This window comes from Sarcophilus harrisii, chromosome 6 (assembly GCF_902635505.1).
Source record: "Sarcophilus harrisii chromosome 6, mSarHar1.11, whole genome shotgun sequence".
NCBI classification, from domain to species: domain Eukaryota; kingdom Metazoa; phylum Chordata; class Mammalia; order Dasyuromorphia; family Dasyuridae; genus Sarcophilus; species Sarcophilus harrisii.
Genome location: NC_045431.1, coordinates 172,464,551 through 172,608,729, shown reverse-complemented (window position 1 = coordinate 172,608,729; position 144,179 = coordinate 172,464,551). Strand labels below are relative to the sequence as shown.

Genomic DNA, 144,179 nt, shown 5'->3' with positions numbered 1-144,179 from the left:
CCTACTGATCTTGCCATCACTAATTAAAGATTGAGTTTAAGGTAATATAAACATTGCTCTTTAGCTGTACTTAAAAGCAATTGTGTGATTTTTTCAAAAAGAGGAACATTAATTAACTCCATAGATTCCTGAAGATATACAAGCTTCTTGGTGTTCTTTGTTTTAGGCTCTAGAGAGGGGAGTCTGTATTTTTCTCATTGTAATAATCAAGTATTAACCGGGAGTATATAGGGGAAAGAGCCAATTCTCAAATATCCAGGGATGGAAACTCTATTGAAAGGCAGTATTGTTTAGTAGAAAACTTGGGCTTGAATCCCATCTTAGACTTTGACTAGCTATGTGACCCTGAGCAATTCATTTGAAGTCTTTAATCTTCAGTTTCCCCATGTGCAAAATAGGGATAATAACAACAGTGCTGTGCCCCTTAGGGCTTTATGAAACTCAAATGAGATGATGTTTGTAAAGTGCTCTGTAAATGCTAAAACATTATATAAATCCCAACAATCAGTACTACTTTATTAATGATTCAATTCAGCATGAAAAATGCTCTCCTATATGTTGTTGAGGCATTTCTTCTTATGCACTAGAGTACCTTCATTTATTTAATAAGGATATTTTTAAAATTATAAATGCACATTGGTGCCTACCATTGTAAAGGCAGTATTTAATAGACAGTAAACACTGTGATATGTTAGAAAAGTCCTGGAATAAGTCATTGTCAGCACTCTGGACAGGGGTGATGGACTTGCTGTGATCTATAGACTGAATCAACTTTGAAAAGGATCCAGGTAATAGATATATAAAACTCTCCATACCTTGAGGTATTTAAAGAGGAAGAAGAGGAGCTGTATTAGGATGACCATTATTAAGGAAGTATGTAGCTATAGGAGTTTTCTTCCAAATCAATTTCATTTAATATATTTGAGCCTCAGTTTCCTTCTCTGTAAAACAAAGGGGTCAAACTACTATTTTCTGCTCTGGCTGCTGGGGAAAAGATTGTGGGAAGAGGGGGAGAAAAAAAGAGGAAGACTTGAGAAATAAATCATTTAGGTGACTTAGAGGGCTTTAAACTAATGAAGTAAGTCAAACACAATGTGGGGACCAGAAATTTGGTAAAAACTTGGGAGAAAATAAGGAACATTTGGAGATGAACAAACTCCAGGCCCAGGCACTAGTTAAGATTCTACTTTCAAGTTGAAAGAGGAGCATGATCAAAGAAAATCACAGAAAAATTAGAAAAATTAAAAAGGACAAGGAGGATTGGGAAGGAGAACTTGAAAAGCAACATGGAACCTCAAGAAGGAAAAGGAGAAGGCAAGAAGAAAAAAAAGGCAAGTAGGACAATTGGAAAAAGTTAATAGTGTCAATTGGTAGGTGTCAGACTTCATCAAACAAAGAAGAATATAGTGTAGGGCTGAGGAGTGTGTTTGTATATGTGTGTGTGTGTAGATTAAGGAAAACAAGTTGAATGGGGTTATCAAGTACATAAAGGATGATATTAGGCTTTATGAGTAAAAACAGATTTTTAATCTGTGATACAGGAACTTAAATTTCTTCCTTTTGATAATTATTTTTCAATATCATTAATCTTTTTATGTACTTGATTTTTATTTCTTTAAAAAACATTATTTTGAGATATTGTATGTTTCATTAGACTACCAAAGATATTTAGGAGACAAAAAAATTAATAACCCTTGGTTTTAAATACAAACACCATTTTAATCACAACAGGATAATAGGGGAAATTATTTGGTGATTTGAATGGAGTGTATGATATTGTATTTCTACTACAGCTGAATGATTATTACCTGTGTTCCAAGAGAAACTTATGTTCTTCTTGGAAGGAGGGAAAAGACTCTCCACACTTCAGATTGTTAGAGATAATAATAGCTCATAGAGGACTCAGAAATGAAGCTTTAGTGGAAGAAATATGGGATTTGATGGGGAGGGAAGATGACCCTTGTCAGGATGTTGGAGAATGGAAGAATACATTGATTTTAAAGTAAGATTTGAGACTTTAACTGAAGAGAAGCTGGATGCTATGACAAGGTTGTAGTAAATGATCATTGAAGTCTCTTTCACATCTCAAATTTTATGATTCTGTGATTTTGTGGCTTGATGATTTCTAAAATTTCTTAAGTCTATGGTCTTAGATTGTACCTTTCCAGTGGAAAGAACATTGTATTTCTTACAGGGATGAATTGTCAATCAGAATTTTCAATCTTTAGCTATCTTACTTCTAATATGAATTTAGCCAGGTCATTTAACCTCTCTGTATCTCAATTGCTTGATCTGTATAAGATTGGAGTGGGACTAAATGAATTCTGATGTCCTTTCCAGTGCTAGATCTTCGGTTTCCATTTCTTTCCCCCTACACACACACACACACACACACACACACACACACACACACAGATTTAAAAAAGCTTCAAAATTAAATGTCAGTGAAAGTCATAAACAAAGGAGGATTGTTGTAATAACATACTATAATGGGGTAATAACATAGCTTTTAAGTCATACTCAGTGTAAAAGTTATTGAAAACACAGAGACTGGAATTTGAAGGAAGAATACATTGAATATGGAATAGAATTATATCATTTGGAGAACTAAAGGGAAAGTAGAGTATGGTGAGGAAGAATGGAAATTATCTACCTATCTCTATGTCAGGGAATCAGGAATGAAGATTATTCAATCAAAGAGGTTTAGCATGGGGTAGAAAGATTGAATTCTAAGTCAGATTTTTATCTGATCTATGATGGGTTGTTTATATAAAAGACATTAGTAAAAGAAGCCCACATTTGTCTTTGGGGTGGGAAGGAGAGGACATGGTGTATGTATACGGGATATGTTTGGTTTGCTATAAAACTAAGACAAGATTTTCTAGGTTTGGAGTAGGCAGAATAATAGGGGCTATGATCCTATGATCTTATAAAATAAGGTTATACTATTACCACCAAAACAGATGTTTTGTATTGTTATGGGGGAGGGGGAATATAACAAAAAGATACTGAGAGAAAATATATAGTTTAAGAAATATAAACTTGAATGTTGATGAAAAATTCACTAATACAAAAGAAATAAATCAGAGTGGGATATAATTTTTGATATATTTTTAAAAAAATAATATTATATAAAACATACTTAAAATGTGGGGACTTCACACTCATTCAAAATGAGAGAAAATATATAGTTTAAGAAATATAAACTTGAATGTTGATGAAAAATTCACTAATACAAAAGAAATAAATCAGAGTGGGATATAATTTTTGATATATTTAAAAAAAATAATATTATATAAAACATACTTAAAATGTGGGGACTTCACACTCATTCAAAATGTATCAACAAATATTGGGTGGTCTCCAATATCCTCCAAATGTTATTAGATAAGTAGGTTACTATTGAGGCAACGTTAGAGTGGGATATAAACACCCATGTATTTTCTTTGTTTTGTCTTGCTAATGACAGTCTATTCTTACTTTAAATGGTTTTTGTGCTTAGAGATTGGCCATCACCATTTGGTTATATTTAAACTCTCTAAAGGTTATAGGAGTAAACTGCTATTAATTTTCACTATTAATTTTCACTCTTAAATGGGAGAAATTTCCTCTTCTGAAACATAATTTTTAAAAGCTCTTTCAATTACCTATCACTCTTTAAAGAGTGTTTAGAAAATGTTTGCTTTTAATATGAATAGTAATTTTTTTTAAATCCAGAAAATTGCCAAGTTTATCAGACTGGCCATCTTGGTTCAGCCAATTATTCAATCACTGGATAAAATGCTGTCCAATTAGAATGGAATACATGTCAATTCAATTCAGATTCATTACATAAACTTATTCACCAGGCTACAACATGGTAAAGTCTCCCTTTTCCTTCTTAAACCAGAGGGGTTTGCTGTTCAGAGAGAACGGCAGAGATCAGCATGTCCTTAAGAAAGGCTTCACCTTTCTTCAACTCTATTTGGCAATGCAGTTGACAATGGTATTAGTTTTCTCTGACCAATCAGGAATTCTTAGCTGAAGCCTTCTCTTTGCTGATTGCTTCTTACTGTTAAACTAGGAGACATCAGATTTTCAAACCTCCCGGTGTGCCTTCAGTCTTCTTCTCTTATCTTTGGAATGCTTTAAATGAGAAAATCTTGACTTTGAGTAGCTTAGTTTTTACTTAAAAAGTCACAACTCTCCAATGTTCAATATTTATGCTTTTATTTATTGGAATTTAGCACAGAACGAAGATTCAAACTCTACTGCCCAGGCTCCAAATCCTGTGCTTTTTGCTCTATCTCACTCCACAGTAGAAAAGATCTGAATAAATATTTATTTAATTGAATTGGAAGCCAATCAATTATTTGCATTAAGGATTCTAAAACAATTTCCCCAATTGGTTATTGGAGACAAAAGTCACTGTTTGGGTATCCTAATAATGTGAATATTAATTGAGTGTGGTGACTCCCTGATGCTCATTTGTCATCTCCGCTTCTAAGGGAGGCTGAGACTGGGGTGGGGTTGCTTGAGAATGGGAAATCTGAACTGTTCCAAGAGTGGGTATACAAAAAGAGGCAAGACAGTCCCTGCCTTCAAGGAGTTGTCAATCTAATAGGGGAAACACTTTGTAAACAAATATGTATGAAGTAAGGAATATACAGTAGAAATAGGAAATAATAGAGGAAAGACACTAGGATTAAGAAGAGTTGGAACAAACAATAGTATAGATTATCAATCACAAAATCAAATTCACAATAGTTTGAAAGATAAGAGGATAAAGCAAAGGAACCTTCTTGGGAAAGGGAATAATAGGAAAAAAAAAACATAGTCATTTAAAATAATAGTTTGAGGGGTAGGTAAGGAAGGAATAAAAATTTGGTATGATTGAATTAATCCCGTGAAGAAAGGAAAGCTTCAAAATAAGGAGAGAAATAGATAAATGAATAAAAGAAAAAAAGATAAATTCATAATAGGCTTATTAAAATTGAAATAAGGGGAGTAAAATGGGGTAACAGGGAGGAGAGTCTTGTAATAGGCTAACTTTGAGGAAGTTTTCTTCATTCTTTGTTTCTTTGGTGCTCCTCCCAGATTGCTAAAAAAAACCAAACAAGCAAATAAATAAAGGGTGATAGTGAAGTTTTCATTGACTTAAATACCAATAGGATATCAAAGATACTTGTACATGGTTTTTACTAATGGCTTTGCTAATAACAGACATATAATAAAAGCAGAAATATGGGCTCTGTGACTTGACAACACTGATCTTGTTTCTTTCACTTGTCTTTGTTCTGACTAGAATTTAATTGTATTCTAGGCAAGAGAAGATCAGGAATTTCTAATCCTAAATTAGATAGCTCTCTGGAAAAACAGACTGTGGAGTTGGCTCAAATAGAGGAGTTAAAAAGAAAAAAACAAAACAAAACAAAACACATCTTAATCTTAACTAAGTGAACCCTGACTGGCTTTAGTTAATTGTTAACTGACAGTCTGTGATTAAATAGCTCTGAGCCTTCCCTTACCAAGGATGGGCTTTCTAGTCATTATACCTTAGGAGATCAGAGCTCAGATGACTGGTGTATGTATGTGTCTTGAAGAAATGAAGCACCAAACCTGGATTTAGGCAACACTATCCAGCAAAAACCATGAGACTAGCAGCCACATTTTCTTCAAAGAGCGAAGAGGCCCAAGAGAGCAAAGAAAGCCTGGAGGTAGCAAGAAGCAGGGGACATCAGAAAGACAACATACAGCGAGAAAGAAACAGAGGGAGAAACCATGTAATTGATGCTCAGGCACACAGACATCAGAAAGCAGCGTTTAACAGGGAACACATACAGTAAGAGGAACATGATGACATCAGTAGCAAAAAAAAAAAAAAAAAAAAAAAAAAAAAAAAAAAAAAAAAAAAAAAAAAAAAAAAAAAAGGCAGTCCTGAAGTATTGGAAGTTTGAGTAGCCTCACCAGGTAAGTACTTCAGTCACATATGTGCTCCTGATGCTTGCCTCTCTGCATGTACTTTGGAAACACATTGTTTCAATGTTTATTCTTCAAATTTGGGGGGAGGAGAGTTGGGTGAAAATGAATATCCTGCTGCACTTTTTCTTATTATGTTATTTCATTCCAATGTTTTGGTTTGAATCACTTGTGACCTTTGACTGAAATGAAAATTTTACCCTTTGGTGGGGTTCAAATATTATGATTTTGAGCATATGATGTAGGAGAGACTACTTTAAATCTGGGATAATTTTTTTGAGGCTCCACAATTAAGGTGGGGAGTGAGTAAGGTACTGCATATAATAATACTATATAGTATACAATAGTATAAAGGTCTCAAAGTAAGGGTGAAGAAATAGAGCTAAATAGAATCATGAATCCATCTCATCCAGCTCTTCATTTATAGAAAGGAAATGGAAACCCATTTATATAGCCATTATGTGATGGCTTATTACCACATATTGGTAATAAATACACACACACACACACACATACTACTTTATATGAGTTATAATAATTTCATGTCATTTGGATATAAAGTGAGTTAACTGCTTTCCCATTTCTCCTAGATGTCACACATAGAATTCACTTTTCCTGAATTTGTATTTGGAGCTGGCTGACTCTCATAGTTCCCAGGTTCCTCACCTTACCAGGTAGTTCTACATTGGGAATATTAGGGAAGAAAAGTTGTGCCTCTCTCTCAAGGTGCCTGTCTCCTTCTTAGGCCTCCAGGATTCAACCCCAGATATCTTAATTCCTAACCCAATTTTCTTTCCATACCACTGTGCTGCCTGATTTTTCCTTTACTTTTTCCTGCACTCTGAAGATTTTGTCTTTCTTAAAATTTTAATACAAAAATTATATTTTCTAGAGATAATCTAGAGATACATGAACATATAGATCCATTTTCAATTGTATGATTCAGTTGTAGGCATAGGAAGCTAATCATTACCATCACACATTTTGTAAGGATTGTTGAAATTTTATAACATAGAGAACATTAAAAAAATGTCACAATTATTCAAAATTAGATTTTATACTAACACTTGAAGAGACCATTAAATAACATTTATTTTAATAGAACACCTATGAACCTACCTGTGAAACTAATACTTATCCATCATGAATTTATTAGCATCAGCTCAACTTCAATGAATTCCAGATGGGCCCATTCAAATGCTACCAGGTTTATTTCAGATCCTTTTCACACATGGAATTGTTATCAAGGTCCAAAGTCTGAATGGACTTTTTTGTTTGTTTGTTGTTTTCTATGAATCATAAGAAAATTAAAAGGTACTCATTTCAGTACTGCTCTACAACTCTGAAAAGTTAAAAACATTGGACCTCAGGACAGAATATGTATTCCCCTTGGAGGTGATTTGCTCTTGAATACTAACCTTAAAAACTACAACCATTTTAATGAACGATAACCTGCTTGATTAATATGAAGTTAATTGAAGAACTTTTGATGGGTTCATTGTTTTCAAATGCAGGCTAGATGGAATTAGATTCCAAGACCACCACATTAAATTGGATATAAAAGTGTTACATTTTCTCCAAAAAAAATGCAAGACCATGGGATGAGGGCTGTGAGCAATTCCAGAAGTCATCTCAGCCTACTTCTATAGTCATCATTTTACAGATGAAGAAACTGAAAGAGGAAAAGTTCTTAGCCCAAATTACCCAGAGTCATACAAGTATTACAATTCATTTTGACCTAGGATTTCTTATAACAAATTTTGTCCTTCCATTCATGTTTCCCTATCATACAATCATATGCACAGATTTTTAGAAATTTCATGATGCCCTTAAGCATCTTATAGGATTATTATGTTCACTTTCTACTTATCTCTATCTCATAGAATCCTTGGGTACCTTTAAAGCCTAGCCACCTTTCTTGGAGCCAGCTTTCCTAGACCTTTTGTGATCATGCCTTTCCCTTCCTATTTTCACTTTCTTGAAATTATTTTGTGTAATTTTGTAGATAGTTTTTATTACTCAGTGTAAATATGTAATAGACTCTCCACTTACAGGGCAAGGGTTATCATTTTTTGTGCTTAAAAAAAACTTTTAAATTTCATTTTTAATGTATGGAACAAAAAAAGCATTTCCATAACAGTATAACTTAAAAAAAGATGATTGTACATGAAACTGCAACCTATTATCTACAACTTGCTATTCCTTTTAAATATATAAAGTTATCATGTAAGTTTCTTTTTTCTTTTTTATCTCCTCCCCTACCCTGGAGATGATGACTACCACTAGATATAAGTATATATGGATGTATAAATATATTTTTTACACACACACATATATACATAAATATACATATATACAATATTTGCAAATCATTCTGTACATAGTTCTATATTTCAGTTCTTTCTTTGAATGACAATGTCTTACTTTGTATGTTATTTGTAGATAATTTGGGTATTTATAATTGTGAAAATGACTTATTTGTTCAAACTTATTCTTAAAACAACATTGCTATTACTGCATAATAAATTGCTAATTCTATTCATTTCTCTCCATTATTTCATGCAATTATATCCATGTTCTTCTAAAATCATTCGAACTCATTATTTCTCATGGTGACGAGGGGAGCCCCAAAACTCTTTCTCTTTCTCTCTCTCTGACTTTGGGAATGAGCCATGAAGTAAAGCACTTGAAGCTCCTTGAAGAGAGAGATTCTCTTTGGACCCTGCATCTGTGGGACCCCACCGGTGGGAAACAAGATAAACAGCTTCATTGTGTCATCTAGGTAGGGCTGGTTGAGTCCTGAGCTAAAGAATTCCAACTCTATTCAATTGAAGATCTTCTATATTCAATTCAGCTCAAGCTCTACCCAGCCCCATCAAGAGTAGGCCCCCACCTTGTAGTCAAGGCTTATAAAAAGAGCCAATTTTAAACTCTCTCTTTGCAGAGGAGCTAAAATGCCAAGGAAATTCTTCCTGGCATAGCAAGCCTCTGTCTGCTGGGATGATATTGTCTTCCAGTACTACTCTCTCTTTATCCTCACCTATTTCCCTAATGAGACTTTATGCCCCTCTGTTGGGCTTTCTTTACTAGAAACTTTACTTCCCTCCTGGGACTTTGCCACGTAAAGGCTGATGTCCCAATGCCTATAATAAACTTTTTATCAGTCTAGCTTTTTTGGGTTTGTAAATCCCTTATGAAGAATCTCTGTGCCTCAAGAAGGGGGGTTCCCAAACTCCGTACTCATGTGCCGAATCCCAAGAGGGTGTAGGGGAGCCAAACCTCTCCATTTGGTTCCCTGAACCCCGAATCTGCCACAAGACCTCATCATTTAACTCTCTGACCACCAGGAACCCTAATCCCATCATTTGATTCCCTGACAACCTTAAATCTAAACCTTATCATATTTTGGTTCCCTCACTACCCTACACCTAAACCTCATCAATGATGCAATAGTATTCCATCACAGTCATATACCACAACTTTTTTTAGCCAATCCCTGATTGATGGGTAGCCCTGCAAATTATAGTTCTTTGCCAAAAAGAGAGCTGCTATAAACATTTTTGAACATTTAGAACATATAGAACATTTTTTCTTAATCATGTTTGTAAATAGATCAAGTCAGTTACTCTTTGAAGCCTCAATGTCTAGCTCATAAAATCGAGCCTTAATTGAATGACTTTTTCATCTTGAGAATTTGGGGATTGGTTTGTTCAGAAAAGGTGGAATTACTTCATTGCCTCAACACCTCTCAGACCTCTAACACTATAGATCTTAAAAAGCTTCTACAGTTTGAAAACAAATTTGAAAACATAAATTCTTTGTTTGTGATTTAACACAGAGATCTCAGAGTTTCAAGGAGGATGATCCCACTAGACAGCCAAAGGGAATCATGTATTCTGTTACATTCTGTTAGATTCTATGCAAATTTTGTATGTTGACAATTGCGGACTGCAGGCCATATGAATGGGGTGAGAAGCTTTGGGTCTCTTTCTTTAGACTCTCTCCCTCCTTTTACAAGCTGTTCTGATTCTGAGACAAAGAGGGGCAGGATCAGTTCTTTGAATAGCTATTTGAAGGAAGTGAAACCTCTAGGGTAGACTTTCACTTTAGGAATTTTGGTTTTTGGAGATGTTAAAGAGGTAATATGAGTCCTAGTCAGAAGAGTACCCCTTGGAGTCAGAATAAAAAGATGGAGAACTATTTTACAAATAGACTTTTTAATAGTACACTTAAAAGTCTTACACTGAGCCAAAAGCACATTACTATTTCTTCAAATTAAAGAAAGACAACCACCTTTGAGGAGATGGAAGTTTACTCAGAGGGAGGATTTAGCACTCCCCAAATCCATACTCAAGATGATAGCACTAATGGATTTTTCCCCTTAAAAACATAACAGACATCACTGATGTGACTGAACACTCAATATTTTTCAGTGTTATGCCATTACTGTATTTAGAAGTTATTATTATTTTAAAAGTCTTCTTTCATCTTTGTTTTAGAAATGGAAACTTAGAGAGCTTGAGGTGGATGAATTGTAAACCACTTCAGCACAGCATCATGTATATTTCATTTATCTGGTATTGTCAGGGAATAAACTATTCCTTACAGCTGGATTTTTCTCATAAGCTGATGCTTGTCCTTTTATGAACCAAAACTTTCTTTATGATTTTACTGTTTTTGATGGATCTGTTTAAAAAAACTGGATATTTTCCTACATCTTCTTGTCACTTGGCTAAGTACCCTTTACACTTTAGTTGAGATGTGAACTTTTACACCCAAGTCTTAGTAAACTCAAGTTCTAGTATTGAGGGAAGTTAATCCACTCATTTTTGAAGCTTTTTCTCTATGGTCCAATCCAGTTGATTTGTTGACTTAATGTGTGTGTGTGTGTGTGTGTGTGTGTGTGTGTGTGTGTGTGAAGAGAGAAAAAAGAGAGAGAGAGAGACAGAGAGGGGGAGAGAGAGAGAGAGAGAGAGAGAGAGAGAGAGAGAGAGAGAGAGAGTCACACTCTACCTGTGTTCCCATTCTTTCAGTGTTTTGATTTCATCCTATTTTCCCCTCTTGGGTTTCAAATAGAGTTATGTCTTATTCAGGTAAAATTCTCTTGGTTCCCTGCTGAGTAATGGCATTTTAATGCCATAAATATAACAGACTTCAACAGCATACCTATGGATAAGAGATGGGATAGAATTCCAGATATAATAGAGTCTCATAAGAAAGAGGGGGGTGTCCTATCTGTAGCATGACCATGCTTTGCAAAATATGGCATGCCCCACTAAGTGGCATGAGAGGCAGCTTTAGGTTCTTATAGCATAATCATCTGTGAGATATTAATATTACTATCCCTATTTTACAAATAAAGAAACTAGGGTGGGAGAGATTAAGCCACTTGCCCAGGTTCACATATTCATGTAGCATCTGAGAAAGATTTGAACTCAGATCTTTTTGATCCCAACTCTAATACTCTTATCTCTACCTTCTAACTTCCCTGGCATCTCAATTAAAATATCACTTTGTACAAGAAGCTTTTCTTGGTCCCTTTTTAATGTTATTTAATAAATAAAGTTTTATTTTCAAAAAATGAATAAGAAATCTATTTTTTATTCCTCCCATGCCCAGTCCTAGTAAGGAGAAAAAAACAAATGAAAAAGTATAAAAAAGAAAAAAAAACCAAATATACCATATATTCCTAGTTAAGAATGCAAATTCCTTCATTGATCAAGTTCAAAAGAATAGATATCTTCTTCTGTCCCTGAAATCCATCTGTCAGAAGGTTAATAACATGCTTTATCATTATTTCCTGGGAATCTTTGATAGTCACTATATTTTTCATAATGCTTATAATTCAAATTTGTTTTTTTTTTTTTACAGTTGTTGCTATTATATAAATTGTTCTCCTGATTCTGCTTATTTAATTATTCATTAGGTTATGAAAATCTTCAACATTCATTTTTTGATGTTGACATGATATAAATTGTTATTATTTTAATTTTTTTGCATCAGTTTATATAGGTTTTTCATGTCTCTATGAAATAATCTATTTCCTCTTTTCATATAGCACAATGTATTTCATCCCACTTATATTACACAACTTATTCAACCATTCCTCAATTGATTTCACTTTAATAATGCTAGTGCCTTCCCTCTAAGATTATTCCCAATTCATCCTGTATACATTTTATTTGAACATAGTTGTTTGCTCATTGTCTCTTCCATTACAATATGAACTTTGGGAGAGCTGGAACCATTTTTATCCCCCCCATTCTTACTTAGTGTCTGGTATGTCACAGGCACTTATTAAATTAAATTGAATTTTCATTACTTGACCAATCCATGGTGGCTTTTCATTACATATGCCTTCACTATCATGTTTTATACCCTTCTCACATGAGTTCTTGTTAGTAACATTTGGTTACTTTCTAGTAACATAGCTATGAGCATCTTTCCATTGTCCTTTGGGTGATTCTTAATTTTGATACTTCCAAGATCATAGATGTCATGTTAAAATGAGATATTTGTGAAACACACTTAATGCAGTGTTGATCACATACTTGTTGCTATATAAATGCTTATTCCTTTCCCTTCACCCATAATTTTGGCTCTTATAGCACTTTTGGAAGAATAATGTTTTCAAAGAAATGGGCTTTGAAAGCAATGAACACGTATAGATTGATGAAAACAGCAGTATTTCCCCAATGTAATATAACCTCGTCTTCCTCTTCAATTGGGGGGTGGGGCAATGCTGTAGAATTTATAGTATGGATGAGAGTTATGGCACTCTGTGGTCTCTGAAGAATTGATATAGAAAATCCCTCCAAAGATAGATTACATGGAGGTCTTGGAAATATATGATCCAAAATGGGAATGGGATGGTCATATGAAAGGATAATTGATAAACCATATGTTCCAGTGATATCATCATAGGGCCATAATCAAATTAATCGAAGACTCTCAACATGTGGGGTGACCCCTTCCCCCACTCCTATCCTATGACAAATTAACACGCAGCCATGGGGAAATCCCATAGTGTAGGTAGGTATAGATAAATTGTAGAAAAATTAACCAGACTGATGAGATCATACAATTATGTGAGTATTAAACTATCATAGAAGGAAGAGATTCAATATATTTTTGAGATGATATTTGACTTCCTTATTTACCATAACAGAAAGTAAGATTTGGAAAGAAGATGGATGTCCAAAGTCTCATGTATAGCTAATATTCAATCTAAGATCCTCTGGTGGGCTCCGACTTAGAGACTTTTTCTTCTATAGTAAATTGATTATCTGTATACTTATTTTTTTTTACCCTTATTTCCTAATAAGGTAGATGGTACAGTTGAACTCTTCCAGAGTTTCTGAGTTTAAATCTCAACTTAGACACTTAACCACTGGGTAACTCTAGGAAAGTCACTTAAACTTGTTTGTCTCAGTTTCCTTGTAAAATAAGCTGGAGAAGAAAGTGGAAAATTACTCCAGTATCTTTGCCAAAAAAATTCCAAAAGGAGTCATGAAGAGTGGGACATGACTGAAAAATGACTAAACAAAACATTTTCTAAATTGGGGCTTTGTGCAAGAGCTAGGTTCCCATTTTTAGAGGGAATGTAGGGTCTATACTTGGTCCTGATGTGTCTTCTCTGGAATTTTGTTGCTGCTTCATTTGGGTAAGTGCTCTGTTCTTTCCATATCTCAGGGGTGGTTCAGGAGAAGACCTGAAGATTTTCAGTATTCTTCAACTATTCTCATCTATGGTAAAGTCTGACTCTGGTGTAAGTAAACTACTGATCCTGGTTTGGGTTTGGGTGACAAAGCTGAATACTTGTCCCTGGCTGAACATTAAGTCCAATTGGTGCTCTATAGTATCAGTTAACTGGCTCTTTACATTCAGAGGGAGAGAATTGTAAGATGCCCCTTGCCCTGAGCTTCTTATCTTGGTTACTTAGCTGCAAGGGGATTTATCTTATTGATTGATAAAAAAGTTGACTATGTCACTAGATAGAATGGTTAGTAGTAGATAAATTGACCTACTTTGGTGCATAATGAAAGGAAAAGCGCTGGAATTTAGCATGAACTGGAGAAAACTTTTGGCTAGGCCTTGTATCCAGGTGAGGAGCAGTCACAGATACAGCTCATCCTAATGTTGTGTATTATACAAGAACAAAGAACAAAAGCAAGCATCAGCCAAATAGTAATGATAATTGCTATCCTGAAATCAGCCCATAGATCCAAAATTATTTCTCATTTATCCTGTGTATAGCTTATTTGTACATAACTTTTCACATTCTGTCTTTTCCCTTAGACAATGAACTGCTGGAAGCAGGGACTGTTTTTTTTTGGGTTTTTTTTGCCTTATTTTGTGTCCCCATTATTTGATATAATGCCTGAAACATAATAGGTGCTTAAGTAATGCTTGTTAGTATTTACTAAATAAATAAATGAATGATTTTTATTCTTAAACTTTGGATCATCAATTTCTTAATTTTACCTCAATCTAAATTTATGGTTGCTTTTTTAATTCACTCAAAGAGGAATTTCATAGAAACCAGGGCCCTTGTAGGTTTTTGAAGTTAGAAAGAAAAAAAAAAGTGGGGAGAAGTTACTCCTTGCCCTTTTAGAGAAATCCTTTTGCCTGAATAATTACATTATCCATTTAAAGACAACTTACTTTTTCTCCTACAAATTTTAACTTTGGCTTTTTTCCAAGAGTAAAGTTATGTACTGGACTTCATTCATAAGAAATATTTCCTGATGAAGGTGAGAAAGTTGGTATTCAGCATTTATAGGTCCTATCCTATTTTAAAAGTTTTCCTTTTTCTCCTGAAAGTTATATTCCTGGATTTCTAAGCTATTATTCAGTTGGATTACCCATCCAACTTTGACACTTCATGGATCTCTGATTTTATTGATGTGTGTGCTCCCTCAACTGATGCGGCAGAAGGTAGCGTCCTAGGCTGCCATGGTCCAAATAGTACTTGCCCTTGGGGACAATCTGGTGTTGATCCTGGAGATATCAGCTAGTCTGATACTTGGACAACAAATGTGCAGTCTTCTCTCCCAAGTCTTAATAGGATCTTGGCCTAATTTAGAAAATGAGTTTTTTCAAACCCTCTTTCCTTTGAGGTTTTACCTGATCAGCATATGAAACCTGTGTAGTGAGCAGTGTACACCAACTTTAATGAGATTTCTAATATTATAATGAGAAAAGAAACCTGTCTGACCTTTGAAATGCACAGTCCTACCAGAGAAGAAGACCTACAATTTTGGAAAACTGATTTAATTGTATTAAACAAATCTGCCCTTCAATTGTTGAATTTATAGTCCAATAAAACTGATTGTGCACAGGTTCTTCTTGCTGCTTAAGCCTTGTACTATTTATTTCTCTGGCACCTTTTAGAAATAAAGGCCCAGCATTGAAATATTTCAAAGTGTAAGCTTTTTATGACCTACAGAAATTGAACCATTCTCTCAAATTTTGTGGATCTGTAAAAAACAACTCCCCAGAATCCTCTTATCCACATTTTATGAAGCTAGGATAAACAGCTTTCAGAATTATGGCCAACAGCTGCTCCCCTTCTTTATCTTTTGCTCATTTTTTAGGATGCCTATTGTGCTTAGCACAGCCTGTTAGATGGTATGTAAAGAGCTGACTTGATTTGACCATAGTATTCATGGAAAATGTATCGATCAATTGAATCAGGGCAATCATAGTCACTTGTTTGATGAAGTTGTAACCAAAATGTATTAGACAAATGAAATGGTTTAGTGATCTGTACTGGATAATATCCATGTCCCTTTAGAGGGACTAGAAATGAAGAATGTAAGTCCACTCTCTCTAATATATCATCCATCTCACCTCACAGATAGAAAGTCATCTCATGTAGGAGAGAGTTCAAAAAGTATATGCGGAGACACTAAAATACCTGACCTTTCAGGGTCAACTGTAAGTGGAACAGATCTGTTCCCTGGCTGGACCGGCAAGTCCTTTATAAACACCTACCTGAGTCCATAGGTGTGGGAAGTGGGAAGATAAAAAAAAAAGTTGAATTTGTTTGGTATGTAGGATTAATGCTGATCTGATTAAACTGTTGAACATAAGGAGCCTAGATGTAGCATTACTTAATGTTATCCTAGTTCTCTTAGAGCAGTGGTGTTAAACTCAGAATAGGACCATCAAACCATACTTAAATAATACTTGAATCCTGTGGACTGCATATTGATCTAGAAAGCCACATATGGACATTATGTTTTATTGTATTTTTGTTGATTTTTATTAAATATTTACAAATTACATTTTAATCTGGTTCAGGTCCTTCTTGGTGTGTTGGGAGCCTGTGGGCTATGTATTGATGCCTCTGTTATGGATGAAAGTATGATGGGGGGAATAATATCATTTGTCATATTACTAATTTTGGTAAACCAAAAATCTTTGATTTTTACTGATTTGAGTGCCCTATTTTCCCTAAGACACTGACAGAGAGGTAAGGGAGGGGGAAGGGGAGAAGGAGGGGGAAAGGGAGAGAAGGGGGTAGGAGAAAAGAGAAAGAGAGAGAGAGAGAGAGAGAGAGAGAGAGAGAGAGAGAGAGAGAGAGAGAGAGAGAGAGAGAGAGAAGAGAAATAATGTGCCTTTTGCCTGTTTGGCTTTTGCCTTACTAAACAGATGTTTGGTAATCTGGAAGGAAATTTGCTATGTAAAATAATTGTTCTACCTAAAATTGGAGTAGAATGAAAGATTTCTTTATAAAATATGAAATTTGCACTTGTAAATATTTATGCAGCCACTTTTTTCCCATCTCATTTCCAACTTCAGGAAATAAATGTAAGGTGTCCCTATATATAATGGATGGCTCTTGTGTAATACAGTCCAGAAATGATGTGGGATCCAGTAGTAACAGTTTGCCTTGAAGTGTAGGTATGTGTGTTGGGGATGAGGAGTGGTTTGTATTTGGTGTTGGGAAACCCCCTTACACTACATAAATTATCAGTAAAGCCAGTCCTCTGTGCAAATTGGCAGAAAGTCCATAGCTTCATTCTTTCAATCTCTCTCTTTCTGCCTCTGTCTCTTTCTCTGTTTATCTCCCTCTGTCTCTTCTTTCTTTCCATTTGGTCTTGCATTTTAATATATATATATATATATATATATATATATATATATTTTTTTTTTTCTTTCTCTGTCTCTCAATCTTTGTTCCTGCCTTTCTCTATTCATCTCTGTTTACTCTGTGTAAGAGCCTTGTATCTTCCATTTCTTGTCCCTAAGAGAAGGCTGTAAGGGACAAGACCTGGTTTCTTCCTTCTACTTCACAGTACTGCACAGGGAGTCTACCACTTTCTGTTGCTGCCTTATATAGCCTCCTTAGGTGAGAAAGCCTCAGACTCCACAAGAATCTTGTACCTTCCATATCATAACGGATACTGCATTTCCCTTGAAGGAAGGCTGCAAAGGGCTGGGCCAGGTGTTTACCATCTGTCCTACTGGCAATGACTTCCATCTGTGCCAGAAAAAGAAAACCTCTACCTCCTGCTTCCAGCTCAACCTTCCAGTGGGGATGTGGAGGAGCTCCAGTATAAATAGGAGCATCAAAATGTTGATTCCATGCCTTCTGCTTATGTAACCACCTTTTTTTTTTTTTTCTGCTCAAGCACATTTGTCTGAATGTGTTTGGCAAGTAGCCACCTTTGTTTTTAACTCAATAAATACACCTCACCTGGGTCAAGGGGAGGGAGCTGAAGTCTCTGGGGCTGTAGTGGCTGCTAGAGCTATTCTCTCCTCCCTAGGTACTTGTTTTTGTGATGAAATGTCTCTTGTCTTCCCCCACCTCCACTCCACGCCTCAGTTTTTCCTTCACCTTTCAGAATAAAAGGACTTAGACCAGAACCCTGGGTCTCAGAGTGGGGAATGAGACACTTTTCTCCTCTTGTAGAGGTTCGACTTCTCTCTCCAACTATGTCCTTTTCCTGCCTTTCCCTCTCAGCCTTTGAAGGGAGGAGGAAAACTTTTTGAAGAAGGCCCTCCCATCTGACCATGTTGTCTTCTCATCTTATATTGTTCTTGCCTCTATCCCAATCTCCAAGCTCATTAGAGAAGAGTAGTGACATCTTCCATTCAATGATAACATTGTCATACTTGGTCATACCCTTCATATTTCAGTGACTTTGAAGTCCTATAGATCATGCAAATCACATTCCCTGCCTCCACCATCTGATTCCTCATTTCTAGCCCCCTCAATTCTCTTACCTCACAGTTTCAGCTAATTACCACATACCATTATGCCCACTGGAATGCCTCTTCCATGGACAACAAATGTCTCTATTTTAAATCTTTTTCTTTCCTATTTTTCCATATCTAGTTACTACCAAAATCTGACTATTCTCTGATGACATAACCTCCCTGACTATCCTTTCCAGTATTGACTGTACTTAACTCCTTCTACACAGCTCACTGGCCAAGATGGGAGAGTGGGAATACTCCTTGCTCTTTATTGCCACTTCTGAGTGCTTTCCCTATCACATCACTCAAAAACTTCTCTTTGAGGTTCATGTTATTTGTCTACCATTTAAGAATAATACTGTGAGTGTTATCTATATACTGTTGGATCATATAACCTTTCCTTCCTCAATGATTTTAGGGTTCTGCACTGATAGTAGGGGAATGAAAACATTCACTTTAACTCTGCCTTCTGCACTTCTGCACTGATAGTAGGGGAATGAAAACATTCACTTTAACTCTGCCTTAAACACCCTAAACACTCATTTTCTTAGCCTATTCACTTCCCATGAGGTCTCTCTTCACCCCACCTCAGCCACATACAAAAATGATCATGCCCTTGATTTTGCCATCATCAATGTATGTACTGCTTCTATGTTCAAGAATTCTGAAGGCATTCTCTCCAATTATAATTTATTGCCTTTTCACCTCTCTGTCTTTCCTCACCAAATCTTATTCTTCATCCACATCTTGACCTTCAATCCCCTTTGAATTATCTCCCAGGCCATGCATGTTCTCTGCACTAACGAATCCTCTCTCCTCTTTTCTCTGTCTTGACCTCTTGGTGAGCCAGTTCGACTCTATATTGTGCTCCTCTCTTGAGGAGACAATCACTTTATCATGTCACTGATTACAACCAGCCAAACCTCAGCCTTGGGTTGTTTTTACCTGCTACTTTCACTCTTAATGTGTGCTGCTAAAAGAAGATTGAGAAAATCACACAACCATCCTGATGAGTTGCATCATATCAACTGGTCCCTGACCACTGTCAGGGATTTTACTACACTTCTCTTATCAACCTTCTCTCACTCTTCTCAGCCACTATTCTCAACCTTCTTATCTCCCCTCAAATCTTCTTTGGTTCTTTCTATCCCTACCTTCTCAGCTGAGAATTTACCCTTTTACTTTTTACAGAAAAAGAGTCCATTTGTCATGAGCTCCCTCTTTTTCCTTCTTCCTAATTTCCCATCTCAAATACTTTTTGAAACTATCTAATTCTTTACCCTTGTTTCACATGACAAAGTAGGGTATAAGGTGTTCCAATGGCCATGAAGATGACTGAAGCTGGCACGGTGGCTCCACTGCCACTTAGAACTTGGCAAGACATCAAAGAAGTCAAGGTCATCTATTGTACCCCATCATCAGTTAATGTGAATTTTGTCTTTTCACTGGACTTCAATGACTTGGGAAGAGAGGGTGAAGCCATAACTCTGCTTTATTTAAATATGATTCACATGCAAGTCAAAAGATCATTCCATGATGTTATTGGTTCTCTTCAAAAATAAAGAATGAACAAAATAACAAGGCAAAGTAGCCACAGTTCGAAGTCTAGCCCTTCTCCATGAAGTCCTATGCCTTCCTTTCTTTTCCAACAGATTGAAAGGGAGTTGGGAGAGAGAGAGAGAGGAGAGGAGAGGAGAGGAGAAGAGAGGCAAGGAGGGGAAAGGAGAGGAGAGGAGAGAGAAGAGAGGAGAGGAGAAGAGAGAAGAGGAAAAAAGAGGCAAGGAGGGGAAAGGAGAGGAGAGGAGAGAGAGGAGAGGAGAAGAGAGGAGGAGAGAGAAGAGGAAAAGAGAGGCGAGGAGAGGAGAGGAGAGAGAGGCTGTTAACTTTCTGCCAATTTACACTGAAGACTGGCTTTACTTTTCAGCCTTACTCTATCATTTATCCTCAGTTTCTTCCTTCCTCTCTTCCTTCCTCCTTACCTACTATCGATAAACATGGCCAAGCTTCCCTCATCCTGAAAAATTTATACTTGATCCTTCCATCTCCACTGTCATCCTGTATCTCTTCTGCCTTTTATAGGTAAACTTCTCAAAAAAAAAAAAAAAAGGCATCTACAGTAGGTGCCTTTCTTTTCTTTCCTTTCATTCTTATTTTAATCCCTTATAATCTGACTCTCTCTCTTATATTCTCTCACATCCCTCTGCTGCCTAGATACATGGATTTCACCTTTGCAACATCTCTAAAAACGGTCCCTTTCTCTATCCTGGAGTAGGCCCTCATCACCACACCCCTGGACACCTTATCTAGCTGATGGGTCTGCCAGTTTCAAGTCTCTCTCCTATCCAAAATATCTTCTATTCAGTCACTAACATGATTTTCCTAAAGCACAGGTCTAATTATGTCATGCCAGTTATTCCTACACCTTCCTCCCATTAATATACTTCACTGGGTTCCTATTGCCTCAAGAATCAAGTACAAAATATTCTGTTTACCTTTCAAAGCTCTTCATAATTTAATTCCCTTTTACCTTTCCAGTCTTCTTACACCTTACTTCTTGATCTATAGTCTTAGATATACTGGCTTCCTGAACAAGACATTCTAACTCTCTATTGTAAACATTTATTCTGACCAGCCCCCAAGCCTGGACTATTCTCCCTCTTCTTCCTCACCTACTGAACTTCCTTCCATCCTTTAATTCCCAAATAAAATTACATCTTTTGCTCGAAGTCTTCCCTAATTCCTTTTTACTTCTAGGATCACCTTTTTAAAATTTCATTTTAATATTTTATTTTGTTTTATTTTAGCTTTTTAATTTTAAAATATACAGTACAGTTTTTCAACATTCATCCTTGTAAAATCTTGTGTTCCAAAATTTTCCTTCCTCCCTTCCCCCTATCCTTTCCCTTAGACAGCAAGTAATCCAATATATGTTAAACATGTCCAATTCTTCTATACATATGTCCATAATTATCATGCTGCACAAGGAAAATCAGATCAAAAAGGGGAATATGAGAAAGAAAACAAAAAGCAAGCAAACAACAATAAAAAAGGTGAAAATACTATGTTGTGATGTACATTCAGTCCCCATAGTCCTCTTTCTCAATGCAAATTGTGCTTTCCATCACGGCTATTGAAATTGTCTGTAGTACCTTCTTTTATACTTAGTTATTAGTTTCATGTTTTCTCCCTTTTAGATTGTAAAGTTCTTGAGGGCAAGATATATATAGCCCAGTGTTTAGCACAGTGAGTGTGGTAGGCTCCTAAGAAATGTTGATTATTTGAATGCTCTCTTCCCTGTCTACCCCAGCTTCCCCTGAAGGGAAAATACATCTCTTGTCTCTTCTGGAGAAAAACTCCCATTTTCAGTCTTTTTCAATTATGTCCCACCTCTATCATTAATCTCATTAGTCTGAGTGGTAGACACCAAATTTATGGAGAAAACTACAAATAGCACAGAAATTGAAACATGATCAATTAGGGAAACAAATTTAGAGTTGGGTGTTTTTGACTGGCAGTTGCCAATGGAAAATTGTCTCATCTCTTTTTCAATCCTTTTCCTACCCCCACTCCCATTGGGCAGAAGGAAACTAGGATTTGGAGTCAAGAAGCCCTGAGATCCAGTTCAGTCTCAGATGCTGTGAGACCCTGGAAAAATCATTTAATATCTTTCTTCCTCAAAAATGGAGAAAATAATAATACCTCCCTCACTGAATTATTGTAGGATCAAATGTAAAATGTTTGACAAGCCCTAAAGGTTTGTATAAATGTTGGCTATTATATAATTTCCTGACAACCAAGAGGAAGAGATGGCTTTGAACTAAGCTTTTGTTAATGAATGAAGAGGAGCCAGAGTTGCAACTGCCCCAGTGGTCCAGCCTCACTCAATTCATCTGCTTTGGCCCTATCACCTTTCAGCAATCTCTGTTTTGTCCTTTTGCTTCTGAGTTCCATAGATTTGCCTTGCTGCTTTCAAATGGTCTAAAGCATCATCCTTTATTTTGTCAGTCTCACTTCCCTGTGATTAGGCAAGATGGATTCCAGGCCCTCATTGCTCTCCCAGAATCCTCCTTTAATGTCACATTCAGCATAACCAGGATTTGAGGACTTAGTAGAAATGTCTGTTTGGCTGCCATAGTTCCTTTCTGAGTCCTGCTCACAAGATGATCAGAAAAAGCAATACAAGGATGTGAATGCCCAGAAGGCATTCACTAATATCCACTCTGCATTCACTATTGTCAGTCTCTCCTAATTCCCAGGCCCTCAGAGAAATTCTTCAATTCAGTCACTGTCTTGCAGTGCTTAAACCAATTTTACCAAGCTTGCCTCGGCCTGAGGTCTTCAGAGATCTCTGTCTATCACTTCATGGAGTGATGGTTTGAATGTATGATAGAGCACTTGAGAACAGCCATGTGCAAGCTTAAGATCTTTTATTCACATGTTCATATTCTGCCCCTACCTGACTTCCTACTGACTCCTAGTGAACTCCTGATGAACTCCTGGTCAAAGAGAGTTACCATTGCTTAAATAGGGTCTATGAGGTCATATGCACAGCCATTCAGAGAAGGAGATGCCTCCCGTTAAGGATGCAGGGTTCCCGCCTATGAGGCAGTCCCTGTTTATTCACATAAAACCACTTCTGGGGGTCTCAGGCTACATTGACTCTTTACTTCCTGTTTGTGGAGTGCCTGACTCCTCCTCCGACCCTTATACAAGGACACTCTAAGTCTCTCTTAAGGACTTTAGAATTGATTGTATGATGATGATTGTATGGGAGGCACTGGCATATGACCATCTAGTACCGTGTGCTCTCATTAGAGAATGTTGTGCTCTATGAGCAAAAAAGAATTGAGTTAGCTCAGAAGATATGCAAGATGCACAAAATTAAGAGAAGCCACCTCAAATGTTCATAGGGATTATTGTGGCAGATCATTCCAAGATTGAATTGGTCTGATGAGTCACAGTCAAATATGCTATAGCTTGACTCTAAGATAGTGATATCATTTTGGTTCTCTTCAAGAATGAAGGACAACAACCAACCAACCATTGCTGCTGGAAAGCAAAGAAAGTCATTGTCATTATGTCAGTTACTTAGGGCTTTGAACATTGATCTTTTTGAAGGACAATGGGAAAAGAGTTTCTTTTGAGTGAGAACTCAGATTCTTGATAACACTTGAAGTAGGAATAGGGATAGAGACAGGGACTGATCCTATGACTTAATATAGGGAATTCCCAGGTGGGAAACTCTCTTTTGCCAATTGTAGTGGTTAAGTGACTTGCCTAGGGGCACATAGCCAGTATATGTCCGAAGTGGGTTCTTTGTGGTTCTGAGACCAGCATTTTATCCATTCTACCATAATGTCTCTTGTAACAGGAAAATTTTGTAAAATCTTAAATTAGAACATTTTGTTTCAATCTCCCTTAGCAGCTTCAGAAATTATTTCCATAACATCTTTAATAAACTCTGCTTGAATAATAATAATAGAAACGCCCCTGATTTTGGATTAGGGAGAAGTGGGATTGAATACCAACTCTACTACCTGGTTACACTGGGATTATGTTTTCTTCTCTTGTCTCAGTGACCACCTGGTCTAACCCATATATGAAAGTATGTCTCCACCATACATGGCAAATAGCATGTTTCCTACTGCCTACAAACATGCCCATATCTCCCCTATCCTGAAAAAAAATCTTAATCCTTCCATCTTCATTATTATCATCTTATTTTTCTTCTTCCCTTTTGTAGCTAAACTTCTAAAAAAAGACCATGTACAAGTGTGTCTGTTTTCCTTCTTCTCACTCTCTTCTTAACCCCTTACAGTTTGGCTTCTGACATCATCATTCCACTGATGCTACTCTTTCAAAAGATACTAATAATCTCATTGCCAAATTCAATGGCCTTTTCTCAATCCTCATTGCTTTGATTTCACTACAGCCTTTGACATTAGATCACTCTTTTTTCCTTAGGATCCTTTTCTCTCTAGGATTTCAGACACTCTTTTCTAGTTTCTTCTTACCTGACTGCTTTTTTTCCCTGTCACCTTTGCTGGATTCTCTTCCAGATCATTCTTCGACCACAGTTGTCCTTCAGAGTTCTGTCCTGGGTCTCTTCTCTTTTTCCTCTATACTATTTCACTTGGTGATTCTCTCAGGTTTTATGAATGTAATTGGTATTTTTATGCTGTTGATTTTCAAGTCCAGCTATGCTACCCTCAAACTCTCTGGAGATCCTCAATCTTAACTGCCTTTAAGACATCTAGAACTGTAACACTGGAGAAACTGAGGCAAGATAGAGATTAACGAGTATTTAATAATTTATTTAAAAGGGAGAAATTTACATTTATAAGAGAGAAGGTCTTTCTCCTTATCTGGATCATCATGATTAGGAAACCCGAGACAGGACTGGGTCAGGATAATTAGGAAAACTGAGTCAGGACAATAAAAGAGAACTGTGGCATAAAAAAACTTGATATCCAGTAGACATTTTGGTATTGTTTGGTACATATTCTCCTTTATGTACCTTTTTATTTCTGGTTTTTATTGTTTGTTTTATTTTGTTATTTGATTTGCACAGGTTTCTATGCCATTCACAATGTGTATTCTTGTAACTGATATTTGGTTGGAAAGGGATCAAGCCTCAGATATAAAACTTGAGTCCTGCTTCTCTCAATAATTAACCAGAGATCAGAAGTTAACTTGAACATGAAAATCACATCCTCTAAATCAATAATGTTTAAGTGAACAGATAGAAATAATTCTAGCCCTTTCTCTCTCTGAGAGTGGAGTAGTCAAGATTCTGTTGACCCTAATTTCCTACTTCCTATCCTGGCAGAAATTAAAGTCTCTCTTGAAGAGAGAAGAGAGGAGGAAGGAGAAGGGGTTAGAAATATCTCTTCTGCTTCCCTTTGAGACACACAATTACATCCTTATGTTATGAATACTTAGTATAATGCTAAAGCTTCACAATGAATACCAATAGTCAGAGTCCTTGCTTCTATAACTGTTTCTTTTAGAAGTCTGAGCAGATCTGTGCCCCAAAACAAATGAACCATCAAAGAATACAACTCACCACTCAACTGGTCCATATGAAAGAGCAATACCTTAAAAGGGACAATGTCTTACATCTGAATAACAATCTGGCTGTCCACCTGTTGTATTTCACTTTCCCTGTGTGACTGAGCAATGTCCTTTTTTTGGTTTATATATGTTACTGACTTCTTTCATATTATTGCTTCCTTTTGTCATTTTGTCTTTTTAAAAAATCATTTTCTACAAGGTCAGTCCCTCTCAGCATACATATTGACACAGCTCATTTTTGCCATCCGAATTTCTTCAGATATTAAGAACTCATTTAAAAATAAATCAACATTCTATCAGGGTCATCATTTGGAGGTGAGACTAGTCTAAATAAAGACTTGAAGGTGATTACTGCCTAAAGGCAATGGAGAGGCAGAGTGGATATGAAATGACTGAAATATGTTACTATCAAGGAATCATGAAGAAAGAGTGGTATAAATGACATCGAGGAATCATGACTGACAAAGAAATTAGACTGGTAACAGGTTGAAAGCAAAGTATAATTTCTAGGCAGTGTGTATATTTAACTCATATCTTCATAATTTCAAGTTAAACTAAGAAAGGATTTCTATTTCATTGAATGAACCACACAAAATGAAATTGAGAAGAGATGAAGATGAGTCACATTGTCTGGTATGCCTGTAGTCCCTAATATTGAGGATGCAAATGTTAGTGGACTACTTGAGTTTGGAAGTTTTGAATTGTAGTGGGCTAAAGCCAATCAGGTATTTGAATTTAGTATGTTATCAATATAGTGAACCCCAAGCGTGGTGGACCACCAACCCAGACAAATAGGGGCCCAAATCAGAAGAAAGAAAACCATTCAAAACTTTCAAACTAACCATTGGTAGGATGGGGATTGCCAAATGGCAACTACACTTCCCCTTAATAAGATGGGGAGATCCACTCATACATATATACATATACATACATACATACATACATACACACACACACACACACATATATATATAATGTACGTGTGTGTGTGTGTGTGTGTCTTTATATATATATATATATATATATATATATATAGAGAGAGAGAGAGAGAGAGAGAGAGAGAGAGTGTCTTGTATTTTGTATCATTGGAGTCAAAACTTGTATCAATAAATTCACAAATTATAGTACCTTAGGAATTAGTGAAAGAATTGTTCCCATCTTACACAAGAGAAAAAGTGAGGTTAAGTGAGATATATGAACTCAGATGTCACCATTCCCATTCTAGGATGTACTATGCTGCTTCAGCTGAATTACTGACTCACTTCTCCCTTTCATTAATATGCTATTTGAAATTCCATTATTTAGTTTTTATTTCATGACTTAGGAAAAAAAAAAGATGACATATAACTTAGCTTGATTTATGGATTATAATGAGTATTTGGTTTTAAATCTTGCTCTACTTTACTTCATTAGGCAGAAAACAGTAACTGTGTTCTCTAATTCAGCAACACCCAGAAAAATAGTTCCTGTCATTTACTATGGTGTGTTACTGGGACTGCTTAGGTGAGAAATCTGTCAGGCTGTAATACTATTTCCTTTGGAGTGTTCGGAGAGCCCTCAGGTGCTATTGCAAAGGAAGATGAGATCTGTTCCTACTAAAACACATGCTTTATTGCTTTTACCCAAGTAACAAACACGTAGAGAAAAATAATAAAGAGAAAACAGTAAAAATCACACCTATTATGTGTAATATACCACCAAGAAGAATGGCTTACCAGACAGGAAACTGCCCTATCAGAGCATCCCCTTTGGCCTACCATCTTTTCTTCTTTTTCTTCTTTTGTTTGGGGGCCTTCCGGGGGGAATTAAATATCACAAACCTCATAATCTAAATCAATAGTTCTGAAGTTGATGTATTTTTTTCCTACTGTCCATAGAGTACTATATGAATCAACATGATGGATCATAAAACTAGGAAATTAAAGTTAGGGTGGCAGCAGACTAGATCCCAGATGGTAATATAACCTTGCATCATCTCTTATCACCAACTTTTGAGTGAAAAATCAATGGAGAAAGGCAAAGAGAGATTTTTTTTTTTTTTTTTTTTTTTTTTTTTTTTGTAAAAAGAATATGTTCTTTCAGAGGTCTAATACAACAAAATTAATTCCCTGGATCTAGAGTTTTTCTGACCTATCTTGTTTACTGGAATCTGTAAGGCTAGGATATTCTCTTAGCTAAAAAAAAAACCAAAAACGAATTTCTTAATTTTTAGAATGGTTGTATTATCTTTTCAGAGATTTTCTTCCTAAGTGGGGGAAAAGTCAATTTGACCTCAAAGCAAAAAGGGAAACTAAAGAAAGAATGGAGTTACAAGTGTAGGAAGCATAGTTGGGTGAGAGTACTAAAAATGGAGGATGAAGGAAAGAAAGGAAAGGAAAGAAAGAGAGGAGGAAAGAAGGAACCTCATAAAATGGAAAATGGAGTATGATGTTGATTAGTTCCTTCAACATTATGCAATATAATTATCACACATGTTGAGAGTATTGAATCACAATGAATGTAAGAGACGTAAGCAAATTTTATTTCATGATGTGTTTGAATGTGGGATTTTGAGAACTGTGATTCTGAAGGCTTCCAAGTGAAAGATGTGAAAAGTAAGAAGCTACGTGTGGGGATCAACTTCTTAAAAGTGTTAGATAGTCAGTGAAATTGTTCTTTGTCTCTGTGCTATATTCCCAGCATAGTATTTGATGCCTCAATGGTATTTAGTATACATTTGTTGATCTACCTACTATAAACAGTAATTTCTGACCAATTTCAGGTTCAGAGATAAGTGGGAGTGTATGAATTGTAAACATCTAACTTGTGCAGCAAAAAGGCTGTTGGCTTCTGTGTAATCCTTTGGATCTTGGTTCAAATTTGGCCTCAGATGCTTACTAGATGTGTAACCAGGAACAAGTTATTTAACTATGTTTGTCTCAGTTTATTCATCTGTAAGTTATGTAGATTATGAAGCTTGTGGTATTTAATTCCCCCCTGGAAGGCCCCCAAATGCATGATTGAAACCATTGAATAATGACCACTGGTTAATGGTAAGAGCAGAGCCATTTGCATGCAGTATACAGAGGGAAATTCTGACTTAAGGACAAATAATGGCCATACTTCAACATTACTTCATTGCTACTTGGTATTGAATAATTTCTCCCCCCCCACACAAAATCTTACAATATATAAGTTTCACCTACAAAATCTTATATTCTAAATTTTAAAAAAAATCAACAAGCATTTACTAACCATTTACTATATGGGAAACACTAGGAAAACAAAAAAATCAACAAAAATAATTCTTGCCTTCAAGGAGCTTATATTCTACTTGGAGAGACAACGTGCATAAATAGACACATACAAGATACACATAGAGGCAGGCAACCTTAAGAAGGCTTCAGTACCTTGGGGCGCTAGGCAAAGCTTCCTTGAAAAGGGAAAATTTGAGCAAGTGTGATCAAAATAGCTGGATTGTACAGGAGATGAAGGAATTAAATATATAAGATATATATATGTCTGTGTGTGTGTATATAATATTAGAAAAATCATTTTGTCAGTTGTGAAGAACATAGATAGAAGAAGGTGACAATTAGAAGGTCATTGCAATAGTCTTGGCAATAAGCAGTGAAGGCTATACACATTGATTTTCTCTTAAATGCTCTAGTCATGCTTAACCTACTCACCTCCCTATTCTTCCACCCCACTTCAGCCATCTACAAAGATAGTCATACCCTTGATCTTCCAACATCCACAAATGCATCACTTTCATGTTAAAGAATTCACCAAATCTCCTTATTTCATAATAATCAATTGACTTTCTTCTTCTTCCAGTGTCTTTCCTTATCAAACTCCAGTCTTGATCCATATTGTGAGCTCTAATCTCTTGATCCCTTAGTTCTCTCCCAGAGAACTGTATTAGCCACTATGTGTTCTTTTTTTTTTTTTTTTTTCATATTGAACCCTTGGTAAGCCATTTTACTTTCTTCTCAAGTATCTGGCCTCCTTATCATTTCATTGATTGTGGCCTGCCAAGTCTTAGCCTTGGATTATTCCCACTATCTACCTTTGCTTCTACAAATGTACACTTCTACAAATGTACACTGAATGAAAGTGGAGAAAATCACAAAACTATGTTGATTAAGTCCAAAACAAATTTATGTTGTATAATGTCAACTGAGTCCTCTTGACAATCGTATTACACTTCCTTATCAACTTACTATTCCAGTCTCCATAGTGAGTCTCAAACCATTCTATTCCTCCTCAACCTCCCATGGCTCTGTCTCTATCCAGCCTTTCAGATGAGAACTTTTCATCATATTTTACTGAAAAAAAAAAAGGCCATTTATTGTGAGTTCCATCTTCTCTCTTCTCCATCTTCTTTTACTTAGTTTGCTTCTGTCATCTTTTCCTTTACCCCTGTCTCACATGATGAAGTGGTCCTACTCTTAAGGCTAACCCATCTTCCTGCACAAGCTATCTTATTTTATCCTATCTCTTGTAACAGATTACCCCCTATTTTATTACTTATTTTCAAATTCTCCTTGACTGCTGGTTCATTCCCTATTGTCTATATATATGCTAATGTCTCACTCATTCTCAAAAAACCCTCACTTATTGTAATGGGCTGAAGCTGAACAAATGCACTGAGGTCGGAGCACTAGAGGCTAATTAGCAATTGGACAATACTCTATTAATATATGCATGGAGAAAGAATGGCCCCACCCACTTTCTGTTCAAGTTTGATATGTTGTATAGAAGATTGCGTAGAGGATTTGGTGGGTGGAGTGTGAGAGCCAGAGGGACTGCTGGCCAGATTTGTGTTGCAATTGCTCTCACTTCCGAATCACCATTCCCCTTCACCTCCACAAAGAACAAAGATCAAGGATTTTCTCTTATCTTGACTACGGCTGATTTTAATATACTCTGGATGCTAAATGCGGTCATCATAACTTACATCTCTGTTATCATCCTATATTTCTTCTGCCCTCTTTGGTTAAACTCCTTGAAAAAGCCATCTACAATAAGTATTTCTACTTTTGTTATGCCATAGTTCTCTTTAACTGTTCTGACTCGGTTTCCCTGAACTAGTTTCCATTGTCTCAGTTTCCTTTACTGTTCTGTCAAATCCCCTTAGTCGTAAAAACCCACTCTGGCCATTAAGATTGGGAACCATTTACTCTAAGGTTATAAATTGATAGCAAGATAAACAAGAGAGCAGAACTCCTGACCCTTCCCTGTCCTCAAGAATTTACAATATCCCTTTAAAATATTCCAAGATACCTCCCTGACATCTTTATCTCTGGGTATTCAGACATCTGGGCTTTTAGGATTTATGGTCTCCCCGCAACCTGACAGAAACTTTGGCACTCGTGGTCCTTTGTCTTTAGAGAATATTTAAGAGGTTGACTTTCTCCTATTCATTGCTGGAAGAGCCTGGCTGCTAGATGCAGCAGGCTGGATTCTTTACTCCCCAGCCCTAGGACCAACATGGATTCCTTGGTCCCAGTACATTTATATCTTTATCTGACTGGATAATTTGAGACGAGAGTCCTGTCCAGTCAATTATACTCTCCAATTAATAAACTATTGAAAACTCTCTAATCTCTCTCCTACCTCAGTTTCTCCAGCATTACACTTTCTCTTCTTTCACTCATTTCTTAACCCCTTACATTCTGGTTTCCAATCTGATCATTCTATCAAAGCTTGTCTCTCCAAAATTACCAAGGAAGCAATGATCTCTTAATTGCAGCATCCAGTCTTCATTCTTCTTGATCTCTCTATATAGCTGTTGACTCTACTGGTCACTTTCTTTTCCTTGATATCCTTCCTCTAGATTTTTGAGATACTCCCTTCATCGTGGTTCTCATGCTATTTATCTTATCACTCTTTAGTCTTCTTTGCTGTATTTTTATCTAGATCATACCCTTTAACCATTGGTATCCCACTTGGCTTGATCTCTCTTTTTTCCCCTCTATACTAATTTACTTAGTGATCTCATCAGGCCCATGAATTTGATTGCTCTCTCTATCCAGAGATTCTTAAGTCTACTTATTCAGCCCCAATCTCTGTATTGACTTCTAATATTCTGTTTCCAAATTTCTTCCAGACATCTTGTCCAGTCCAAGTAGATGTCCAGTAGAAATCTTAAACTCAACACATTTAAAACTGAATTCTTCTTTCCTTGAAATCCTCTCCCTCTCCTAATCTCATTATCACTATGGATAATAACATCATCTTTCTAGTCCCTCAGGCTCTTAGGTGTCATCCTTGACTCCTTACTCTCTCACCCCTTATATTCAATCTTTCACCAAAGCTTGTTGATTTCACCTTTGCAACAATTCTTATATATGTAAATGTTGAGGTAGTGGGGTATAGTTAGAAATTCCCTATACCAAGTTACTAAAATGATGAAGTTAGTCAACCAAATGATGGGGTATGGGATGTTGCAGGTTTTCTCAAAAGAATTTGTAAGTTTAGATATCCTCCAAATTAAAGGGCAAAGATTTTATTATGCTAAGAGCAAACTAAATCCATAAGGAGTTTTAGTAAGAAAAGGAGGTTTTAGCAGTTAACCAGGGGAAAGACAACTTCCCTAGAGGAGATACCATTAAGGTATGGCAATTTGAAGATTATGGGGTTAATCCTAAAAAAGGAGTTGGGGTCCTCATAGGCCTTAACTATTGAGGGGTTTAGCAGGCCTAATAATCCCAAAAGAAGTTGGGGGGAGGGTAATTATACCATTGACTGACAGGCTCACCTTAAAAGGGATTTAGCTCCCTAAAAAGAGTTAGCAAGGAAATTACTGTAGAGTGGGTCTTTTATAGGGGAAACATAAAGGAGGGGGATTGACATCATAACTCAGCTTTCTGGTTATTATAATAACTCTTGAATTCTGATAAATTTGTCCATGCAAGGTATTCCTAAGAATTCTACCACAGATCACCTGAGATGGGGCTATAATAAAGGAAAAGAACAAAAAGCCTAATCAAAATCAAAAGGTCCATTTATAATCCTGTCAGAACTCCTCCCCCATTGCCTCAGGTAATAGCAAGCCTTACAGATTGTTTACTGTACTTCAGGCTCTTTCAGCTAACACACACCTAGATACTCCGACCTCATATATCACCTTCTTTCTTTTCATATTGTCACTACCATGGTGCAATCCCTTGTAAAATTGAAAATTGATTCTAATTCTATTTTTTAAAGATAAACTGGCATAGATTTACTACTCTTCCAAGCCTTGTGAGTCTATATATCTATCCCTTGTAACTTTACAATTTATCTACATTCTGGAAAAACTTGCCTAAATGCTAAGCTTTTGTCTTATAATTATCTTTACTCTTAGGCAATATTTTTGGTCACATCCAACTTCAAGACCCTAATTAGGATTTTCTTGGCAGAGACACTGCAGTAGTCTGTTATTTCCTTCTCTACCTCATTTTACAGATGAGGAGATGAGGTAAACAAGATTAAGTGACTTCCCCAGAGTCATAAAAAGTCTTCTTGACCCCACGGGTCTAACCTCTGCCAAGTAGCTGCCCTATAGCTTCTGGTTCTTTGAGTATCCATTTTATTACTTTAATTTGTATTTTCATCTTATATATGTTGTAACCTTACTCTGTATCCTCTCAATCTAAACTCTAGTTGATTCAACCAAAGCTGTGGCAGACTACTCCCACTGTCTGTGGTCTAACCGTATTATTGAGGACTATTCCCATTTTCTAAATTGGAAGAAGCTGAGGTGACTTTCATTTTACCTTCACATTACAATATCTACTAATGAGGTTTATTTTACCTTTGCCAGGGGATGTCCAAAGGATTTACTGGCAGGCCAATAGAGGAAGACATGCTTAAGTTTAAATGATCCTGTCTGATCTCACTCAGGGTCTTTGGTCATTTAGAGAAGTCACTGATTCAATTTATTGATTACTGACATCCCATCTAATAAACTGATCATTCTCTGAACCTTGTCTTTCAATTTATCTTAATTTTCAAATAGAAATCCTCATTACTATATTCTTGGATCATTGCAATAGCTTGCTGATAAGGCTGCCAAAGGAAAACTTCTTCTCACTCCAATCCAATCCAATGCTTTATTAAGCCATCAAAGTAATTTTCCTGAAGCAGGGGACTGACCATGTCTCTTTTTACTCAATAAACTCCAATATCTCCCTGTAGCCTTGAAGAAAAAAAAATTCCTCTGATCACTGTTCAAAACCCTATAATCCACCCCCCCTTAACCTTCTTTCACCTTACTTTCTTGTATGTACTCTTTGATCTAATGACACTGAATTTGTTGCTACTCTATGAATAAAATACTCTAGTCTCAGTTCCAGAATTTTCTCAGGTTGTCCCTTGTATCCTCTACAAGAAGTATAATTATTATGAGCCAGAACTTAAAACAAGGTGATAACTCAATGGAATTGATAGAAACAATTAAGTTAACACCTTTGAGAGTTCACACATTAGCTCACACATTAGTTCACACATTTGGGAGATTTCAGGGTTCAGTATGAGATATCCAAATTCATACGTCCCATAATCCCACTCTCAGAGGAGGAGTTAACTTTTGAGTTTACACCTCTAAAAGAGCACAAAAACAGCTAAACTCAGTCAGGAGAGTTGAATTGAAAAGATGGAGAGGGGAGCCTCAGTTGGAGATTGAGAAGCCATGAGTTGGAGTTGAGTTAGAGGCAGAAGCTGGAAGAGCTAAAAGACAAGCTACAAGAGCTCTTGGAACCAAGGAGTAAGATAGGCCTCTAAGAAAACTAACCAGGCTATATTGAAGGAGACAATAAAAGATTTGAACTTTTAATACCTGGCTGCGTTTGGAGTGATTATTACTCTGAACTGAAACTAAAGTTGCCTCCAGAAAACCTCCCCAAGAAACCTGCTCTCAGAGAACCATCATATATTATAGAAAAGAAGAACACCACATATAATTCCTCTTAATTTTAATACTTTCCTTCTTTCAATTATTTCCCATTTATCTTGTATAGGTTATTTGTACATATTTGTTTTATTTTTCCAATTCAATTGTGAACTCCTTGAGGTCAAAGACTATCTTTTGCTTCTTTTTGTATCCCCAGCACTTAGCACAGTGACTGGCACAGATTAGGGACTATATATATATATATATATGCTGACTTGAACTAGATTGTTGGCTTTATAAATGGAAAAGAAATTTTTTTTTGATCTTCAAGGCTATAGGAGCTAAGATAAAAATGAATTTGTGATAATGCTTATCTTTCTTATCATTCTTAGAAATAGAAAAACAAAAATAAAATATTAAAAATGTAAAAATATTTAAAAAATAGAAAATAAACTTTAAAATTTAAAAATGACTACTGCATTTCAAGTATGAAATGGAAAATTCAGTGCCTCTCAAGTAGAACTTCAGTTCTAAATCAGGAATACTTAAAATACTGAAGACAACCATCAAATAAAACAAGCTACCAAGATTCCACTTTTTAAAAAAAAAAAATAAAGCCTGTTTTATTTTTGAAATATGGAGGGGAAAACAAACAATTAAAACAACAAGAGAGCCAAACTCTATCCTCCTTTTAGTTGTGGCCCATTTAGATCAGTGAGTTTTTGTTCTTTCTCCCAATCATTTTCCTGCACTGGTACTTTGTTAAATGAGAACTTGCCTAGAAACATTTCTGAGTTTAGATATCTTTTTCTTGACAAATTTAACAAGCTTTAGAGTTCACATTCTCTGCCCCCAACCCCACTTTTTTTCTTTTGAGATCAAGATTATAAATCTTTGAATCAATTAGAAAAATTGTAACAGCTTCGGTAAATGGTGGACATGCTCAGGTTTCTTTCAAATTGACTGAGGATTTTTGCTTGATGAATGTAATTTCTAAATTGATGTAGTTATTAGTAGTGTATATGAATTAGGTCTTATCAAAACATTATAGCAATCTTGAGAGATGAAAAGCACAGGTATTATTCCTAATTTACTGTTGAATCTATTAGATGTTAAGTGACTAGTCCAATGTCACACAGTTATTAAGAATCAGAACCAAGACTCAAATAAAAAGGTTTTAATTATATCCATTGCTCTTTCTATGGACAGTTCCTATAGAGAAACTAGCTCTGGTTTAGCTACAGGTATAAATTATATTTTGGATTAAGCACTATTTGTCAACTTTGCTTCTTATGACCCATGTGAAGCATCCATTGGCGAGTTTCAATTAAAAAATAATAACCTACCTGTTCTTTTCTTGGCCACATTATCATTTCAAATGAAGGAGTCTCTCCCTCCTAAAGAGCAAAAGGATGGCCCTCCTATCTATCATAAATGCCTTAAAGTTATGTTCTGGAAGCAAGTTAGTGGTAAAATGTATGTATAGGTTTGGAGTCAGCAACTCCAGCATTAAAATTCTGCCTGAGATACTTATTGATTGTGTGATGTTGGAGAAGTAACTTAACTTTGTTTCTTTTTCCTTTGAAAATAGAGATTATAGTATCAACTGCATTATAAGATTATTGTAAGGATTTAATGAGATATGTTCAAACAAACAAAAAAACCTCTCTCTGTGTCTGTGTGTATCTGTGTGTCTGTGTCTGTCTCCATCTCTCTGTCTCTCTCTTTCTCTCTGTGTTTCTGTCTGTCTGTCTTTATCCCTGTGTCTATGTCTGTGTCTTTCTCTCTCTGTATTTCTACCTGTCTGTGTCTGTTTCCATCTCTGTTTGTATCTGTTTCTGTCTGTATCTGTCTCTCCTATAATTATTTTTTATTATTGCTATTAGTATTTCATTTGCTGATCAAATAGATTCCTGGATTTAATTACCATATGTATCCTGATGAATTCTGAAATCTACCAATCCTGCCCCAATGTCTTTGCTGACCTCTAATTTTGCATCTTCAACTGCTTTTCAGACATCTCAGACTGGATGTTGAGTAGACATCTTAAACTCAACATGTCTAAAACAGAACTGATTATCTTTCCTCTAAAAACATTATCTTTCCTTCTCTATTATTGCAGAAGATAACACTATCCTCCCATCATTCAGGCTTGCATTTGTTCATTCAGTCATCTTGAATTTTTCACTATCTCTAACATATCTAATCTAAACATACCTCCACATATCTAATCTGTTGCCAAGACCTGTAGGTTTCATCTTTGCAACATCTCTTCAATATACTTCCTTTTCTCCTCTGACACTACTCCCATCTTAATTCATCTTTCATCACTTTATGCCTGGAGTACTTTTTAAAGATTTATTATTTATTTATTTTAGGTTATGTATATATTCACTTTTTTTTTTTAACATATTTCTATATGAAACAAGTTAGGAAAGAGAAATCAGAACAAAAGAGAAAAACCATGAAAAAGAAAAAAAAAAACTTCCCAAAAGAGATTAAAATAATGTGCATTGATTCACATTAGAACTTCATAAGCCTCTCTTATGCAGGTGGTATTTCCAAAGTTTATTGAGATTGTCTTGGATCACTGAATTGATAAGAAGGACCAAGCCTATCATAGCTGATCATTACACTATCTTGTTGTGGCTGTGTGCAATATTTTCCTGGTTCAACTTGTTTAACTTGGCATCAGTTCATGTAAATCTTTCTCAGCTTTCCTCAAACCAGTCTTTTCATCATTTTTTATTGAACAAAATATTCCATTACTTTCATATACTATAGCTTATTCAGCCATTCTCCAAATGACGGGCATCTACTCATTTTCCAATCCTTTGCCACCACAAAAAGAGTTGCTACAAACATTTTTTGCATAACTGGGCTGTTTTTCCCTTTTTGTGATCTCTTTGGGATACAGACCCAGTAGAAACACTGCAGGATCAAAGGTATGAACAGTTTTGTAGCCCTTTGGGCTTAGTTCCAAATCGCTCTTCATAATGGTTGGATCAGTTCACAACTCCACTAACAATATGATGCCTGGACTCTTGCAATATCCTGAAGTGAGTCTGCCTGTCTCTCTCTATTCCAATCCATTCTCCATTCAATTTCTGAAAGGATTTTTCTAAAACATAGGTCTGATCATGTAACACAGCTCCTCTCCTCTTCCTTCCCCCCACAAACTCCAGTGACTCCCTATTGCCACTAGGATGTTGTATGTGGCATTCAAAGTCTTTCATCATCTTACTGCCCAGCACATGCTCTTTGATCCATTGATAACAGCCTTCTGACTGTACTACTAACAAGAAACTCCATTTGTAGGCTCAGATATTCTCTTTGGCTGATCCCCATACCTGGAATACTCTATGTTCTGCATTCAAAATACTAATTTATTGAGCTTCCATTGGGTCCCCCAAATTCAATATTTATTTTTCTTTAGTCTAGAGATGTAGGTTTCATATAAAGTAAGAAAAAAGGACATTCCAGAGATAAAACCTGTCATTATCCTTTTAGTGACTTCCCAAAGATTGACTTCTATGGAAAGCCTTTCCTAACCCATCTTGATTCTCATACCTTCCCTCAATTAATTATTTTCTATTTTTCCTGTACACAATTTGCTTTGTATGCATTTGTTTTCATGGTGTCTCCATTGGATTGTAAGCTGCTTAACGGCAGGGACTGTGCCTCTACAATGCTTAGCAGTGTCTGGCATACAGCAGGCATTCAATGAACATTTATTGCATTAAAGGATGAATGAATGGAATGAAGAGAGATTTAGGATGAGATCCTGATTCTGACAAGTTATTTCACTCTTCAATGCTTCTTAAGTCTGCCTCATGCCTCCTTCAAACTCCAGCTCTTTACCCTGATGTGCTATTGTTTATTTCAAAATCTCTGTCTTTTTCTAGTTTACAGAACTTCCCCTCTCAGTGTTCAATTTTTCCAAGAGAATTCAGAATTCAAAAGAGAATTCACAGAAAGTCCTTGTGCTCCATAGGTATGTATGTAATGCCAAAAGATTCAGAGGAGGGGATCTTTACTTTTTGTAGGTGGACCAGATGGTGAAGCCTATGGATCCATTCTCAAAAGAATGCTTTTAAATGGATAAAACAAAACACAGAATTATAAAGAAAATAAATAATATTTAAATGCAATTATCAATTTAAAAAAACACACATTCATAGACCTCAAGTTAAGAATCTTTCACTTATTGGAAGGCCTTCATCCTTTACGGTAGGTCATGCAGAAGAGTTGTATAGAAAGATAGGAGAAAGATGGATTATGTCCTGTTTCCTTATAAGTATCAATATTGAAAAGATTATGAATCTGTTCAAGAATCCAAGCTTTGAATTGTGTTGGAAGAAGGCAAAGGGAGAAGATCCTATATACAAATGCATAGTGATCTGGATACTGTAATTGCCCTAATTTGAACTCAACCAATATTTAAAGACACCAAGTCAATCTTTGGGAAGTCACCAAAAGGATAATGACCGGTTTTATCTCTAGAAGATCCTTTTTCTTACATCTTACATTTCTTACATCTACATCTCTAGAATAAAGAAAAATAAATATTGAATTTGTTTTTCATGGAAAATTTTGTGAATAAAAAGTCAAAGTAGACTAACATTAGTAGGACATGAAGAATCCAATAGCATATTTCTATTTTGTGTGATGGAGTTACATGCCAGAATGAAAGAATGCATGTCCCTGGAGTGTCATCAAGAGGTGCTGTTTGTTACGCTTTCCAGAGATGTGATAGATGTGGGTCATGAAATGAGAAATGTACTTCATGGTAACCAAGATACAATAAAATAAAATAACTCTTCTCCTTTTTTAGATTTACAGCTATCATTTATATTTATCATTGTCTAGGTTTACTTTCTCTATTGACTTGACTGCAAGACTTCAAGTCTTGGCCCATTGCATTTATAGACAGAGGGATCACTTTTTAAAAGACAGTATCTCAGTTTGCCAGATGGAGTTTTGGAAGGTCTCCCAGTAATTCTCTCATTGTGATAATCCACTTCATAATTTTATCATGAATGAGGACATTAGGGAATGATATAATTTTCAATACTTCACATATTTCACACTTTTGAATAAGTAACTCTTGTTTTCTCTTTGCTTTGTAGGAGGTACATTCTTAAGCAGCACCATGGAAATTAAAACCTTGTGATGGAAGGAATTAAGTCTATGAAATTATTTGTTTGTAGGTGGGCCCAAATAGATGTAATTTACCCAGAAGGGCACTTGTAGTTGGTAGGGAAGTGCTGCATGGATGATCTTGCTCTCTTCTTCACTCTCCAAAAACTAAATAAGCAGCAGCTCCTTCCATTGGAAAAGTAGGAGGAGAAACCCTCTTTACTTCCTATCTTTACCCTCTCTTGCTCTGTTCCATGGAGAATAAAGTGGCAACAGGAGAAGCAATATTATTTCGCTTTCTTGCTCTTCCAAAAAAAAAAAAAAAAATCAGGCTTAGAATTGCAGTAATGGCATGGTGTAATGGTGGAGTTCCATAGTGTCAATTGAGTGTCCTACTGGTATGTGGTGTCATGTGAGCTGTGTCTATTATTCAATGCTAAACATTTAATTCTCAGTGGTATAGTCAAACTCCATAGAAGGCCATAACTGAGAAAGTCAAATGAGCAGAATAAAAATCCATTACCAAATTGCCTGTTTTACTATAAATTGGGGGAGACAGCATCAAAAAGAATGTGTACTGGATTGCCATCTAGAGGTGGGGATAGGGAGAAAGGAGAGAGAAAACTAACTGTACCCTATAACCTCAACATTTACATAAATAATGGACCAAGACAAGTGGGATACTAACACTTAAAGAATGTGATGTAGATAAGAATACAGCAAAGAAGATCAAGGAGTGTTAAGATAAAGAGGATGAGAACCAGGATGAAGCATGTATCTCAAAAATCTAGAGGAAAGACAATATCAAAGAAAAGAAAGTGACCAGTAGAGTCAACAGCTATATATAGAGGTCAAGAAGAATGAAGACTGGATGCTGCAATTAAGAGATCATTGGTAATTTTGGACAGAGAAGCTTTGATAGAATGATCAGATTGGAAACCAGACTATAAGGGGTTGAGAAAAGAGTGAAAGAAAAGATAGTAGAAATAATTATTGTAGATGGCTTTTTCAAGGAGCTTAACCAAAATTTTGCAAGGGTGTATGTTAAAAATGACCTATGCATATGTCTTGAAAATAAAAAGCTGTAATAAAAAATCTTTTAAAAAGAAGTATGTTTGTATTCTGGTGGAAGGTATAGTCGGGATCTATTTTTGGCTTGGTAGAATTTTATTTCCTTTTAAATCAATGATTTGGGTAAGGACATAAATGTTAATTTAATCTAGTTTGCAGATGAAACAAGGTTGGAAAGGTAACTGGACAACAGTGTTAAGATGCTAATCTCCACACATTAGCCCCCTAGATATTTCTGGTTTTTTGTTTTTTTTTTTCTTTTTGGTTTGTTATTATTCTTTGTTCTTCAGGGATTCCAGAGACTAAGTAAATGAAATATAATTAAGTAATCATTTATTACTTGCTTACTATATGTAAAACAGATAGATATTCAAGATGATCTCACTTTGTGTTTATGTAGTCTATATAGTACAAGTGAGTTCTACTTGGAATGAGGAACTGAGTTTTTTGGTTTGTTTGTTTATTTTTTTGCTGAGGCAATTGGGGTTAAGTGACTTGCCCAGGGTCACACAGCTAGGAAGTATTAAGTGTCTGAGGCCAGATTTGACAGAATTAGGTTTTTACTTACTTTATAAAATCATTTACATATATATATATGTGTGTGTGTATATATATATATATATATATATACACACACACATATATATATATATATATAGCTCATGAATTTGTTCTCCCACTAATTGGAGTCTTCTCATTATGAATCTCAGACCATTTCTTCAGTCTTTGAAGGAAATCCAATATATATATATATATAATTATGTCTTATTCAAGTGATGACAGAGCTCAAGTATGAGTGTTTCCAGAGCAATCTATCTTTGTTGATCTTACATGCCTTTTAGAGATTGTTTCTTTCTGAGTTCATTACTTCTTGTTTGTAGTGTCTAATTAGGTAAGCTCAAAGATTTTTGCTTCTGTTTGTACTCAACATTTATTAAACTTTGGTCTTCAGCATTCCAGCGACTAAAGAGTAGGAACATATATGCAAATCTTTCTTTTAATAAATTACATAATTTTGCAAGTACAAGGCCCTCAGAGATCATCTATTCCAACCCATACTCTCCAAAGAAATCTATTATAATGTTCCCAGTAAGTATTTATGCAGTTTAAGACCTTCAGTGAGGAGGAAACCACTTCCTTTAGAAGCAGTCTCTGTGTTTGGCAAGTTCTCATTTTCACTTCAAGTTTTTCTTTAAATCGAGCCTAACTTTGCTTCACTGCAATTTCCCTTCATACCTCCCAATTTCTTCCTCTGGGGCAAAAAAGAACAAATTTAATTCTTCATAGCAGTTTTTCTAATGTTTGAAGATAACCATCATATGCCCCATAAATCACCTCTTCTTTGGACTAAATATATGCAGTTTCTTCAACTGATTTTCATATGATCTATATGAATAAATTGAAGAAACCAAACATCTTCCTTTTTCTGAAGCAGAGAAATGGGTTCCATCTTTTACTTTGCAATGAAATAACCATTGGATAATTGATTATCCAGCTGCCCAAATAAAGTTAGAGAGATAGAGGGATAATGAGAGAGAACAGAAAACACTTGAACCCCAAGATTTAAGAAGAGATGATGACATGAGGAAGAGATACTTTGCCTTGATACAAAAAGAGACAGATATGTAACAATAACTCACCATAAACTTAGACAAAATTTAATGAAGAGATTCATTGACAGTTACGCAAAAGTTCATATTGACCTCAAATAAGCCTACTATATTTTGAACTGGAGAAAGTCTGTACAAAGAAAGATTAAAAACAATGAATTATTTTGGTTTTTTATTTGTTTTAGAGTTTGGAGATTCATCTCATAGGATTAAGCCAGATATCAAGCCATTCTCCAATTGAAAAATGGTCAAAGGATATGAACAGACAATTCTCAGATGAAGAAATTGAAACTATTTCTAGTCATATGAAAAGATGCTCCAAGTCATTATTAATCAGAGAAATGCAAATTAAGACAACTCTAAGATACCACTACACACCTGTCAGATTGGCTAAGATGACAGGAAAAAATAATGATGATTGTTGGAGGGGATGCGGGAAAACTGGGACAGTGATGCATTGTTGGTGGAGTTGTGAATGAATCCAACCATTTTGGAGAGTAGTTTGGAACTATGCTCAAAAAGTTATCAAACTGTGCATACCCTTTGATCCAGCAGTGTTACTACTGGGATTATATCCCAAAGAGATTATAAAGAAGGGAAAGGGACCTGTATGTGCACGAATGTTTGTGGCAGCCCTTTTTGTAGTGGCTAGAAACTGGAAACTGAATGGATGTCCATCAGTTGGAGAATGGCTGAATAAATTGTGGTATATGAATATTATGGAATATTACTGTTCTGTAAGAAATGACCAACAGGATGATTTCAGAAAGGCCTGGAGAGACTTACACGAACTGATGCTGAGTGAAATGAGCAGGACCAGGAGATCATTATATACTTCAACAACAATACTATATGATGACCAGTTCTGATGGACCAGGCCATCCTCAGCAACGAGATCAACCAAATCATTTCTAATGGAGCAGTAATGAACTGAACTAGCTATGCCCAGAAAAAGAACTCTGGGAGATGACTAAAAACCATTACATTGAATTCCCAATCCCTATATTTATGCACACCTGCATTTTTGATTTCCTTCACAAGCTAATTGTACAATATTTCAGAGTCTGATTCTTTTTGTACAGCAAAATAACGTTTTGGTCATGTATACTTATTGTGTATCTAATTTATATTTTAATATATTTAACATCTACTGGTCATCCTGCCATCTAGGGGAGGGGGTGGGGGGGTAAGAGGTGAAATTGGAACAAGAGGTTTGGCAATTGTTAATGCTGTAAAGTTACCCATGCATATATCCTGTAAATAAAAGGCTATTAAATTAAAAAAAAAAAAAGGATTAAGCCAGATAGGTCATTTATGGGGAAAAAAAATCCCTAATACAATACTCCCTCCAAATAAATATTCATTTAGCTTTTGCTTTAAGATCTTTTTGTGAAGAGAAAACTAATGAGAAATGAGATGAGTTTCACTTGCTAGAGGAGAGACCATTACAGAAGGCAGTCAAGGAGAAGGGAGTAATAGGAATCTGGGGCTTTATAGCCTTGGAATGATAGAGAGAACTCCCCCACTGGCTGAGAAAGGAAGATAATAGAAGAAGACACTTCACCATAGTATTTGGTGTTAATGGTTTTTTTGAGGAAAACAGGAAGAATGTCAAGGAAGTACATAGAGCAACTTCAAGCTTATGCTGTTACTCTTTATGACCCCATTTCTTGGCATAGATACTAAAGTAGTTTGCCATTTTCTTCTTCAGATCATTTTATAGATGAGGAAGCTAAGGCAAACAGTGAATAGGGTTAAGGTTAGGGTCACACAGCTAGTATGTATCTGAGGCTAGATTTGAGTTTAGGAAGATGTCTTCCTGACTCCAGTACTCTATCCCCTATGTCACCTTCATGTCTCCTTCAGTCTTAGCTGTTCAATCTTTCCAAGATCACCCATGGAAGCCTAGGAATGAGACTTGAATAGCAATGGCTTTAAACAAAAATAGAGAGAATCATGAATAATGAGAATACTTATCATCATAACAAACAATAGAATTGGTAATCAGAAAACAACAATAACAATTGTATATATGTAAATGTGTGGTCATTATTATTATTATTATTATTATTATTTTTGCTGAGGCAATTGGAGTTAAGTGACTTGTCCAGGGTCACACAGCTAGGAAGTGTTAAGTGTCTGAGACCATATTTGAACTCAGGTCCTCCTGACTTCAGGGCTGATGGTCTATCCACTGTGGCACCTGGCTACGCCTGGTCATTATTTTTAATGAAATAATTTGTGGTTTTTACAATTCTTTTATCCATCATTTTTAAGCATTAAGTCACTTAATCTCTAGTTGATTTGAACCCATCTTCAATGTCCTTTTATTGAATACTATTTTGTTATATAGAAGTCATTAAAGCATATGTTTAATATTACTACTATTCTATATTTTTTGTGAAGGTTTTATGATGCATTATATTGTCATTTTTTGTAAAGGGATAATACACAGGTGAAAATGTATGTACTTCTTTATATGTCCCTTCACTAATGAGCAGAGATTAACTATGTCTAACTTTTCTACAATTTTACTCAAGTTCTTAACTTCTTATTTACTATTTGCTTAGATTTGATTAGCTCTGAAAAAGATATATTGAGGTTCTCCACTATTATAGTTTTATTATTTCTCCTTTCAGTCTTTTAACTTTTCCTTTAACTATTAGGTACTGCTCCATTCAGTGTATATATGTTAAGTATAAGATTAAGTATGTAAGTTAAATGAAATTAATTAGTTTTCTGCAGTACTTTTGAACAAAATATAATTTCCTTCTTTATATTTCTTTTAATTATTTGTTTGTATTGCTTTTTTCTTAGGTGATCATTGCTACTTCTGTTTTTTAAAGTTCAACTAGGCACAATAGATTTTCCTTCAACCTCTTTATTTTCAACTCTCTGGTTTATATTTTAAATATATTTATTGTAAAAACTATATTGTTAGATCTTGCTTTTAGTCTATTCTGCTCTCCCTTTCTTGTTTTATATGAGTGAGTTCAACTCATTCACATTTACAGTTATAATTATTGTTTATTTCCTTCTTTTCCATTCATGAATTCTTTCCTTATTCCTGCTTCCCCCCATCCCTTTCCCTACCCTTTCTTGAACATGAGTTCTTATCTTTTCTTTCTTTATTAGAAAACACTTTATGATCCTCCCTTCAAGTTCAGGATTTGGCTTTCTTTCTTTCTTTCTTTCTTTCTTTCTTTCTTTCTTTCTTTCTTTCTTTCTTCTTTTTGGCTTATCATTAATCCCTCCTTGAATTTACTCTTCTTAATTCCTCATATCTCCTTTTCCCCCCTCTTTGTTCTTTTAGTTTTATATTTTTTATGTAAAACTCTGTTTCTCTTTCTTTCTTTTATCTTCCTTTGACAAATTCAGATAGAAATACTCAAGTGACATCTGCTTTTTCTACTCTTTCCATATTTGCATAAACTTCTACTTTTGCTTCTTGATTCTGTTATATGATAGATTAACTTATCTTTTCCACTTGGTATATCTTTTCTCTCCTATTTTTCCTTTCTTCTTTTGTACATTTAAGCTCATTTAAGTACAACAAAATCACTACCACATCCTCTGTCTTATTTGACTCTTTCTTTTACCTTGATGGCATTAGGGCTGAAAGTACCTTTGAAATATTCCCATTTTCATTTGAATGTAAAAAATTCACCCTTATTAAATCCTTTCCAATTGGCCACAAGACTTGCCTTTTTATGTTTATTTAGATTTGTGTTCTATTTCTAAATTACAATTTGTTTCTGATATTTTCATCAGGAATGCTTGAAAGACCTATTTTGTTGAAGATCCATGTCTTTCCCCCACTTCATAGGGTAACACTTTTTCTGAACAAAGTTATTCTTTATAATAAGTCTATATTTGCCTTTTGGAATATCATATTTTGTTCTTTTCAGTTCTTTATGATGGTAGTTACTAAATCTTGTGTGATCCTGATTGTGGTTCTTCAGTACTTAATTTTTTTTTTTTTTTTTTTTTTTTTTTTTTTTGTAAAAGCTTGTGGTATTTCTTATTTGACCCATAAACTCTTGATTTTCTCTAAGATATTCCTGGGAGTTTTATCTTGGAGTTTCTTTTACAAGGAGATAAATGCATTCTTTCTATGTTTTCTTTGCCCTTTTGTTCCAATATTTCTAGACAATTTTCTTGCATTATTTCCTGAAATATGATACCTATTCTTTTTTTTTTTTTTTTTTTGGATCATAGTATTTAGATAATCTTTCCTTAATCTCTTTCCTAATTCCATTTTCTTGATATGATGCCACACATTTTGCATTTTTTAGTATTTTGATTTTGTTTTAAATGTTTCTTATTTCATGGAGTTGTTAACTTTTCTTTGGCCCATTCTAATCTTCAGGTCTTTTACTTGGGTAGGGCTTTATAACTATTATGCTAAATTGCTAATTCTCTTCCCAAATTAGAATTGTAACACTTGTATTCTAGTAATTAACTAGACTCAGATTACCCCATGTTGAATTGAAATCAGAGCTCATTAAAGACTTTTTCAGCATTGATTCTCATATTTCTTCCTCCTTGCAGTGATTAGAATGACCATGTGGAAACTCATTTTTTTTTTTCACCCTAGGAACTGAGCCTTAGGTTTCTCTTCTTTTAAGGATCGATATTGGAGTAACAGAATAATAATTCCTGCACCCAGGGACTGAGTTACGAAGTAGCTAGGAGAGCTTAGCTGCACAGCTTCTTCCTAATGTTCCATTTTGGCTTGTCTCTTCTGCTAGGCTCTTACTTGAAGATTTTTTAGTTTGGTGGAAAGTTCTAAAAACTGAGCTCTTTTAGTATCAGGAGATAAAAATTCTAACTCAATATGCTACATTGCTGAATTAGCTGCCAAGAAATTCAGAGTCAATTGATTGCCCAACTGTAGCAATTAGCTACCTCCAGTACCTCAAAACATTTCTCTAATGTTCCTTAAGAGCTATTTTTTTTTTGTTCTATCCCAGCTATATTTCAATTGACATAATTTCTTAAGGCATACCTGTATGTAATTATTTGATTTTAATATTGGAAAGGAATAAAAATAAAAAGTCTGAGTCCTCCAATTATGAAACAGCTATATTTACTGTTAACAGAAAAATTCTGAGTACATCAGTTCCTCTTCCCAGCCAATCCTAGAGGATGTCACCTAAAATCCAAACAATACTGTACCACTTATGATGGAATCTTCTATAGGATCTTAATTTCTAATTGGCAGCTGTCTCTCTCTGAAGGGCAGCATAGCTTGAGTAAGTAGAGTGGTAGCAGGCAAATTGCAATAGACTGAATCTTGGGCTAGGTGAAATCTTGGGCTCCATGATTATATGGTATTGTCCAAGGTGAGGTATATGTTTAGATTATGTTTATATGTTCAGATATGTACTTAGATTCAGAAAGAAATGGTTTTAAATCTGGCCTCTGACACTTACTGGAACATTGGACAAATCACATAACCACTATGGATTTTGGAGTAGAATTTAGGACTTAACTATTAAGGCATAGACTTGTTGGTGCTGAGATTTCCCTATTTTAGCTAAGAAAATCACAGGCCTTTTGGGTGTGTGTATATGTCAAGGGGAGAAAAGAAAATTCAGAGGAATAAACTTAACTGCATAAAGAATAAGAGATGACACTGTGAGCACTTTAAGGTTTATAAAAGCTTTTAGTATAGGATGCTTCATGGGATCTTCATAACAAATATGTGAGGTATGTATTATTATTTTAATTTTTGAATGAGGAAAGTGAGGTCCAGAGAAGGGCTGCTGTCTAACATCACATAGCTAATAAGGGACCCCAGAATCTGAACTGAGGTGTGTATGTGTGTACATTACATATGTGTGTATGTGTGTATATTACATATGTAAGTATGTATATCTATGTATATAATCATGACAGAGAATAGGTTAAATAGAATATTGATGAAGTTCCTTTAGATCAGAACTCTCAAATATGTGGCCCACAGGTGGCCAAGAAACACTTAACACTTCCTAATATGGCCAAATTGGGAAATACTTAACAAAATAAAATTATAATAGGTCATAGATAATGTTAATATGTGTTTTTCTAAATCATTATGCGACCAGAAGGGATTCTTATATACAGTTTAGTGATCTCTCTTTCTATTTGAATTTGTTCCAGATTTTAGCATATAAAGTCTGGTTGAAAAACTGGGGATATTTACTCTGGGGAAAGGAAAAAAATGGGATATAATAATTATTATGTATTAAGCTCCCGGAGCCTGTTGGTTCAGATTCAACATTTATATGGGATGAGGAATTTATAAGTCATAGAACAATTTATAAAAAGAGGTTTACTAAGCCATAATATAGCAAGGATGTGCAAAAAGGATACATTTAGGAATAAAGCATTTAGTTTCTATATAAACAGCCCCTCTCATCGGCATATGAAAATGTTCATTCAGTAAGGTAGGTTGTGACGAATGTCAGGCCAACAAATTCTTGGCTTTTCAACATTTAAAGACTAAATTAAATTAAGCTAGAGGAAGAGTGGAGAATTCTGGTAAATACTGGTCTTTTAAAAATGTTCACATAAAAGCTATGGATTTTTTTCTTGATACTAAATATAAAGAAAAACTTTTAAGAATCCCAATTATCTAAAGAAAAGACATGCTGCCTGAAGAAGCACTTTCCCACACTTCCAATTATAGGTTTTCAAGCAAAGGATAGATCCACTTTTTGGATATGTTATAGAAGAAATTCTCATTTGAGTATGGATTGAGTCAGATGAAATCCAAGATGGCTCTTAGATTGCATAATTCTGTGAGGATAATGTCAATACATTTCTATTCAACAGAGTAAGGATATGGTGACTTGAATTCATAGCCCAGTATATTATAAATAAGTAGCATTATGATTTTTATTTCATTTTTTGCAATTGTACTGCTAAATCTCAAGGAATATAATTTATGACATCATTTGAAGTATATTGGTAAGCTGAGAGCTCATGATTAAATTTTAAGCCTAATTAAAAATTTATGCCACAAACCAATTCAGTTCTTTATTTTTATCTATGCTTTGGTCCCCATAGTTTAATGATAATATATAATGATAATATATTTGCCTCTATTTCCTTCCTTTCTTTTTTTATATGAATGTGTCCATCTGATTTGGCCAATGCTGGATTTTTTTTTTTTTTTTCATTTCATTAGGGACAGCACTGAAGGGCTGAATTCTTGTAATTTTCTGAGTTCTTTGAATTTTCTCTAAAGACACATTATTGGAATTCCTTCTATTCTCTTTTCCTAGACTTCATCCTGTGAAAGTTAGTGACTATTTGCTTTTGCCAGTTTTTCTTTGCATTATGGTACTGAATATTTCCAGTTCAACATACGTGACTGTAATCTCATTTACAAAGTTCTTCCTTTTTTCTGTCTTTGGAATACCATTATTTTACCTCCTAGAGCTTGCCATTTCAGAGCATTATTCTTCTTTTTTAAAATTGGCTTGATTTGTCTCTATTAAAGAATTCTTTCCCCAAAGGGTTTTTTGGTTATCAAATAACACATCTTTATATTGCCTTCTTTGGCACACAATTTCTTGGCTTAAGGTACCTAACTCTCCTCTACTTTCTTATATTGTTCCCACTAAAGTGTCTATGTTTTTCATCTACTTTGTGCAGAGAAAGGAATGTAAAAGAAAGCATGACTATGAATAGGTTTAACATTAACTTTCAGTTCTTATATTACAAATATCATAGAAGACAATAGTGTTCTTGCCAAAAATAAATACATATTATATATATGTATATACATATCACAAGAGAAACTACCATGTCAGAGAAAAACTGTGGACCATGTGGTCCTAAATGGAAATAATGGAAATAATTTCCCAAATAGTTTATATTTGTCTGTGTGGGACATTATAAAGGGCTCTGGAAATGGAATTAGAACTAAATACAAATTTTGGCTTAGATATTTATCAGAGAGTAGTTGGGCTATTGAAATTATTCCTTTTTTAGAAGGTGAATGATATATTTTTTTAAAGATTGCTTGCAGTATTTATGGCTTAATGTGTCAATTTTGAAGTTTAACCACTATATTTCTTGGTGAGTTAAACTTGGATTTTCCTCATCAGAGCTCTCTAGTATCTATCCATCAGTTGCTTTTTTTTTTTTTTTTTTTTACCTTTTGTTTTCAATTCTCCAAGGAAATTTTCTCCTCCTATATCTAAAATACAGTACTGAGATTTTAAAACTCATCTGTTTTTCTGTGAAGCCTATGATCCTTAGATTACCTTTGTATATTCTTTTGTTAAGGTCAGTCACCTTGGCTTGCCCAAAAGTAAAGAGCTAATATATTCTTTCACTATTGCTTGTTGTTTTCTTCTACTTCTTGTAACCTTGAATACTGAATCTTCTATTTGTTTTGAATCTATTATTTTGATGAAATTTTTTATAAAAAGTTCATCATTGTGTCCTAAATTGATTGGCTTTGTTCTTTCTTTCTTTCTTTTTTTTTTTTGGCAAGTAGTGATTTCCATTCTATCCATGTTCAATAGGATCATAGATTCAGCATTGACAACAACTTCAGAGAAAGAAAAGAAGTTGTCCAAGATCATAAGCACCAAAATCAAGATTTGAACCCAGGTCCTTGACTCTAGAACTAGAAAGCTTTCCAAAAAAAGTTCCCCAGGATAACATTGGAATCTTCCCTATCAAAAAAGTAAACTCTTTTGTTGCTATTTTTACTTTGCATTATGTCATTTCTTGCTATTGTTCTCTTATTGCTTCTAAGAGTCCCATATAATTTATTCTCTTTTTATCATGAATTTTTGAATCATCCTTTCTTCCATAATATGCATCACATCATTCCCCTAAGTAGATTATTTGCTCTTTAAAAGATAATAACTTAATCTCATTGATAATTATTCTAATTGGAATCTGGGTTTATAGCTAAATTTCTGGCAGTCTTCATACTGGCATCTATATCTTTTTTTTTTTTAATTTCAGAATGTTATTATAACAGATCCCATGCTATTAATTTTCCTCTTACTCAGTTCCTTTTATTTCTCTCAGACACCCCAGACTATATGTCTTTGTCTCTTCAGTAAAGGGTGAGTGACTATTTGGCTAGATCAATGATAAGAGGTAATTGTGTGGGAGTTGACTAGTTGCTACAGCTAGGGTAATTTCTTACCTTTCCCTCAGCCTTCTTAGGTAATCACTTTTTTGTTTGTTTGTACTAGTTAGAATGATAAAGTTTTGTAATCATGAGCCCGATCCCCCATACCATATTTCCTTCTTTTATATTTCAGGTGCTTGTAATGGCCTTTTAAAGAGTAGTGGATGAAAATGAGAATGAATTACTACCCAAAGAAAGAAAACAGGTTGAATTGAAGAAACTGAGATTATTTAGTCTTGAGAAGTGAAGACATAATAGTGGCAGGGGTGGGGATCTTTGTGGAATGATAGTTGTACTGGGAGCTTGGATGGAATCCTGCCACTGTTGAAGTTGTTGAGCTGTAGTGGCCACAGATATTCTTCAGAGCCCATTAATTCAGTCCCACTTGGCAGGCCTGGTATTTTGGGCTACAAAAGGATTGGCTTGGAGTCAGGGAAAGTTGTCAAATATATTTTCCTGGGCTTGAAGTGCCTACAAGTCACTTCTATAATGGTGTTTGCTATATTTTTATTCCTGTATTTTTAAAAATATTCAATCATTTAAATAGTTTTAATTTTATTTTATGATTCGTGAGTTTCTATTGAATTCCTTCCATAGCTCTCCATTAAAATGCTTGAACATGCTGAACTAAGCCAAATCTAGATTGAGTCTATAATAATGGCTTCTTTAAATATTTTAAGGGCTGTTTCCTGGAGTAGAACACTAATAAATACTTATTGCTACAAGAGGGATTAGATTTATTCATCTTGACTGCAAAGCCAGAAGTAGAAGTGATAGGTAGAAATTAGTGAAAAAGCATTAGGCTTTCCATAATAATAATAATAATGGTAATAACTATAATAATAAGCCTTCCCAATAATTAGATATCATACAGTGGAATGGTTTGCCTTGGGAAGTATTTTGTGTTTCCTTTTATTGTGTTGTTCAATTTTCATTCTAGAAGAAGACCGATAACATCATCAAGGTGATATCTTGTCTTGCACATGTACTTGTACTTGTTCATGTACATGAATTGGATTTAAGTGAGACAGAGCTTTGCAAAGTAATGGACCTTAATTTTTCCTCCAGAGTCATTGGAATCTAGCAGCAAGACAAGACTCAAGATGACTGGTGATAACCCAGTTCCTTTAATCTAAGTCTTAAAATATAGGCTGAATAAACCATTTCTTAGGTAATGTATATTGTAAAGGGATTTTTTTGTTTGTTGTAGTTTAAATGAAATGGTTTCTGAATTCCTTTCCAACTATAAGTTTCTGTGATTATGAAAGACAAGAAAATAGGCTTATGAGTTGGTAGTTACTGATTCTTTTTTCTTTATAATTTTTTGAAAGAAACATTAATAATAGCTAATGAGTTAACATTAAAGTTTTATATTTTATAGACATTTACTCCTTTCAACAATCCTGTGAAGTAGACAAAATTACCCTCGTTTTAAAAGTGAGAAAAATGAGCCTGAGACAAATTAAATGACTTTCTCAATATTTTGCAACTGCTAAGTGTTTGAGGTAGGATTTAAACTGAGTTATTGCTGATTCCAAGTCCAACACTCTGTTTACTGTAGTACCTAGTTGGTAATTAGATAAGGATTCTCAATGTTGATTATATTTCTTCTATTGTTATTTATCTTGGTCTTAAGTAGCATTCTTACATTTTCACCTAAGAGTGACTGAGTTTGAGCTATTCAAATATAAAGTGTGTGTGTGTGTGTGTGTGTGTGTGTGTGTGTGTGTGTTTTGTTCTCCTACTTGCTTCATTTAAAAATATTCTTAGGATGACATGGCTTAGTTGGCATGGTTTCTTTGCTGACTTTTTACTTTTTCTTGTTTCATGAGGTGATACTTCTCATCTTCTCCCAAACTCCTCTCTTACATCTTAAAAATAAGTCTGTACTCTTAGTCAACATTGTCTTTGCCTTCCACTCTATCAACTGGGCAAGGAGATCTAGTGTTTGTTAGCCTTAGCATGGCTTCTGTTTTCTTCTTTAAATAACTGCTTTATATAGATAGATAGAATTTTGCACAAAATAGGTATAGTCAAGGTTAATTAATCTTTTCATTTTTTCCCCTAGGACAGACAGTTCATTTGGATAGGTTATGTTGAAGTTATTGCAACTATAAGCAATGTGTTCTTTGCATTTTCATTTTCTTTTCCAATTTTTTTTTTCTTTTGACCTTCACTCTAATTGTCCAACATTCTGGATACAGTAAGTTGATTCTAGTATAAATCCCTCATTTCCATTATGGTGTGATATATAGACACAGACATTGGTATAAATATAGATATAAAAACAGTTTTTTTTCAGAATTTCTTTCATTATTTTTAATAGATAGTGGAATGAAAAGTGCTACCACCTTCATGTTGATTTTTAAATTATGGAGTCCCAGTGAAAATAAAATATTTAATTGAATATAAACAATTAGGTTATCATTTCAGTAATAAACTTGGATAAATTTTATGATTATTCCCCAAACTGGTATTTTCAGAATGTGCCATTAATATTTTATAAAACACAAATTTCAAATAAATTTCATCTGTTGCGAAGTTTTGTTATGCATTTTAGTCTGGAGATTCAGGAAAAAACTAGGTTCAAATTCTAGATTTGATAATAGCAGTATGACCATAGGCAAGCCAACTTCTCCAAACCTACTTTCTTCACTTTTAAATTGAGATCATAGTTCTCTCCTTACCTTCCAGGGTTTGTTGTGAGGAAAGTGCTTTCAAATGGTAAGATCCTGAGGCAGTGTGAACTTTCCTTGTGACACTTTGTGTTCTTTTAAAACTAGGATACAGCTTGAGAAGAGAAGATGTGTGAAATTTAGGGATAAAAGCTTAAGAAATCATCTATCAGTTTTCATTTTCTATAGACAACTTTGTATCAGTTCAAAACTATTACTTAAGGAAACCAAAATCTTGGCATCCAAAGAACATATCTAAAAATTTATATTTTTCCAAACTCAACTTTAAACAATTTCAAGTAAAGTTTGAACAATTTTTCCCTGCCCTTATTACTCCAAATGAGTCAGTAGAAAGAATGCTGGACTGAAGAAAAAGATCCTGAGTTCAAATTCTGGATTATGATTTATGGTTTATGACCTTGACAAATCACTCATCCTTATGGGCCTCAATTCCTCATCCTGTAAACAAAAAAAATTCTTAAACTGTGGGTCACAATCTCATTTGGAGTCATGTAACTTAATATAGGGGTCATGGAATTATCATTTATTATCATTAATTTTTACATTACCCTTCTGTTTCCTTATGTGCAAAATAAGCCAGAGAAGAAAATGGCAAACCACTTCAGTAACTTTGCCAAGAAACTCACAAATGAATAAACAAAAAATCAGATATAACTAAAATGAGTCAACAGCAACAAAGAATCAATTCCCAAGTTGAGTGAATATCACTGAAAGGTTCCCTCAATCACAACCATTCTTGCAATACCTATTTAGAAAAGAAGGTTATATTTGCCACAGAAACTGACTAAAACACTTTTTGGAATGGAGATTTCAGTCCAAAATATCAAATGTTTCTAATAAATACAAATTTGGGAGAGTATCTTACTAGCGACTTGCTCTAACTTTTGGCCTTCAATCCAATTTTTTTTTGTATCCTCTTAAATTTGAGTTTTTTTTCTTCTTTTTAACTTGAATCAAGAACTTTGTTTTGTTTGTGACTCTTTCCTTCTTGTGATTTTCCTCTCATTTAATTCCTCATCTCCTCTTATTTTTATGTTGTTTGATATATTTCAATAAAAAGAAATAGTGTATGCATGTGTTGGTGTGTGTATTGGAAAGACAGAAACACAGAAACACACACAGACAATACAACGAGAAAGAGAGAAACAGACAGAGACGAGAGAAGCAGAGAGAGAGACAGAGAGACCAACACACACACACACACACACACACACACACACACACACACAGAGAGAGAGAGAGAAGGAAGCAGAGAGTGAAAGAAACAGAGAAACGGAGTCAGAGACAGAGAAACAAAAAGAGAGGGAGAAAGGGAGAGGAGAGACAGACACACAGAGGGAGCATGTGTGTTTAATCCTCCTTTGTCCATTTAAAAAATTCATCTCCTTCCCTCCTCTCCCCCACCCCGCCCCCCCAGGTTTCCTTCTCACATACCCAGTTATGAGGAAGAAATTCTATTCTTTCTTCCTCGTTTCTACACTAATACATTATTCCTTTTATCCTCCCTTATTTTCTTCTCTTAATACCCTTAGGACAGAATCACTTCACTGACAAGGCCTCTGTTTATTTTTTGAAAATAATTCCCTCACTACATTTTGAAGGTATTAAGGTTTTGAATGGATACTTGTTTCTTCTTTCCTGATTGGAATGTTAGCAGTACTTCCATCCTGGTCAACTTTCTGATACATTAGTTAATATTAATCTATAATTTGAAAATGTCTTCACTTTTAGGTCAAAAGAAGAGTCTTGACTCAGATCCTTCTTCAATACCTCATCATAGCAATGATCCTTGGTCTTTTAAGCATTAATGTCAGGAAAAACATCATGTTAAATCTCTCCCCATTCCAATCTACCTTCCATTTGGTTCCCAAAGTGATTCTCCTAGAGCTGAAGTATGATCATGTTATCGATAAACTTTGTTTTCCTATTAACTTCAGAATGAAATATGAAATCCTCTGTTTTTAAGTCTTTTACAACCTTATCTTTTCCTCCTTAACCAAACTCTTGTTCTTTACTGCCACCCATGATGATGGTTCATAAACCAGCAAAATTGGATTATTGCTATTTAACCAAACAACATTATACCTCCTAACTCCATTCCTTGCATCCTGTTCTGAAATGTTCTCTTTTCTCCCCAATGGGGACAATTCTTCTTGGCTTTCCTAGCTTCCTTTAAGATACAGCTCAAATCCCACTTTCTTTGTCCCTTTCAGCTTGTTCCTTCTCTATGAGATTGCCTTCTATTTATAATGCATATTGTTGTGTGTGTGTGAGTGTGTGTGTGTGCATGTGTGTGTGTGTATGATTATTAGTATGCTGGTATCTCATTATAATATGAGCTCCCTGAAGACAGGGACTGTATTTTTTGGCCTTGTTTGTAACCCCTGTGCTTAGCACAATACCTGACACACAGTTAGTTATTAATAAATGTTTATTGATTGATTTAATGAGGAAAATCAAATATGGAATCAACAGCATATTGTACATTTGTTATGTGATTGTAAGTTCACAACCATAGTTTTATCACAGTATATTGTACATTTGGTGTATGCTTGTAAGATCACAATCATAGTTTTAGGTTTGACTTCTCATTCTCTCTTACCCTACATATCTAATTAGTTGAATTTTCTTCTTTCTCAAATGACTACTGCCCTAATTGACTTTCATCACCTCTCAAAAGGAATGTCAACACTGCCAACCAATTGGTCTTCTTATTTCATCACCTAAGGAAGATATAAAATTCTGTAGTGGATAAATTTCTATTCTTGGAATCAGGAAGACTTGAGGTGAAACCTTTCCTGTGATATTTTCTGCTTGTGTAACTGGGAAGTCTCTGTGACTTTATTTCTTCTTTGTAAGATGACGTTAGACTAGATGGCTTCCGCTGTCTGTTTTGGCCTTAAATCTATGCTCTTTTTCAATCTACACACTCATGAAAATGATTTTCCTAAAGTTCAGGTATGATAATTTTACTTTTCATACTCAATATACTTCAATGGTTCTCTATTGCCTCTAAGACCAAATATAAATCCTTCTGACTTTTAAAGCTCTTCACAATCTCTATTTACCTTTCTAAACTTATTGCATATTATTATTCTTTCCATTCTCTACAATCCTGTTGAATCTGCTTATTTTGCTGCCACTTATAATTAACATTCAATTTCTTGCTTTCACATTTCTGTATTGATTGATCCTCAAATCTGAAATGAATTAATGCAATTATGAAACATTTATTATGTGCTAAGCACTATGCTGAGAGTAAGGGATACAAATACAAAAAAAGTGAGACTCCCTACTTTCAAGAAGTTCACCCAGGGGGCAGCTAGATGATGCAATGGATAGATTACTGAGTTCACATCTGGTCTCAGGCACATAAGCTAGCTGTGTGAGCCTGAGCAAGTCACTTAACCCCAATTGCCTTGGGGGAGGGGGGGACAACACTCTGCTCAAGAAGTTCACTCGTTAATTAAAAAAAAGATAATTTGTAAAGTCCAGACTAGCTCCCTGGAGGCCTCAGGGTCAGCCAGAGTTAGGATAAGCAAAAGTCCTTGGTCTTTAGGGGGAGAAGTAAAGGAGATGGATGAAACTGCCACAAGCTCTTCACCAACCTTCCTTCTTCTGGTCCTCCTGCAAAGTGAGTCTGGCTTGACTTATTCCATCCCCTAATCCCTCCTAAGATTATCTGTATACACCAAAAGATGTAGACAGCATGGAGTAGTGAGAAGGGCCATTTTTCAAAACATATGCTAATGGAGTTATTGTCCAATAGGTAATTAGCCTTAAGTGCTCAGTTGTCTGATTCCAATCAGTTCCACTGATTTGCAGTTTCAGCCTTTTACAACAATTTATAATAGAAAGGTCATCTTTAGGGGATATGTTCAAAAAAAGTCTAGAGGTTCAGCACTGGGAAGGCAGAAAAACCTTGGTTTCCTGAGGTTATATCAATAGTTTAGAGGACAGTGTCAGAGATTTGGAGTGTGTAAAGACAGGGCAGATGGGTATGTCCTGGTGTTCTCCCACATCTTCAGAAATAATAGAGTCACTGACTCCTATCTCATTCAATCAGTGTGAACAGTCAAGCAACCTCAGCTGGGTTGTTGGCCAGAAGAAAGCATGAGGATAAATCTAACAGAGAAGGCTATTGTAGTTGTGCTAAGTAGTCTTACTATGGAAGTCTGGGATGGTTTGGGGGCATCTTGGAACTGAGGGAGTGGGAGCAGAGGAAATATATTCTTAGTTAGAATATCGTTTCTGTCAGAATCTCTAGTTTCTGCCAAAACTCTGCTCAAGCACTTTCTTCTGTATAAAACTTTTCCTGATGCCTCCAGTTATTAGTGCCTTCCCTCCCATAAATTTATCTCATTTTTATTGTATACATATATATACACACACACATACACACTATGTATATATATGTGTGTGTGTGTGTGTGTGTGTGTGTGTGTGTGCATGCATGTTATTATTGCAGTGTTCAGTTGTTTCTTACTATGTGTTACCCCATGGACTATATCCATGGGGTTTGCTCAGCAAAGACACTGGAGTGGCTTGCCATTTCCTTTTCCAGTGTGTCTTCATTTTACAAGTGAGGAACTGAGACAAATAGGGATTAAGTGAGTAGCTTAGTGCCACATAGCCAGTAAGTGTCTGAGGCTAGATTTGACCCCAAATATATATATTTGTTAAGAGCACTGTGTGTCACATTTAGCATGAATGTCATTGTGTGGCTTAAGAGAGGTGGAATAAACATCCCTAGTATCTTCTTCCACAGCCTTCTTCAGTTTGAAGCTGGAAGACAAATGTATTTGAAGTTATTATAGAGTCCAAAGAGATTCAAGTCCTTGAAGAAAAACTCAAAAAAGACTAAAAAAAGCCTTGAACAAGATTGGCAAGATGGAAACTTTCTTTCATTTTCACTAACTCCACCCACACCCCTCAGACAGGAATAGACATTGATCCCTACCAATCAGCACAGTCTTATACCACTGGGTTTGGGAACTGGCCTTATATTTGTGTGTATACACACACACACGTATGTATGTGCACACGTATCTGTATTCATATTGTCTAACCTGATAGAATGTAAACTCCTTGATTTTTTTTTTCACTTTTGTTTTTGTATCCCCAGCACCTAACACAGTGATTGGCTTAAAGTAGATACTTAATAAATTTATGTTGATTGATTAATGACTGAGAATCTCTTAAAACTAGAAGACTGTATAGCAGACTTCCTTCTTTCTTTCCTCCCTCCCTCCCTTTCTCCCTTCCTCCCTTTCTCCCTCCCTTCTTTCCTCCCTTCCTCTCTCCCTTTTTCCTCCCTCCTTCTCTTTCTCCCTCCCTTCCTCCCTCCCTTTCTCTCACTCTCTCCCTTCCTTCCTTCTCTATTTCTTTTACCTTCTCTTCTTTGGTCCCTCACCATCTCTATCTCCCTCTCCCCCCTCTTCCTCTCTCTTCCCCTCCTTTCTTCTTCCTCCCTCCTTCCTTCTCTTCTTCTCTTTCTTTCTCCCTCTCTCTCTCTTCCCCTTACTTTCCGCTCTCTGTCTCCCCCCTCCCTCAAAAAAAAAAAAAAAGAAGTCATTCCTGGAGTAACCCCCACCTTAATCACAGATCTTTAGAAGTATTGAAGGAAAAGAAGCAACATTTTTTTTCAATCTCTTAGGAAATAAAAATCTTGTCCCTGGCTCTTAGATAATCCAATGGTAGTGTATTCAAGGGCTCACTTAACTATTTGTTATCTTCTTTTCAATTAAATTACTTTTCTGTTTTTTATAAAGATCCTTCCTATGATGATTTATTCACATATTGAAATAATTCTTATTTCCATTGTGCTTTAAAGTTTTCAAAACATCTTGATGCCATCAGTGTCATTGTCATCATCATTCATCATCACCATCGTCATCATCATCATCATCATTATCTATTGACCTTTTCAGATCCTCACTAGCTCATTAGTTAACCTTTGAGCTTTGTGGTTGTATATCTGTGTAGCATTTTTAATTACTGGGTTATAAATTTTACTATTTATAAAACAGTCCTATCACTTTCTTCAGAAGATGTGTCTTTTTTTCATTTGTTTACTTATTAATATTCCTAAAATATTGTTTTTCTTACTCCAGCTAAACAATTTAGCAAAATATAATGTCCAATATCTCTTGAAATCCTCTTTATTTTTATTAAAAAAAATTTCAGAACAAAAATATCAGCTATTCCAAATGTTTATCATATTCTATTTTATAACTCCCTCAGAGCCTCCTTGTCAATTGTTTTCACAATTGGTCCTTTCCATTTTTCCTGATGGTAAATGTCTATTGTACCATCTGGCAAAGAGCTCCTCATACCTCACCATAGGTATTAAAGACTTTATTTTATTGCTGAGTCTGGAGTTTATTTTGGTTTGATTTGTTCTAAATTTGAGGTCAGTTTCTCAACCAATATTCAGGGTGTTCTCTTTCCTACATACTCTGAACTGTTCTTTTTGAAAGAACTCAGAGTCCTATTCAGACATACTTTTGAGGGGCCTCAGTGAGAAGGGAAATGATTTGATTGGTTCACTCTGCTAGTTTTCTACTTGAACAGTGAAACAGTGTATGCTGATGAGCTGCAGATGTGAATGACTCCTTCCTAGATCCTCTCTCAGGTTTTCTTCTGGATTTCAACTTTGCTCCAGGAAGACAATCACTGACCTGTAGCCAACAGCCTTCATGACCACCTTCAAGTCTGTCTTCAAGTTCTGCTAGGAATATAGAATAATGGCCAAACCTGTTTGAATTTATGAGATAATATTTCATTTGTGACTGATTTGGGATAAATGATAGTCTCAGTGGCAATGAGAAAGGAGGTGGTTCTACACTCCTTTCTGTAGGAATGTAGAAGCATATTTAAATCACAATGCTGAATATAAACTAGTTCCCTGTTTGGAAGACTGGAACTTTCATAATAGACATCACACTTAGCGGAAAATTGCTAGTTATGACTAGTTATGACAGAGTAGCTTAAATTATCTATAATTAAAAATCTTTTCCACCAATAAAATAAGTGCAGGTAAAATCAATAGAAAAGCTATGGATTGAGAAATATTTGCATGCATCATTAATGGTAGTTGACATTTTTTAGTTTTTAAAAGTTTATAAAGTAGATTATATGCCTATTCTCATTTGAGACACAGCCATCTTCATTTTGCTGAAGAGAAAATCTCAGAGAAGTTAAATGATTTTCCAATGATTACTTAACTTTCAAGTATCAGACATAAGATTTGAAGCCAGAATTTTTTTCCACCAAAAACCCAGCAGTCTACATATGTATTGGAAGTCTAACATCTAAAATCTATTAAGAAATGATGCAAATCTATAACATTAAGAATAATTTCCCAATAAATAAAAGACAAGTAATTTCCAAAAGAAAAAAGAGACTTGTGAGCAATTAAAAAAATGTTCAAAATATTAAATTGACTAAATTTGAAATTTAATTAAATTTTAGTTTTGAAAATGACAGAAAAAAAACTACACATTAAAGATTTTAGAGGAAGATAAGATTACTTATTTGTTACTGTTAGAGATGAAAGGTGATTCAACCATTCTGAAAACAATTTGGAATTATGCAAGAAAAAGTTTTAAATTTTTCATTCCCTTTGCCCCAGAGATAGGTTGTTAGATTTATATCCAGGAAGTTAATGATAGCAAGAAAAAACCAAAAATATTCCCAGTAAGATTATCGTGAAATTAAAAAAAAAACTTGAAAGAAGGTATGTTCCCAATAATTGGGGAGGTGGATGAGCAAACAATGATTTTATACACACACACACACACACAGAATGTGTGTGTATGTATATATGTATTTATATATGTGTATATATATTATATTTATATATACATGCATATGTATGTATTTGGTGATAATTTCACTATAAGAAAGAAATGTCAAAAATTTAGAGAAACATGGAAAGATGTATGAATAATTGTGAATTGAAGAAAGTAGAACCAGAAGAATAATGTATATGGTGAATAAAATGTAAAGGAAAATAACAACAAAATGGAAACAAAATTCCAGCAAAATGCAATGGATAATAATGATAAGAAATCATTAAAGACTAAAACAAGGGCATTAGGTGATAATGCCCTTATCTGGAAAAAGCACCAGCTTTGAAGTCAGAGGACATGAGTTCAAATCTAGCCTTAAAAATACTAGTTATATGATCCAGAACAAGCCATGACTCTGCTTGCTCCAAAATATTTTTTTAAAAGGATTAAAACACAAACCTTTCTTTTCTGTAAATAATAAATCAATTATAAAAATGGAAAGAGTTGACTAGTATTAGTTATACTCATTTTATTAGGTAATTTTTATTGTTCTGTGAGAACTGGTTTTTGTGGGAGCTTAGTGTGTGATTATTGGGCAAAGACTATGATATCAAAATGAAAGAGATGAATAAAAAAATGACTATATTTGGATTAAGAAAACCTAAATTTGCATCTAACAATGTAGCCATGGACAATTTTCTTTCAGATTCTTAGTTTTATGTCTTAGAAATGGGAAAAATAATATTTGTATTACTTTCTTCATAGGATTGTTGTTAGGAAGGAGACATAAATGAAACTAGTCATTAGCTCTTGTTCTTTTTTTTATTTATTTAATAGCCTTTTATTTACAGGTTATATGTATGGGTAACTTTACAGCATTGACAATTGCCAAACCTCTTGTTTCAATTTTTCCTCTTACCCCCCACCCCTTCCCCCAGATGGCAGGATGACCACTAGATGTTAAATATATTAAAATATAAATTAGATACACAATAAGTATACATGACCAAACCGTTATTTTGCTGTACAAATAGAATCAGACTCTGAAATATTGTACAATTAGCTTGTGAAGGAAATCAAAAATGCAGGTGGACAAAAATATAGGTATTGGGAATTCAATGTAATGGTTTTTAGACATCTCCCAGAGTTCTTTCGCTGGGCGTAATTAGCTCTTGTTCTGAAATAGGACAGTCAAATCCTGGCCACCTTGTTCCTTTTGAAACAAAGAGGCTTTTGATAATATCCCTTTGTTATGTTATTTAAGTCAGAGTAGACCACAGTCTACTCATAAAACATTAAGGATAGAGTATTTTAGGATTTGAAATTTACAATTTTTTTTTTTTTTAGATTTATTCTAAATTTTTGGAAGGGGGAAGTGAAGTAGATTATAGCTAACACAAATTTAAACTTGAATTCCAAGTTTTTTGAATTATATATGGATCACCTGAAAAAAATTAGAAAAGACATTTAGGCAAGTGATTCTTTGTAGGGAAATTCATAGATGGTCATATCTCTAAAGACTAACTGTACAGGAAAAGAGTTCTTTCTTCCATGAAAAACATGTACTGAAGTTTAAGCCACTTTCTCTCATTCTTTGTTCCATCCTTTTTTCTTGGTCAAGACTCAAAGAGATATCCAAAAAAATGCATCAAGGAAGAAGGGAAGAAAAGTGGAGGAAAAGGGCATAGGGAGGAAGTGGAAGAGAAGGAGGAGGAAGATGATGAAAATGAGGAATCGGCATCAGCATGCCAATATAGCTATTGCTATTGGTTTAAAATGGGTGCCAAGTAAAGGAGAAATGATGTTGATCTCAATCAGTGAAAAATCTGAGATTTGAATAGTAGTGTCTACTATTCAAAGTAGAAAGAAAAAAGCTTTCTCTTTGACCCTGAACTTAAAATTAATTCCATTCTAATCTCCAATAGTGGTGAATAAACCCCAAGGAGTGATTGGAGTATCATAGAGATTAATCAATTGATGAGCCACTTGAAGAAGCAGTCAAAGGGCAACAGGAACAGTCATACATCATAGGTTAGATGTATTTGTACAACAGGAGCTGAATGTATGACAGTGGAAGATGCAGTTAGAGGTCTCAGACAATAACAGAGCAATTAACAAGAACATTATATTATATAGGCATCTGTAAGTATCTATCCTGGATCTTCTCTTTCTTTATTAATCAGCTCCCATGATTCCCAGATCTACATATATAACCATAATCCCTCTTGAAGTTTGGTATCTCTTTACACCCATGATCTTTTGGATATCTTAAGTAACATGGGCTACAGGAACCTTGAGGTAATCACATCCAGATGAGAATGGATTCTTTCTCCCTAAACTCTTGTAAGTAGTTGTTTTATTTTATTTGATTGTATTTATTTGGATTCTAAAGTTATGAAAATCACCATATTTAGTCAAATTATGCTAGATTCCATTATACCATGCTTGTAGAATCGAATTCTACCAAACTGTAAGAGATAAGAGAGACGACACTCTGGGTACAAGATATATTTACACATCTCACCACATTCCAGACTGATAAAAGGAGTATGAAAACTCAAAAAGAGTCTGAGCTAGAGAGTTCTCTGAGAACCACAGATTGGCTTATCATTGGAGCTCTCCCTGTGTTGAGTGAAATATATACCTAGTGGGAGTGAATATGGGAATGAATGTCCATTCCTGGTCTGATTAAGTCAATTAATAATTTAATAAATGTCTATTATTTGGGAAGCACTGAACTAGGAACTGGGCATACAAATGATAAAAATGAAACAATTCCTATCCTTACATTCAGTGAATAGGGTCACTTCCAAGAATAGTACCTGGAATATAGTAAGCAGTCAGTCAACACAAATTTATTAAGTATTTATTATGTGTGTTAGGCACTATGTATTTAATGCTTGTTGATTGATTAATTGATAGACTCACAGAACTGAGCAGCAGCATACATCTAGACTGAGATGGGCATGTAACAGTGAAAATTTTCAATTAGTAAAAGAAAAACTCAATTCATGAAAAAGTATCAAATTGACCTAGGTCTAGAGACCTAGGGTAAATTAGGCTGTGAACAAGAAAGAATTTTAAAGTAAATATATAAGGTGACTAAGAGCACTGAAATTCTTTTTCAAGTTGCTAATATCCACTTCTTGAATAAAATAGTCACTTTTATCATCAGCAACTAATAAATTAACAAATCTTTATATTATCTCACACTATGCTAGACTCAATGGAAGATATACAATGATGAATAAGGGACCTGTCTTCAAGTAGGACAAATTTTTAAAACTAGTCTGGCTGCTTATTAGCAAGGGAATCATGGGAAAGATGGTTTCTCTTGACTTGATAGGGGAACAAAAGTGTTTCCCTATCCTATTTGATTTGAGCCTCTCAAAATCCTTCAATCCCTTTTCTCACCTGGGAAAAATCTGTTCTTCCCCTTAGTCTCCTTGTGGACATCTTGTGGAGTCCTAAGGGACTGTTGATGAGGACACTAACAGTCCTTGCCAGTGTGGAAAAGGCTAGTATACATATTCAGATTAGTAATCTATTATCAAGGATTTAAGGATTTTTTAACCTGAATGTTTATAGTCAGGAAAGGTAGCATGGAGTGGATGAAAGGTTGGTTCTTGGATGCAGAAAGACCCATGTTCAATGCAGACCTGCAGTGAGACTATGAGACTATGAGACCGGCATTTACTTTCTCAGGGTTCCAGGTAACTGTTCCAGCTTGGAAGTCAGACACTGTCACCAACTTTCATCAGAGAGAGAATATCGTATCTAGATGAAATCAGAGGTTGGCCAAACTTCACACTTACAGGGTGGATAACTAGAAGGAACCAATCATATTTCTGTGGTTTTTTAAGAACTGAAAAACTCATCTGGGTATTAATATCTCATTTTATAGGTGAGGTAATTGAGATTCTGAAAGGTAAGTGATTTTCCCACAATCCAGCTAGTAATTAATAGAAGCAGGGTTTGTAACCAGGTCTTCTAATCTTTAAGATCCATTGCAGACACTGTGAAATTATTTATCTTCAACTATAGTTACTGAAAGAATAGATTTAGAATAGATATATGTGACTTTTATTTGATTATAAGCTCCATAAAATCAGGGTATGCTTTCCTCATTTCTTTTGTATCCCTTATAAAGCCAAATTCATAATGGAGGTTGGTTCATTATTCTTAGATGTCACAGTAGATAGAGAAAGAATGAAGACTTCTCTTCCTGAGTTCCAATCTGGCCTTAGACATTTATTAGCTATATGACTCTGGGAAAATCACTTAACCTCAGTTTCCTCATCTGAAAATGAGCTAGAGAAATAAATAGCAAACTATTCCAGTATCTTTGCTACTACAACCCCAAATGGGGTCATGAAGAATTGGACCTAGTTTAAATGAGACAATAGCAACAAAAGCTTTAAGAAGCCTTTCTTTGGTTTTCTGGATGAAGACATTTCTGGAAGTCAAAATGACAGAATGACATCATCCCATTTGAATGTAAAGTCCTTAAAGGCAAGGACCATTTATTTTTCCTTTCTCTGTATGCCCCTCATTTAGCACTTTGCCTGGTTTACTATAATAATAATAGTAAATATCAATATAGCACTTTAAGGTTTGCAAAGGGTTTTGTAGTGATTATTATTATTTTTTTATCTTCACAACTGCCCTGGGAAGTAGATATCATTATGATCTCCATTTTACAGATGAAGAAACTGAGGAAGACAAAGTGACTGGCTCACAGTCACATAGCAGAGGAAATGTCTGAGATTGAATTAGAACTAAATTCTTCCTAATGCACCACCTAAGTACATCATAAGTGTTTAATAAGTTTTTATTTAATGATTTATTGTAATATTTGTGAGATTCAAAGGGAAAATTTAAAATTAGGATAGTTTGATTTTTACAGAAAATAGTCAAATAAGTTAAGAGCTTAACATATACCTTAAGAGCTATGATTAATTATCATTGCTATGTGTACATGTTGAAAGTCTCCAGTGAAATGTAAACTCACCTCCCATCAACACTTTCAGCTGAAAACTTGCCTCATATTTCACTGAAAAAAATTGAAATCACTCTCTGAGAGCTCCCTCTTTTCTTCTCCTAATCCCATATCATTTAGACAAGTTCTACTATTGTCTTTCTCACTCTGATCTCAAATGAAAAAGTGGCTCTTCTTCCAGGCAAGGCAAACTCCTTTACTTTTACTCTTGACCCCATCACCTAGATTCTCCTGCAAATCATCCCCACTATCAATCCCATTATGTTTGAAACTTAATTTTTGTCTCTTTACTGGTTCTTTTCCTCTGATTTACAAATATATCCGTGTTTCTCTGTCATTAAAACAAAACAAAACAAAACAAACCTTACTTGATCTTTTGTCCCTGCTAAGTATTATGAAGTATCTTCCCCTTTACAATTAAGTTCTTTTAAAAGGTCATCAACAACTGGTGATTTCACTTCTTCTCCTCTCTTCTTTAGTTCACTCATGGCTGACTCTTCATGACTCCTTTTGTAAATTTCTTGGCAAAGATACTGGAGTGGTTTACCATTTCCTAGTCTAGCTTATTTTATAGATGAGGAAACTGAAGCAAAGAGGGTTAAGTGATTTGACCAGGGTCACACAATAGTGTCTGAGACTAGATTTGAATTTGTCTTCCTGACTCCAGACTCAGTGCTTTATCTATGTGCTACTTTCTCCAGTTTTATGCAGGTAGGAGTTAAGTGACTTAATTTGGGTCATATAGCTAGTGTCTAAGATCAGCTCTGAACTCTTGTCTTCTTAATACCAGGTCTAGTGTTCTATCCAGTGCATTTTCCCTCACTCACTTCTGGGATTCAGATATACTATCCTGCTTATAATTCCTTGAACTCTACATTCTATCTCTCTTTGCAATGTTTATGCCCATCACCTTGAATGGTATGCCTGCTTGATTTGACCTCTCAGTTTTCATAGTTTCCTTCAAGATTCAGTTCAAAAGCCACTTTCTGTGGGCCTGCCTTGGTCTTCCTTCCTCCCATGCTTTCCTAAAAACTAATGCCTCCTCCTTTCGAGGTACTTCCCCCCTTTTTATTTATTTGTTTGTTTTGCGATGGGTTGGTTTATTTATTTATTTTAGATTTCTTTTTTATTTTCCAATATTTGCTTTTTTAATATTTTGTCAAAGTACTTTCATCAACTCTATATATCTTGTATTGTGTCTAGTTATTTATAAAATTTAATATATGCCTAAATCTGTAATTCTATCTTGCACTACCTAGTTTTTTTATCTGTATATGCAAGATACATCTTACAAGATACATATAGTTGTAACATAAAAGTTACAACCATATATGTCTTGTATGGATGCAATTATTAACAATGTCTCCTCTTCCGTGAGAGCAGGGACCATATTTTACCTTTTGTATCTCTGGCACTTAATAAAGTGCCTGACACATAGTAACTGTTTAATAAATGCTTGTCTACTTACTAGCTCTCTGTATTATTGGAGTTATAGATGAAGAAATTGAAACCCAAAGAAATTGTAAGGTATAAACCAGGATACCAGGTCCTAGGCTGTTTCCCTTAATTCAATGGTTATCTAGGCAGTTCATTAGTTATCTAACTAGTTTCTCCAGCCTCTTTCCTGCCCCCTCCCCCCTCCAGTAGCTTTCCACCAAAATTATACCATGGTCATAGATGATGAGGTGCATATAAAAGGGATTTCCAGCACTAGCAAATATAGGAAGGGCTAGTCAGAATTCTAGGGTCTGTTAACGTTTTCAGAGAGTGAGGATTTTTTTTTTTTTTTTTTTTTTTGTTAAAGCTGTGTACAAGGCCTTAATCAAATTAATCATAACTTTAAATGCTAATTAGGTTATAGCACACTAAAACTAAAGGAAAGCTTATTGACTCTGCATGTAATAATTTGGGTCTTTAAAATAATCGGAGGCTTCCCCTCTCACAAACTCCCCAGGATTCAGCCCAAAAAGTCTTCACTCCGATTGTAGGGCCCTCAAGTCATACCAAAGCCAGTTTTCAATCTCTTTCCTCTTATGTTTATCTGGTATGTGAATTTTGAACTACAGAACTACAGAATTTTAGTTACTTATGACCTTGGGGAAATTACTGGTATATGAGGGGGAAAGAGTTGTCTTCCTCCCCATTATGAATTTTAAGAGCCAAGCAATCCATTCAGTTAAATGAACAGACACAGCCTCACTGTGTCCCAATGTGTCTGTCTTGGAAATCTAAATAGCATCCTGGAACAGAGCCTTCCAGAGATGTGCACCAGGATGAACTTCTGAAATGTGACGAAAGGAGATGCCATTGCATAAACAATTTCTTCTACTGTATTTCATGATGGTAAACTACACTTTAGAAAGATATTTTCAAAAGCCCATAATGTATTCCAGCCTAGAAAATGAAGTTGCTGGCTTTAAAGAGAGGTTTCCACATCCCATGTAGTTACGTCTTCATGTAGTTTTTATTGGTGGCTCTGTATATAGGAGACTTACTTCTTTTCATTATAAGACAGAACGTGGCCAGGGAAATCCTTTCAAGGGGGATTATCTTTTGACATACTGGAGGGAATTTCAGAATAGTCCATCCCAGAATTTGATTCAATTAGACAGTCTTTGATTTGTTTTATTTGTTTAAGGAATTCTTGTGTGATTTGTTTGGATGGATTCCCAGATGAATCCTATACCTTTTGGAACTGACCCATTCACAAATTGTAAACTTCTGTAACGTCCACCACTTGTGGGATATGTTGTTCTTTTCATATACTTTATTTAAAAAAAAAAAAAAAAAGAGCATGCAGAACTATAGAATTTTGGTTACTTAGGACCTTGGGGGAAATTACCTAACTTTCCAGAGCCTCAGTTTCCTCATATGTAAAATGAGTAGGTTGAACTAGATGGATAGTGAGGCCCTTTCCTTCCCCATCTATGGTCCTTTGTGTAGTATCAGATAAAAAAACTAACCCCCCCAATATATTTTCCAAGCCTAATCATATGCTCCTTGTGTAAAATGAAACTTTTTTTTCTTCTGAGTTTATGTCCTTTGAGATCCTTTTTGTTTACTTTAATTTTTTTTATTTTACTTGTATGCCAAAACATCATAGATTTAATGAGACTCCAAAGTAATCATCAGATATGAACCAGATTTAGACACTTCAAGAGAAAGTTTATCTATATGATTATTTTAGAATCTTTATGAGTAGTCTGTTATTTTAAACATGCACACATATAATATACATACACATATATGATGTATATTTATATATACACTGGTACAGGGAATTCCTGGACAAGGAAACCCAATGAATGATGGCACGGTTTGTAAGTATAAAATAATATATCACAAATATTCAACTTATAGCTTTAGAGAGTTTCCTAGTACAATGACAGATTAAATAATTTGTCCAAGATCACACAGAGTATGTCAAAGATAGTACTTGGACCTAGTTCTTTCTGTTTCTTAGGACAAAATACATTGTGCCATTATAGCATATTACCTGAGTCATTCACACCTGAAAGGAATCTCCATTGATAATATCCCCAACAAATGGTCATCAAGTTCCTGCTTGAAGACCTCCAATAAGGGGGAATCTCATTACCTCTCAGTTCAGTCCACATCAGTGGCCAGATTGAATAGTTAGGACATTTCCCCCCCTGATTATTGATTCCAAATTTTCATCTTTACAGCTTCTTTGATTATTCTGTCCTCTAGAGCCAAGCAAAAGAAATCAAATCCATCATCCGTGTGATAACCCTTCAAACACTTAAGTCTCCATCTCATTCTTGATGGGTTTTCTCTGCTCTAGGCTATGTATCCTCAGTCCCTTCAACTGATTCTCATATGCAATGGATTTTAAGATTCTCCACCCTATTGATTGTCATCTTAGGACCTTCTTTGGCAGCTGGATGGTGCAATGGATAGAGTGCAGAGCCAGGACTCAGAAGACTCATCTTTCTAAATGCAAACCTGACCTCAGAAACTTACTAGCTGTGTTTCCTTGGGCAAGTTGCTCAATTCTGTTTTCCTCAGTTTCCTCAACAGTCAAATGAATTGAAGAGGGAAATGGCAAACTATTGCAGTATCTTTGCCAAGAAAACTCCAAATGGAGTCACAGAGCAGAACATGAATGAAAATGACTGAATAGAAAGTGTTATGATGAGAATTGTGTACGATGTTCCAAATGATAGGTGTTGATGGCAAAATACAATGGGATGATCACCTCTCTACTTACAAGTTATACCTCTCTTAATGGTGACCATGGGGGCAAAGATTTTTGTGGCTACTAGATTGTGCTGCTGATTCATATTGATCTTTTAATGCAATAAAGCCCTAAAATTATTTTCAGGACAACTGCTACCTCCATACTTCTTTTATTTTGTATTGGTAAAACTAAAATTATGAGACTGAATGTAATCCTCTCCATTTCTTCTCATTAAATTTCATCTTATTAAATTTAACTAGTGCTCCAAGTTGTCATTCTTTTTGGATCTTGACTATCATCCAGTGTGTCAGTTATCCCTCCCAGCTAAGTTTTGAATGTGATGAGGTGAGATCTTTCAAAACAGTTGTAAAATCGAGTAAGGCTTCATCTACTTCAGAGTTTGAGTGTGCCTGAAGGACTTTGAGCATTGATCCAAGGGCATACCTAAGTCCCCTACCTGCTATCCTCCCATGACATAATTTTCTCCCTATTTCAATCAAATATGGTCAACTATGTACTTATTGGTCAAGTTCAATTTCTTGGGTAGTTCCCGAGGTTGGAATGTGAGACTCTCAGCTAATGAGGATGAGGGTCAATGGTAGGAGGGGGTATTTGCGATAGGGATTAAAATTTAATCCTGTCCACAGGAGATGCACCCTTGTGGGGTGGGATGCCCTTCTTGAAAGAACTTATAATACACTTTGCTTTGCTTCTAGGGATCTCTCCAGCTTTTTTTTTTTTTTTTTTTTTTTTTTTTTTTTTTTTACTTTACCTGTGACTTTCCCTTTCCAACCCCTAAATGGTGACCCCTCACCATTTCTGAGCCACACATTTTCTTGTGCAAATCCCTTGAGAATGTCATCTCTGCCTTTTCTCAAATCATTGACAAAAATGGTAAACAACCCAGATCCTCAGGTACTTCCTGGAGCGATCCAATCATATTGACAAAACCTTTCACAATTATACTTTGAATCTATCTAACTTACCATGTCTCTTCATATTCTCCATAAGAGATATTTTAATAAAAACATCATCATTAAAATCTGGATAAACTGTATTTCTACCATCCTCATCCTCTAGTTTCACAATCCCATCAAAAAAGGAAATGAATTTAGTCTGGTATTACTCATGCTTCTTCTTTTTCTTCTTCTTCTTGTTCTTTTTTTTTTTTTTCTGAGGCAATTGGGGTTAAGTGACTTGCCCAGGGTCAGATAGCTAAGAAGTGTTAAGTATCTGAGGTCAAATTTGAATTCAGGTCCTCCTGACTTCAGAACTAGCGCTCTCAATCCACTGCACTACCTAGCTGCCCATCATTCATTCTTTATAAATTTATATTAGCTCTTTGAAATCAGCATTTTTCTTTCCAGATGTTTCACACAATAATTAATACTTAATAAATATTTGTTGGCTGACTGACACCATGTTTATTGATGGTCTCTCTAATGATTTGTTCTAGAATTTTCTAAATCAAGTTCACTGACTTATATAATTCACTAGCCATTCAGCCCCTGATAGTTCATTGCTCTGTACCTAGTAAAACTTATTTTATCTTGTGAATTATTGTTAGATTTTTGTTTAATCATGGTATCTCTTTGTGACTCCATTTGGAATCTTGCTAAAGATATTGGAATAGTTTGCCATTTTCTTCTCCAGATCATTTTCTAAATGAAAGGTTGAGTGATTTGCCCAGAATCACAAAGCTAGCAAATGTCTGAGGCCAAATTTGAACTAAAAGAAGGTGAGTCTTTCTGATTTCAAGCCCAGTGCTTTACCTTTTGTACCACATAGCTGCTCCCTCTCTTATATGATTTGTGTATAATTCTATGAAAAAAATTCTGAATATATATATGTATATGTTATAGGTATGTATATATACATGTAGATGATTTTGTATATATGTGTTCATGTACATATATACATATGTATATATGGATGTGTATGGCATACATACACACACAATTCTATGATTGTTCTGTTTTTTTCTTGGCTTTTGAAAATTGTAGAGGCTGAAAGACATCTGTCCTTGGCCTGTGCTGCTTACATTTACCTGTATTGAATTTCACCTCATTAAATTTGGCCCATGATTCTAGCCTAGTAATATAGCTATGGATCCCAAGCCTGTCATTTTATGTTAAAATTAATCCAGCAAACTTAGTTTTATCTCAGATTTGATGGTAATGCCATCCATGTCTTCCTCCAAGTACTTGATACAAAATCTAGAGTTCTATGATTGGACTAAAAAAAATAACAAAGCCTCCCATTCACAGATACAGGGAAGTGGGGAGGGGAAAGCATGTGTAATCTTGGGCCCCAGAGAGACTTCAGCAAAGCTGAAAGGTTGATTAGGCATAAAAAGACAAGGATATTGAATGCAAAGAGGAAGGGAAAATGAACTTTCTACACTTCAGAAAATTTGTGCGACTTGAAAAGCCCAGTTGCATATGAAATGGGCCAAGCAAAGACAATAAAATCATCTCCAACACTCTGACTTCATTTCCATTTTTGTGTCTAGTTACTCATCTGTAAAGACTCAAGCAGAGTTTGAGATGTATACATGGATGAATCAGGACTTATAACTGAGAGCCAAGAAAGATTCCCTGGCCAAGGGAAGTGGTCCTGAATCAGGAAGAATTATCAAATGGGTGAGGTTAGAATTCTCCCAACTCCTACCAGAGGTGCCAAGCCTCAGAAACAAGAGGCTTCTGCCATTACAAGACTAAGCCTCACTGTACTGGCTAAATGAGCACAGTAGTGTTCCAGATGAAAAGAGCAACAGCATTTTACAGATAGAGTATAGGATCAGCTGATCAAAGGCTGATGAAAGACTGTAGCTATCCATTGGAGGGAGAAGCTAGGAAACTTGGGATATTGAGCTGTCCACCAGAGATGCCATGCCTGGAGAAGTGCCCAGTGGTTTGCTTAACCTAGACTGGGTAGCTGAAGTCAGAGAGTGCCCTGCCCAAGACCTTGACTGGTAGTAACTATAAAGAGACTAGCCTGGATCAGCTCAGAAAGGAATTGATCCATCTGGCAGAGATATTTTGCCCTATGAAGAATAAGTGCCATTTATAAAGTTTATAAATGGAACTTTCATAAATCTCCCAAAGTGGGACAAATCTGTAATCAAGTCTTTCCTAGGCTGCATATACAATGGAAAGATAATTGAATATGGAGTCAGAGAATCTGGATTTAAATCCCATCTCTGAGACTTAGTGGGATAGCTAGGTGGTGCAATGGAAAAGATGTAGGTCTTGAAGTCAGGAATGCTCCTCTTCCTGACTTTAAATCTGGCCTCAGACACATACTAGCTGTGTGATCCTGGGCAAGTCACTCAACCTTACTTTCCTCAGTTCCTCATCTATAAAATGAGTTGGAGAAGGAAATGACAAACCAGTATCTCTGCAAAGAAAACACCAAATCAGGTTGGTAAGAATTGGACATGATTGAAATAAATGAACAACTAATACCTAAATATCTTTGTGGCCATTGGTATGCCAGTTAGCTTCCTCGGACCTCAGTTTCCACAACTACAGAACAACACATTCCTGCAGAATGAAGGGATTTGGACTAGTTGTCCTCTAAGATTTTAATAGTTTTAATCTATAGGTCTAGAATCTCTAGAAACTAAAAATGGCTGTTCATAGTCTGGACATAGAGGATTGAATTGAACAATTAATTATGCTCCATGTGACTATCTTCAGTTCCCTTTTGGCAATTAAAACCCCTCTATTGAGGTGGAGCTTAGAGAAGTGATTAGAAAGAACTTCCTGATATTAATGTTCTGTAAGAAATGACCAGCAGGATGATTTCAGAAAAGCCTGGAGAGACTTACACAAACTGATGCCCAGTGAAATGAGCAGGACCAGCAGATCATTATACATTTCAACAACAATACTATATGATGATCAAATCTGATGGACATGGCCCTCTTCAACAATAAGATGAACCAAATTAGTTCCATTTGTTCATTAATGAATAGAACCAGCTATACCCAGTAAAAGAACTCTGGGAAATGAGTGTAAACTACTACATAGCATTTCTAATCCCTCTATGTTTGTCTGCCTGCATTTTTGATTTCCTTCACAGGTTAATTGTATGTTGTTTCAAAGTCCGATTCTTCTTGTGCAGCAAAATAACTGTATGGATATGTATACATATATTGCATTTAACATGTATTGTCTACCTGCCATCTGGGAGAAGGGGTGGGGGGTGGGGAAGGAGGGGAAAAGTTGGAAAAAAGGTTTTGCAATTGTCAATGCTGAAAAATTACCCATGCACATATCTTGTAAATAAAAAGCTATAATAAAAAAAAAAGAAAAAAAAAAAGAATCACCTGTCCTATGGGAGGAAAAAGGAGATGGATGGACAGGACCAATCTAAAAGATATGCAAGTCTATCTTTAACCAAACTTGTGAACTCCCTCACATAATGATACAAAGTTAGAACTAAATAAATGTTTATTGATTGATTGAATATAATATCTAGCTTTTCTGAAAGAATTTAGAATAGCTGAGTGGGGACAAGAAGAAATGAATTTGGTTAAGAGTGAATGTGCCAGAGGCTCTCTGACTACAGGCATCCTCTAATACCAGGAAAGGTAAGCAGAAGCAGTAGCCTCAGCTATTTTGGTGTCCAGGTTCCTTTCAGACAAAACACTGTAATGTTACTCACATCCCAGGCCTTCCAAGTTCATTCAGTTCAAAACAGAAAAATATAGGGTATAATTTGGATTTTCATTCCCCTCTGGAAAATTACTTTTAAAAAGACGCTCTGGATCTCTTTCTCTCTGTTTTTCTCTCTACTTGTTTCATTGCCTCTACTTCCACCTTAGCTTGAATGGAAGAATACTTGTTTTTTTTTTTTTTTTCATTCTGGATTATTTTTCTTTCTCAATCTAACTGTGCATTCCTAGATAAACAAAGGAAATATCTATATATGTCTGTTTATCTATCTATCTATCATCTTTTTGCTGAGGCAATTGGGATTAAGTGACTTGCCCAGGGTACCACAGCTAGGAAGTGTTAAGTGTCTGAAGGTGGATTTGAACTCAAGTCCTCCTGATTTCAGCTCTGGTGCTCTATCCACTGCACCATCTAGCTGCCTAGTCCAATGATTTTTAATATAGAAAAATGAAATAGAAACTATGCTGATTTAAAAAAATTTGGAGCCTCAAGTTGAATTTTGAAACAACCTCTAAAAAAGGAGAGATATACAAGCTGATGAAGAAACTAGAGGAGAAATACATCTTGGACCTCTGGAGTGGCAATTACCTTTCGGAATGGGCTATACAGTCATGGAACATTTGTACCAAGAAATTACATTTTCACTTTGACTTGACTAACAAGTCACATCTGGGAGATTAGTGAACTGAAGGGAGTCAGGTTATAAAAGTTTTACAGATCAAGAAGAGTAATCGTGATTTAGGTAAAGGGATTACAGAACAGATATGGGGGTATACATTTAAGAGCTGTCCAAGTACAGTGTTGGTGATAGCATATATGTATATAAACTTCCTATAAATGTACATTTAAAAGAAGTTATAATCACTGCTAGACTCAGAGGAATTTGGGGCAATCTTCCTCTCTGTTAATGTGATCATTCTATTGTCTAGGACAAGTTCATTCTTGGGGAAGACAGCCTTTAATGAGAGGAATTAAACTTTCTTTTTTCATTCACTCATGCCCTGGCATCCTTTAGATGACTTGTTTAAAGTTTAGTTTTGGCATATCTAAGTTTTCTTCCAAGGTAAGAGAAAAATATATTTAATATGTAATATGAATCATGTATATGAATTGATGCTAAATGAAGCAAGTAGAAACAAGAGAATATTGTACATAGCAACAGCAAAACTGTGATGATCAACTTTGATGGACTTGGCTCTTTTCATCAATGAGGTGATTCAGGACAATTCCAATAGACCTGTGATGGAGAGAGCCATCTGCATCCAGAAAGAGAACTATGGGGACTGAGGGTAGATCACAATATAGTATTTTCACTTTTTTGTTATTGTTTGATTGCTTCATTTTTTCTTCTTCATGTTTTACCTTTTGAACTGATTTTTCTTGTGCAGCATAATAAATGTGGAAATATTTTTAGAAGAATTGCACCTTTAATCTATTTTGGATTACTTGCTGTATAGGGGAGGGGGAAGGAGGGCTGGAGAAAGGGAGAAAAATTTGAAACTCAAGATTTTTCAAGGGTGAGTATTGAAAACTATCTTGGCATGTATTTTGAAAATAAAAAGCTATTATTAAAAATATGAATCATATATAGGATAGTCATTTGTTTCCTATGCACAAAAGAAATGTTAAATATGAAATATTCACAAGAACATATTATAAGATTGTATATATACACATATATGGATGTGTGTATGTAAATATAAATTTATACACATGTATATACGTATGTATATATGCATGCAAATGTATGCATGCACACATACATGCATATCTCTTCTGGGAGATTGAAACAAATCTTACCTAAAATTAAGATATTTTTCAGTACTTTTGAATAAACATTATATATTTCACCTTGCCTTTGCACTGTTCTCCTCATAATAGATGTTTCCTAATAGGTATAACTGGGCTTGATCTCATTCTTTTGTTAAGGGTCAACTATTTAAGTGTATTGTGTTGTTTGCTGGTGGCTCCTTCCTCTTGCTGTCAATTATTTCAATCATGTCTGACTTTTCCTAACCTCATTTGGGGTTTTCTTGGAAAAGATGCTGAAATTGCTATTTCCTTTTCCAGCTCATTTTATAGCTGAGGGACTAAGACAAATACTATTAAGTGATTTGCCTAAGGTCACACAATTGGTAAGTTTCTGAGGCCAGATTTAAATTCAGAAAAAAAAGAGTTTTTCTGACTTTAGGCCTGGCCCTCTATTCCCTGTGCCACCTAGTTGCCACACTACAACAAATTATATATATATATATATATATATATATATACACACACTTATACACTTATACTCACATATACTTAGATAGTTTAAACACACACACATCCTTATGCATGTTCTAAACTTTATAAATACCAAAAAATTAACATTTTCATATACAAAATAGAAAAAAGATAAGAATATGTAAAATCATGTAAATTATATGAAATTTACTTTTAAAAAGTACATAATAAATTCAACATGTTATTTTCAAGAGTGTTTTCTTTGTTGTGCTTCCACTTGTGGAAGTGGAAAACTTCCAACTGTTTTCTTGTATTCATTAAAAATACTTAAATAATCATCCATCTTTCTTTGCTTCTTTTGTTAGGCAGAGTTATCATTAGCTCCTCTCTATCCTCACCCCTAGTTTCACCCTGTCAAATAAAAAAAAAATACATTCCTTTTAAGAAATAGATACAGTTAACTATACCCAACAAATTGTAGTATTTTCAACATCCAAAAAAGTTGCAAGTTTCATCCTGCACCTTAAGTTCATTATCTCTCAGTCAGGAGATAAATGGTCTGCTTTATCATTGATCCTTGGAAATCATGTTTAGTCATTACATTAATTAAAGTTGTTAAGTCTTTCAATATTTTTCTTTATAATGTTGTACTGCATAAATTCTTCTCTTTCTATGTCCTACTAATCTTTGGTTCTTTCACAGTTGTGGTCTATATTTTGCATCTGTATAGTAATACTAGTAAAATGTTAGCATTGAAAAAATGGGTTTTGCTTTCATAGGATGCTGGACTCTACTAAAAGAACATTGAAATTTCTTTAAAGGAATCATTCCCTATCCTCTTTCTTTTCATCTCTGAATCCAGGTCATTGGCCATCTGTATTATCTCTTCCATTTACTCATACATTTGGCCAACTTCTATAGGGTATCCATCCAAATATATTTTGAAATCTGAGCAAAAGTCATTTTTCATCCACTTGGTTTTTTCTATGTAGATGGAGAAGCCAAGCTCTCTCAAATGATTATAGTATTTTCAGGAGGCTTTGCAATGTTGCTGTGTTTTATATAATCAGCATGGTATAATTTGTATACAGGAACATCTGGAAAATCTTTGTATTCACAGGGAATCCTTTCTGGAACTGGAATATATGGAATATGGATCTCTTCCATCTCAGTAGTGAACATTTTTTTTCAGAATATATATCATCCTTTATTTTGCAAAAGTTATTCTTAAGTCAAATCAATGGTAGCTGTCACATCAATAATGAATCTTCCCTTATCCATTAAACTCTAGTTAATTTTATTCATTGTGGAGTTATTTGATTGTCACCATGTTTTTTTGTTTGTTTTTAAAGAAAATATTCATGATATTTAGAAATGAGACTTCTTTATAATTTACAAATCTTTGATCTTCATTTTTTCCCTTATGAACCATATATTCCTGTATTGTTCTCACTATCTTCACTCCTCCCCACCAACTTTACATTAAAGTCAACAATTTTCAGAAAGTACATTGATTTGATGTGTGGGATCTTATCAAGTTCAAAATAGATTTTCTCTATCATTTTATTTTATTGTTTTATCCATTTATCCTATTATTTTACCTAATGTTAGTGCTTAAGCTGCAAAATATATTCATGGATGTCATTTTGAAAATACTTGTCATTAGTTCTAAAATACACTAAGATTAAATGTTTAAAAATATATATTAGAGATTCCCAGAGAGTTCAAATAAGGATCTGAAACAGCTTTTATTGTTGTCAAAGCAAACCAAAACCAAAACCAAAACCGGGAATAGCAATCATGATCTCAGAGAAAGCAAATATGTGTGTGTGTGTGTGTGTGTGTGTGTGTGTGTGTAGACAAAATTAAAAGACAGAAAAAAAAGAAGTCATGTTACTACTTTACATACATACACACACATACACACTTTCATAGTGTTTAAGTGCTTGAAGGATAAGCTAGTCCAATTGCATGGAAAATTAGGTAACAAAACCATAAAATTTTGGGATTTCTTTAAGATCTAGAGAAATTTTTAAAATTGTAAAACAAAAAATACATTTAAGATCTCCAAAAAAAACTTGCAAAAATTCTATATGTTATTCTCTGGTGATTAACAAATAGAACTAGAAATAAATATCCACATGTTTCAGCTGTTCATTTCAACCACAAAAAAACTGAAAATGATATAGATCATAAAACCCTATTAACGGAAAAATAGATATAACAAATACATCTTTTACTGACCATAAAGTGATAAAAACATAACCAATAAAGGATGTTTGAAGAAGGAATTCAATCTTAAAAAAGATTATTGTAATTCTAAAGGACTATTGGTTCAAAGAATAAATCATAGAATCAATAAATCATTTCAATAAAGAAAAGGAGACATTCAGTTCATCAAGAATTTATCAAATGCTACGATCCACTGAGCTAGAAGTAAAGATACAAATATCACGAATAAAACAATCTATATTTCCATGAAGTTTACATTATAATGGTTAAAATTTATAATTTGAAAACCTTAAATCAATAAAAAAGAACAAACCAAAGAATAAGGAATGCAACTTGAAATTCTGAATTTAAAGAGATAAAATTGAAAATAAAAACAACCAAATGATCATAATTTCAAAATATTAAATCTAAATAAATCTGATACAGAGAGTAAAATCAAATTATGGATATAAAAAATAATGAGATTTCATAGCAATATAAAATTATTAAATACTATTTTCCTAATTAAATAAAATACCAAAATTAAACTTAACAATGTAAGGTAAAAAAACCCAAACTCTCAACATAAGATGAATGTATAAGTCAATTCTCTCTAAAATTCAAAGAACAATTCATTTCATTAGATAAAATGTTTTAACAGGAAATAAATGATCCTATGTAACTCCTTCAAAGGGACAAAAAGGGTTTTGCTATGCCTAGAATTAACAGGAGATAAAACAGAAAAAAAAAGTAAACTATAGGTTAATATTTCCATTCACTATTCATGCAATTATATGGAATTAATTATTAGGAAAGAAGCTACAGGAAAATATAAAACACTTTACATACTATCATCAGGTTAGATTATACTAGAAATGCAACATTATTAGTTGACCATTAATTAATTATTAATGAATATTGCCCAAACAGTAAACATAGCAAACTATATTAATAACAACCAAAAGATGAAAAATTACATAGATGTAGATGTTGTTATTAACTACAATAGTTGCAAAGAAAAGTTTTTGATAAATGATAGCCCCTTATGTTACAATCATTCAAAAGCATATCAACAAATGGATCTTTCCTTAATATGTAACTGTTACCCATTGAATATCCAGAGTTAATGTTATCTATCAAGGAATAATAATCAAGACCTTTCATATAGATAAGTAATAGAGTAAATTTTCTTCCACACTTTTTGAAATAATTCTACAAATTCTAGCCATAGCATTAAAGAAAAAAAAAAAGAATATTTGTGAATCAGTTAATCCAAAGAGTAAATAAAATCATAACTTTTCTTCAGATGATACGATGCTTTCCTGAGATAACCTGAGAGAATGACTTAAGAATTAATTGATGCAGTAATTTTAGTAAAGTTATAAGACATAAAATAAAGCCAAAAGTTATTGACACTTCTGTATGTTAATAACAAAATAACAAAAAAGACACTTAATTCAAAATAATTACAGAATATCTAAAATATCAGGGGACCAGCTATCAAGGCACATTGGAATTATATAAGTACACGTAATTGAAGAAATATAAATTTCTAACTGTAAGAAAAAAATACTAATTTAATGTATAAATCCAGTTTCATAAGAATCAAAATACTACAAAGACATTTTTTAGAACTTGAAAAAAATAATACTAGAATTCATCTTGAGATCAAGAACCTCGATGGAAATAACGGAAAAAAAAATGAGTGAAGGAAGAGAGTTTAACCAAGGGTGTGCAAGATCCATGTGAATTAGTTAGCCAGCTGCTAGTTAACTTTTTAACCAATCTCTCTGAGACACAATTTCCTCATGTGATAAGTGAGGGATTTGGATTAAATCAGAAATGTCAAATGTAAAGTCAAGTATGACACATTTAGAATAATATTTAATTGGGAAAACAATGAATAAAATACATAAAATGTAATAGAAGAATAGATAATGTTAATGTGTATTTTTATGTCAATTGTAGCCCATAGAGATACTTATATATGGTTCTGTGACCCCATTTCTGTTTTTTTTTTTTTTTTGCTAGTTTGTTAACTAGATGATTTCTAAGTTATTTTATTATTTCAAATAGAACCAAGTAAACTTCCCATACAAATTTCCCAGTAATGGGTGTCTCTTATAGTTATCTGCATAGATGCCTTACCTCTGAGCCTACTTTCCTTCCAGAAGACAGAGTCTATGTTTTATCTTAATGTTGTCTTCCCCTAGTGTAAAACACAGATGATTCTTAATATGTGATTATGGATTGAATGACTGATGCAAGTATATAGTTTTAAACAAATAAGTACTTTACAGGGTCAAATTAAAACATGATATTTTTAAAAATTCATGCTTCTGTGAATCTGTAAATAAAAGCTAACTAGTTTATATTTATTATTTTAATCATTCACTCAAAAGTATTTTATTCTTCACACAGGGAAAAGCAAGTAGATGAAGAAAACCTACTAATTAGTCATACTATGATATGTAATTGAGGAGTCAATCTAAAGTATTCTTCTACCACTATATGCCTACATGCAAATCTTTTTGGAACACACACATCCACATATATCCCTCCTCTCCTCTCCCCCAACACATATTAGACACTGAAAATGACCAATGCCCAGAATTAAATGGTAGGAAAAAATGATCTGGGTGGCTGAAAGGAAGTTATAATTTTTTGTGTGTGTGATACTAGGCATCTTCTTGAAACAAAGCCTGGTCTTTAAAAAACAACCAGAGTTTTCTTCCAGTGTTTTCATTTGGTAGAAATCATGGCATCCTCATAAATTGAAATAGAAACATCACCCAGAGGTTAGTTAATGGTGGATATGAGGAGACTACAACACATTGCAAGTAAGGAATCATGAAAGAAAAGGGAAATAAAAGATGCCATCAAAGAAAAGTATAAATGAAAAAGGAAATAAAACTGGTCACATAGTGAAAGTAAGGACTAATCAATAGCTACCTTGTGTATTCTTTCCTACCTCAGGAAAAAGTGAAGAAAGTTCTTTTGAGCAACATTTGAGAGGACAGGAACAAGAGGCTCCTGAGACTCTTGGCAGCCATGGATAGACTGTGAACTACCCCATTGGAGGGAATGCCCACATTGATGAGATTCCAGATCCATGGCAATAGAGTATTTTAATGATTCTCACAATCTCAACACATAATATCCTTAAATACTTATAGTAACTAAATGCTCCATCAGTGTTTTTTTCCCCAACACAGGAGTAAGAGATTTCCAAAAGGATTTCACAAATACTAGAGACATAATTATTCTAAGAAACAAGAGTCTTACTTGATTGAATTATGACAGTCTATGAGCTAGTCCTTTCAGAATTCATCAGTTTTAATCCTGTCCAGCAGATGGAACCAGTGCACCAAATAATGCACTAATATCTGGAATATAAAATACAAGAAGTGAAACAAGGCAACCAACCCATCCAAAACAATGCCATCAACTTATTTGGGGCACATATTATAAAAGAAAGATAACAGTTAAGTTAAGTGTTAGTGTTAAGTGTTAAGAACTGCTCAAATGAATGGGGGAGGAGAGAGGTGGACGTCAAACTTTTAGACAAAGATAGGGTTTAAATCTATAGTTTCATTGTTATGTGGACTTCAGCATCATTTTTTCTTTTTTTGCAACATAGTCTTGGGAAAATGGTCAGAAAATTAGAAATTAAATGTGTGTCCAGTTCACATACACAGTCAATATGTGTCAAAAATCAACATCTGAACCAGTCTTATTGATTTTGAAGCCAGATCTCTAACCATAATGTCATGCTGTCTTTTAAATAAGTTAGTGAATTTATTAAACTTTTAATTCCTTAGAGTTTCCTCAGAAGAGAGAATATCTAATAGCAGGAAACAAATGAAGAAAAATGTAGGGTTATTTAAACAGGAAAGCATCCAAGAACAAATGGCAAGCATTCCAAAAAGCAAAACTTTGTCTGGCTGGCAAATTCCCCCCAAACAAAACAAAAATCCCCCCAAACTCAAAACTACAGAATAAACCTAAGAAACAAAGATGTTCCATTGCTCCATTATTCCAAATAGTTCCTTGTCAAGATCAGTTTGCCTGTTTCCTGCTGGGATGCCCTTAAACACAGCCTCAGCCAAGAGAGAGACCATTGGCTAAAAAGAGAGAAGAAGGAGGAGGAGAAAATGAGAGTTATGAAATCTGAAGCAAGATAATGAATTCTGCTCAAAGTGTTCTTGGCATGGGTAGTCTTGATTCATAATCATCATAACATCCTTCTTCCTGGACCCTGTTGTCTTCTTTTTCCCAATGGAACGATCAACAGTTTTTGGACTTCAAGTGAGCAACTGTTTCCCCCGACCTCACTGCCCATTACTTGAAAGAGATCTGTTTTTCTTTGAATTTGTTACCCCCTCCCATAGTCTGCCACCTTTATTTGGTGTTATATGAAACTAGGTCTACCTCAATGTTGAACTATTTCTAACTTCTCTGAGAACCATGACATGATACCCATTTCTTTGGACCCCCTTTATCAAATCCAGAGAGAATAGACTGATGGGAATGAACTGTTTGAGGAAAAGGAAGCAACTATTCCCAGAACAATTGGGATTTGACTTGTAGTGAAAATAATTAACAATTTCAGCTTCAGCTTCTGCAGATCAAATGAAGTTTATAAGGAAATTGTTTGAAAAAAAATGTTTTCTAAACTACACTCCCTTTTCAAAAAGCACACTGAAAACTGAGTGAACATTAGCTTATTCATTTTTTAAAAAGTCACTAAAAAAGTCTATTGACAGTCTTTGGAATTTTCATAAGACCTCTATTTCCCAGTATATTTCTTCTCCTCTGACTTCTAAAGTGCCATCCCTTACAACAAATAATAATAAAAAGAGCAGAAAATAAGTTTTGAAATCATAGCTCAATGCTTCTACTTTGAGGTCAAAATTGGGAGAATGTTCACTCTCCCAAGATCATGCAGTTAGCTAATTAGGGAAAAAACCAAGATTCACTGCTTGTTACTCAGCTTCCTTTAAATTTGCTATATTGATTGCTGTATAGATTTTACTGATTTTGTTATAATTTAGAGAAAACAGCATCTTGGGTACTTTGGGAGAATGATTCACTTAATTTCCTTGTTTTAAGGATCCTCCTTCCCTCACTATACATCAATGAGGAAATTGCCTTTATCGATTGTTGTTTAGTAATTCAGTTGTGTCCAACTCATGGTGACCCCATGGACCATAGCATGTCAGAAATTTCTATATGCTACTATCTCTTGAAGTCTATCCAAATTCATATTTTTTTGTTTCCATGATACAATGATAGATCTGCAATTGCTTGGCAGCTCCTGACTCTAAAGCTGTTTCTCTATTAAATCTGTCTCTGAGAATGAAAGCAAGTCATATCTGAAGAAGTAAACATATTATGATGTTTGATTGGTCATATAGGAAAAACAAAATGAAACATCAACTTTTAAATGCCATAAACTAAGTACGTATGACTAATCAAAGAAGTCTAGTGTGTTTTCTAAATTTCTGCCTATGATCTAATATTAATAAATGCTACCAACTTTATTCCTCTGGCTCTGGATAGAATCCATCTATTTTTAAATATAAGATCATAGGATTTGGGATTCTAAAAGGTCCTCAGAGATAGTGTGTTCCAACCCATTCATTTTTCAAATGAAATCTTTTTGGAATCTTCCATGGAAACTCCTTAGATCAGTCTTTTTTTTTTATCATTATTTTTATATTCCACCCCTGTTCTTTTGCTATTAAAATTATTATCAATAAAGGCAGTTAAGGGAAATAGCTCGTAGAACTCTAGTCCTGTAGTCAGGAAGTCTTGGTTTCAAATGTGACCTCAGATACTTATTACCTGTGTGACCTTGAGCAAGTGATAACTCCTGTCTGTATCAGTTGCCTCAAATAATAAATGAGAATAAAGTATCTACCTCTCAGGGTTGCTATGAAGATAAAATGAGGTACTGTCGGTAAAGTGTTTAACACAGTAACTGGCATATGGTAGGTACTACACAAATGCTTGGTTCCTTTTTTTTTCCCTAATACTGACTTCTTATGGTAGCTGTGAAAATCAATACTGAACCTTAGGTATAGTGTGTTAGAATAGATGTAGAGGATCAGACATTTGGCACACAGAACATTCCATGCATTTTGACTTGTTTCCATCATGCATGCTTGTTTGTTTATTTGCTTGTATTTGTTTTCATGTGTAGAAGGTCTGTTTGTGAATAGTTCATGAGCATGCCTGTTTCTAGTCACTAAAAGACAAGCTTTCAGAACATAGAAAAAAAAGAAAGGAGGAAAAAAAAAAGACTTCAGAGAAAGTCCAATTTGGAAACCAAAAGGAGAAAAGATAGAAAAGATAGCCATGGGGAAGTCTTCCTATAGTGAATTAGTATGAGTACCCTATTTGGAATCCTCATTTTCCCTTAACCCATGACTTTGTACTCTAAATCTGAGCTAGACCCTTGTAGCAGTGGCAGAGGCAGTGACCAGAATGGACCAATGCTGCAACATAGGCGTCACAAGCAATTTAACAGCCTCTGGACTTTAGATTTATGATACCCAGTACTTATTATTCTGTTTGGATGAGAGTGAAAGGAACTACATAAAGCAGAGAAGTAGACTCCAAGCTTAGGTCTTACTCCCACATTTTGTGTGTGTGTGTGTGTGTGTGTGTGTGTGTGTGTTTGTGAAGGTACTGGCTTGTTCACTTGGAAACCCAGGTTGTTGGTTTTTAGTAAATTACTTGCATCCAACTCTTTGTGAGCCCATTTGGTGTTTTCTTGGCAAAGATATCAGAATGGTTTTCCATGAACTTCTTTCTCCAGGTCATTTTATAAATAAGGAAACTGAGGCAAACAGAATTAAGGGAGTTGCCTAGAGTCACACTGCTACTAAGTATCTTGAGACCATATTTAAACTCAGGTTCTCCAGAATCTAGGAATGGTGTTCTATGCACTTGCCACCTAGTTGCCCCAGACCCAGGTGACCTAATGTTATGCTGTAGATGCGAATCGAACAACCTAATGTGAGTATTTTGTCATATGCTGTTCTTGCTATGGTATGAAACAATTACTGTCTCTCTTTCAACTTTGTCCCTTAGAAACACATTTGAATGGATACTTGGGACTTTTTTGCTTAATTCTTTGTTTTCCATTTTATTGATGTTTACTCATTTCACTTGTGTCCAGTTTTTTGTGAGTGACTTCATTTGGGATTTTCTTGACAAAGATAACTGGAGTAATTTGCCATTTTCTTTTCTAGATCATTTTATAGATGATGAAACTGAGGCAAACAGAATTAAATGTCTTGCCCAGGATCACACAGATAATGTGTGAGGCCACATTTGAACTCAGATTCCCGATTCCAGAACCACACTGTTTTATCCAGATCACCTTCCAAGTGCCTTTTAACATACAGTAGTCTCTTAATGCTTATTTTCTTCCCTCCTTGGGGTGTGTGTGTGTGTGTGTGTGTGTGTGTGTATGTGTGTGTGTGTGTCTGTGGTGTGCATGTGTATGTTTGAAAAATATCAAGCTTCTCATGAGACTTTATAGTTAAGAGCAGTGATAGTTATAAAACCTATTTTTTTAATGAATTGAATGCTAGAAGAATTGAGGCTAGAAGAACAAATATTATTTATACATTTCTCTCTCCTACATAAGAGTAAGGTAGCTACCTATTACCTGTTTTTCAATGAAAAGAATCAAAATTTTAAAATAAGTAATAATATAAAGCATCAGCATCAGGAATATTCCCCATTTCCAAGATTGTTTGAACAATGAAAAGTTTGAACTGCTCAGAGCCACAGTGCATGAAAGAGGGCTGTTTCAGTGTCCCTTCTATGTATTTATTTCATTTCTGGGGAGCTCAGGGGTAGCAAACAAAATTTGTTCACAGGGTAAGACACATATTTCTGGTGCTGAATACACCCTGCTCAGTTTCACAAACCATTTGTGTGACAATGGTAGGGCCTGGAATGCTGAAGCCCAGGGGGACCTTGGGAGCACACATTTGCATATCAATGACTGGAATGCCCTTTGGGCTTGCTCCTGCTTCCTGACAATGCTGTTGTCTGAGGTCTGGAGAGAATAAAACCCATAAAAGTTGGGACTCACTTTTCAATGCCCTCAGCTCTTTTGTGTGGGTTTGCTTTGGAAAACTGTGGACAGGGTCACCAGCTCCCAGCCTCCATAGTTGTATTCTCTTTGAGAGGGAGTGTTTGAACCTGCTTAGAACCCCAGCTGACAGACACCCAAACACCACTTGCTGTGTGGGAAGGCAGCTGCTAGGGAACCCAAGAAAACTGGACTTAGAGGAAAGGACATAGCCTTTTCATTACAAAAAATAAATGAAACAATGGCCTTTAACAAAAATTTTTAAAAAGCATCAATCCTTTTGCCTGGGTAATATTCACAGAACCAAAGCTGATTTCAATTATTAAAATGGAATGAAATGAAAATACCCACATCACTGTCTCTTCTCATCCTGGCTAAATTTCTTTCCATCCTTTAATATCCAATTTAAATGCCACTTCTTCCAGGAAGCCTTCTTTCATGCTTCACACAGAATATTACTTGAACCTTTCCCAAGAACTATCATTATTTTGAGTTATAATTTACTCAGCATTTATTATATGCCTCCTATGTGCAACTAGATGTGCAGTAAATAGAGCACCAGGCTTGGAGCCAGGAAGATTTATCTTCCTGAGTTCAAATCTGTCCCAGACAGTGCTAGCTATGTGACCCTGGACAAGTCACTTAACCCTGTTTGCCTCAGTTCCTTCATTTGTAAAGTAATCTAGAGAAGGAAATGGCAAACTACTCCAGTATCTTTGCCAAGAAAACCCTTAATGGGGTCACAGAACTGAAAAAAAATTAACTCAAAATGTACACATGTGGGATACAAGTCCCCTTGAGAAGCTTACATTCTGTGTGTATATGTAGGTGAAGTATATTTGGGGAAAGGAATGAATGAAAATATTTGAAAAATGAAGCAAAATAATACTGGGGGTGATAGTGGTAAGGCTATTGCATAGGTGGTGGTGGTGAATTAAGAATAGCAGCTAATCTAATAGCACTAGGTTTACAAAGCATTTTGCATATATTAAGTTATTTGATCAGAATAAAGCCTAAGAAGGAGGGGCCAGCCTCCTCCAGAATCTTGCCTTCTTGGGGTTTATCCTTAGAAATTCTGGGCTAGGTCTTCAGCTTTTCTGAGAAGTGTCTTCTCTGACTGTATGGACTGTGAACTCTATAGAGAGGGGCAGATCTTCCATGCTTCCTGGCTACTCAGCACATTGTCCACCAAAATGTTCTGCACACATTGGGGATATCAATGCACCCAGCACAGTATCTATAGACAGTATGGATGTCAACGTTAATTCTGAAAATCATCAGATTGGTAGAGCTGGAAAGAATTTGAACAACCTCACCTAGAATGACTTTTTGCCTTAATCCTTGATGAATATAATGATCACTTATTATAAGTCTGATGATCCAAGCCTTTTAAATAAGGAATTTGGGTCTGGATCTTTGATTACATTTCTGTTGACTCATTCGGTTACTCAAACCCATCATCAGTTGCCTGGGACACTAGGTTAACTGATTAGTCAGGAATCTCCCAGCTAGTTTGTGTCAGATAGGCCATCCTAATTACAAGGTTGGTCTTGTATAAGGATCTTCAAAATATGAGGGAATAAAAGATAATGAAAAACAGATTCTCTCCTCAAGCAGTATGTAATATATTGGGGGGAATACAATAATTAAAAATATCAATAATAATAACTAGCATTTATATAGTGAAATGTGTGTGTGTGTGTGTGTCACACACACATATGTAGAATCTCAGTTTGTACACAGGATGTCCTAAAAGTTTTAGGGTACTTTAGACTAAGCCTTAAAGTATCTTAAGACTTTTAGGACATCCTGTATAAAGTGCTTTATTATTATCCCTATTTTACACACAAGAAAACTGGGGCCTGAAAGGCTCAATAATTTGTCTAGGTAGGTGTCTGAGACTAGAACAGAATTCAGGTTTTCCTAACTCCAGGCTCAATCTTCTATCCATTATGTCACCTAGCAGCAAGTATATGTAAACAGATGAGTCAAAACTTGACTATTTGGAAAGGGAGAGAACATTGAGATTTAAGGGGATAAGGAAATGCTTCTCTTGATGCTCCAGGAGCAGCTCAGCCTGAAAGGAAGCCAAATATTCTAAGAGCTGCATGAAAGGAAGATGTAGTCTTCCTACATTGCTGAAGAAGTACCAGAGTTTAGAGAAGTTTAGAGAAGTTTAATTGAAGTTCAATACAAGACAAAAATCATGATGAATGGTAATGGCCCAGGGTTCAGTGAATAACCTTGGCATCTGTGATATCTGACCAAACTCTGAGTACTCTACAATTTCTGATTCAACTATGTTCATGGCCATTAGAACAAATGGTTGTCATTTGCCTATTTATCTAGGAGAAGTCTTCACATAATTTGGCTGTACAATTCTGTCACCCAACTCATCAGTGGGTATGAGACCTGACAGTTACCTTCAACCTAGTTTAGCCCATCTACTAACATGGTTTTACTAAGGTGTAGCCACTGCATATGCTACAGCATCTTGGAGCAGCAGATGACAGTTTGATGACAGATAGACACAAAAGGTGGATGAAAAGCCCTGAAAAGTGCTCAATGAGCCCCCACATCAGATGTACTATTTCTGAGCATTCATACACTCTGTTGCCTCATATTACAAAGGAGAATGAAGATCAGAAAGCACATGGAATTGGCCTTACTCCCACAAGTTTACAATAGAATATTGGATTTGGAATCCAAGGACATAAGTTCAAATGATGACCTTGACTTATCTCTTTTCTGCCAGGACCTCAATTTCCTTGTTTTTCAATGAGAAAGTTGACTTGTATGACTTTTAAATTTCTTTCCAACTCTGCAGTTGGCCTGTAATCATCCCTGGGGCTTCTAGGTCTAAGGTACTTTCCAACATCAATTATGGAATTCATTGATTTAGGAAATAGCCAGGACTAAAGTCTATGCCTATACTCTCTCAGAATGACTGAGCTTTTTTTTCAATGTCAATTTTGCTATTGAGTCTATGAAAATTATTTATTCATAGAATATTGCTCTGAGTAAATTGAACATCATACTTGGTAATAGCTAATAATGAAAATGATGATGGTGATAAAGATAAGTATCTTTATATTTTAAGAGCTGCTTTATAAACATCTCATTTTATCTTCATGATAACCCAGGAAGGTAGGTGTTATTATGATCTCTATTTTACAGATGAGGAAACTGAGACACATAGGTTAAATGACTGGCTTCTGTCATGTAGCAGAATCAGTATTCTCCCCTTCTGCCACCTAATTGCTTACTTGATTTTAGCTAATAGTGTGGACTCAACATATTGAAAGCAGGACCAGCTAGAACATTGGTTATTTCACTGATATAGAACTATCCCTCTATGTTCACTCTAATTAGTGACCTCTTTCAATCAAATTAATACAGAAGTATTTTATCCTAATTACAAAAAATTCCATTATCTTTATTTTCCAAAAGCTCAGGGACTTAAGGGCATGTCAGAGGCAAATTTATCTCATTCCTCAAAACAGATGATCATGGCAAGTAAAGTAAGCTACTTATTCAGAGACTTATTCAGGAGCAGATGTAGCTCTCTTCCTAGAGGCCACTGAGCTTCTTCAGTCTGAAAGTTAGACAAAGAATGGCTGCTTTTGTATGGGACCTCTTCCAGTTCCCATTGATTCTGAGAGAATGACTAACTTCTCTTCTCCTCTTCATCTATCCTCTCTGCCTACCCCAAGAGTTGGGACTTTGATCTTGAAGTTAAACAAGTATAGTAGTAATGGAAAAACTGAGGCCCAATTTTATGAATGTTTCTAGTTGAGCTATGGGCTGAGAGGGTGCTTGTTTGCTTTTCCATCTATGGTTAGAAGAGTTGCAGATTCCAGGGAACAAATGATACAACGAAGGGATAGTCTAGAGCACTCAGCTCAGTAATGCAGTGACTAGAACACTGGGTGTGGAGTTATGAACTTCTGAGTTCAAATCTGACTTTAGACACTTATTATCTGTGTGACCTTGGGTACAGAGGAGAGAAAGAGAGAGAGAGAGAGACAGAGAGACAGAGAGACAGAGACAGACAGAAAGACAGAGAGAGACAGAGAAAGAGAGACAGAGACAGAGATAGAGATAGAAGAGCAAAGAGAGGGAAAGAGAGAAACATAATCAACATAATCTCTAGGAACCACTCCTCATAACAGAGAGCTATAAGGCACAGATGTAGAGAAGTCTATATATGAGATATTAAAGCTATTTTTTAATTCCCAAAGGAAGGCAGCTCAAATAAGAGTTTGAAATGAAAGATATGGCTTAGAAAAGAATGAGTTATTAGAGAAGCTCTGCTTATGGGGAATGGAGGAACAAATTATTTAGGTTTGCTGATTCAGTGTCACTGGCTTGAAGGTTATTGACAGCTAGACCGGTTCCACCTGGTGTTTATACAATTATTAAGTCTATAAAATAAGGAGTTGAATTCCTAAAAAAAAGAGACTATGTCCCCAAAAACAAATTCAAAAATAGTGATAGTTCTTTACTATCAGTGATTTTGATGTTAGTGACAAAAAACCCAAAACAAACAAAAAAACAACCCCCCAACAATTAATAGCCTTGTTACTCCATGCCACTAGAGTGTGGAAATAGATAGATTAGTGGACTTCGATCAGAGGACCATCATTAATGTCTCTATTCTTTGAAACATGATCAGTTTCCAATCTACATGACTATTGTGAAGTCCACAGCTCTTTATCTTATACAGAAGAACAGTATTTCAATATTATACCCCACACAATTAAGTACAATTGATAAGAGATTCATCAAAGAGTACTGAGATCCAAGGACCTGGATTCAAACTTGCTTCTGTCAATTACTAACTCTGTGACCAAGGGAAATTCACAAGTATGGGAATTAGATTTGATTACCTTTATGATTCCTTCCACCTTTAAATATATGATTCTATGATTGGTTGCTTGTGGATTGGATAGAGAAGAATACATATATTTATTTATTATTTAAATTGAAAGAACCCTTCATTTTTCATTTTTTCCTCCTTTCTTCCTTCCTTCCTTCCTTCCTTCCTTCCTTCCTTCCTTCCTTCCTTCCTTCCTATCTCTCTGTAAATAGATTTGTATTTACATATCTTTTTACTTATCTACATCTCACTCAAGTCACACACTTTTTTTATACACACTTCTCCAAAAATGTAAGCTCCTTAAAGACAGTGATTGTCAGTCATTCAGTAATACAGATAGTCAACATGTATTTGTTAAGCTCTTACAATGTGTCAGAAATTCTTTAATCTTTGGGACATAGACCTATTAATGGTATTGCCTGATCAGAGTTTTCACAGATTAGTAACTTTTTAGACATAGTTCCAAATTGCTTTCCAGAAGAACTCAACCAATTCACACTTCTCTCAATAATGCATTAGTATTCTTGTTTTTCTGAAGCCCCTTTAGCAATGATGATTTTTTTAAAGTTTTTTTTTAAAATAAATATCAATTTCATCTAAGTTAATGATTTTATTGGCTTAAAAATGGCCAAAATAATGTATGTTTCTTTTATTTCATTTTTAATTGCAAATTCTCTTTTATTTTGGTTCAATGTGGTTTTCTCTACCTTTTAAAAATTAAAAGGCTTTATTTGTTGTTTTCAATTTTGTTAATCTATTCTCTGATTTTTAGAATTTCTACTTTGGTGTATAGTTGGGGAGTTTTGAACTATTGATTTTTTAATATTTTTTAAAGTTGTCTTTATATTACATTGATCTCTTCTTTCTCTCTCTATCCCCAAAACATTTAGAGATAGAAATTTCCCAAACTTTTAAACTATTGTTCTGGTATATTGTTCAATTATTTTCATTTTCTTTGAAGAGATGTTTCTATTATTTCAATGTTTTTTTTTTCTTTGACCACTTCACCATTCTTTTAATTATTTATTTTCCAATTTTAATCCTTTCTTGAAAGATCCTTTAATGAATATAATTTTAATTACAGTGTGTTTAGTAAATGGTGTGTTTAATATTTCTGCTTCCCTCCATTATAATGAAGTTTTTGTGTCCTAATGTATGATCAATTTTCTATGAAGATGGCATATATACCCAAGAAATATGTAAACACTTTTCTGTTCACATTGAGAAATCACCAGAGATTTATCATCCCTAATTTTGCTGAAGTTCAAGTTAGGTCCTTCATTTGTTTCTTTTTGTCAGATTTTTCTAGATCCAAAAGGGTATGTTGAAGTCCCTCACCATTATAATTAAAACATATATTTCTTTCTGCAACTTATTTAATTTTTTAATTTTTTTATTAATTTTTTTAATATTTATGTTGTGCTAAAGTATATATATAATAAGTAACAATATTGTCATTATCCATTATACCTTTTAGCATAAAGTATTTAGTCATTTATTTTTATCATGTTTTCCCCCTTGTAATATTATTTAAAATCAGCTTTTTTTATTTCATCTGAAAGAATATACTTTGTTTCATTTACTAACTCTGTGTAAATCTTTTGGTTTTGGGGCATGTCCATCCCATTCATATAGAATAGTTGGGATTATTAGTTTTACATTTTCCTCTAATCTATCCTCTTGCAATTTTGTCCTTCCCCCTGACCACTCTTAACAAATAAAAAAGAGTGAAAATAATTTGCTTAATAGTAAAGATTTCTATGTAACACTAACTCTTGCTACAGAACCCTAGAGTACAATTGCTTTTAATGAATCATGCACTTAAAAAAAGTACTAACCCAATATTTAATCTGATGGGGGGTAGATTGAAAGGTCCAAGTTTCTATCAGTTCCCCCCTTTAGAATATAGTTAAGACACATAAGAATGAACGGCTGTTGATTAGTCTTCCACCTCTTAGTTAGAGTGAGAAAAACCCTCTTAATGAGTCTGAGCTGAATCTGAGATCCCACTCTTGCATTCAGATTACTATTTGGTTGTGTTGTTCCCTAGGCTGTTCCAATACCCTTTTGTGATAAACAAAGGAAAAATGAATCAATTAGGTCAACCACATGAATTTTTATGAGAAATAATATTAGATCAGTCACATTAAACCTTCATCCATAATTTAAACACCCTTTATCCTCCAAAACAGGTGCCACTCATGCCCAGACAAAGTAAGGTTAGAGGAATGGGTACTGTCAATACTCCCACATTTCTTAAAATATATCTGCTTCTACTCAACCTTGAGCTAGTGACCATGGTAAAAATTAAACAAGCAGACAAAGATGACTAAGATGATGATGACAAGGGCAATGATGACAAAAGAGTTTTACCCTTTGCTCTTTTTATCTTTCTTCTCTCAAGTCTCTTGGGAAGCCTGAAGGGAACTGCTGAGTTGCTTTTATCAAATTGCTCTATTCTTGCTATCACAATAGCTGCTACGGTATAGAAATCAGGAAAATGTCACTCCTGCCCTCCTGTCAGTATATTTTCTTTTTCCATTTCATGAGTTTCCTTTTCCTTTTAGTTAGTCCTTCCCCAGTACTATACAATGTGATATTTCCTTGCCTTAAGAGTTGAATAGAAAACTCCAAATCTCTGGTCTTTATGGATCCAGACCATTCTTCCCTCCGCCCCACCCTGACCCATCCTCCTCAGGAATTGTTACAGATAAATGGAGTAATATGTTTTATTTCATTCTGCTCCCTTTCCCCATTGCTTCATTCACCAACATTGGATTTTACTTTTTCTTTCTTTCCTTTAATCTATTTCCCACCCCCTACACACATTTCATGTTCCATCTTCTCACATTGAATTTGTTTTCCTGATAATAATCCCATCACCAATCCTATTCTCTTTTAAAATCCACTGTCTCTATTCTCTCTTTCTTGCTTATTGCACTTGATGTATTTGTATACCAAACCATATGTGTGGGTGAGTGTATAATTATGTATGTGGGTTCCTTCAAATTTCCTTTGTAAAGTTCAAATAAAAGTGAAGTCTTGAGGTGCCTGCTCCTTCCACTCTTTTCTTCATGTTTGTATACTCATGCCCCTTTAGTGTAATATAACTTAACCTTCTTCTTTTCCTCTTCATCATATTCTTCCTTTCCTTCTGCTTTCTCTTATCCTAAGACCATCAAAGTAAAGTAAAACCAGGATATTTGGTGATCTTATTTAATTTTGTCTATGATCCTGAAAAACAATAAGCTTCTGAGAAAACATTTCTTTTCCCTTATTAAAACATGTTTCAATATTTCATTTTTAGACAATTCCCACCAATTCATCAAATGTATTTGCATTTCTGTTTTTTCTTGATTCCTAGAGCCTTCTCTACAGAAATACTTGGAAGTCCTTGATTTTATTAAAGGTCCATTTTACTCTTTATATAATATATAGTATTATCTTGTAGGGTATATTGTCTTGATTTAAGCCTTTTTCTTTTTACTGGTGGAATATCATTATTTAAGATTTCACTTCTTTTATAGTAGTTACTGAATAATTTCTTATAAAACTGATTATGGTTACTATTTGAATTTTTCTTCCCTTGATAATTATATATTTTCTGTAAACTAGAAACAATTGAAATTGCCTATAATGTTTCTACATTTAAAATGTAGAAGTTTCACTCTGTCATGTAGTTCTAATAGATCTGTATAATTTTATGATTTCTTAAACTATATTATTGAGGTATTTTGGTTTGGTAATGTTTTTGAGGGAATCTAATGATTCCTAAATTATTCCTTCTTTGCCTAATTTTTATATTTTTAAAAAAGTAATACATGATGTGGTTTCAATAGGCACCAAATGATGTGATTTAGGAGAGCAATTGCCAGTTTCAAATGATGTTTGGAGTTTAGCACTAAATGTTGAAAGGCACCAAATGTTGGGGTTCTAGAATATGAAGAATTTACTATGGCCATTCTCTTTGGCAAAAGGTAGATCTATTTAATAGAAGAGGTTACAGACAAGATAAAGAGGTACAATAGACACCAGGAATGGTAAATATGAAATAGAGTTGGGAGAGCATATAGTTGGCAAAGAAAGGGGTTTTTAACAATTAATGATGTTTGGTAATAAGAGAAGAAAATGAGATTAAAGGAATTAGAGTAGAGTAGAGTAGAGTAGAGCAGATCATATGATAGTATTCTTAAAGTATCCTAGAGAATCAATTAAAAAACTACTAGAAACAATTCACAACTTTAGCAAAGTTGCAGGATACAAAATAAGTCCACATAAATCATCAGCATTTTTATATATTACCAAGAAAATCCAGAAACAAAGAGAAATTCCATTTAAAATAACTGTAGATGATATAAATTTTGGGAGAGTCTACCTGACAAGGCAAAGTCAGGAACCATATGAACACAATTGCAAAACACTTTCCATACAAATAAAGTCAGATCTAATTAATTGAAAAAGTATCAAGTGCTCATGAGTAGGCTGAGTTAATATAACAAAAATGATAATGCTACCTAAATTAATCTATTTATTCAGTACCATGCCATATTTTAAAGAGCTAGAAAAAATAATAACAAATAGTGGCAACATCTGGAAGAACAAAAGGTCAAGAATTTCAAGGATATTAATGAAAAAAATGCAGATGAAAGTGGCCTAGCTGTACCAGGTCTAAAACCATAAAGCTGTGGTCACCAAAACCATTTGGAATTGGCTAAGAAATAGAGTAACTGATCAAGGGAATAGATTAGGTTCACAGAACAAAATAGTCAATGATAATAGAATTCTTATGTTTGACAAACCCAAAGATCCCAGCTTTTGGGATAAGAATTCACTATTTGACAAAAACTGCTGGGAAAATTGGAAATTAATATGTCAGAAATTAGGCATTGATCCATACCTAACACCCTATACCAAGACAAGGTTGGAATTGGTTTGTGATTTAGACATGAGTGATATTATAAGTAAATTAGAAATGTAAAGGATAGTTTACCTTTCAGATTTGTGGCGAAGGAATAAATATGTAACTAAAGAAGAACTGGAGTACATTATTGAATACAAAATGGATAATTTTGATTATATTAAGTTTAAAATTTTCACATAAAACAAAACCAATATAGACAAGATTAGAAGGGAAGCAATAAACTGGGGGAGGGAGGAATTTACATTCAAGGGGTCTGTTATAGTATTCATTTCTAAAATATATTGAGAATTGAGTGGTTTATAAGAATTCAAGCCATTCTCCAATTAATAAATGGTCAAAGGATATGAATAGACAATTTTCAGATGAAGAAATCCAAACCATTTCTAGTCATATGAAAGGTGATCTAAGTCACTTTTGATCAGAGAATTGCAAATTAAAACAAATCTAAAGTACTACTACAAACCTCTCAGATTATTGATGACAAGAAAAAATAATGATCAATGTTGGAGGGAATGTGGGAAAACTGGGACACTAATAAATTGTTGGTGGAGTTGTGAACTGATCCAGCCATTCTGGAGAGCAATTTGGAGCTATGTCCAAAGGGCTATCAAACTATGCATACTCTTTGATCCAGCAGTCTTTCTATTGGGCTTATATCCCAAAGAAATTATAAAGGAATAAAAGGGACCCACATGTGCAAAAATGTTGGTAGCAGCCCTTTTTGTAGTGGCAAGAAACTGGAAACTGAGTGAATGCCCATAAGTTAGAGAATGGCTGAATACGTTATGGTATATGAATGTTATGGAATATTATTGTTTTATAAGAAAAGATCAGCAACATAGGCAGAGGCATTGAGAGACTTACATGAACTGATGCTACGTGAAGTGAGCAGAACCAGGAGAATATAGTAGACAGCAACAGCAACATTTTCTAATGATCAGTTCTGATAGATGTGACTCTTTTCAACAGTGAGATGATTCAGACTAGTTCCAATGGTCTTGTGATGAAGAGAGCCATCTGCACCCAGAGAGGGGACTGTGGGAACTGAGTATGGATCACAACATAGTATTTTCACTCTTTTTTGTTATTGATTGCTTGCATTTTGTTTTTTTCTCATTTTTTCCCCTTTTTGATCTGATTTTTCTTGTGCAACATGATAATTGTGGAAATATGTGTAGAAGAATTGCACAGGTTTATCTTATATTGGATTACTTGCTGTCTAGATGAAAGGGTGGAAGGAAGCAAGGGAAAAATTTAGAAAACAATGTTTTGTAAGGATGAATGTTGAAAATTATGCCATAAACCATGGCATGGGGGAGGGGGAAGCATTTAATGATGGAAAAGACAAATTCTCTAGTGGAACTCACAATTAACCATGACAAAGAGAACACCCCATGAAGTTAGAGTATGCCTTTAGTTGGCAGGCTCAAGCCTAAAAGGAATTTAGTATCGTAAAAGAAATTAGTTAGTTATAAGAAGGAGAAAGAACAGAGGCAAGGTGGGGGAATGAGAGGAAAATAAATAGTGTAGAAAAGAAATTGGAAAAATGACCCAAATAATACATACTCTGAAAATAGGATCATGCAAATAGAAATGAATGATTCACTCAAATTAGATATGTTAGCTCAAAACCAAAAGTTTGGACAAAAAGGAGAAACTGGATGGTATGTTTTGATAAGGTCCTAAATATTGATGGGATTACTCTCTGAGGCAAGCAGGAAGAATACTGATGGCAATCAGTTTAACCTTATAGTCCTATTCTCTGTGTATGTTGTAGCACTCTCCCCTTACTATGTCTGATCAGAAATCCGAATTATGTCAAACCTTGAGGTGAAATTTTTCCTGTAAATCTGTCCATGGATCACACCATTTTTGTTAAACCTCTTTTGGGTCAGTCTGTGGGGACACTGCTTTGTGTCTTTCCCTTTACCCCAGCCTTGGATCCCAGGTAGCCTACCTTAAATGAAAGCTGAAGAAGTTATTTCCCTTCTATACTTTGCAGAAGCCTATTTCTTTTCCTTCCTGGATTTTGCACGTGTCTTATATGTACTTTGTTTTTCATATTTAAAAGCTTCCTTTGATTTATTTTTGGTAAACCTTTTCTAGATTTCTTTCAACCCATAATGTATTTGGAATTTTTCCTATTTACTCATATCTCCCAGCCTCACTTCATTAATTGGGACTTTGGATTAGGCTTCCTTCTCATGTTCTTGGACAGGGCAGGAAGACTAAATAATCCTGTACACTTCCTTTAGACTGAGTATAAGCCTCTAGAAAATTAAGACTTTTTTGTGTTTCTTTGTATCCTCAGCACTTAATAAAGTGCCAGACACATAGTAGGCACTAATTAACGATTGTTGATTGACTAGTCTAATTTCCACTGTCACTGTTCTGCCACAATCTTTATCCTGCTGTTGGTGTTTCTGATCCTCTTTATTGCCCTCTACTGCAATTTTGGCTTATTAATGGGACCAGGCACTGTTCTTTGTTTTAAATCTTGGCTTTTATCTTCACTTCTTTAATCAATCAATTAACAAGCATTCATAAACATGTACTGTGTGCTAAGTACTTGATATACAAATAAAAAAAAATTCCCTGGATTCTAAAAGGAAAGATAATAAATACATATAAACAGAATTATAGGAAATATAGACAAAGAAGTTTTGATGGTGTGAATAAGACCCCAGCAAAAGACCATTGTCCATAGAAACAACCCAGTGTCTAGGTGGACCACAGAGAGGAGCACTGACAAGGCAAAACTTTTGCTGAATTTAAGTGGGTCTTTGTTGCAGTAGGCACTAGTTAAATTCCCATAATTGCTACTGAGGCAAGCAGGAAGGAGCATTAACAGGTTTATCTATTCCTTATCTGGGTCTCCTTGTTTTTCTTTAGGTGGGTCTTTATTGCATGGGACCACCCTGAATTCATCAGTGGTGCAGTGCATATTTCTTAGTGAATTTTAACTTGAAATCTTGATAGCAAACATTTGATCTCTTTGTCAAATATAAGGTCATGGTAGCTAAAGGCAACACTGGTTTCCAATATAAGGTTTATATAACCTAATAAAGAAGACTAATGGGAGATAAGGAGCAGCATCACCCCTTTAAAATAAATAGGAAGCATTGGAGGGAAAACCAAATTTGCAGAAAGCTTAATGTGATACTCAATTATGCTAGACCATGCTGAGATCATTTAAAGATAAAATTGGAAGGAAAAAAACAAACAAAACATGAAAAAACTATCAAGATTTTTATAACAAACTATTTTCTTCCTCAGTAACATTAAAGCCAAACATAGTTTGTTCAAGTAAGGAGATGAACTTATTTAAATTGTAATGGAACTAAAGCATATATATAAGGAGCAAATGCAGCTAAAGCAACTTCTAACCATGGAACTATAATCTCATGATGACCTTTTATTTTCACCAAGCCCTCACAAAATTTTCTGTGGGGTCTAATTTCAGTGATGAAGGAAGTTGATTTATTGCTTAGCCGAGTTAAAATCCTTACAGGACCCTGCCCTTTTTGGAAAGAAGTCCTTTTTCTGTAATTATTTTAGAATCTTGGCTCTAAGGTGGGTATTGGAGTAGTCTAGTTTCAACTGTTCAACAATAATTTCTTATTCAAAGTCATTTTCCTTAGTAAGGTATACCACCTTGCCTTATAGAAACTAGTTACACTTCCAATTTTTTTTGGACTCCAATGAAAATAAGTGGCTAAGGATAAAAAAACATGTATCTATATCTATCTATCTATACACATACACACACACACACACACACACACACACGTATATGTATATCTGGGTACCTGAGAGCCAAGTTCTTGGTATTTGTTGGACTTTTCACTCACTTCCATTGGATTTTTGATTCATGCTGCTTTTTTTCTTTTTCTGGAGCTATTAAAAATTCCAATTTTTCTTAAGTATTTTGCATATGAAAATCTTCTTCACCTTCCAATGTCTTTGTCTTTTTGTCCCTTATGAATTTTAAGCTTTTTTTGAATTCTCTAGGGTGGACTAAATTTCATCTTGGTCACTCAAATTCTCTTGATAGACCCAACAACTGAAATAATATCATGAAATGATTCTTTGAATATTATATTTCTTACAGATAGAGGTAGGGACTGAGCCTGTGGTTTCATTGGTACTGGGAAGCCCTGGATGAGGAGCTTCCATCTACCAAAGCAGTTCAGCACCTTGGAGAATTGTCTAGAACACTAGGAAGATAGATGATTTACCCAGTGTGACACAGAACATGTTTCAGAAGTTGGACTTAAAGCCAGATCTTTCTCATACTAAGGACAACTTACGATCCACTATGTAAGATGTCTTCTCATTAATATTCAAAGATCTGTAAAACATGGTTTTAAATTCATTAAAACTATTTGATATTACCAACAGGTTGGTAGTGTAGTGATAAAACTCCAGGCTCAGGGTCAGAAAGACAGTGTCTGGCCTCAGACACTTACTAGATCTGTGACTCTGGACAAGTCACTTAACACTGTTTGTCTCAATTTCCTCATCTGTCAAATGATCTGGGGAAGGAAGTGGCAAACCACTCTAGTATCTTTGCCAAGAAAACCCAACAAGGGTTCATGAAGAATCAATAGCAACCTAGATTGTTGTAAACAAACAATGAGATATTATTGGCAGAGGACTTTGAAAAACATAAAGTGTTATTTAAATGCTAGATGCAGTAACAGCAGCAGTACCAGTAGTAGTAGTAGTCATTGTAGTTATGGTAATTATTGTTACCATGGAAGGTTTTCAATATAAAATACAAATGGAGGAATGAATTCCTATCTTTAAATTCTTCTACATGCATATGTTGGTGCAGATTTCATAAAATTCCATGACAATATGGACTCTTCTAAATAAGATTCACAACCAGTACTTAAAAATAATTTTTAACCAATTACATAGAAAGCAAACAAATAGATGAAGAATTTTTATTGTTTAGATTGTCACAAGTGTTTGAATGGACAAATCAAAGAGGGGGGCTTTTAACATATTTATATTGGACAAATATTGCTCATTAAAAATGAGTTGAGCCTATAACTGAGCAGTAGATTGAGTGAAGGTTGAATGGTATTTGGGAAATCATTCAGTACTTTCAACAACATCAAACATTTTCCAGAAATAAAACTTATTTTTAACACCAATATTTTTTCTGGATTCCTGGATTCCTTGGTTCTCCTTCCTCTCATCCAAAAAATTGAAGATCAAAAGAATAATAGAAAAAACTCTGTTGTGCATCAGCATACTGCAGTATATTGCCAATGATGAAATGAGTACAAGAAAGGACCTAAAACATACCATAAAAGAAATTCTGACTACATGTATATCAATGAACTCACCAATTCACTTCAGTATTTAAGTATTGGAATATAGCTTGGGTGGAGTCTGGAGTTAGTGGTTGAAAATAAGCCCAGAAAAGATATGTAACCTAGATGGCCTTGAATATTCTTGCTTTGTTCTTTATTCTTTATGAAATGGGGTGGTCTTTCCTCACTTTACTTGTTTTCTCTGACTAGGATAATCATCTTTCAAATGAGAAGAGCAACAAAGATTGTTATTAGAAAGTTGAAACCAAATATAAACAAGGATAAGAGCTTTGTACTTTAATGAGTTCAAGGCCTTTCAGACCAAAATAAATTGTATCCTTAGGAACTGACAGGATTGTAAAATATTGTTGCATCTCTATGAATGATTATGGAGGGTGGCCAAGGTCCGTAAGGATTGAAGAAGAGCAAGTTGCCTGTTTTCTTTGAAAAAGTTGTCAGAGGAGGAATGAAAATGGAGTCAATCAAGAGTAGGCTAAGAACAGTTAGGTCAACTTGGATGAAAATCTCTAATGGATACCTCAGGAATAGGTATATGACCCTGTTTTAAATTTTTTATCAGAAATTTGAATGATATCAACCTCTTAATGATACAAAACTGGGAGAAAGAGTAATAAAAAGGATAAAAAAAGTAGGAGACTGGGAAATGTACTGCATTTCTGGTTTCATTGGAATAGGGAATTTTTAGATGGGGAAAACTCATCCATCAATGTGGAGCAACTCCTTCTCTGGAATTTATAGTCTTAGAAAATTTCCTAGCCCAGGGCTTCTTAAACTGTACACTCAGGACCTCTTTTGTTTGAAAATTTTTTGCATTGCCTTAGGTATATAGATATATAAAATAGGTATACAAATCAAACATCTACTGACAATAAGTTACAATTTCATGACTCCCCACATTTAGTTATGAGACCTCTTATGGAGTGAGCCATGAGCCACAGTTTAAGAAGCTGAGGCCTAGACCATTGAGACATTAAGTTCCATAGCCTGTATGTCCCCTTCAGAACACATTGAGAGTTTTCCTTCATGGAAATGAAGGACACATATTTAATGACTACAGATAAGTTGGAGAGTGTTCAGAGGAGGATTTCTAGGATGGTGAAAAGCCTGAAGATGACTTCATATGAGAAACTGTTGAAGAAACTTGGGATTTTCAACTGGGGGTGGGGGTGGGGGGAAGATGCCTCTAGCAAAACAAGATGGCTATCTTCCCGTTGAAGAGTTGTTATGCGGAAGAAAGATAACTTTGTTCTGCTTGTCTTCAAGGGGCAGAACCAGAATAAATGGGTAAGAATTGTATAGAGACAACTTTTAGAACCAACTTTAGATAACAGGGGGAAAACCCTAAAAATAAAAAATCTTGGAAAGTGGAATAGACTACAGTTGGAGTTGATGGTTTCCACTCAACAAGGGTCTCCGAGTAAAGCCTAATTGAGTGCTTTTGAAAGACTTTGAAGAGGGAATTTTCAAGCAAGTATGAATTAGGCTAGATAACCTTTGAGGTCCCTTTCAGTTTAGGAATCCAGTGAAACCCATTTAATGAGAAATATAATGAAAGATTCTTGAAGATGAGTTCAGGATTTCTAGACGTTTGTGTTTCTTGTGTTGTTTATTTCAGTTTTGCATAATTCAAAGCTAGTTGGGATTATATACATCATCTAGTTCAATTCTTCATTCTACAGATGGGCAAACTGAGGTTTAATAAAGATGATATAATTATCTTTAGGTCATACAAAACGTCTATCATAAAGTCAGGATCCAGACTCAGGTTTCAAACTCCAAATCCAGAGTTCTTTCTGCTACATGAAAGATTTATTTGTAATATTTTTATGTCTGTAACATAACTGATATAGATACTCCCTCTAGTGTTGCCAACTATAATCCATAACATCCTGAGTGACTCTTGCTCATATCTCTTCTCCCTTTGGAAGACTGTCACAGAATTATTGCCTGGTGTCTGATTTTTTGGTGATCCCTTTTGGAATTTTCTTTTTAAAAAAAATGTTTTTATTATATATATACATTCTTTTTTTTTTTTTTTACATGTTTCCTTATGAATCGTGTTGGGAGAGAAAAATCAAAACAAAAGGAAGAAAATGAGAGGAAAAAAAAAACAAGAGAAAAACAAGTTAACATAGCATATGTTAATTTACATTTGGTTTCCATAGTTCTCTCTCAACTTATTCAGACATTCCCCATTTGATGGATGGGCATCTATTCATTTTCCAATTCTTTGCCACCACAAAAAGAGCTGCTATAAATATTTTTGCACATGTGGGTCCTTTTCTCTCTTTTATGATTTGTTTGGGATACAGACTCAGTAGTGGCACTGCTGGATCAAAGAGTATGGACAGTTTTATTGTCCTTTGGGCATAGTTCCAAATTGCTCTCCAGAATGGTTGGATCATTTCACAACTGCAACAACAGTGTGTTAATGTCCCAGTTTTCCCACATACCCTCCAACATTTATTATCATTATTTTTCTGTCATCTTACCCAATCAGAGAGGTGTGAGGTAATACCTCAGAGTTTTTAAAATTTGCATTTCTCTGATCAATAGAGATTTAGAACATTTGGAATTTTTTTTAACAAAAATATTAGAGTGGTTTGCCATTTCATTTTCCAGCTCATTTTATAGATGGGGAAACTAAGACAAACAGTGTTAATTTATTTGCCTCGAGTCACACAATTACTAAGTGTCTGAGGTCAAATTTGAACTCATAAAGGTGAATCTTCTTGACTTCTGGCCCTACTCATGCATCTAGGTGGTGCCACCCAATATAGCCTTCTTTCTGTAATCCTATTGGTATTGTATGGATATCAAGGAAGTGTTGGAGCTGTCCATCAGTTATTCTTTGCTTTCACTACATAACAGACCACTTTCTTTTCTGTTCTTAAATCTCTCAGATGACACTCTTTAAAATTTTGCAAATTTGTATTTGCAAAAATTCAAATAAATTAAAAAAAAACATTTCCCATTATAGTGCATCAGTTCATAGAAAAATTATATTTTATAATCTTCAATCAAGTTAAAATAAAAAGATTATAATAAATGCTTAAATGGGTATGTTGAGAGGTTGTTTTAGTTGCTGTCTTGCAAACATTCAGAGTTTCACACTTCTATCAATTATTGAGCTAAAAATGTTTTTAGTCATAGGTATAAACATTTTCTCTGTGTCTGATGATACTCTAAATCATTTCAAAGTCTTGTGCTATTGTTGGCTGATAATAAATGACAATGCTGGAATAGCCATGATTTGAAGCCATTTTTAAAAATATCTTTTGTTTTTATGTTACTTTTATCATCTATGGCAGATTGATTCTTGAAGGTGAGTTTAGAATTTCTAGATGGTTGTTTTACGTGTTGTTTATTTCAGTTCTGCATAATTCAGAGCTAGTTGGGATTATATACATTATCTGGTTCAATTCTTCATTTTACAGATGGGCAAACGGAGCTTTAATAGAGATGATATGATTACCTTAAGGTCAGACAAAACATCTATCACAAAGTCAGGATTCAGACTCAGGTTTTAGAAATACAAGTACTTTATAATTATTTTTATGGCAGTGTTCTAATTTTTTGGTCAGGATTTTTCTTTTTTATTAGAGGAATTCTATTTTTTTGTAGATTTATTTGGTATCCTGTTACTTTTCAGAAACTGTATTTACTGGGAAAACTTTTAACTATTCCCATTTCATATAACTTTAGCTTTTGAATCTACCTACATATTGAAATATATAAATTCTATGATTATTCTTTGTAGGGCTGAACTTTGTTGAAATCCTTGTCTGCATTGATTGGTAAAATCATGTGGTTTATACTGCTTTTAATATCATAATTATGGCAATATTTTTGCTAGTAACAGACCACTTTCATTTCTCATAAAATTCTAGCTTACTGTAATCTTTTTGTTACGATTTTATTTAAAATATTTGAGCCAATAATAAGTAATATAATTGATTTAATGTTTTCATTCATTGCTTTATCCTGTTTTGATTTTGCCCTTAGAACTATATTTGTTTTATAAAAGAAGTTTGGTAAAAACCTTTTCTTTCAATAATTTTGTTGTTTAAAAGATAGTCCTTTGAATTTCAGAGTAAACTCTGGCATTAAAACTTTTGCATATTCTCTCCAAAGCAACCCAGATCACTCTTCCTGTCATATGCAGTTCTTGGCAAAAGATCACAGTACCTGCCCAAGATGTATTTATTGAAAGGCCTGCTATGTGGATTGTCCATCCAATTGCATATCATAATCTGGAAATTACTCATTTTTCATCCATTTGTTTTTTATTCGGAGAATGGTTAGGCCAGATTCTTATGGATCTTGTCCAGGAAGTTCTGTAATTTTTCCAGGGCTTGATACAATTATTAAAATATTATCCACAAACAGAAGCATCTGGAGGGCTTCGCCTTCTATTTGAATTCTATATGGACAACATACATGATGATAGGAAACAGCACTGGCAAGCATATGTCTCACTGGTCATGCCTCATTTGATCTTAATAACCGGGCAGTCATCAAAGTTATTTCTTTTGTTGAACCTTTAAAAGTAGCTTATATCATTTTGTTGTCACAGTACTTAGTATAGTGTCCAGTCAATACTAAGTGCTTAATAAATGTTGCTTGGTTAGTTGTTTGTTCATTGATTGAATGACATATGAATAAAACACATCTTGTAGAAGTCCATTTAAGGTGGTATTTTGCTTAAGCAAATCACATACTCTTTTTATGATCAACATATTTATTGAACTTTTCATCCCTGTTTATGGTAGAGATTCTTCATATTCATTTCAAAGAGGAAGATTTTCAGTTATTATCTTGACCAACCCAGACTTTTAATATATCTATACTTTGTCAGGTAACTCTTCTGATATATTACACCCCTCCACATTCTCTGTGATCCTATAATATTGGCCATTTTGATTTTCTCTGAACAGGATACTCCATCTCCTGTCACTTTCTTTCATTGGTTGTCCCCAGTCACTGGTTCTCCATACACCCTCATCTATGTCTCCTGATTTCCACAACTTCCTTCAAATCTGAGCTAGTCTATGCTCCTATAAAAGCCTTTAAACTTTTTAATTCCCCATAAGGCTAGTGTCTTCCCTTTGTCTATTATCTCAATTTACATGTCTCTTGTTTATACATAGTTGTTGCAGTTATCTCTTTATATGTTATATGATTCCTGAAAGAAGTTTTTTGCCTTTAAAAATATTCTCAGAGATTAGTAAAATGGTACATAGTAGTAATAAATACTAATTGAATAACACTGGCAATTGTTTTTGGAATCTTCCTGTTTTCTTCTCATGACTTCAGCAAGGACACGTTCAATGCACATGTAAACTGTCATTCTTTCATAGAAAAAATTTTGTAAATGGGAAATTAGGTATGCAGATTGCTAGTCAGTAAAAATTTTTTGACTATCTCATCTAAGTACTGGTAACATTTGAAATTCCTTCCTCCTTCCCTCCCTCCCTTCTTCCCTTCCTTCCTCCTTCCTCTCTTCCTCTCTCCTTCCTCCCTTTCTCTCTCCCTCCCTCCTTCCCTTCCTCCCTCCATCCTTCCTTCCTCCCTTTCTCCTTCCTTCCCTCCTCCCTCCCTCCTCCTTCCCTCCTTCCTTCTTTTCTTCCTTCCTTCCAGAAAAGCCTTTGGGGGGCAGCTAAGTGACACAGTGGATAGAGCACCAGCCTTAAAGTCAGGAGGACCTGAATTCAAATCTGGCCTAGCTGTGTGAACTTGGGCAAGTCACTTAACCCCAATTGCCTCAGGGGAAAAAAAAAAGCCTTTTGTATCTTCACCTCTTTTAAGTACCTTTATAATCAACAGATTTCTATTTAATATTATACAGTGGTTGGCATGCTGGTATCCAATATGTACTTTGTACTTAGTTCTTTGAATTGACCATTAACTTCATTTGATAGAACAGACATAATAGAATATAGTGAGAATAATGCCAGATTTTCATACCTTTCCTTATATTCTTCTCTGGTCTGAGAGTGCTATTCACTCATTCCCTTAGACCAGATTCTGGTTTTAGTCCAAATTCTGAGCAGTACCTTTTCCCTTGCCAAGAGGCACAATCTCTTTATGGACTAAGCTCTTGTTAATATCTTCAGATTTATCAAAAACAAAACAAAAACAAAACCAAAACCAAAAACAAAAACAAAAACAAAAAAAACCCAAACTTGAGTGGGCAGTAAGTCCTTAATGGGCAACTAGTTCTCTAGACCATTTTTGGCGTGATAGATTACCTACATTTGTCAGATTACATAATAATTATTTTGTGTTGTATTGAAAAAATATAAATCTTGGGTTTTATGTCTAAGAAAAGTTATTTGCTGAATATATTTAATATGCTAGATTAGAGAGAGATATATTGGATTATGCCAAGTGACAGTTATAATGTCACAGATTTTCATCTTAAAATCTGTTTTTATTGACTCTAAAAAAGAATTTTCCAATGGGGTTTGAAAAGTTGTTAGTTGCTGAGTACCATTTCAGCAAATTTGACCTGAGGGCTTAAAACGTGGTGAGTAGATATAGAATGGTAAAAGCAGTAGGCAAAGGAAAAGGAAGCTTCAAAGAAGGATATCAATTTTTTTTTTTTAAAATTCCACATTGATTTCCTATCATCATGGAAACCTCCATGATGAATATCTGTATGGGTCAGTTTTGAATTGTATTTCCACAAAGTGAGATAAAATAATAAAAATTCTATCTATTGCCTTTTGTTTCCCTTTTGGAATGGCATCAAGAAAATCAACTAAAATCTTTGCAATGTATGTGGAAAGGATTGTAAGAATTTGCTTCTTATCACCCTTATGTCTCAATTTCAATGGCTCCTCTATCACTGACATTTCTGAATTTTTCATATAACACACACTTTTCTTTGGATTTTGGGGGAAATGATTTAGCCAATCAGTTGTTTCAGTTTAATCAATCTTTCTATGACTTTAAAAATCACCAATATTCTGAGAAGTAGCAGAGGTCTTCTATGATCCTGATAACTAAATTAAAGGCTAGTTTCTATTTGCCCCACCTGTTTGACATTTTCTAGTTTGGAGATGTTTAAAATGTTCTGTGTTTGATTTATGTGGTTATAGTTCCTCATTTTTTCCAGTCAAGGAATATACGGAATCATCTTGTATCAACTTGAGAGAGCTGATTCTTAATTTTTTCAACGCAATATTTATACTGAAAATTGACAAACAAAACAAATTGAATTTGGTTTCCTATTTTGTTGATTGTCTAGACTTAAGAAAATATTAATAATGCAGATTTAACTAAGTGTGCTGAATTTTTTTGGGAACCCAGTTGTTAAACATTTTTCAGTATTTCCTTAATCTAATAACCTATTTTACAAAGAAGAGTAGGAATGGGTTCAAATGGCCAGAGCACTGCTCTTGTAGTCAAAGGATCTGTATTCAAATGCAGGTTTTGTTACTTAATATCTTGTGTAAGTCACTGTCTTATAAGCTCATTTTCTTTCAGTAAAAGAAAAAAAGATTAGACTAGAAATGATTGTTAAGGGTTTCAATTCCTGTGCAACTGAGGCACAGAAGAGGAGATGATTTACCTAATGTCACCCTGATGGTGGATAGAAAGTCTGGAATTTAAATTTAGGCCTTTCCTCATCATATTGTAATGTTAATATGCATTGATCTAGCTTGTGAGGTGCTCAAATGGTTCCTGGGGAATTTAATTGCTTCTGTATCTATAAGGGTATTATTAGGAAACAAATTTTAGTTCTGTGAATAGGAATAGAACTACTCATCCCCTTTTATTAAATCATTATTTATGTACCTCAAATTCTGAAGCATGCAGCCAATATTCAAAACAGGCTTGATCTAGAGACAGAAACAAAAACTGGTATCATTTCCATATAGTATTCATTTAGTGATAGAAATAGAAATATCTTTGTTCCTGAATTTTTGTATAGGGCAATTCCAAACTTTTAAATTCTAGGAACCAAAGGTTTAAACATTTTGAATGACAAGGAGTTATAAGCCATGGTCATCAGATACTAGCTTTAGATAGAGCTAGAGGGGACCTTACAGATTGGAAAACCGAGTCTCAGAAAGGTTACATATACAGCTTAATATCACACAAGTAAAAAGTGTTAGAATTAGCAATATGGTTTAGCAGACTTCTGAGCAGAAGATTGCAATAATTAATTTCACTATCTAAAAGGGATCATAGGATCACAAGAAACTATTGTGTTTGATAGAGAGCTAAATTTATAATAAAAAAAGATCTGAGTTCAAATCCTGTTTCTGACATACTTGTATGATCTTGGAAAGTCAGTTAACTTCTTGGTACTCTAAGCAATTATTTAACACTAGAGGTTGCCAATCTCTATTGGTAGAATTTCCTCAACTAAGAGTCATAGAATTCCCTTTTAATAGATCAAAGGTTCCAACTCTTTCTCTTAGGGCCATAGATTTAGAATTGGAAGGGAATTCAGTGGTCATTCTCATTTTACAAATGAGGGGACTCAAGCCCAGGGAGTTCAAGGAGCTGAGGTAGGATTTGTTCTCAGGATTCTGTTGTCTCCTGAGGTCTGACTTTGGAATAACTCACTTAATTTAGTCCAATTCACCAAGAATTTCTATTCCCCATCTCTTCTCCAGGTAGGGTGACTGCACATATGTCAGTGACTACATGTGCTTGCCTAGATAGACCCAAGATTGAATTGCATGTCCCTGACTTTCTCTTTTGCTTTGTGCTTCTTTCCCATGATGTCAGCTGGCTGAATAATAATCCTGAAATGGGTGACTGTCCTCAGGATCTGAGGGCTTCCAGAGAATGGAAGCTTCCTGGCCGCAGAAGACACTTCCTGTTTTGAGGATAGTATTATCACTGATGGAATCTTCCTACACTTGAAAACAGAAAACCTGGACTTTGAACTGTTATTCAGACAATGAGTTAAATCTGCTTGGCAATCTCATGTTTCCCAGTAATATTTACCTCCTACTAGTACATAACAAAAATGGTGGTGACCTGAGATTCTATATGAGCTTCGGTGAATCTCAATTCAGAGAGTGTATTATATATTTTCTACATATGCTTTTGAAATCTTTTGAAAACTTTGAATACTTTCCTCCCAGACTTTTAGTTCCTGAAAGAATATGAGTGATGGATTACTTGGGTTACTGTTTCTCTCCCTTTCTCTCTCTTTCCCTCTCTCTCTGTCTCTTTTTCTGTCTCTCTCTGTATCTGTCTGTCTCTCTCTCATTCTCATTTTCTCTTTTTCCCTTTCTTTTTCTCTCTCTCACTCTCTGTCGTTCTGTCTATCTCTGTTTCTGTCTCTTTCTCTCCCTCTCTCCCTCTCTCTCTTGCTCTCCTTTTCGCTTTCCTTACACATACATACACATATATGTACACACACACACATGTCCCTCATTAGGGACATGGTGGAGTTGGTGAAAGTAAGAAATCTCCAGCCTTTTTTAGTCTTATATAAGACTCTTTAAGCTTCAAGTCTTTAGGAGCCTTCAAATGTTAAGTAACTCTGGGCACTTCTGGCTTCCATCTTCAAGGAAAAAGATGGAAGAGGCCAACTGCAATTCAGATTGCTGAAGGAAAAGACTTTGGGAAATTATAGAAGGACCTCATAGTCTTTGTCATAGTTGTAGCCACAGCTTAGTACTCCAGAGACTGTGGGAAATTTCTTCTCTGATGAGATTAAGATTTTTCCTTTGTTGAAGTTACTTTACTCCCAATAGGAGCACTCCTTCACTCTGTATTGTCTGGAATATATTTGCCTATGTATATCTTCTCTGATTTCTGTTTTGTTATGATTTGGATGAAGGGCTTTCTTTTTTATTCACAATGTATGTTCATTGTGGAACTTATATGAGAAAGGAATAAAGTATTGAATATACAGCTTAAGGTTCCTCCCTCCTCTCTCATGCCCTCTGCCATGACAAATTAATCAAAAGGTATATTGTACCTGATTGTATTCCTAGACTAATAATATTTGTGGAGAAAATAGACATAATTCTAACCTGGTCCTCCTCCTCTTTGAGATGCATAGAGTGGCAGCTTCTAGCCTTAACTTTCTGCATCCTATCCAGGCAGGAAGTTTCCCTCAGAGAAGAGTCAAGAGAGGATCTGCTAAAATTTCTATTTTGCCTCCCTTTGAGTCACACAAGGCCAGACCTTAGTATAGATGGGCTTTTCTATAACTTTGTTTCCCTACACTTGAACCCAGAACAACTCAACCCTTTTGTGGGAAAGATTATACTTTAAGTCTATTGAATTGAGTTGAGTTAAATTGAGTTGATTTCTTACCTCCTGGTAATCTTTTTTTTGGTGTAGCCATCTCATGTTAATTTCTATGACTAGTCTCAAATGATTGTAGGATCATAGAATTATATATAAAGAGCTGAAAAGGTCCCCAGAGGGTTTTAAATTTTTGGCAATGGGTTCTTAAGTCATTGTATTCATTTATCACCATTTTATTACTGTCATGAGTTGAAAGCCATGGAGAAATTCCCTATTGGATAGAATGAGAAAAGTAGGGAGAATAAATTATAGCCAAGAGATATCAGAGGTGGAAAAGGGGGAGGAAAAGGGGATTTTTGTTTCTTCTTTGAAGAAGCATTTTATGATATTACAAACAAAAGTACCAAGTGGATTTAGCCAAAGTCATTAAAGAATTGTTGAAAAGGGGAATTCAACTTGACATAGAAGCATTTTTTTTCATGAACAAATCAATACTTAGATGAATGCAAATGAGAACTATTCTAGTTCCAAGTTGTGCCAAAGAGTTTCTGAAGAATCTAAGATAATAAGGAACAAAAATGTGAGCACCATTATCTGATAATAATGTATAATAATTTTACATTGACATCATATAAAGCTTCATCAGGGTTAGGAAGAGCAAATAAACAATCATGGTTTCAGTTTCTCTTCTTGATGAAGAAACACAAAGCTAGTATTACTCATTGTGTACCAGTGCTACATCAAGGGGTTGAATTTATTTATTTCTAAGTGCAACAGCTAGACTAGCATTGATTCTTAAAGTTCTTTAAAAAGGATAAAAGATATATTTTGAAATGACCAGCTATTCACTTACTGAAAATGCTTTGTAAAATTTATTAAATTCTCAGGATAGTTAGAAAGATTAAAATAAGAATTATTGATGAATTAAAATCATTAAGCCCAGACAAACTACATTCTCTGTAATGAAAGAATTGGCAGATGTCAGCTATCTCTATAAGACATTTGGAGATCTGAAGAAGTAGAATAAGGTTGGAGAAGAGGAAATGTTATTCCATTGTTTTTAAGATAATAAAACCTGTAATTATATATTGGTAAATTTAGCTTTGATTTCTGTCAAAATCCTGGGATGCATTATTAAAGGAATGTCTTGTGGACATCTAGAAAGGGAAATGATCATCATGAAATCATTTCATCAAGAACAAGTCATATGGGAGCAAACTCTTTTTATTTACCAACATGGCTACTTCACTGGTGGATAAAAGAAATATTATAGAATTATCTGAATTTCAACAAAATATTTGACCATAATTGATAGACTATCATTTTGAATAAAAGGGAGAGATGTAGACTTAAACAATAGGACAGTTAGATGGATTTGGAACTAGTCTGATCAATTAATCAACATTTATTCAGGGTCTTCTAGGCAAGTCACTGAACCCTGGTTGTCTCAATTTCCTCATCTGTAAAATGAGCCGAAGAAAGAAATGATAAACCACTCTCGTGCCTTTGCCAAGAAAGCTGCAAATGAGGTCATGAGGGTTTGGACATGACAATGTGGATATGAGCTCTATAATGTCTGTACTAACTGATTAAATATTCTAGCATTTCCCTTTTCACAGAGGAAAGAGACAATGGAGTAGCACAGCAACCAGTCAATCAGGAGACTTCTGAAGCTCAGGGCTGCTTTACATATCAGTGATCCCTTTGCAAGTAAGCATTAAATGTACTCAGCGATTACTGCAACTGCTGAAGCAACTCTTAACCAATTCAGAAAGAGCAGCAGACATTTTAGTTCCTAACTTATCTAAAGAATAGCAAATATCCTGCTTTCTGATTTGTTTTGTTTGTTGATGTCTTTTCTCTAGAATCCCCACTCCCCTAACATCCTGATCTATGTATTTCTTCCTAATCCCTAATTTAGCCACAAATACTAAAAATAGTCACCCTTAAATTGAAAACATTGGCTCACTGCTCCAGCTTAGGAGCTTCTCAGATAATATGTGTAGTAATAATCTTTGTAAACTGTTAAGTGACTCTGACTCATTCCCCTTTTTGGACTGAACAACAAGTATGAGCTAGTTCTGAGAAAGAAAAAACTTAGTCTCTTACAAAATTACCAGATAAAATACAGTTGAAAAGACCTATCTCCAAGATGATTTCCTACAGGCTTGTAAATAAATGCACACTACTTCACATTTTATATATTTTGAAAAAAAAACAGGCTTTTTTTCCTCCTGCAAATAAGAAAATGAATAAAACCAATATATCTCTTTTTACTTGGTTCATGTATCATTTATGATTACTTATCCTATAGATGTCTAAAATAGTTTATTGGCTAAATTTGTTTTAGGTATAACTCCTTCCAAGTAAGAGGCATAATTTTTCTTTATTTTGTGAGATTAATGCCTCTAATCCTAGATTACTCAGTGGGGGATCAGGAGGGATCCTACCTGTTCACCAGTGTACAAATCCAATGAGATAAAATGGGAAGCATCCTGCTTTAATCTTAAGACCTGGATTTGAATTACAGCTTTTATACTACTTAACTGTAATTTTTGTTTTGTTTTTGTTTTGTAATATTCTCATCTTTATAACTTGAGGATTAAGCTTCCTCATCCCCACAATTCTTTCCAGATCTATGTTTTATTGAATCGCTTGTATGAGTGGATAAATTTATCTACCTCCTCTTTGATTCATCTACCAATTTACCTCACTCTGCAAGAGAGCTTTGATTCTATTCTAGTACTTAGGTTTATAGCAATAGATCACATTCTAGGGATATGCTGTAAATGCTTAACAATTGGCTCTCTGAAAAATGGACATTACACTTTAAAATTTAATCTGCATTATTCATTTTTCTACACTATTTTCTTACATTTAGACAATTAGCAAAGCAATAAATAAAACTTTGACTTGAAGTAGAAAATTTTAACAATAGGTTTTTTCCAGCTAGTAAGAACTGGGTCCATACCCCTGCCTCTACACCCCTATTCATAGCTTTAAAGTTCATAGTCTCTATGGCTGAAAAAAAAAGACCACTTAGTAGGCAAACTTTAAGGTAATCAAAAGACCAAAATTCTTGGAATTAAAGATTGTTTTGAATTATATTGTTTTAAATTTGAATTATAAACAGTCATAAATATTCAAGTAGATAGACATTTAGCTGTGGATCACTGCTTTTCTAATGTATCTCCATGCACCAGCCAGACCTGGAAAACTACCCATAATGCTTTTGTGTCATCCCTTCTTTGCTAGGGTGTCAGGTAATGGAAAAATGGCTAAGGGATTAAAGGCAAAGAGTCAAATTATGTACAATATTCATTTACTTTACTTATATGTACCTCTCTTGATATGGAAGTATGAGCAAACATTTTTCTTAGGTCTTTGGATAATTTACAAATATGAGATATAAAGACAGTGTCTGGAAGGCTGGTCCTCAAAGACTCCATCCTAGTCATCATTCATAGCACTTACACAGGGCTTAGCATGATGCTTTGCATACAAAAGATACTCAATAAATGGTTGTTCAGTGTTCACAAATGAATAAAAAAAGTATGTGAAAAGCCAAGATATACAAATATGCTAAATAGAAACAGGGTTGAAAGGAACTTCACAGATCATGTAGTGTGACCCCATTAACTAACTTCCCTGTTTCTATTGAGGGTACCACCATTCTTCCAGTTACCCAAATTCACAACCTTCAAGCCTGATCATTGTGGTTGTTACTTCTCTTTGTTCCCTCTTTCCCAGATCCAGTCCACTACCTTTCTACCAAGAGACAGACACTTCATTTTCCAATTCTAGCCATATTTTTCTGCCTGTCCCTCATACCTGGAATGTTGTCCATTCTAATCTTCACTTTCTGGCATCCATGACTTTCTCTAAGACCCCAATAAAATCATACCCCCAACAGGAAAATTTTATCATGGTTCCTTAATCTCAGGGCCTTCCATTTGGTGTACTTGTAGAGTCTTGAAACTGCTTTATATCTTATTTATTCTCAGTTTGTCTCAGCTCCCACTAATCTCAACAGTTGCTTCTTGGTGACATTACTATGATTTGGGGGGCACCACTATTGACACCAATGGGAACTTTAGATTTTCCAAGCATTTGAAGAAAGAAATTTATGTGGACAAAATAGAGGATACTCTCTCTAAATTTGGACAGAACTCTCTATTTTCAGATAACACTTATAGGAAATTAATAATACATGTGTTGTATTATTATATTGTACTGTATTGTGTACACAATATTGTACTGCATTGGATTCCCTTTGAAATGAAAGTTTTTAGGTCCCTTTTGATTTCTAGGTGCCAGGAATAGGGTGGTTAAGGTCAAATGGGCAGAACCAATCAATGGAGAAAGTAAGCAGTGGACTTGGAAGCAGTCAGCTAATAAACTTTTATTTTTTGAACATATTTTATCCCCCACAAATTACATGTTAAAACAATTTTAAATATTTTTTAATGATACGAGTTCCAAATTTTACCTCTCCCTCCCCTCCCTTCTTGCTCCCTGAGATAGTAAGCAATCACATAGGTCATACATGTTCAATCATGTAAAACATTTCCACATTAGTCATTTTGTATAAGACTTGAATGAAAGTGAAAAATAGTATGCTTCAGTTTATATTCAAACAATATCAATTCTTTCTCTGGAATGGATAGTATGCTTCATCATTAGTCCTTTGTGATTATCTTGGATCAACGTATTGCTGAATATAGCTAAGCTATTCACATATCTTCATTGTACAATTAGCTAAGCTATTCACATATCTTCATTGTACAATATTGCTGTTACTTTGTACAACATTCTTCTGGTTCTGCTCACTTACCTGTGCATCAGTTCATGTAAATCTTTCCCACTTTTCCCGAAATCATTTTGCTTCAACAAGTTTCTATTAAGAACCCTTTCTTTTGTTTTTGGGGGTGGGGGAGGGAGGGAGGGAGCAGGAATAGTTCAAAGCACTGGAAGTACAAAGAAAGGCAAAAACAGAATCCCCAGCTCTTAAAGAGAAAACACGATTTAGAGTAATCCCTGTCCTTCTCTGGGCCTTGGTGTTTTCATTTCTAAAATGGAACCAGACAGATGATCCCTATGTTCCCTTCAAGTTCCAAATCTATGACCCTCTGAATAAAGCATTTGCTCTAGAACCTCTTCACTGATGTTCATTTCGAGTCTGCTAAATAAGCACTCCAGTTCTCCTGGAAAGAATAATTTTGCACATTGTAAGGTATGTGCTTACTTTTGGAACTTTGAATTAAATTATGATATCTATAATGATAGGTGGTCATTTAAGGAATGTGAAAGCCTAAAATTTATATGTTTAAGTACTGTCTGTCATTTTCTGACCTTGGTTAGAAAATGACAGATATTCTAAGTGGTTGGGCAACTGAACGAAATACAGATACTATAATTTCATACTTTCAGAAAGAGAGCCAGACTGTACTGCAGTGGTAAGGATGATTTTTGGTAGGAAAGATCCAAACTTAACAAAAGGGACTTCCAAACTAAAGAATGATGGAGAAGTTTGCCATCAAGGAATAGGAAGAAAAAATTTGACCCGATTGGTGTTTGGTATAATTTTCAAATTTTGTATCTATGGATGAATTTGGACAACTGAGATGAAGAAATGATAATTGAGGTCTTTGCCATCCTTCCAGTCTTCCATACTCATATCCTTGTAGTCATTTTGTACTCTTTTCTTTCACTCACTATCTTCTCCAATTAATCAATTGCTAACAACAACAACAACAACAACAACAACAACAATAACTAATACAAAACATTTTAGGGCAGTTGGGTTATGCAGTGGATAGAGTTCCAGATCTACAGTCAGGAAGATTCATTTTTTCTGAGTTCAAATCTGGCCTCAGACAGTTCCTTCAAAGATAAGTTCATATTATTCCTTGTCCCCATCCTGGGGAAGCTTTTCCTGATCCCATAGATGTCTCTTTAATATCATTTCCAATGGTAATATCACCTCAGTTTCTTTAACATCTGACAGGGCCATGGACTTTGGTGATAAGACCTTACTTTACTGAGTTTCCATCCCTAAAGTAGCAGGTCCAGGCTGCATCTTCATAATGACTGCTTACTAGGATGATGACTCAGACCACTGGAATCACTATTTCCAAGGCTCTTTGGTTCAGGGCTGTCTTCATTGGGTTCTTAGGGGAAATAGTGATCAAAATAGCATTCATGGTTTGGCTTGCCTGGAGAAACAGCCCCCCACCTCTTTTTCATGGTGCTTCTTTGTTTGCTTAGCCTTGTTGCCTCTCCCCTTTTCCAGAGGATGCAACTGTAAAAACTGAGTTGGAAGCAGTATTGGTGGTCTGGGAAGTGCTACCATTCTCAGGGTTCTTGGACCCATCTGTCTAATGATAAAATATTGTTTCTTCTTTGAGAATGATTGAATACCCCCTATCACTTCCTGTAAATCAAAAAAGGAAAAATGACTCTCCTTATTTAGCTGCTGGTTATTAAATACATTATTCAGTAATCAGATGATAAAGAACAATTGAAAACAGGAGAATAGGATCACTTTTGTAGGGGACAAGAAGCAGGTGAGCAAGAAACTTATGGGTAAAAGCTGTTGCATTTATAACACGAGATATATTGGTCATAATTGGTCAGTTTTCTTTAATTGCTCTTTCTTTCTTACAAGGGAGGGCTCAATGGGAATAAGCTGATGGGATGTGTTGGGAATGACTTATATGAGCAAAAGACATGAACAAAATTGAATGAAAGAAAAAATGAAGCTAGACTAGGTGATGTATAAGGCCCATATCAGCTGTAAATTATATGACCATGTGTGACAAATCTATGCCACATGCCTTTAAGGCCTTTCTTTTATATTACAATACCCTGTGATCATCAAATCATATATAGGATAAGGTATTGATTTGATATCAATAAAGACAATCATTCAAAAGAATTTATCCAGTGTCCTGCTAAGAGTACAGTCTTTGAGTAAAGCCAGAGTTACTTCTTATCTGTTCTCTCCATTTTTGTGCACTGGTAACTGCCCAGAATTAGTCCTTTTTAGGCATTAATGTGGTACTTTAGCAGTTTGGGCCCTGAATCAAATCTCATCACAATGGGAAATCAATTATTCCGCATTCTCTTGTAACAAATCCAACTGATAGTGATGATACAGTTAAAAAGGACAAATAATTCTATAACTATATCTGCTCCCCTCCTCTCCCCAGCTTTTCTACTGAGAGGAGAGGATGTCCAGCTCTGGACCAAGATCAGAATAATTATTGAAAGCTGCCCCACTTTCATTAGTGTTTTCATTAACATTATTGTTGTTATTCTCCTGATTTGGAGCTTGGAACACAGCAGGAGCTAAATAAAGGCTTGCTAAGATGGAGTGATTCTGTTTACTTTATTCTACATTATTTTATAGGACACTTCCTACATTTCTAATTTTCATCATTTAATGTTCTACCATGCTCCTATGCTACATAATTGGTCAATTTTGCCTTGATCCTAATTAGCTGAGAGGAACTTGAGTCTACCAAGACATTTGTATGCATGAACTTCCCTGTTTTTGTTATTGTTTAGTTTTTTTCAGCTGTGTTTAACTCTTCATGACCCTATTTTTATTTTGTTTTGTTTTTTGGCAAAGATATCTGAGTGACTTGACAGTTTCTTTTTCAGCTCATTTTACAGGTGACAATACGGGGAATAACAGGATTAAGTGACTTGCCTAGGTTCAACAACAAGTAAATGTCTAAGCCAGATCTGAATTTGGGTCTTCCTGATTCCAGGTCTGTCATTTCATGCACTGTGCCACTTAGCTGCTTCAACAAAAAGACAATTTTTGGTAGGGAGAGTAGTTCTGAATTCAGGTCTTCCTGACCCCCAGGGGTAGCTCTTTCTCTACTAGGGCTAGGTTATACTGTCCAAGATCACATGACCATTATGTGATAGAGGATAGTATATCAAGTCAGTGTATGTAAAAGACATGAATTCTAGGCATTCCTGATTCCATGGTGACCTCTTTTTCCATAGCCCCATGCTACCTACCTTTCTGGGAAAAGTTATCTTTTAAAAAGTTTCTTTCCATTCAGAGGGCATATATCAACCCAATGCTTGATGACAGCACTACCCTTGGAATGAGATCAGTCCATTGGGTCACCAGTGTCTGCCACAGAATGCAGATTAAGTATTCTGCATGTGCGAAGTGCCGGAAAGTTGTCTGACATATGGGCGGACATTTCCTGATCAACAAGTTTCGGCTCTAAATTGGGCAGATGGCCCAAACACAGACAGATGAGCAGAGAACAAAGAGTCCCATCGGAGTGTGGGGAATTCCTTTGGGGGGCGGCACAGGCAGTAGAAGAGAGAACAATAATGAGTCAAATAGCTTTTCAGAGGCACAAAGATTCCATAGGCAATAGGAACAACGAGCTTGGAAATTAGGCCCCACTGGGGACTGGTCCAGCTCCAGTTTATAGAGTGCATAATGAGGGCATGTCTTGACCAGAGGGTGCTGACCAGGAGACAAAAAGATGGAGCTCCTAATCCCAAAGGGCCCACCCATAAGCCTTGGCTGCAGGCGGGATTCAAAGGAAAGAGAACACAGGCTAGGGGCTTGGCAATGACTGACTTTCAGGCGTGCATTGGCCTTTTCAGCCTTATCCACATGCCTTAGAAAGAACAATACAGAAAGAATGATCTTCAGAGATAAAAAGAAAGGAAATCCCAGAGAGACGTGACAGAATAAATGGTAGTCTTTGCTCAGGGGACATATTTCTGAAAAAAAAAAAAAAAAAGACAAAAGAACACCTTTTCCTTTGCTTTTAGGGTTAAAAAAACAAACTTTGTTGGGGGGCAAGAGAAAGATCTAAGAAGGGAAAAATCAATAATCAGGGTGAATAGGATTGTGGTAATAGACAATGGTGAGTCAGTTGGACTTTTCAGTTCTTAGTTGGATTTCTTTTTTTTCTCAGCCAGGAGTTTTTAACCTTATTGGTGTGTCATGGATTCCTTGGACCACATGGTGAAGTCAATTTTAAATGCATAAAATAATAGGTACAATGAAATCATGTCTATTGATATAGTTATTAAAATGTGTAAGAACAACAACAAGAAGTTCATATTCCCCAAGTTAAGAACCCCTGTTCTTAAGGAGAGAGATCTTTTAGTTGGGAAATCATCCCTCATTCTTTGGACTTAGACATCTTGTCTTAGCTTTTTTATTCTGATCTTACAGGCACTTTCTTCTATAGGTAAGTTCTTTCAGGAATCTCCATTTTGGGAAAGGACCAGTCTTTAATCTCCAAATTTAGGTGCAGTGTTTTAATATGAGTGCTTTATGCCCAATTCTTCAGCTCCATTTTTGTATTTTATTCTTCCACTAGAATGTTAGCTCCTTCAGGACAAAGATTTCATTTTTTGTTTGTTGGTTTGCTTGTATTTTTATCCACGGAATTTAGATAGTGCCTGGTACATAGTAAGCAATTAAAAAATGCTTGTTGACTATTGATTGACTTTCCCCAAATTCCAGTGGCTTTTTATAACCTCCAGGACTAAAGACAGACTACTTTGTTTGGCATTTAAAATTCTTTACAACCAGTTCCCAACCTACCTTTCCGGCCTCATTCTACATCACTTGTTTTCATGAATCCTAGGGCTTAGTCAAATTAACCCTCTTAGTGTTTCTCAATCATGACAGTCTATCTCCCTTTACTAACCTTTTACATAGGCTAATCATTTCACCTCTGGAATGTACTTTTGCATCATTTTCATTTCCTAGAATCCCTAATTCCTTCCCAAAGTTAGCTTAAGAATCATCTTTTTCTATGTGAAGTCTTTCCTGATTCCCTGACATTTTTAATGCTTCATGGAATCACCTTGTATTCTTTTTGTAAATATTTTTATATATCTATCTATGTTTATGTATATATGTATCTATATAATCTCCCTTCATGTAATGTAAGCTCTTTGGAGGCAAAAACTGTTTCACATTTGTTTTTATATTTTCAGCGATGAGCACAATTCCTGACACATAGTAGATAGTAAGTGCTTTTGATTGATTGATTGGTAAATTGATAATTCCTTCCCCTCTCTGATCCTTACTTGATATCCTCATTTGAGAGCTTTGTACTATATAATTCTCAGGGTTTTTGTTATTGGGGGGGGGAAATCCTGTAAACTTCAAAATCCTTTAGAAATGAAAGTTACTATTATTAAACTCTGCAAGAGTTTAATTCTTGCATTAATTCAACCATTTAAAAATGGTGAATAAAATATACCCTTCTGGACTACCCCAAATCATTTGAGTAACACATTGTAAAATCAGGATTTGATTCCTAATTATTGGATTTAAGAGCAAGCTCTCTTTCCATTGAATCATATAATCTTACCACACAGGTAACTACTAGAATGTTAGAGGACACAGACATGATGAGATTCATTCTCTATAATGCATGATGCATGTCTAAGGGCTAGAAGAAAAGTCTTATGAACCCAGAATGGAAACTTCTATCAAGGAATAGCAAGGGGTGATTTGGGTTTATTAGAAGGATGTTCTGCCATTTTCCCTAAAATGGAAAAGATTAATATTTCCACAGCTTTTATAATAATTTGTCTTTGGAAAATGCTCAATTACATAGAATTTTTGAGATAGATGAAACCTCAGGTACTGCTCAGGCCAACCTAAGTGCTCCTCTCCCAAAAACATCCTTACTATACTCTTGGCCTTGTTTGAAGGCCTCTAGTAAGGAAAAGCCCACTATCTCCTGGTGATACTTTTGAAGAGGAAAAAATGCTTATCCCCAGGTGTTCAAAAGAGTAGTTCAAGATAACTGTCATGTCTTTCTTTAGTCTTCTCCTCAGTTTCTTTAACTCGTCTATGCCAATATGGCATGGATTCCAGGCACCTTTTCTCTTGGTAACCTGGTAACCCCTTTCTGGACTCTGTATAGTTTATCATTGCTTATCTACATATGTTATGTTCCCGGATAAACACAATATTCCAGCTATGGTCTGACCAGCTCAGAGAACAATGTAGTATTTTTGTTTGTTTGTTTGTTTTATTTTTTTTAAGGTCAAGGTCTCCCATTTTATCCAGGACTGTCTCCAGTTGTATTGATCTATATCTTACCCAGAAGGCTCTGGAGGGGAAAGCAAGGCAGGTGACCTTGGCCCAGCCCTCCCTCATTCAAATACAATTCACTTGCATGTCATGGCATAATCTCCCTGAGATCATGGTGCTCTTCAGGAATGAAGGACAAATAACAACAACAAAAATGCAGTTATCACACCGTTATTTCTTATTTTACATGAAAATACCTCCACCCCAAAAACAAAACAATGTTCACATTAATTTGTTATTAGCTCTACTTTTTTTTTCCTTAATTGTGTTTTGGGGTCTACAAGAAGTCTTAAAGTTGGAATCCTCTTAATGCTAATGCCTGCCTTTTGTTCATTACCTCCAATTTATCCTGAGCATATCTTGTTTGTATAAAGTTGTTTTCATGTTGTCTCTCCAATTAGACTTTGGCCTGAGGGAGCTCTCAAAGAGAACACTAACTAAATGCCTTTTGTCTTTCATTGTATCCCTAGAGTTTGGTGCTGTGCTTAACATAGAATAGCATTAAATGAATGGTTATTGACTGGCTGATTATAAGAAGAAATAGAAAGTTACTATGACGGAATGAAAATGTGACTTCTCTGAGAAAGAGACATCAAAGATATGTTATGTTTTATAAGATATTTTGGAGGTCCTCTGACTTGTTTTCTTTTTAGTCTATGAAAAGAGGATTAGCCTGAGGCTCCAAATAGAATTAAAAATATCAACTGGTAATTTGGATTTGAGGGTCATTGTCAAGAGAGCAGTATGGTATAGTGGAGTTCAAATTCGACTTCAGACACTTAGTAATTGTTTAATCCTGGACAAGTTCCTTAACTTTGGTTTGCCTCAGTTTCCTTAACTATAAAATATGGATAATAATAATATTTACTTCCTAAACTTGTTGTGAAGATCAAATTAAATAATATCTATAAAGGGCTTAGCTCAATGCCGCATATAAGAGGTACTTAATAGATGCTTATTCCCTTCCTCTCTTTCCCATTTCCTACAGGGCTGGACTTGTGCTTAGAAATATCTGAGTCTTGGGGCAGCTAATTGGTGCAGCAGATAGAGCACCAGCCTTGAAGTCAGGAAGACCTGAGTTCAAAGCTGGTCTCAGACACTTAATACTTCCTAGTTGTACGATCTTGGGCAAGTCATTTAACTCCAATTGTCTCAGCAAAAAAAAAAACAAAAAACAAAACAAACAAAACAAAAATACCCAAGTCTAAAGTTCACCTTTATACCTTTAGCTAGGCAGCTAGTTAGCACAATGGATATAATGCCCAACCTAGAGTCAAGAGGATCTGAGTTCAAATCTGAATGCAGACATTTATTAGCTATGTGACTGTGGGGCAATGAACTTAATCCTGATTGCCTCAGTTTCCCCACCGGTAAAATGAGCTGGAAAAGAAAATGGCAAACCACTTTCCTATATTTCCAGAGAACAAAAGACCCAAACCTAAATGGGCTCACAAAGAATGGAAAATGACCGAACAAGAACACAAAAATAACAAGTTCATCTTAGACATTCATTAACTGGAGCAAGTTACTTTCTCTGAGTCTCAGTTTATTTATAAACATTTATAAAAAAGGTAGATTGAACTTGATGGCCTCTTAGATCCCTTCCAGCCCTTTAATTTAGGATCCTTGAACTCTCCAGGTCTCAATAATTCTAATGTGACTAAAGTTCTGAGGTTTTAAGTTGCTTTGTACTACTCAACTTAGAGCTGTCTCCATGAGTCTCCTGCTATTTGGGAAGACAGAGAACCTGCTGACTATGGACGTCTTGTTCCACTTCTCCTAGAGAATCATAAATTAGCATCAAAGTGAAGCCAACTGGAGGCCCAGAGTACATGTTCAAATTTCTGGGAGGAGACTTGGGTTCCAGACTCTTAGAAAACAAACTGCGTGCCTGGGTCTATTTATGCCAATGATTCAAAATGTGTCTGGAAGGTTTTTTTTTTTTTTTTTTTTCAGGGGTGGGGGTAGGAAGCTTTGAATGTCTCTCCGTGAGACCAAGTTCACAAACTTTAACACCCTGTCTTCAATTAGGGGCCCACAATGTTCTGGGAATCTGGAAACTTGCAGAGGATGAGATTAAAGCCTTATAGGATTGGTAGGGTTTTATTTGAGTCAATTTTGATTTTATGAAAACTGCATCTAATTTAGAAGCCCGACAAAGAATTCCTTATCTCCCTTCCACCATCTAAAATGTCTGTACAATTAGCAAGACTTTGACAGCCCATGTCAGAGTTGATCCTGGGTTTTTGTCATTGTAAAGTTGATGGAATGTGTGATAATAAGTCCTACTTTAGCTTAAGTAGAACTGGATTACCACTCTTTTTCAGGATGAAAACAGTTAAGAAATAAAAAAGTGTTCTGTGATCTCCAAGAACTGATTGATTGAGGATGACATTCCAAGCTTGATATTGCAGACGCAGGGATTGAGTCTTGCCCTGGAGGTTTAAAGTCTCATATCCTCCTCCAAGTGGCAGTGAGACATTGAGACATGTAACTGAGCTGCCTACTAATCGGGTGTGCCTGGGCTACTGTTCACAAACTTGAAGACTGTTCACAGGCTGTCTGTTCACCGTTTGGCATAGACGATTCGAGCTGGGCCATGAATCTGCTGACAGAAAGCCAGCCTAGGAAGATTAATCTTTTGTGACAGTGCATTTGAGCTAATGGACCTGCTTTGCTATAACAAACAGATAGAAAAGGGGTAACCACTCATTTCTTTCCAAAGTAAGAGGAGAAAGCATGCATGATACAGAAGAAAAAATGTGGACTCACCTTTGATATTTCCTACCCGTGTGACCTTGGACAAGTCAACCTCACCAAGATATATTTTCTTCACTATAAAATGAGGGGCATGGATTAGTTGGCTGCTGAGGTTCCTTGGAGCTCTAAACCTTCTATCTTGTGAATTCAACAGTTAGTTTTCAAGGCTATATAAGTAAACCTTCTTTCCCTTTCATTGTGCTATCCATTCAATAATCAGAATTTTCCCTCGTCTAATCCCACTGGGAATAGATGTAATGTAGTCAAAGTGAATCAATTTCTTCCAGGACACTGCCTGTGGATGAAAAGAATCATTCATTGGTGGGGCATGGGAAGAAAGCATTAGCTTCTTGTATCAAGTGCCCTCCTTAGAGGAGGGCAGGATGCTATAAGGAAGTCCATGTGGAAACAGGCCTTCCTTTTTGCCCTGGAAGTTGATAAGCTGTGGAGTTCTCTTTTTCTTAGGTTACTTTATCTCCGTGTTATCTTTTCTTTAACATTTCAGAAGGCCAGGGGATAGAGTTACCTCCAAATCCACAGGGAACTTAGTTGATTTCTATTCAGACATGAAATAGAACCCACAAAGTAATCTCAATCTCTCTCTCATATACATATAGACCTACATATATATTACATATAATAAATAATGATTAAATATAGAATAGAATATATATATATAATATATACATACATGTATGCAGTCAGAATATTTATACATACATATATAGAATATACATGTACTTATATGTGTGTATACACACATATGTATACATACAGTACATATGTGTGTGTGTATATATATATATGTATATATATATATATAATTTTGTAGTTTCTTAGATCATAAAGATTGTAGAACATAAAGACTTAGAACTGGAAAGGATTTCAAAGGTCACCTAAAACAACTTTCTTATTTTACAGAGGAAGAAAATGAGACCCAGAGGAGTTACATGACCACTTTGAGGTCATACAGGTAATAAGAAGAATATATGATTTAAATAGCAATTTAAAGTTTGCAAAGACTTTCCCAAACATTATCTCTTTTTATCTTTTCAATACTGCTAAGAGGTAGGTGTTATAATGTTATAATAAGCTCCATTTTCCAGATGAGGAAACTGTAGCAGGTTAAGTGACTTGCCCAGGATTGCATGGCTAATAAAGATCTGAAGTTGGATTTGAACTCAGATCTTCCAGGGCAGCTAGGTAATGCAGTGTAGATAGAGCACTGGGCTGAAACCACTCCAAAATCTTTGCCTAGAAAACCCCAAATGGGATCATGGAGAGCCAGGTATGTTTGAAATTACTCAACAAAAATTTACTGACTCCAGGCTCAGCACTATCCAGTGAACCATCCAGCTCCCTCTAGCTGGGGCATAAGTAGGAAGGTTAGAACTCATGCCCAAATACTCAGCTCCCAAAGTCAATGCTCTTTTCATGTTCTGAACAAACACACAAACTATCTTCTATCATACAAGTTAGACTTTAACAATTGAATTGGATCATGCTTTTTATATCTCATCATTGCAAATCTTCATTCTCTCCAACTATAAAGATGATGACCTTACCCAGACAATCCAAGAGAAGTGGTGATATTGGTGAAACACACTTGAGCAATCTTATCTGTGACATTGGAGAAAGAGCTCTAAGTTAATTTTGAGAAGTCATCTTTGGCCAAGCTAATAAGTATTCAAGTTTGACTAAAGTGATTCATATTACTTAATGTTCCAATCGAGGAGGTAGGATTTGTCCAGGACTCTACTTATCCAGGACTTGCTCTTAAGTCATTCCCTTATTGATTTCCTAGGCAGGATGGTGAAATAGGTTTGAAGAGAGCAGAAATGTTCATCCAAATCCTGCCTCTCAGATTTACTCAGCCAAGTCATTTTAGTTCTGTGGAACTTATCTTGTCTACAAAATAGAGACAATAATGCATTATCTTACAGGGTTATTGAGAAAATAAAATAAAAGATTCCCGAATCGTTTCATAAAACTCAAAACAGGATATAGATGTTATTCATTGTTTTCATACGTTTATCTTTTTGTATACATAATGGGGATGTGGGGGTTTTGAACAGATGCCTCTGAGCAACTGATTTTCTCTAAGCTCAGTTGTTGAAATAAAAAAGAAAAGGGATATATTATCAACATGGAATTGAGATCCTAGACTGAACACAAATACAGTTCAGGGATACTCTTACCCCTCTATGAGTTGTGAATAAATTTTCCTATCAAAATTAATGGAATTAGAGGGCAGCTAATCATTGACTGGTTAAGGATTAGTCAACTCCCAGTGTTCCATTAAAAAGTAGGAGATAGTCTCTCTCAGTTGAAAATCAAGGAAGTTGAAAGCTTTAAGTGGAATAACCTTCAAAAAATAAAGACAAAATCCAGGCCTGAGTTGAGCTCCAAGGAGAAAGAAGCCTAGTGAACTCAACTGAATAATCTGCCTATATCCTAAAATGTCAAAGGTGTGAGTTTCTTTGGCTACATGTGTTTTTTAAGTGTGTGGCTACTAGCATTCTCCAAATGTATGCCCATTCTTTCCAAGATATTATGTGAGATTGTGGGAAAATGTTCCCAGATTATAAAGACAATGTTTTGTTAATATTATTCTTAAGATACCATTTCAATAAATGTCTTTTTTAAAAAGTTGTACCTGCTGGATAATTATTAAAGGTGTATTAAAGGTGTACACAGTGGGAAAGGCTTATGAGTTATAGTTTCATGAATGTAGACTCACAGAATAATGTCAATTTTGTGAGTATGTATTCACTCCTCATATGGAAGTAACATATAAAAAGAAGTTTGGAAGGGAATACCTAGAGGATACATCATACAAGTTATTTTCTATTCAACAAAAACACAATCTAGTCATTTAGTTAAGGAAAGAGACAAAGGAACATACTGGGCTATATTTCTGGCTTGATGTTGACTAGTTGTGTGGATTTGGGCCAATCCCTTCACCTCATGGATCTGTTTCTTGGCTCTTTGGTCATGGGAAGTAGACTAGATTCCTAAGATTATTTCCAGCTCTGATAATTTGTGATTTTTTTGGGAATATACAAAGTTTATACTTGAATGCATTTGTGATTTCCTCAATAAATCAATTAAATATGGTCATCTAAGGAGTGTCTTCTATGTACTCAGTGCTGGATATTCCCTCTAATGCTATTGCGATTCATCCATACCTACTCATCTTTTGAGGCTCTCATCCATCTCTTCTTACAAGTTTAATACAAGGGGTTCACATACTGAAGACCCTCTTACTTTTCTCATGACATTGAGAGGATACCAGTAGAGCACTCGGCTCCTCCCCATTCCTTCTTTTGGTTATACTTGACATATAAGTAATCTATTTTTCTTTTTTGTTTGTTTGTTGTTTTGTTTTTACATTGCTTAGATGACAACCTTTACATTATCTTTTATAATTTTTCATTTATTTTTGTTGCAACCATTAGGAACCTACCATATATGTCTTTCTTTTTTGTTTTTGAGTTGCTTCAGTTATTTCTCACTTATTTTGATTCTATTTGGGATTTTCTTGACAAAGATATTGGATTGATTTACCATGTTCTTCTCCAGCTCATTTTATAGATGAGGAACTGAGGCAAATAGGATTAAGTAATTTGCCCAGGATCACACAGCTGGTAAATGTCTGAAGTCAGAAGTGAACTCAGGAAGATGTTTTCCTGATTCCAAGCCCAGCACTCTATCTACCATGCCAACTATCTGCAATCTCTCTCTTGATTGCCTTGGAAGTGAAAATTGTTTTGAATCTTTAGATACTGAAGTGTTCTATAGCATACCTAATATTGGTAGAATTAAAAAGATAAGTCTTTGTTTCTGGGAGATATTAAAGGAACTTTGAAATTTCTGGAATCTAGTTCAATTAACTTTTTTCCTTGCATTTAAAGCTATTTAAGTTATCCATTAGCATTGACTTTCCTAGTTGTATAATATATCACATGTAAAAAAATAATCATATACATACATATATATGCATGTATGTTTAATCTATGCATATGACATAGGGTGTGTATGCATTGTCCTGAATCTCTTCCCCTTTTACCCATAGAGGCAGTTTGTCATGCAATGGATGTTGTGCTCAGTTGGGAGTCAGGAAGATCTAATTTCACTTCCTATCTCATATACTGAATAGCTTTTTGAAAACAGCTAAATTACTTAACCTCTCTGGCTTTCAGTTTCCTCATATATTACATGAAGAGGTTGGATTTAATAATCTTTAATTTTCCTTCTGGTACTAAATCTATAATCCAATGGTCTTCCCATTTCACTGGAATCCACCTTTCTCTAGAAGATGCTTCAACCCTGGTCCCTCTCTCCAATAAGAGTTGTCTGTTTTATTGTTATCACTGTCACAGTAGACCAGAAATAGTCTCCATTCAACACTTTGTTCCCCTCTGCTACTTCCATATTCTTTATTTCCTCAATTCAACAGTCTGTCCTCCTTTGAGACTCACTCCATCAAACCTTGGCACTCTGCCCAGATTCTTTGTTACTTCCATTTATCCAGCTTAGAGGGTGGCAGATCTCACTTCTGAAGTTCAGTACTTGCTTTGTAATCTCTGCTTCAGCTCTTCCCCTGATACTGAAGGTTTCAATGTTTATACTGGTATCTATCCAAATGTCCTACCCTTCTATTTCATTAACCTTCACAACTATCATGACATAGATTTTTACTTCAACCCAGATAGTTGTATGGATCATCAGAATTTGTACATCACTACTACCTCAGTTACATCAACAAAAGTATTGTGAACTTTGAAATTCTATTGGATAATCATGATTTCCTGTCCTTTTTTTCCTATGTCTCCTTCCTCCAAAACTTATGCTTCACCCTCACTAGGCTCTCTAGCTTTTCTATCCTCATTGTTTGTTCAGTAGATCTGATTTGTTGTCTTCACCTTAATGTTAACAGAACAATGCACTCTTCTTCACCCTTGAATTCTTTATTCATTGGTCCTACCATTAGTAGCCTACCAATCCTCATCTCAGAATGAATTTAATTTGGTTCTCTACAAGTTCATGCTAAATTTACTTAATTGGGCTTTCAGAGATTCATGGCAATAAGAGATTCATAGAATTGGAAGGGACTTGAGGAATCATTGTGATCTGGTTTGTTCCTGGCTAAGAATCTCCTCCACAGATTATTGTGCAAATTTTCATTCTGCCTTTGCCTGAAGACTGACGTCCAGTGATGAACTCACGACCTCTCAAGGTAGCTTATTCTACCTTAGGATAGCTCTGATTTTCAAAAAGATTTTCCCTTATACTAGGACTCATTTACCTTATTGAAACTACTATGTGTTGGTACTGGTTCTGCACTTAGGGGCAAATAGAACATGCATAATCTCATAATCTCTTCAAAATGTGGCTACTGTGACTTCCATCAGTTCTCCTCTTTAGATGGATTCTCATTTGGCATGATCACAAAGTCTTTCAGGACCTGGGCTGCTCTCTTCTTGAATTTATTAGGTACTGACTATATATGTAAAGCACTTTAATAGGAATACAAAAATAATTGAACCACTCTTATTTTTCATGCCTTTTCTTCTTATAGGGGACATAGCTTAGAGAAAGATAAATAAAAGTAGATTTGAAAAGGAAGAAAGAAGAAAAGAAGAAAGAAATAAAAATGAGAGGACTTGCTACTTATTAATCATAAAACTCTAGGCCTATCTAATTCTATTTTTCCTTTTGAATCAAAATAGGTATGAGAAAAGTCAAGTGCAAAATCTGTAATAGACATCTGTTTGTATAGAAGGACAGTGTGATGGAGTCAGCAGCTCTGTATTCAAGTCCTGACTGACATTTACTCACTCTCTGGCCTTCTCTTTAACTTTAACTTCTCTTGTTTTTTTCTCATTTGTAAGTTAGGGATACATGTTCTACATATAACTTGTTCTACATTTACAAGGATCTCACAATTTTTTTCTTTTAATGGTGAAAGAGAATTGTAAACTTTAATTTTATATAACGTGAAATTTCATATTGTACCACTCTGTCTCTTGGCCAGGGGAAAGGGAGTAGCATTGGTAAATATATACAGATAAATTCATTGCAGTAAAATTGTACTTTTGTGGTCATGTTTTACTCTGCTGACGTTTTCCTCTATGCCTCATTGTGGTATGGCAGTGATCCAGAATTTTTGATGGCTGTGCCATTAGGGTACAAGCTTAGGCAGGTCCCCATAAACTAGAAAAGCTTCATGCGTAGATTACATTTCTGTTTTACAAAGACCAGCTTCACTAAATCTGGAGAAACTCAGCTTCAACTTGGTGACATGATGGTTAATTTTCTAGCCACAGCTACTCAAAGATTATCTACCAAGTAGAGTTGGATAATTGGATCTCCTTTGGCAGAAGGAATACTCCACGTATGACTCACTTTACTCTTGGATGGATTTACTTTTTGAACTTCATTTCCTCACCCATAGCTTTCTTACCATGATGATGCCTGCATTCTCAGGATTGGTGATTCTCTAGTCTCAACCACCATTTCATAAGGCATCCTCTCCTATGGTCACTTCTCTTTTGACTTGAATCACTCTTCACTTTTTCCTCTGGTTCCTTGCTTGCAAATGAATGTTCTTTTCTCTTCCCTTCATCATATTTCAACTTCCTATTGTAAGTTGCTTCAATATTGATGAGGTTGGGTCTGTCTTGTTTGATTGGATTTTTATGCCTAGGACTTAGTACATAATTTGGATAACCATTTTATTCATCTGTTTGTCTATTCCAGATTCTCAAAGGATTAAAGCAATCCAATTATAGTAGATATTTTGTGTGCAAAAAGAGTATCCTGGAAGTTTTAATGCAATGGTAAAGATTAATGGTTTAAAACTGCTGTTAAGAATATCAGGGCACTAAATATTCTCTTGTTGCCATTCGACTGAGAATCTAAGGAGCAAGAGCAAAGTATGGGCAAAGTATCAAGGTAGGATAAAGATCTTTAGGGCATACATGAGGCTTTTTTTGGTTATTTTTTGAGGGAAGATTTAGATCACCTGCAGTCAGAAAGAATATGCCAAGAAAGCATATACATGCTGATTATTTGAAAATTGCCTGGTTTTGGAAACCAAATTTTAAGGATCATATAAATTAGTAGTGTTTCCTTATAGGCAGAAAACCTCAAACCCTATTTTGAATCAAGAATTGGGCTGTTTAAAATCAAACTAAAGAGAGCTGGGTGGGACAGAGCTGAGACTTTGAGAGTATCTTCACATCTGATCCTCTACCACTTTAATTGTAAAAGAAATGGGTTGGAAGAGATGACCTTAGATGACCCTTCCCCTTCTCTACTATGATAATACAAAATACAAAGGGCTAAAGGGGAGAATCAATGAGATCTCTGCCTATGATAGTCAGGGAAGTTGGATAGTGGGAGAAGCTCTTGATATTTTCAAGAAGGAATCCTTAGTATAACATACTCAAGAAATGGTCATCCAATCTTAATTCAAAGACCTTCAAGGAAGGAAAGCATACTACCTCTCAGAGCAGCAATATATTTCTTTTCTTTTTTTTTTTTTTTAAACAGTTTTTGTTGCTCATAAAGTTTTTTAAGATCGGGCCTAAAATTTCCTTTATCAAATTCTGATTCATTTCTTCTTATTCTTTCTTCAGGCACCAACAGAACAAGTCAAATACTAAAAGATGGACATTGTATTTCCCCAGGAGACTTCTTTCAAGGGATTGCCAAAAAAAAAAAAAACAAACATTTCAGCCTTGGTCCTGGGACAAACTTGAATCCTTCCAAGCTTTTTGTCATCTTCAGATTTGATATGATGGCACTTAGGCATTTATCCAAGATGTTGATAAAAATGTTAAATAGTTAACATTTATATATAATTCCTGGGTCACTTGAGACTTTTCCAAATTGAAATTGATTCACCAATGACAACTCTTTCATTTGGTTTGTTCAATCAATTCTGGATCTACCTATTTATAATATTTGATTGTTCTAAGAGAAAATTGAAATAGGCAAATGAATATGGAGGTTAAGTCTCTGAGATAAGGTCAAAGCAATATTAGAAATGACAGGTGCTGAAAGATTATTGAGATAGTACAAAGGATAAATTTCATTGATTTCAGAATATTCCCTGAGCTCAGCCCCAACACGGATCCTCATAGCTGTATTTTTCTTCTGGGAAAGAGAGGAAGTAAAACTCAAGTTTTTTTTTTAGGGACAGGCATAGCAAAGTCATGCATTGAAGTAAAATAAACTGAACAAATGTGTAATAGGAAAGGATTAGCTATGGCATATTTATGGCAGGAAAATACCTATGAGTCATAGTAGACCACTACTTACTGTGCATCATTGTTACTTGTTCTAGTTTAAAAGATTGTGGTTTCTAAGTTCTGTAAACAAAATATATCACCAGGAGGGATACTAATATTTAAAAATGTTGTTACAGAACATATTGGGATTGGTAAACAGTTCTATTCCATTTTTGTAAGAAAATCTAGTCCTCTCCTACTATTGAGTTCTGGATTTATCTGTACTTGTTCCAGATAGGTCTATTGAGAGATGAACTCAATAGGTCATTAGTGTCACAATGTGGGCAGGAGCCATTTTTCAACCCTTTGATTTTTCCTATATGGGTTTTTAGACTGACACCATTTAATGAATCAAAAACACTAAGGAAGTTTTATAATATTTTGGGGCTTGATATAGTCAATACGCTATCATCTGTAAGTGGGAACATTTGGGACCTCACTTCAGGTATTAGAGCCAGGAAGAAAATAATTTCCACTAATAAATCACATTACTTGAAATAATATTTCACTGAGAATAGAAATAATTAAGAAAAAATTAATTTTTCTGGACTTATGATTTAGTTCATCCCCTTATGAGTTTTCTTCTCACTGAGGAGTTATATTGATGAAGGAAAGCTAGATTTTAGAGATTTTTTTCTAAGTATGAAAGCTATGAAATATAAAGGTTTTAGAAAAAAATTCTCAAAATGAATTTTTTATTAACCTTATTAACCAGTCCTCAGAGAATGTATACTGATCCTAATGGAGGATTGGCAAACCAACTAGAGGAAATAGTTAATGGAAGGTAGCCAGCCCTTCCTACTTCAGAGGTATTTTCTGTTTCTTGTTGGCTTATCGCATATTGATGACAAATATTTATGATTGAATGTAAGCCCAGAATTGAACATGTATACTAAAAAGGCTGAAATAAATAAAATCTTTCTATCTTTTCTGATGGTTTTGAATGTGGTGAAGTAAATTCTGTGAGTCTCTGGATAGGAGGAGAGGTAGCAGCTGAGGAAGAGGCAATAGGTGCTGTGGCTACCTAATCTCCCTTCTAGATCACCACATGGTCATAAATACATTCTGTGGTGATTTCTTTTGGTCTTTTTGTGTCAATTCTTTCCCAATTTTAGATGATTGAGTAGCAGAGATTTAATAGACCAGGTTATGATCTTGTGAGGTTTAGAGTTTCAAAGAATCAAAAGATGTCCAGTAATTTACATTAGTAATTGAGTCTTCTATAACATAAAAACTGACCTAGGTGAGGAGTTAAGTGAAGAAATCGCAAAAGAACTGAGTAATGTTTTTGACCTATCCAAGCAGTAAATTGACCCAGTAGCTAAGACATCATGCGCCTAGAGTAATAGCTAGTTGAATTATTAGCTAGTTGAACTGATAAGTGAATTTGATGGAGGGGAATATTTTATAACTACCAGCTTGAACCCTAGCACTGTGGTGGTATAGAATGCTCAGTTTAGAAAGTGGTTGCATTTTAGATCTTGTTCTCCTTCTTGGCAAATATTTCTTTGTAAAAGCTAATTGATGTTAATTGCTGAAATGATATTAGGTAGATATTAAATGGCAATTATTTATGTTCCTTAGAGAATACACCATATAGAGAAGGCCTAGGAAACTTCCATAACCCCTTAGAGTTACTCCTAGAATCTTGAGGAGAGCATTAGTTGAGCTCTGAGGATCTTACCTGCTAATAATGTAATTGGAGGTTTGGAAACTGAGTCCAGAGTCCATGTGCTACATAGGAATCACAGAACCATATATTTTCAGGAGAGGATAAGTTTCCAGTGGTTTATTTATTTCATTTTTTGCTTTATAATATCCCCAAGAAAAGATTGTTTTGTTTCTAAGGCCTCTAATTTAGGAAAATCACCATCTCCTTTATCATCTGGTCCCTTTCTATATGTTTTTTTTTTAACCCATTTTTACATATCAGTGCCATTGTCATCTTTATTGTTTCTCACATTCCTGGTTGTCCATTCCTGGCCCAGTAATGGCTGACTTTCTTGGCTTCTTCCAAGTCTCACTTAAAGTCCTATCTCCTTAATCTGAGATAATCACCCATTTATCCTACATATCTCTTGTTTTTGCCTAATTGTTTTTATCTTGTCTCCTGTGACATTAGACTACAAGTTCCTTGAGAGCAGGGACTATTTTTTTTTTTTTTTTTTTGCCTTTCTTTATATCCCCAGTGCTTAGCATAGAACCTTATAGACAGTAGGTGCTTTATAAATGTTAATTGACTAATTGAACTTTGGAAACATTCCAGTATAGTTTTAGACAATTCTGGTATAGATGTTTTTCTTGCCTCAATCTAAATCTGCTTGTCTGAAATTCCCATCCATTGCTCCTACCTACTTCTGCTCTTTGGATCCAAGTAGAACACATTCTATCCCTCTAAGTGATAGTCTTTTGATGCTTAAAGGTAGGTACCATATTCACCTTGAGCCTTTTCTTCCCCAGACTAAAAACTTTCATTTCTTGCTAGTAACACCAATCCTTTAAATATGCTAGTCATCCTCTTTTGTATGTACTCCAGATTAAAAAAAAAAAAATAGGATAGAAAGTATTTTTTTCTAAAATGTTTTAAGTGCTTGGAGAAAGGCAAAGAGAATTAAGTCAGTTTACTAGACAATTTTCTCAAATTATTATTTGCAGATTCTATTTTGTTTGAACTACTTTCACTTAATCATTCTTCAGCCAATAGTAACACACCTTACCCTTTTAGTTACTCCAAGAATCACTTTTTTTTTTCTGATTGGCACAAAACTAACTCAAACTGTAAAATTATAAGGAAGCTAGAGTTTTCAAATTCCAAACTGGTTAGCTGTTTGGATCTTCCCAGGTGCATTCTGTTCCTCTAGACTCTTTTGGTTTGTCATTATCAAAATAAATGGAATCTGAAGACTTTATACAGCCACAGGAATCAAATAATTTAGGTCCAAACTAGGGGAAAACACATTTGGCAAAATTTATTCTTTAAGGCTAGAGTTCATATGGGCTACAGGGTTTTTCTATTTTACTCTTCCCTACTAACATTCCATTATGATGGAGACAGGAATTCAAGGGAGCCAATTTTCAAACTACCCATCTCCCTTAAATTGCTTTTGCTTCTCATGGAGTTGTAGTTATGATTTAAAAAAAAATTGGGATATACCTCTTTCTTGAACAGGTGGAAAGTTTAAAAGTGAAAATAAATTTTATTGAAGATGACATTTTAAGTGGGTTTTAGTAAGTAAAAACAGAAAGGAAGAGTGGAGTCATTTGTGAAATATATGTGAAAGTATGAATTAGGAAAAGGGGCTGTTTGTGGTCAGGCATGATTGATTTCAAGTGTCAGTGTGTGTGTGTGTGTGTGTGTGTGTGTGTATGCATATTTACACATATGAAGTATCAGTAGCTATTTTGTATTCCACAAATGCCACAGAGTGCTGGACCTGGAGTGAGGAAGACCTGAGTTCAAATTTGACTTTAAATGCTTACTAGCTAAATGATCCTGGGCAATTCACTACATTTTTTTTCCTATCTCACTTTCCTCAACTTTAAAGTGGGCATAACCATAGTACCCATCTCCCATAGTTTTTGTGAGGTTTTATGAGGAAACTATACTCATCAAGGAATATTTATGGACAATTCAACAGACAGAGAACATCAAAGTCTACAGTTCCAGAATAGTGAGTTGACCTGGTCACATATATTCCTTACATAAATGCCTTAGTATACACTTTGCATTCTCACTCTAAGCTGGCTGGTTTGTTTATGGGAAATACATTGAGAGGGGCTAATGCACTATAATGTTATTGGGAATAGTCAACCAGAAGAGTTATATTTCAGATCCTAAGAGTTGTGGATCTTATTGGGAAGACCTCAACTGCCAATATAGAGGAAGGTTGAAGGAAAATTAATCACAGAGAATGAGTGCCTTAAGGATGGGAAATGATAGTGGCAATTAATATACTACTTCAATGCTGAGTGGTTCCGGAGATTTCCTGAATTAATTTAGACTAAAAGCAGTTATTTTGTAAAGAGATTTAGATTTCCAGAGAAGTTTTCATTGCTTTATTATGAGACTATGAAGATATTTTTATAGAGGAAAAATACTTGGAACCATTGCTCAAAGAAAGAAGAAAATGGAAGAATAGGTTTCCAAAGTTTATCAACTATTATTGGCAAAATCTGATTAGATATTTTAAAAATAGTTACATATTCATCCTTCTGTTTTGGGCCTTGTGATTTTTTTTTTTTTTCGCAGAGGGTAGGGTGGTGAAAGGGAATAAAGAAGGAAGGAAGGAGTGGAGAGAAAAAGACAGAGTTAGAGAGAGACAGAGTGATAGAGACAGAGAGAACGAAACACACAGAAACAGAAAGAGAGACAGGGGGCAGGAGGGAGAGAATTCTGTTTGAGACAAAGAAACCGACAGAGACAAATATAGGCAAAAATGGTTACAAGGCACAATCAGAAAGACAGTCAAAGAGATTTATTTCAGGGCTTGATCTATAAATATCTCTAATACCTTTTGTCAAGATTTAGGGAGATATTAATTCCACAGGTTGATCCAACTACCTACATGTGAAGTATTGTGTTCAGTTATGGAAATCATAGGAAAGATGTGAATAAAGTGGAAAGTGTTAAGAGAGAGGGACTCAATATCATCCCATATGAAGATCAGATACAAAAAACAAGGGATTTTTAGCTTAGAATATCTGAAAGTATCACATGGAAGATGGACTAACCTTGATATACTTCTTCAATGCAATTGTTCATTGGTATGCTGTAGCTCACCATGCCTCTTATTCTCTCCACTACCTTTTATGATGTCATCATCCACATGGTAACTTTAAGTGTACTCTTGGATATTCTCTAGGGTCTCTGTCCTGGATATTTTTATTTTGACTTCACTCTTTCTTTTGGTAATCTCTTTAGCTTCCATAAATTTAATTACTATATTTATGCAGATGACATACAGATATTTCCAAGTCTGGTCTTTTTCTGAGTTCCAGTTCAGAATCACCAATTGCCAATTGGATATTTTAATGTGAATGGACATTATAGACACTTCAAACTTGGAATGTACAATTGTAAATTTATTTTCTCGTCCCTCAAACCTACCCCTCTTTTTTTTTTTTTTTAATTTTTGTCAAGAGACTTATTTTCCTCTCAGGTTTGCAACCTTAGAATCATTCTTGACTTTTCATTGCATATATCCAGTTACTTGCTGAGTCTATATCTCTTACCTATGATTCTTTCTCTGAGAAGCAGCAAGATGGCAGAAAGACTTGAGTTCAAATATGGTTTCAAATACTAGCTATATGACCACAAGTAAATCACCTGACTTCTGTCTGTGCCAATTTCCTCAACTATAACACGGGAATAATAATACCACCCTTCTCCAAGAGTATCTTTAGAATTTCCTGGGAATAGGATCCCAAATATCCCAGAGCTCTTTTCTAGCTCTTAATCTATAATCCTATAAACCTTTTCTTCTTCATCATATACTCAGCTGCTCCTGCTTAACAAAAGGCGGTGACTCCAAGATCAAACACATCTCCCCTACTCTTTGACATTTAAAGTCATTCTCAATCCTTTCTAAATTTATTTTCTATTATTTTCCTCTACATATTTAGCTTTTTTTCTGCTTCTTTGGATGAATCTCCCATTTCTGAATTTTACTCTTGCCTAGAATGCAGTTCCTCCTCAAAATCATCAGTTAGAATCCCAAATTTCCTTCAAAGGTCAATTCAAGGATTATCCACACAGGGCCTTTACTGATCCCTTTAACCACTAGTATCCACTCTTTATAATCAAATTGTGTATATTGTGTGCACATATTTGTATATCCTTCTATAGCATATGTGCTGAGGTTACCATCTCAAATCTCACTTATTGGCAAGTCAGGTCTCCAGAAGATGGATAGTGTGTCTCACTCAGAAGTCTTAGGAGTAACCCTTGGGAGATTGGGAGATGGTTGTAATACAATGTCTTATAAGCTTACATCACTGTCTTCTACTGAAAGCAATCAAATGCTATTAGCTCTTAGAACAGGTATTTAGGAAGGTGATAATAAAAATAGTTGGGGGGCCGGAGCCAAGATGGCGGAGAAGACACATGCGACTTTCTAAGCTCTTCTCTTACCCTCTTTATCAATATTATATCGAGCCTCAAAAATAGTCTTGACTGCTCCAATTCGTAAAGATAAGAAGTAGAACAACTCACCGGCCGAAGAAAATCTGCAGTCTTGCCAAAAAAAGGTTGGTTCCGGGGCCAGGGGGGAGATCAGCGCAGACGGGGAGAGAAATTAGGTTCCGGGGAGAGAAATTAGGTTCCGAGGAGAGTCTCAAACCGAAAGTGAAAGCACAGATCTCAGCACAAGCACGCAGGCCCAACCCGCAGTACGGGGCTTTTCCTTGGGGCAGTTGTGATCCTGCAGGGCAGGAGGACGCAGCCCGGGTTAGCCTCCAATCTACGCAGTGGGGGGCTCGGCTTGGGGCCATAGAGCTTTTCCAGGGCCGATTTGCATCGGGCAGAGACACTGGTGCAGAGTTCGGGGCCCTCTGCTGTCTGCGGTCAGCTGCTAATACTCACAGTCCCACAAGAGGCTCCGGCCTGGGGCAGTGACACTTTCACCCCTTAGTCTCTAGCCGAGGGCAATCGCTAACCCACTCAGCCCAACCGGGCACTTTGATAGCTCGGCCAGTGCTGAATCCACTTCCTGTTGGGGGAAGGGAAAACTCTCACACAGAGCACTCCCAAACCTCGGAGCCGGAAATCGGTTTACATCTTTCCCTGCTCTGCAGAGGAGCTGTGTAACCCCTTGCCTAGGAGACCTACCCTAAAGGCTTTAAAACATGAATAAAAAGATGAAAAGAACGATCGACAGCTTCTATGCAGAAAAAGAGCAGGTCAGCAAACCTGAAGAGACCTCAAACAGCAAAAATGCATCAGACTGTCCTCCTTTACATGATGCTCTCATAGAAGAGACCATTAAAAGTCTCAAAGAGAGTTAGAAGATAAATGGGAAAGGAAAGAGAAGCCTTACAAGAGAGCAACAACTTCCTGAAATACGAATTGGAAAAAGTAAAAAAATCTCAGGAAAGTAAGAATTGTGAATTGGAAAAAATAAAGAATTCACTAGAAAGTAGGATTTGTGAATTGGAAAAGACAAAGAACTCGCAAGAAAGTAGGATCTGTGAATTGGAAAAAGAAAATAATTCACTAAAAAAAATTAGTGAAATGGAAAAAAATTCCACAGACCAAAACAATACATTTAAAAACTCAATTGGACATATACAGAAAGAAGTAAAAAAAGCTAATGAAGAAAATAATTCTTTAAAAATTAGAACTGAACAAATAGAAACTAATGATTCATTGAGACAGCAAGAATCAGTCAAGCAAAAACAAAAAAATGACAAACTGGAAAAAACCATGAATTATCTACTTGCAAAAACGACAGACTTGGAAAATAGATCTAGGAGAGATAATCTGAGGATTATTGGACTTTCCGAAAACTATGATGAAAAAAAGAGCCTAGATACTATTTTACAAGAAATCATCAAAGAGAACTGCCCAGATGTAATAGAATCAGAAGGTAAAATAGGCATTGAAAGAATTCATCGAACACCTTCTGAAAGAAACCCTAAAATAAAAACCCCAAGGAATATTGTGGCCAAATTTCAGAACTATCAGATTAAGGAAAAAATTTTACAAGCAGCAAAAAAAAACCCATTTAAATACCGAGGTGCCACAATAAGGATCACCCAAGATCTGGCTGCCTCTACATTAAAGGAAAGAAGGGCCTGGAATATGATATTCCGAAAGGCACAAGAACTTGGGATGCAGCCAAGAATAAACTACCCAGCTAAGCTGAGCATTTTCTTCCAGGGAAGAAGATGGACATTTAATGAAACAAATGAATTCCATTTGTTTCTGAAGAAAAAAACCAGAACTAAACAAAAATTTGATCTCCAACCATAGAACTCAAGAGATGCAGAAAAGGTAAAAATAACTCTTGAGAATTGTATTTCTGTTGTGGATATACAAAAAGAATACATGTATAATTTGATTGTACTGATATAACATAAAAAGGGAAGTAGATATGGAAAAGGGATGATGGCAGAATAAGGTGGGAAGGAGGGATAAAGAGGAAACCACATCCCACAAAGAGGCAAAGGAAACTTATCATATCTGAGGGAATTTAGAGAGGGGAGAAACATGTGAATCTTACTCTCATCAGAGTTGGCTCAAAGAAAAATAATTGACATTTGTTTTAGAAAATTCTCTCTCGCCTCATTAAAACAGGAGAGGAAAAGGAAAAGAAAAAGTAATAAGGGAAGGAAGGGAAAGACTCAAAGGGGAGGAGAGGATTATAAGAGGATAAGTATCATGATACAAGAGGGGTACATAAGTTTAAAAGGGGGAAAGAGGGTTGGGGGAGGCAAGAATAAGTAAAGCATAATCTGGGGTTATTAGGATGGCAGGAAATACAGATTTAGTAATTCTAACCGTAAATGTGAATGGGATGAACTCCCCATAAAGAGGAGGCAGATAGCAGACTGGATCAAAGTCAGAACCCTACAATATGTTGTTTACAAGAAACACATTTAAAGCAGGGAGATACATATAGAGTAAAGGTAAAAGGCTGGAGCAAAATCTATTATGCTTCAGGTGAA

At 35.1% G+C, this 144,179-nt stretch overlaps 1 long non-coding RNA gene across 3 annotated transcripts; it reads right to left on the bottom strand.

Moving 5' to 3' along the window:
- Positions 1-77,862: 77,862 nt before the first annotated feature.
- Positions 77,863-140,315, bottom strand: LOC116419828. 3 transcript variants are annotated; one of them, XR_004230141.1, is made up of 4 exons: positions 140,247-140,315; positions 83,152-83,252; positions 82,015-82,075; positions 77,863-78,066 (listed from the first exon to the last, which is right to left on the bottom strand). It is a non-coding gene; the product is annotated as an uncharacterized LOC116419828 (long non-coding RNA). The 3 variants fall into 3 exon arrangements; XR_004230140.1 differs by lacking the exon at positions 140,247-140,315 and adding an exon at positions 110,928-110,978; XR_004230139.1 differs by lacking the exon at positions 140,247-140,315 and adding an exon at positions 101,589-101,672.
- Positions 140,316-144,179: the final 3,864 nt, after the last annotated feature.